This window comes from Felis catus, chromosome C1, assembly GCF_018350175.1.
Source record: "Felis catus isolate Fca126 chromosome C1, F.catus_Fca126_mat1.0, whole genome shotgun sequence".
Lineage (NCBI taxonomy): Eukaryota > Metazoa > Chordata > Mammalia > Carnivora > Felidae > Felis > Felis catus.
In genome coordinates this window covers 199234982-199379160 of record NC_058375.1, presented here as the reverse complement: position 1 = coordinate 199379160, position 144179 = coordinate 199234982, and the positions used below count along the sequence as shown (strand labels likewise).

The following is a 144179-nucleotide window of genomic DNA, read 5'->3' as shown; positions in this document are numbered from 1 at the left end:
AAAAGTGATATAAAACAGAGTTCCCAATCTCATCAAGATCCTCTAATGTGCCTTAAAGCAATAACATGTGACTTATATTCTTGCTTTGGAAGTTTAAATGTAAATTATATATCATTATCCCAAAGATTATCTTTTGAATCTGACAGATATTACCTTTATAAAATCTTACATGGCTTACATAAGTTTTAATAAAAATAGTAAACTTTCTCTGATAGAAGCTAGTATATAATTAGGTTAATCTATTTGAAATTGCCAGCATTTGACAATTTTTGACCTATAAGAATGGCAATTTCATACGATTCAGCCTAATAACTTTATATATATTATGTTACTGCATTTTCCTTTATACACATGATGAAAATGTACAAGAAATTGGTCATTTTCTCCTTCAAACTCTGCGCCTATTTCTATATTCCTCATCTTGATGAGTGCACCATTGACTACCCAGTTGTCCAAGTAAACCTGGAAGTTATGATTAAGTCATCCATCTTCCTCTCCTTTTATACCCAAATGATAATGAACTCTCTCTCTTTCCTTAAAACATCCAAAATGTCTATGCAGCCTCCATCACCACCGCTGCTGCCTTGCTTCAATTTGTAATCTGTTATAGGTAGGGCTCCCCAGGAAGCTGTCTGAGATAGACGTGACATGCAAACGATAGATTCGGGAGTAGTCTTGACATTGCAACTCCTCTAAGGGAAGAGAAGAAAGAAGAACTAAGCAGAAAGAAAAGTTGGGCTGTGAGGCCCCCTCAAGAAAACCTCCAGCAGACCCATAAGGAGTTTAAAACTGACATGGCCATTTGGAGTTACATTAAATTGGGAGAAAAGCATGAGGCCTTCATACGTCTGCACAAGTCTTTGAACATGGCCTGGGCAAAGAGTGTAGCCTTGGGAGAGGCCACTCTTCAGCTTGTATAATTTCTAAGATGTCTGGAATCTAAGGGCTGTCTGCTGGCAGCATTCCCAGACAGGAGAATACATTTTTTCAGTTCTAAAGGGAGATTTGGGTATATCACAGCATCCACTAAAGTCCATCCTTTTCAGTGCTCAGATCTGTTTCTTCACATAAGGTCTAGGATTCCATGGAGGCTATTCTCCTGAAGGAACATATAAGAGGAGGATTAGTAGAACAAAACATAACCTTCACCTCTGCAGTTGTTCTCCAGTCCACAACTGACACTCAATGCCTCTCTTCTCTATTATGTGTACCTTCAGCTGCACTTCTGTTGGCCTCCATGTCTTTCCTGCTGGTATAACACAAACTCTCCTTGCCAGGGGTGTGAGACTGTGGTAACCATGCTTTTCTTTGGACCCAAATGCTGCACTTGCCCTTTCAACATCAAAACAGGGGAAGGAGGTACCAAGAGATGCTCAAGTGGATAACTGGGTGCCAAATATATTATTCCCTGCCTGTAAGGTAAAAACAGCCCTACATTCTCATTATTATGGCCGGTTACTCCTGCCAAGAGAGTGACTCCTTTTTGTGCCTAATGGTTCCTTGGTACAAGGAGCCTAAAGGCAACAGCTGTAGCTTCTAGACCAATAGGAGTCTTGCATATTTTCACTGTAGAGTTCTCCTTTTAGGAGCCAGGATCTCTGAACTCATAAAACTGAGAATTGTGGAAATAGAAGTTCCTCCCCAAGCAGATAGCTGGTAGCAATGGTAAGTAGGGCACTTCTGCTTCTACCTAATGGGTCCCAAACCTACAGGTAAATAGCACCCTATAAAGGTCATCAATCAAAGCAAAATTTCTCAACCTTAGTACTATTGACATTTGGGGCTGGATAATTCTTTGTTGTAGGGGCTGTCCTGTGTAATGTCCACATGTAACATGTATAGCAGTATCCCTGGCCTCTATCCACAAACGCTAACAGCAACCCCCTAGTGGTGACAACCAAAAGTATTTCTAGACTTTGCCAAATGTCTAGAGGAGCAAAATTGCCCCAGGTTGTGAAGCACTAAATAAAGTATATACTGGGGGTATATATTGGAGGATGATGTTCCATCATTTCAAGATATTGCCTCTGAGCTGGCATTCTAGCTGTGTTGTTAGCTTTCTGGGTGGTACAGGATACGATGTGCCCAGTGGGTCCATTGGTCATGTACTTAATTCCATACTCTCTTTGTCATCAAATGGATCCCTTAGTCTTATAAAATGTATGTAGGATGCCACATGAATGGAACAAACATTATGCAAACCCTTAGATAATGGCCCTGGCTATTTATTAGATGCTCATTTTACATAAAGATAAATCCATTTTCAATGATCCCATTTTTGTTTCAACAAATATCAAAAGAAAACCCAAAAAAGATAAATATCAAGATACTAATCCTGATCATCTCTGGATAGTGTGGTTATGTGATTTTTATATTTGGCTTAAATTTCATTTTCAAATTTGTAAGTAACAACCAGAAAACATTACTATGAAAATCAAGACCAATCACAGCATCAACCCACCTTCCTGTCCAGAATTATTTTAGATAACTGAAAATATGTCTTTAAGAGTATTTCCATCATATGCTAGAAAACAAGGATGCCATCTGTGGAGCAGAGAGTCCCCAGTAATAGAAAACAGATGGAATCATACGGACGAGAATAAGATTGGAAGAAAATGTGCACATGAGGAAGTGACTGGAGGAATAAGAGGAAGTCCAGAGATGTTTCAAGCTCAAAGTGAACAAATGCAAAAAGCTTACAAGGCATTGAAATATCATCAGGATATTCATTAATTATTTAGAATAGCAGTGGAAAGTATGGATATGGTAACACTTTGATAACTGCTTTCTAAACCCAGTGAACATCTGCCTTTAAGGTCTCTTGGCATGAGAGCTAGGTTTGGAGAGAGAATCAGAGTAGACTCCGGGTTCTCTACAGACCTCCATAAGAACAACAGGACTAGAGAGAAGGCAAGACAATCTGACTCCTCCCTCAACGAAACTGCACCATGAATATGATTTTCTAAAGCATTTCTATAGAAATGCTCCTATACAAGGCACACAGATAGGGTGCTAGAATTGGAGAAGGAGGCCAATGCCCTGGTAACTTAGGATCTCTGAAAGGAAGGAGGACACAAATGCCCTGAGTCCAGACCATCCCCACGTACCCTGTCTGACTTCATGCCCTATCCCCTCCTATAATCACCAGGGGCAAGATGCTGTAAACAGAACCTAGAGTCACCAAGACAGAAATAAGAATTTTTAATACATTCATATAAAGAAAAAACAAAATCCCCGAACACTTACGGAAAAACTACAAAATAGAGGTATCAAACTCAACAGGAAACCCACATCAAAGGAAACAGTTAATGGAGAAAACAAGACTAAGCAACTACGTGAGGAATGACTAGACATTACAGAAACGAAGACTGTAAGGGGCTCCTGGGTGGCTCAGTCGGTTGAGCGTCTGACTTTGGCCCAGGTCATGATCTCACGGCTAGTGAGTTGGAGCCCTCTGTTGGGCTCTGTGCTGACAGCTCAGAGCCTGGAGCCTGCTTCAGATTCTGTGTCTCTCTCTCTCTGCCCCTCCCCTGCTCGTGCTGTCTCTCTCTCTCTCAAAATAAATAAACATTAAATGTTTAAAAAAATTTTAAAAAAGAAAAAAAGAAATGAAGACGTGAGCCCTGCAATACAGTATCCAGGCAAGCTGGAAGTAATGGAAGGCTGACTTAGGGACAGGGCCAACTGAGCTCAGAAGGTTCTCCGAGAATGCAGCTCAGGAGAAGAAAGAGGCAGAAAGTCCAACAGAAAAGTTGATACTACAGAATACATTCAACTGTTCCCATAGCATTCCTAAAAGAGAGAGCAGAGGAAATGAAGGGAGGAAATTGAAGGAGAGGGGAGAGGGAGGGAGAAGAGAGAAGGAAGAAAGAAAAGTAAGTAGGGGGAGGGAGGGAGTCCAGGAGAAGATAATTTACCAGAGCCGAAAGGCCCACCCCTGCCTGAGCTCTGATGTAAAGAGACCCACACACAGACACATTGCAGACACACCGTACAAATAGTTCAGAGCCCAAAGGATAAAGAGCAAGTGTCTAAAGACTGTCAGAAAGGAAAACAAAACAAAACAAAAACAAACAAAAAATAAAAACCATGTAACTATGAAGGGATGAAAATCAAATTAGTGTCAGACTCAGGGCTCCCATATTTTTTCTGTCCCAGAGGGAACAATTTCCGCTCTGCTCCTGAAGGGCCAGTCATAGAAGACAGAAGAATAGATGGTCCTTCTGGCAGCAGTGCCCTGGCCACACTTGTCACTGCTAATGATATAAGCTAGAAAATGGTGGGGCAAGCATTTCAAAGTCCTGAGAGAAAATTAGCTCAATTCGAAAATTCTACATCCAGTTCATTTAGTGGGAGAGCAAAATAAAGATTTTTTTTTTCCCAAACATACGAGGCTCACAATGGCCACTGTCTATAACTCCTTTTAGAAAGAATTTCTAGAGATAAACTCCAATAAGAAAAAATCCAATCAACAGAAGTAAACAGACATCTGATTTGTTGATGTACAATATTTAACTAAGGCTAATCCGACCAGGGGAAATGGTGAAAAAGGACTGAAGTGTATAACTGCAAGCAAACTATTGTTGTCTTGTTCAGGGGGAGGTTTCATGGTTATGAAATGCATTTAGTTTCAAGTAATAGAGAAATCCAACTCACAGAGAGAGATATTTTTCTCATAACAATTCTGGAGAAAAGCTTCTAGATATTGGTCTAGAAGTTTGATGATAGGTCAGGATGGTTGCCTCTACAATTGTCTCAGCCTTTCTCTCAAGCTTAGCATCTCATGGTTGCAAAGATGCCTGCTGTGGCTCCTGATGGTATAGCCACATTGATGGTAGCCACAAAAGGGTGGATGACAAGTCATTTCTGTCCCTCTTATTAAGAAAGTCAGAGATGGTTTCTAGTATATTTTATTGGCCTCGAATCATATCATGTGGCCACTTCCAGCTGGAAGGGAACCTGGAAAAAGAATATTTAGCTTTTACCACCCTATATGGAAGAAGGCAAGGGAGAAGGGGTTTGGTAATGACAGTGGATCATCCAAGTAGCATGTCTACTACAAACGCTAAAGATGATGACTCACTATAGATGTTGGTAGTGAAGGGATCCAAATATGCCACCCCAAAATAAGCAATCTTAGTTAGCATAAGGATTATTTCGAGTAGAAGGCAATTAAGGATCAACAAATACAGGAAGAGCTTCTGCCTGCTCCTTATCTGCCTGAATGACCGACATAAATTTACCCCCTGACCTGGACCGGGAGAAAAGAGGAACACTCATCAAAAGAGATGGAGAACCAGCACCAAGAAAATCTACATAGAAGAAGCTTCCCAAAATAGCCCTTATCTTCCACTAGTTCTCCCATATATTGCCTGGTCACTTCCCCACAAGCCCCAGAAGCCAAAACCCTCCTTCCTTTGTTAAGAAAAGTATATAACTCCCAAGTCTAACTACTTTGCATTTCATTTCTTTTCTGTGGACACTCACACATGTAAAAATATTAATACATTTATTTCTTTTCTCCAACTAATCTTTGGTCAGTAAAATTCAAGTCCCCCGGTATTGAGTCTAAATGTGTAGAGAAAAGATTTTCCTGACGATAGAAAACACATGTTTACAAATCAAGGAGAACTGCAAATATAAACACTTGGGGAAAAAACCTTATTAGCAATAGCATGCCAAATACATACCTACTAATACCCAGAGAGGGGACTAAGTATATATATATTTTTTACTCACCTCACTCTAAAGATCAGTGCTTTTTTTTTTTTTTTTTTCAAAAAAGATTAGTGCTCTTGACATCAGATTTGGAAACTACTTTAAATTCCATTTGGAAAAATGGACCTGCCTGATAGAAAAGCCCAAGTATAGCACAATATGTCCAGTCTGCTCCAAGGAGGTGTTCTGATTCAGGGATATAAGGCATTAAGATGGGAAGGCTGTCTGAAAATAAAAGATTGTTTGGGGGTTTCTTTGTCCTGTGATTGTTCACCCTCGTGATTGTGAATGGAATTCAAATCTTCTTAAGCAAGCAGAGGGGTTGCTGAATCACCTTGAATATTACCTTGCAAATGGACAGCAACGACTAGGAGGGCCAAGAGGTTAAAAATTCTGCCAAAATTTCTAATGATACAAATTTTACTCTGAACCTAAAATCTTGGATCATAATGAATTGTAAGTGAAAAAAATTACTTGCTGCAACATGATAATCCAGAAGCAAAAAATAAGATCTATTTACGATATTAATATTTTTCATGAAACATCCCCCTCTTTTTTTTTTTTTCTTTTTACACATAATATAAGGACCCTTTTAGGGGCACCTGGGTGTCTCAGTTGGTTAAGTGTTTCAAGTCATGATCTTATGGTTCAGTTCATGAGTTTGAGGTCATCAGATTCCCTGCTGACAGTGTAGAGCTTTTTGAGATTCCCTCTCTCCCTCTCTCTCTACCCCTCCCCCTCACCTGCGCGCGATCTCTCTCTCTCTCTCTCTCTCTCAAAATAAATAAGTAAACTTAAAGAAAAAAAAGATAAAGGCCCTTTTAATTTTGCTTATACGGTGTTATCATTTGAGTTTACCATTTCTGTAGCATGAAACAAACATAACCTTTACTAGAAGCATATTTAAATGATGTCAAATCTAATAAAATTAATGGCCCAATTCTTTGCGAGTGTTCCAATATATTTTCTTTCTTAAACCGAAATTATGAGTAAAAATACCATTTCTTTTAAAATGATTTCATATAATAAAAACATGAAGTCTAGATTAAATTGATCTTTTTACTACTGTTCATTCTGCTATATTCCCTTTATGAAATTGATATTTCATGTTCAATTGTTTAATTTCAACTGAAATTGGAAGACCAAAGCATCTTAGGCTATATAATAATAAAATTACCTTACCCTGGTACAGTTTCATATTTTTCAAAGCTCTTTCCCATTATTGAATCTTGTCCCACAACAAATCTAGTTATTATTATTTCCCTTTTGATATATAAGGAAAATGAAGCACCAAAAGTTTAAGTGACTTGTTTTTAGTTACCTCATTTAATTAGTGGCAAAGCTAAGGCTGGCACTGAGTGTTTTTGTGTCTGTCATAGAATTCTTGGCTTCTCTATTTCATGAGTCCTGATATTTTCAAAGAACTGAGCTGGGAACATTCCCCCTTCAGCTGAACTCTAAGCTCTTCAATGCAGAGTTCAAGGAGATTGTCAGTTCTTGGCACACCCTTCCAAATTCCACAAGAGAATGTGGAAACTATAATGAGATTGGCAATCTAGTCTTGGGGGAATGATGAAGCTTCACGTTTATACCTGTTCAACTGGGAAGCAGATGAATACAGCATCAGGTGAATGGGTCAAGCTTAAGTCCAAGAAACAACCCCATGAAGTAGCAGGCTAGAAATTGATGGTTAACCCAGTGTCCATGGATGTTTTGTAGAAAAGGGGGGTGCATCTCAAGGAAGATCAGAGGCCTAAGGTAGAGAATAACAGGCTAAATCAGGGGATTTTCTGTCCTTCAGCAGCTGAACTAGGACTATGCAGCAGGGGTCTATCAAGTGAAAGCTACATATTACTAGAAAATATAAGCATGTTCTTTAAAGGTTTTAAAAATTTTTAAGTAATCTCCTCACCCAACCTGGGGCTTGAACTCACAACCCTGAGATCAAGAGTCCCATGTTCCACTGACTGAGCGGGCCAGGCACCCCTAGGAAATAGAGTATTTTTAAGGCACCCAGTGCTAAGGACTGGTGGCGGGGAAGAGATTTGGGGATGAAACATAAATTTCAAGGCCTGGCATTCAGAACTACTCAAGGTTTCAAGGCCACGAATGTCTCCAGCGACCTCAAACAAGTACCTGAGAATATGGATAGTCAGGAAGACAGGGATTTGCCAGGGCTGGCATATCCGTTCTGACCACATAGTTACAGGGGAGACAAGGTCTCAGCCCAGGTACCAGGACTGGAGAAACTGTGCCAGAATGGATTCAAACAAGATGCTCTGGGACAAAGTCAGAGAGACAATCCAGATTGCTGTGAGGAGTTTCAGGAACAATTTACAGTAAGAGTTTTCCGAGGAAGCTCAGATGGCTAAGAGATGAAAGCAAGCTAGATAAGAAATTTGCCAAAACGTTACTATCGGTAAAGATAATTTAGAATGAGGAAGAAAGGGAGAGATTTGGCTGCTTTCAGTTTACAAGTAAATCAAAAAGGGAGTTTGCGCAAGGACGGTCCACTTCAAACTCCGGAAACTAAAGTGACTTCTTATCATTCAGTGGCCCCAGCTCCAGGCAAGTTCCCCACAAGAAGAATTCCCAAAGACGGGAAAACCCAGTGCCCCCCAGAGGATGCAGAGAAAAAGCTTAAGGCCTTGGTTAAATTCTACCCACTAATGTCCAGGTGGTGCAGGCTACCTATTCATGAACCGAACAGAAAACAAAAGAGTGCCAGGACTCTGCAGAGAGAGAAACAACCAGCTTTATTTCTATTGTGGAAAGGACAGGTATCTCAAAATAGAGTATATCAATGAGGCAAACTCTATCCTGGTCTTCCAGAAACTGAGACCAAGAAATAAGGCAGGAAGTCCCTCTAGTTTCCTAGGAATTCGTAAGTATTCCTGCTGGCTGGGCTTACCTACTTTCCCAGTTCCTTCTCCCCTTCCTGGGGGCAGGGAGCCTGAGAGGAGGGGTGATCCAGCCCAGTGTAGCCCTCACGGACAATATCGTGGGGTAAAGGAAACAAGCACAGAGTCAGGCATCCAGATTTGGGGTAACTGAGAACCAGAATGGGCTTTACGCCTGTTCTCCCAGGCACCTGTGTTATGCCCAGAATTCGTGATCCCCAAAGACCACTAGGGAGTCGAGTCCGATGCAAAAGCAAAGAGCCTTTATTCGAGCTAGCTCGAGCTCAATCCCCTACCTGCACCGACTCAGCGGTGAGATACCAGGGAAAGAGAGCGAGTTTCAAAAGGACAAAGGTTTTATTGGGGCCTGGGGGCAGTTGGTGAGGTAATGGCTATGACCTCAGCCGATTGGCTGGGGAGGGGTCCTGGGGAAGGGTCCGGCAGATGAGGGAGGGTTTACTGGAGGGGAGGAGGTGTGGTCGAGGTGAAGGACACAGAACAAGATGGAGTCGGCTGGCGTAGGCCCGCCCTTTCACCTGTATGTCCCTGGGCTCCTGTGAGGAACCAGTAAAACCATACTGATTCTCCACTTCTTCTCCACTTCTGCAAGAACTACAGAATCTCCAGATTGCAAGGGGGGCTGGGGTAGAGGAGATGCCCTCCGGGAAGAGGTGAAAATGTTTTCTGTATCTACAACCTCAGCCATCCTAGCACGGAGTGGCTGAACCCCGAGGCTTGAGAAGCCCATAGACATCTTGTATTTTTCTTCCATTCATTCCACTTACAGGGACAGATTTAATATAAATGTCAGGATAGAAATATTTTCTTAGGGGAATATATAGTACCTGGAATATATGCTCTTTTCTTTGCAGCTTGCAAGAGAATTCCTTTGTAGGAAAAGACAGATTTGTTAAACAGATGCCAGAAGCAAGGCCCCCAAAAGCTTCCTGTTTGTCCCAAGATTCTCAAAGAGGGAAGTAATTTACATAATATGAAGGGAGGTGAGGGGCAGACATAGGTCCTGGGAGCAGCAAGTTTCCAGAAGGAAGACAAACACATTCAGTGGCCCAACCTAACAAGTTTGGGGAAAATATTGCTAAATCCTTGGCTAAGTAACATACGGGGTAAAATTCCTCCACCTCTGCTGTGAAATTACACATAAATCTTACATTTCTTGCTAATGCCTTCATGGGGGTTTGGTTTTGTTTTTTTTGTGGGAGAAGCTCAGAGGAACTCGTCTGTTGGGCACTTGAGTTAGCACAGGAAAAATAAAATGTTTCAGAAATACAGCCGTTGATCCCTGTCATGAAATGCTTGTAAAATTCCTTGTAGTTTAAAAACGTTCTCATAAAATCATTATTGTCTGTAAACAGGGCAGTATCATACTTTCCATTTTGCAGGAGGAACTGGGAATCACAGAGAAAGCAACTTGGCCAAGTGAAAACTGCAACTTTTATTCTTTTTTTTTTTTTTTTCTTATTTAGGGTATTTGCTGAATTTTTTAATGACTTTATTTTTTAGAGTTGTTACAGGTTCATAGCAAAACTCAGTGGAAGGTACAGAGATTTCCCATATACGCCTTAATCGGGTTTTTGGGGTGATGGTGAGGTTTGGAGCCAATGGCCAAGAAAGAATTCTTGAAGATGTCTTTGATGCAAAAATATGATTTCATTAAAGCATGGGGACGAACCCAATGGCAGAAAGACCTGCACTGGGGTAGTGTTAGAGTGACTGCTTATATACTGTGGGCAGGGGAGGAGGAGCAAAATTAACAAAGTTTCTAAAGGGATTTCTGTATGCTAAAGAGGATTTGTAGATTACTGGAAGCCTAGCTTTATCAAGCTAAGATTGTTTTTCCCTCTAGGAAGCACTATCATTAAAATAGTAGGGAGTTCCTGGAGATTAGGCTATCAATGTGGTATTTGTAAACTGATGGAGACTCTCAGTTTAACTGTTTTCTGTCCTTTTCTTTGTTCTTGGGCAGCCGGGAGTGCCTGAGGAATATCACACATATCTCACCTTGGTTGTGGGTGGGGTGGGGTTGTGCTAGCTTGTGCTTGGCTCTCAGCTTGCCTTATGGTCCCTCATATGCACATCCTCTCCCATTATAAACAGCTCTTGCCAGAATGGTACATTTATCACAATATAGTCTAGGTGCAGGAGTGCAAGAGCACCTCACTCCCAGGGTCCCAAAGAGACCAGATTTGGCCACTAGCAGCTGACAGAATCCAAAGGCAGAGAAACCAGTGGTGGTGAAACAAGAAAGGAATGTATTTCAACAAAAGCAACACTGGGAAGACAGTGGATGTCGCAAAGACAGTCTCTAAAATGCCCCAAATTCCTTCAGATTTATATAAGGAAAATGGGGGGCAAAGGTGGGTGGGTATGTGCAGATGGGCGGTGAAGGTCAAATCATTGTCTTGGAGGCAATCATGGGTGGGGTCTTGCTGGCTCAGGGCAGTCCTTTTTACTCCAGTTCCCACCAGAGGATGCTTTGCCCCTAGGGTGTTTTGCCTGAGTTAAGAGATAAGCTGGAAGGAAGAATTTAATCAATTGGAGTCTATTAGACTAAGGTCAAAATGGTGGTAGTTGAAGTTCTCTTTCAATAATTGATGAACCTACATTGAAAATCATAATCACCTAAAATCCACAGTTCACATTAGAGTACTCTCTTGGCATTGCACATTCTGTGAGTTTGGACAAATGTATAATGACATGCATCCATCACTATAATATCATACTGAGTATTTTCGCTGCCCTACAAATCTTCGGTGTCCTCCTGTTCATATCCACCAACCCTACTCTCCAGCAACTACTGATCTTTTGACTGTCTCCATAGTTTTGATGTGAAATGTTGGGGTCTGGGAGCAAACAGCCAAGAAAGAATTCTTCAGTGTAATAAGGGTGGTTTTATTAAAGCACGGGAACAGGACTGTCGGCAGAAATAGCTGCACTGGGTTTGTGAGGAGTGGCTGATTGTATAGTTCAAGTTAGGAGGGGGTTAGGGATAGAGTAAGTCTCTAAGGAATTTAGAAGCAAGGACCTTGAGGACCTAGCTGCTGTAAGGATCAGGTCATTTACTACTACCTAGTAAACCCTCAGTCATGAGACCCTTCAGATGTGTATCAGTGGGCCATATGCTTGGAGGATGATTGCTGACAGTGTATCTTGTGGAGGGCAGGGTAGAGATAAACGAAGTTTCCAAAGAGATTTTTTATATGTTAAAGACTTAGAGGATCCTGGAGGTCCTTTTGCCTCCAGCAAAGCATTCACATTCACAGTTGAGGTCCTGGAGGAAGGTCACTCTGCCTGGTCTCAAGTACTCGTCAATAGGCTATAAATTGTAAGGAAGTTTTATTTTTTCTGTATTTCTTTTGCCTTTGTTCTCCACGTCAGTTTTGTCTTTTCCACAATGTCATATAATTTGACTCATATTGTATGTAGCCTTTTCAGATTGGCTTCTTTTCCGTAGTAATAAATATTTAAGATTCCTCCACGTCTTTCTGTGGTCTTGGACTATGATTCTCGTCAATGAATTTTTGGTTACAAGGAGTCAAAACGTATTCATACTTGACAAACAAAAGGTGTCAGTAGTGTACTGGGAAATGGTAACAATTAGCTCTCTAACGGAGAAAAAAAACTGGGATTTGTTTCCATGGTGTAAATACTTCTTACCTTTGGCTGATTTCAAATTACCAGTGGTGATGTCACTGGCTGCAGAGTTGGGAAAAGATGTACACAGCCTGCAAGTGCAGGGAAGCACGGCTCTGGCATCCCACTGGGTGTTTTGAAGTAAGGACACAATAGGCAGCCTCAGGGATATCCAAGGACAAGAAACAAATAATAGCTGGGACTTCTTTCAAGATATTTGATGAGGACTCTTGTACCCTTTTTGTGCTTTGCTTTGGACAGATTCGCTGATCTTAATCATGCCGCTGGGAAGTTTATCTTGCTAACGTATGACTTTCAGAGTCCAAAAAGGTGTGTGTGTGGGGGGGTGGGGAACCAAGAAGTGGAGAGCTGAGTCATTTACTATGGTATCTTTCTCTTTATAGAGACTGAGTAGGGGCAAGTTGCTGCTGTTAATGGAGTACAGAGGTGGAAAATATCAATGCTCTCCTGCATAACCCAGTGGTGTGCCATGAAGGACAGCCATCTAGTGAAACACAGGTCAGGATCATGCAGCAAGAGGAACTAAAGTTCAGAGCAGACTATTTCTCTTTTCTAAGTTCTGCAACTTTTATCACAGCCATGGTGACAATTCTGTAGTAAAATCCTTTTGGAATCTCCTAAGCCATGGTGGTTGGAAAAGCCAAATAAATTTCTGAAACTACCCCTGCATTCAGCTGACGCAGTCAGGGACCTTGGGAACTCAGCCCCTGTGCACGAGACACTCTCTGCTGGCTCTTAACACTTTTCTTGCAGAGTGGAGGACAGACCAAGGAGCAAGCCAAGGCTGGCTCAAATTAGTCTGAGACATAATGGCCACAAAAGTTAACCTTTAACCACCTTTCCTCCTAATTATAATGCTAAAAATCACACCCAGAGGTGGAGACTTAATATACAAATGAAGCATAGGATGTACAAAGAAGCCTGCTCTGTCAACTGCACCTACATGCCCAATTTCCTGTATTTCCCAACATCTCCCTGCTTAGAGTCCTGCCCACCTTGGGTCCTTTAAAACTTCCCCTGGATGCTGTTCTGGGAGCCAGTCTCACACCTTTGTCGTGGCTGTATTTTCCTTCAGCTGCAGGTGTTGCCCGAATGAAGCCTTGCCTGCACCTTTACATCTTGAGTCTAGCCTTGTTTCAACCATTGTGGGTCCAAGGACCTGAGTTCAGTAACAAAAGACCAATTTAAAGCCATCTATAGCCCAGTTAGAATAGTTGAAATTTGTGCCATCCTCAAAAGTCTTAAAAGATGGACCCCATTATATTCTCATTTAATTCACTGGTATGGCTCCTACAAAAATCAGGTTGATCGCAGCAAATGATAGTGAACTACCACAAAATTGACCAAGTGGTAACTTTATTCACAGCTGCTGTGTTGCATGTGGTGTTGCTATGAGAACAAATCTGACCTGGAAAATGATTTTTTTTTTTAAATCATTATCAGAAAAGAGGATCAAAAACACTCTGCAAGCACTTGGATGGAGAGCAGTGCACATTCTGAGTCTTGCCCTAGGTCTTTGTTAATCCTCCTGCTCGCTATGACAATAGATTCTAAAGGGACACTGCACAGAACATCATGTTGGTCCACTGGCAAATGACATCATATTAATCAAACTAGTGAGCATGAAGTGGCAAATGCTCTGGATGTTCTGGTAAGTCATATGTGAATTGGAAATTAGATAAACCTTAGAAAAATTCATGGTACATCGGTGATATTTTTACGGTCCAATGTTTTGAGGAATGCCAGGACATTCCTTCAGTGGTAAAGGACAAGAAAGCATTGTCCAATAACAAAGAAAAAGGCACAACACTTAGGCTTCTTTGAATTTAGGAGATATCCTATCAGTTTGGTTAACTAGCACAGATTCCTTGCTCCCTGGTGGAAAAATTCAGAAACACTTTCCACTTGGTGTCTCCAAGGATCCCAAGCAGGATTGATCCCCATCGTCCACAAGAGTAAATCTTTTATTGGCTTTTCTCCTTTCCCTTCTCTCTGCAACATGCCCTACAATTCTTCCTAGCATCACCTTCTAAAAAAATTACACCCAATAGTAGGATCTGCTATTGAAGGGACCCGAACCAAGACAAGAGTAGAAAAAAGGAAAGTAGTTACAAAGCCATTGCAATAATCCAGACAGAAGATGATGATGGTTCAGAATGGTAGCAGTATAAGTAATTGGATATGATCAGGAGTGGTTGAATTCTGGATGTATTTTGAAGTTTGATGAATACAGTTGGATGTATCATATGAGGTAAAGAAGGAATCCAGGATGTCTCCAAAAATGTTGCCTGTATTAACTAGAGTAATTGAGTTTCTTTCCAGTGAGACAGAAGAAACTTCAGGAGGAGTAGACTTTCTGGGGAAGATACAGACCTCAATTTTCATCGGCTTAACATTGAGATACCTAGTAAATATTCAAGAGACGCTGTGAAATAAGCAGTTGGATACATGAGTCTAGAGTTCATGAGAAGTTCTGTGAGAAGAGATATAACGAGAGAGTCATTGGTATATAGATGCTATTTCAAGCAGTGAGATCACCAGAAGAGTGAATATAAAGAGAAGGAGTACAGGAACAAGGCATAAGTACTGCATCCCCTCAGTGTTAACAGGCTATAGAGAAAAGAGAAGGAACAAAGGAGATTGAAAAGAAGCTATTAGTGGCCTAGAAAGGAAACTCAGAGAATGAGATGTCCAGGAGGACAGTGAAATTAAAAAAAAAAAAAATTAGTACATCGAGGAGGAGAGAATGATCACCTGTATTAAATCCTGCTGATAAGTCAGGGAAAATAAGGACTGAGTATTTATGAATGTGTTTAGCAATGGGAAGATCATTTTGAACCTGATGACAAATTTTTGATGCCTAAAACACTTCATAAATTCAATGAGTTTCAGTGGGTATCTGAGCATTCCTGGGGCTGAATACAATCCAGCCTGCCTCAGGAAAATGGGGAGGATATGTATGAAAAGAAGGAAGTATTTTTAAAATGAATTTTGGCTACTTTGCAATTTTGCCTGGGGTCAGCCACGCCATTGACAATAAAACGTTGGGAGGAATATGAATGGCAAATGAACAAAATCCCCTCGGTGCCCTGGGGGACTGGGGCAGGGGAAATACAATAATACCAGAATCTCCTGGCAGTCAAGCTAGATTAATTTGCTGAATGCTTTTGTGATAGATTTTGCTGTAAAATAAATTGGATAGTAGATTCTATTGAACAGTGGTACCTACAATTTCTAATCTCAGAGTGGTTTTGGCTTATTATAATCAATGGGAGGCCCCTAGATACTCTGGAAATGATGGCTTGGTTCAGGATGGTACAGCTCCCTGATGATAATGCTGGAAGTCATCCAACAGTAAGCCTCAGTTGTTCAATGAGAATCCAGGAGGAAAAATGCTAAAAGGCCTCACTCATAAAAAGCAACTGACTCTCAGAAGGTAGGGGGCAAAACAAGACCACGTGATCATTTTACCCATTTTCTACATGGCAAAAAGTTGTCCTGTGTCTAGTTCTAACTTTGGTTCAAAGGATGGATTTTTCTTTCTCTTGTGATAGCATTTGAATTTGGTCCAGGAACTCCCTTTAGCTTACTTTACCAGTGCCCAACATCATCTCTCCTGATGGAAAATGCTGCCTACTTGATGTTTGCATTTCTTCCTCCACTATCCTTCTCTTGGCAATAGTTGCACTTGAGACAAAAATAGTATCTACCTCTAGGGTTGTGAAGGATCAAGGTGATCCGATGTACCATGAATTTTTCTAAGGTTTATCTAATTTCCAATTCACATATGACTTACCAGAACATCCAGAGCATTTGCCACTTCATGCTCACTAGTTTGATTAATATGATGTCATTTGCCAGTGGACCAACATGATGTTCTGTGCAGTGTCCCTTTAGAATCTATTGTCATAGCGAGCAGGAGGATCTAGGAAATCACTTAGAAAAGTACCAGGGAATGAATGTGTGCTAAATGTGTGCTAAATATTACCTCTTATTTTTAGCTTTCTATAGCAAAGGTGCCATCTTTTCATTGCCTACCTTTACATGGATTCCTAGGACATGTGACTATGACCAATTGTAAAATATAGAACTTATCAAATCATTGTGATGATGAATACTTCTAATTCTAAAATGTATGAATGTGCCGGAAATGATGATCCTGCAACTGTCAGAAACCCTACAAATTCTGAAGACAAAGAGGAGTATGAGCCATTCTTCTTCCAAAGGCCTGAATCAGACCTTGGAATCTTAAGATCTCTGAGACTAAGATAAGCAATGACATATGCTAAATGAGTCATTATGGCAATTGCATACTTCTAAGAAAAGTAAGATGAATATCTTTCTGCCAACTCCACGCCATCTCAGACTCAACAGGTCATGCTTGGTTCATGTGGGTCAATGCTTACTGTCCACAGCTGAATTTTCTTCGTAAGGAGGCTTTGTTGGTGTGAGAAGGGAGATGGTATTTTCAGAAATACCAAATAAAAGCTGTGCTGTCTAGTTAACAACCTATTGGAAATGTGTACAACCCCCCACCCCCAATAATGGATTCCCAAACCCTTAGACACTTCACTTCCATGTTCTTCTTCCCCTCTCCATTTCACTGGCTTATTTTTGCGGGCTTTGCAATGAGCATGTGCCAAAGAACAAAGGGAGGAGGGACTGAAAGTCTCTGCATCACCTCAGGGGATGTACATTTGTTCCAATCAGACTATTTTTTACCTTACGTGGGCATAGGTGGTATCGGGGTAAGGCTATAATCTCTGTGGCCAGTGAGAACCAGGGGAGGGACTTGCATGCTAGGAAATAAATTGTCTGCTGTAAGTGCCCCGAGTGTGCCTGTCAGACACCTGCTCTTGCAAGAACATTGATTAAAGCCTCACTTCACTGTGCTCTGAGTCTCTGTGTCCCTCCTTTGATGGGGTCAGCGGGCTTATTTCTCACAGTCGTTAACATGAGCACTGAGATCCTAAGGGAGCTTCAGTGATTCAGTCACCAACCCTTCTAAGAGCACCTTTCAGTTTTTGTCACATCTGGTTCCTGATTGCAGAGTCTCAGAGCCCATTCTCCTTGGACTCTTCCACAAAAGAAAATGTCCTTAACTCTGCATGACAAGCCCCTTGTCCCCATTCCACCGAAAACCTACCTGTGACTAAGTAAGATTTAAGAAGAAATAAAAATAGCTCTTATGCTTCTGGTCCATCTACAGCTGTACAAATGAAACTCAAGTTTTTATCTCAGTGAATTATTCCAGCACATCATCAAATGGGCCATACTGTCTCTTGCCTCTGGCCTTCACACATGTTGCTTTCTCTGCCTGGAATATGCATGTTTTCCCTTCCTCCTTACCTGGCAAACTCTTCCTACTCACTCTTCCTCTCTTAGTTTAAACAACACTTAGCAAACTTAAACTATGCCTTGATTCTTTATTTTTAAAAATCAACACACTGAAAATTTCAAGAACATAAATATACTTTCCTACGTGATGCGCACTAGCATAACTTAAAGTGAGGACAGTGTGGCCTCAGATGATCTGTGAATAAGGTTCTCTTCATGGGCTCCAGCTTCCTTCCTGCAACTTCCTCCACTGAAGGACAACCACCTTGTCAAGGAGCCTTCCTTCATCCTTTCCCAAGGATCTGGAATCACTGGTTTACATCTAAGAGAAAACGTAAATTGACGTGTTAAGTCTCCCAGGTCATTTGCAGATTGAACCTAGGTACCCTTGTGGAATGACAGGAAAGTGATGTTATGCAGCAGAGAGGATTTTACTTATTTCAGTACAAAACTAGGGACTTTGGGGCTGCCCTCACTTCTCCCTATCAGTAAAATAACACTAAATGTGTTACAATTCTCCCGACGGTTATTTTGCAAACCAAATGAGATAATGTATTTCAAAGTGTCCATAAACTATAAAGTATTACACAAATGTTAGTGCTATTATTAGTAAGTTTTACAAATTAACTATTCATTGGCATTCAAGACAAATCTGGAGATTTGTTATTCATAAGTCCCAGATCTCTCAAAGTTGCTGAGTTCTGTTCTGCATTCAGTAGAGCTTGGAGTTCCAGGTAGATTTAGGGACAGGTTCTGAATATTTTCATAAGGCAAGGAAGCATTTTTCCTTAAGGAAAAAAAATGATATAGGGGTGCCTGGGTGGCTCAGTTGGTTGAATGTCCGACTTTGGCTCAGGTCATGATCTTGCAGTTCATGAGTTTGAGCCCTGCATTGGGCTCTGGGCTGGCAGCTTGGAGCCTGGAGCCTGCTTTGAGTTCTGTATCTCCCTCTCACTCTCTGCCCCTCCCCGTTTGTGCGCATGCACGCGCGCTCTCTCTCTCCCTCTTTCTCTCTCTCTAAAAAATAAATAAATAAACATTTAAAAAATATTTGTAAATGTTCTCTTTTGCCTCTTTGAGAATCTTCTGAGCTTTCTTCACTTTTACCCCGGAAGAACATTTTATTTTCCTATGTGACTTGAAAAAAAATTTTTTTCTGCCTGATCTAAGAGCTGAACTTTGGTATTTATTAAAATAATTCATTTCTTCATTTTCAGTAAAAATGGATTAGATCCTCCATTACCTCCTAATTAATTTTTAAAAATTTACCGTGTCTTATAAGTGAATTACACAGGTCTATAGATGCTTGTCTTTAAATTTTTTTTAAGTTTATTTATTTATTTTGAGAAAGAGAGAGCATGAGAGGAGGAGGGACAAAGAGAGAGGGAGAGAGAATCCCAAGCAAGCTCTGAGTGGCCAGCACAGAGCCCCATACGGAACTCAAACTCATGAAAGAGTGAGATCATGACCTGAGCTGAAATCAAGAGTTGGAAGCTTAACCAACTGAACCACCCAGGTGCCCCAAAGCTTATCTTTTAAAAAACCTACTTTTTTTTCTGCCAAGCCAAATGTGTGCAGTTCAAACATTAGCATAAATTTAATGTTTATCATATCACTAAGGCACTATATTTTTCCATTTGTCAAGTATTATGAATTTGAATGATTAAAAATGATTATTGTCTACCCATATCAAAAATTCAAAAAAAATTTTTCCTGTTTTTTTTATTTTAGAGAGAGAGAGACAGAGAGACAGAGAGACAGAGCATGAGTGGGAGGTGGGGGACAGAGAAAGAAGGGACACAGAATCCCAAGCAGGCTGCAGGCTCCGAGCTGTCTCCACAGAGCCTGATGCAGGGCTGTAACCACGAACCGTGAGATCATGACCTGAGCTGAAGTCAGACGCTTAATGGAGTGAGCCACCCAGGCGCCCCTTAAAATTTTTTTTCAAAGATTGGTCATTGTTTAAAGTGGTCTTTGTCTTTGTGAATCTGTTTTTCTCTGAAGTCAGAAAACAGTTTCAAAAAGAAGGCAGTGAATTATGCTAGTTTGAAAAAAGAAACAAAAGCATCTGGTTTTTTTCTGTTAAAAGTGATATATACTAGGTAAGAGTTTGGCTGCTCATGTGCCTAGGCCAGAGGCAAGGCCCTCTCAAGCAAAATCAAATGAGCCACTGAGGCTTGCTCACATCCATGCACTAAAGCACAGTAACCAAACAAACACATAAATAAACAAACCCATCCATCCATCCAAACATCCATCCAAACATCCACCCATCCTCAAACTCAACTACCTACCTCATTTGATCACTTATGTAGTACATTGTTCTCAGGATCAGAAAAGTAGACTGCAATTCCCTGCATCAGCACTTTTAGACTCTGAGAGTGTTGGCCATTTTTTCCTTTATTTTCATTCACGTATTCATTGACTCATTTATCCAATAAATATTTTAGAGGCCTTCTGTGCTGGGTACCCATTTAGGTGAACAAGTGTTTAATCCAGGCATTCAGATGACTAGGAAAGACAGGATCCCCCGCTTTCACGGAGATTATGATCAAGTGGGTAGAAGCAGATAATAAACAAGTGTATAAAATGAGATCATGAAGGTTAATGAGTGAGACTGATTAGCATGGGAAGGGAGGGCCACTCATTTAGATTGGCTGGCCACAAAGCCCTCTGTGAGGACATGAACTTTGTTTAAAGATCTGAGGAATAGAGGGAAGCAATCATACAAAGAACTAGGAGAAGAGTGTTCCTGGCCCAGAGAACAGAAACGCAAAGTCCCTAAAAATGGACTAGACTTGGCCTTCTCAGTATTTCTGCAAGAAGCCAGGGTGGCTGCAGTTTAGTGAGCAGAGGGGAAAATGGTAGGACATGCACTCATTTCTTCATTTTCAGTGAAAATTGATTTGATTTAGGGGCTACCTCATGAATCTCAAGAAGACCAAATTAAGGGGTTTGTGTTTTATTCCAAGTGGAAGAAGAAGGCATAGGGGAGTTCTAAACAGTGAAGTAAAAGGGTCTATTTTACATTAAAAGTACTGCTCTGGCTTGTCTGCAGTGGCCGAATTAGAAAATCGCAAGAATAGAAGTAGAAAAGCAAATAGTGAGATTACTGCACTTCTCTGGGTGAGAGACACCGAAGGATCAGAGTAAGGGCAGAGGAGATAGAAGTTAATGGATCTGTGGTACATTTGAAGGTGTACATTTGTGGTATAGTTAGCAAACAGTTGATTAGAGTAAATACCGAAGAAAGGATGAGGGAAAAGGGACATCAAGGATATCTCCTAAATTTTTGAAATGGTGCACTGTGTTGATGGCAGTGCCATTTACTGATATTGAAAGGCTAAGGGAGGAATACACTTTTTTTTAAGGTTTATTTATTTTTTGAGAGGGAGTGTAAGCAGGGGAGGGGCAGAGAGAGAGAGAGAAGGAGAGAGGGACAGAGGATCCAGCAGGCTCTGTGCTGACAGCTGCGAGCCCAATGCTGACAGCTGCCAGCCCAATGCGGGGCTTGAACTCACAAACCATGAGATCATGATCTGAGCCAAAGTTGGACGCTCAATAGACTGAGCCACCCAGGAGCCCCAGGAGGAATACATTGTTGATGCACAGTTCTATGAAGAGCATGAAGCCCAGGTAGGAGAAAGTAACATATCGGAATAATGTATTTATCAGGTTACATCAATCAATGTTACTGAACTGCAATTAACGAGGAAAGAAAAATGTTCTTCTAGAGTTACCTTTTTTGTGCTTGGAAGAAGACTAAGCAATAGACAATTTAATGGGCTGTAGCTTGGGGAGGGCAGTGATTGTATTTAGATGCAGAACACATGGATTTACAGCACTTTTTATAGAACATTATAAAATATTGATATATTTAATTTCATCATATAAGTTAGAAAACACCTAACTAGCAGATTTACATATATATATATATATATATATATATATATATATATATATAATAGAACTTGAAAAGTAGTTGGTATATTACTATACTATTACTATAGTATAATAATATACTATACTATAATACCATACAATCTTATGCTTAAGAAATATCTGCTGGAATGAATGCACTTATAACAACATACAGTAATTATGTTACATGTGCTTTTGAAAAAAGTCATCACAAACTGCTTAAAGATGTGTTTGTAGACACGTGCTTGTTAGACAAATGGTAGCAAAAAGCAAAGCTGGACACATAACAGCCAGGTTCCAGTAGGCATGTAGTTTGAGAACCCCTGGCATAGTAGACTTCATTCTGAATCATGACCAAAACTGAACCCTGCTATCAGCTTCTGCACACATTATTCAATGTGGGACCCTCAAACACATACTTCTACAGTAGCCAAGCATCAAATCAGTGAACAAAAGGGTCTAGAGCTATCGGGAGTGGTGGTCAGGGGATAAACTTGAGGATACTTACCTGTTTCCAAGGGGCGGCCCTTTCTCAGCTCTGACACTATTGCTCTGGAGTGAGAGTCTCATCTTGACAGATTTTTCAATTTTTCAACACTTATAAATGTTGGCAATTACATTTTTTAGAAGATGCTGTGGGGGGCAAACAAAACATGTCAATAGGCCAAATTTGGCTCTGGGGAATCTTAATTTTGACCTTGGACTTAATTTCTGTGGGCCTCAGATGATATAATTCTGCGATAGTGGCATGTAAACTGAATAACATTTTCTCAGTGGTTCTTAACATTTTCATTCACAAGTTCCTTTAAGAAGGTAAGAATCTGATGAAATTATGGAAACCTTCCATAATCTGCATATGAATGATATTTTACAAAACATGTCAGTATGTTCATGGACTCCCTGAAAGTTGTTCCTAAAGGATTGCATGGACACCGTTTAAGAATCCCTGGCTTACACTCTGAAAAACAGTATGGAGTTTCCTCCAAAGATTAAAAATAGAACTACCCTATGACTCAGCAATTGCACTACTAGGTATTTATCCAAAGGATACAAAAATGTTGATTTGAAGGGGGACATGCACCCCAATGTTTATAGCAGCGCTATTAACAATAGCCAAAGTATGGAAAGAGCCCAAATGTTCATTGATGGATGAATGGATAAAGAAGATGTTATTTGTGTGTGTGTGTGTGTGTGTGTGTGTGTGTGTGTGTGTGTGTGTGTATGTAATGGAATACTAATTGGCAATCAAAAAGAATGAAATCTTGCTGTTTGCAATAACATGGTTGGAGCTAGAGTGTATTACGCTAAGTAAAATAAGTCAGTCAGAGAAATACAAGAATCGTATGATTTCACTCATATGTGGAATTTAAAAAACACAACAGATGATAATAGGGGAAAGAAAGGAAAAATAAGAGAAAAATGGAGAGGGAGACAACCCATAAGAGACTCTTAAATACAGAGAACAAACTGAGAGCTGCTAGAGGGGAGGTGTGTGGGGGGGGGGATGGGCTAAATGGGTGATGGACATTAAGGAGGTCACTTGTTGGGATGAACACTGGGTGTCATATGTAAGTGATGAATCACTGGGTTCTACAAATGAAACCAATACTACACCGTATGTTAACTAACTTGAATTTAAATAAATTAATTAAAATTTTGAAAAGAGAATCCCTGGCTTAAACAAATGTAAAAATTAAAATGTTATAATGCTATCTCTTCTTCAACTGTCAGAAAGCTCAAACCCAGATCTAACTGTAAAATTTTATGTCTACTTTTCAGTTTGGTTTTTCTCCTTGGTCTTGACCTTCTAAAATGTCTTTTATTTCTTTTTCTTCTCTCATTTTCCCCTTGTTGGTCACTCCTCTCCCCTCGCCTCCTGATTGTGCTCATGCTACCCTGGCTGCTCAGAAACCTCTACAGCTGCCCTTTCCCAAATCTGTTGTCCACCCTAGAGGTCTGTCTTGAATCTGCCTTGGGCCAACTCCCTTAGACCCCTGAGGATGTCTTTCAGCAGAACTTCAAAAGCACTTACAGACTGCATATCTCATTTTGACACTTAATCATACTCTTGCTTTTTAATGTTATTAAATGTTTCACATGACTGTGCCACAGGGCTGCATAAAGTCTCATGTTTTGCCCCTCTCTTATACACCCCACAGCATTTAACAGAGTAGTGAGAATAGATACAGCCTCAGTAGAGATAAAGTTCAATTGTACTGCTCTTGATTTCAAAGCCCTCTATTTTTCCATTTCTTTTTGTAAATAGGGCAAATCACTTGAAGCACATGTCATTTTTAAAATGAGCTTTCACCTGGTGATGCAATGAAACCCAGATTCACAGGGGAGCATGAGGATTTGGGCGGATGAAGGATATTCCTGTCTGGAAGCTGTAAGAACTAATATGGTAATTGATTTGACTGGATTCTAAGGCCGATTAAGCGGTCATAGATCTTTAGGACATAGAAGAAGATTAACCGGAGAATATGTTCTTTGCTATAGAGTAATAAGCTGTGAGTTTATGGTTTTTGATAATTTCTCAATCCATTTTACATTTTTATTAAATCTGTTATTGGAGAACATTAGCAGACTTTAGATGTAGCCTGTTACTCATTGCAAAATATAGCCTTTAAATAAATGCTAAGATGGCTTCTAAAGGTTAATGTTGCCAGTGTCAGATATTTCTAGGCAACAGTTTAAAAGGCTTGACATTTGCTGGGTAGCCCCTGAGAAAGTGCTCCTCCTCCCGAACATAGCACATGTAGACACTAGACTCATTGAGCAGACATTAATTGGGTGTCTACTATACTAGGTATGCTGGTGTGGGGGCAAAGGAGTCCCTACCTTTGAGACAACAGAGATACGGACATTAATAAAACAAACACCTGCCCTTGCCTTCTCCCCACTGTTGAATGGGGAGACAGCACAGCAAGAATAGGCAGCCTGAAAGTATGCAGGAATAGTACTGTGCTTACCAGTGGGCACCAGGGGCCCATGAAGCCTTCCTGGAAGAAATAACAAAGCAGCTGAGTGTTCAGAGATACTGAGTAAGACTTCAGGGGTTTACACTGCCGACATCAATCACCATCTATTCACTGTCCACGGTTTCCTACTTGTTTAATTTGTATCGTATAAGTTGTCATCTAAGGATTAATATCGTCTTAACTGAGACCGTGTATTCCAACTTACAAGAGTTCTAACCAGAGTGAGTGTGTGGTTATGTTGAAAACTGTGCTTCAGCTCCTCGGGCCGGCTTGGAACCTGTGGAGGCCTGCTGGGAACAGGACTCCTGAAATGACAAATATGTCTGGAAGGCTGTGGTCCAAAGCCATTTTTGGTGGCTATAAGCGAGGTCTCTGGAACCAGAGGGAGCACACAGCTCTTCTGAACATTGAAGGTGTTTATGCTTGAGATGAAACTGAATTCTATCTAGGCAAGAGATGTTCTTATGTGTACAAAGCAAAGAGTAACACAGTGACTCCTGGTGGCAAACCGAATAAAATTGGAGAGATCTGGGGAAAAGTAACTCATGCTCACGGAAACAGTGGCATGGCTCGTGCCATATTCCAAAGCAACCTTCCTGCTGAAGCCACTGGCCACAGAATCCGTGTGATGTTGTGCCCCTCAATGATTTAAACTAACAGAAAAGTAAATAAATAAAGGTGTAGATTTGTTCTCTTGTAAAAAAAAAAACAAAAAACCAAAAAACAACAACTATGTTTCACTCACCCAACTGGTGAATTTGGTATAAAGACTGCATTTGTCTCATTACATCCCGAAATATCAGGAAATACCTTTAATGATAAGGTGTACATACGTAGGGGCATTATGACATATCTTAGGCTTCAAGAGACATATTCTATTTCTGGAAGTTTATTGGGAAAGTATTGTTAAATTAATTAAGCAGGGAGGCCATTAGACTGAGTGGCTCTGATGCCAGGATTATCTATGTAAGCAAACCGAAATATAAGCCTATAAATGCCTTGAGGTTATGAAATGAAAACACTAAGAATAACCAGTCACAAGCAGCCAACTAGTCTTTGAGTTTTAGCCCATCAAATAGTTGCCTTTCTTTGCTTCCATGCCTTCTTATATGAGTCTTCTTGGTTCCTGGTGGTGGAGGGCTCCTAAGCACTTCCAGCTTGGCACTGCTTGGTTGGAAGGAATCGCTCTTTGCTCACACTCTTGAAATTTTAATATGCCTCAGTTTCCCTTTTTTAAAAGTTGGTTTATTTATTTATTTATAGTGTTTATTTTTGAGAGTGTTTATTTATTTATTTATTTATTTGAGAGAGAGAGAGAGGCAGAGTGTGAGTGGGGGAGGGGCAGAGAGAGGGAGACACAGAATCCAAAACAGGGTCCAGGCTCTGAGCTGTCAGCACAGAGCCCAACGTGGGGCTCGTACTTAGGAAGGGTGAAATCATGACCTAGGCTGAAGTTGGATGCTTACCTGACTGAGCCACCCAGGTGCCCCAAAGTTTCTTTATTTTGAGAAACACACACACACACAGAGAGAGAGAGAGAGAGAGAGAGAGAGAGAGAGAGAGAGAGAGAGATTATGTGTGTGAGCCGAGGAGGAACAGAGAGAGAGGGAAAGAGAATCCCAAACAGTTTTCACACAAGGCTCCATCTCACGAACCATGAGATCATGACCTGAGCCGAAATCAAGAGTTGGCTGTTTAACCAACTGAGCCAACTGGACACCCCTGCCTCAGTTTACCTTTAAAATTTTTTTTTTTAATTTTTTACATTTATTTAGTTTTGAGACATAGAGCACTAGTGAGGGAAGGGCAGAGAGAGAGAGAGAGAGAGAGAGAGAGAGAGAGGGAATCCAAAGCAGGCTCCAGGCTCTGAGCTGTCAGCACAGAGCCCAATGCGGGGCTCCAACCCACAAATCATGAGATCATGACCTGAGCCAAAGTTGGACACTCAACCAACTGAGTCACCCAGGCACCCCTCAGTTTATCTTTTAATGGTATGATGGAATAGAAAGCCATTGCCTACTAGTAAGCTTCACAAAGTTTTGAATAATGTGTCTCACTCTAGTAGCTTTTAAAATAGAAGCTTGGGGCACCTAGGTAGCTCAGTTGGTTACACACCCAACTTCAGCTCAGGTCATGATCTCACATTTCATGAGTTCAAGCCCCACATCTGGCTCTGTGCTGACAGCTCAGAGCCTGGAGCCTGCTTCTGATTCTGTCTCTCCCTCTCTCTCTGCCCCTCCCCCCTTGTGCTCTGTCTCTCTCTCTCTCAAAAATAAATAAAAACACTTTAAAAATAAAAAAAAATAATAAAATAGTAGCTTAACTGGGGCACCTGTGTGGCTCAGTCAGTGAAGCATCTGACTTTGGCTCAGGTCATGATCTCAGGATCTCATAGTTCGTGAGTTCAAGCCCCACATAGGGCTTTCTGCTGTTAACACAGAGCCTGCTTCAGATCCTGTCTCCCTCTCTCTTTGCCCCTCCCCTGCTCACACTCTCTCTCAAAAATAAATAAACATTAAAATAGTAGCTTGAAAAAATATGTTTCAGAGTCTGATGTTGACTTAAACACATACAAAGATAAGGAGGAGAGGAGAATAAACCTACCCTCCTCAGGTTAACAGCTCCTATAAATTTAAATAAATATATAGATAGAAATTAACAAAATTTGGGGGCTCCTGGGTGGCTCAGTTGGTGAAACATCTGACTCTTGATTTTGGTTCAGGTCATGATTTCATGGTTTGTGAGATCAAGCCCCACGTAGGGCTCTGCACTGACAGCATGGAGCCTGCTTGGGATTCTCTCTTTCCCTCTCTTTCTGCCCCTCCCCCACTTGCACACACGTGTACTCTCTCGCTCTCTCTCCCTCTCTCTCTCTCAAAATAAATGAGCTTTAATGAAAAAGAAAATGAACAAAATTTCAAGTTAAATATAAATCAGTATAAAACTAATTTAAATTAAAACATTAACTTAATGTGATTTGTGCTACTATTTTGGTAAAACTAAATAATGAAAAGATTTCAAAGATATGGTCTCAGTCAGATTTTATATTTATGTAAACATTTTTTTAAATTTTTTTAATGTTTATTTATTTTTGAGAGAGAGAGAGAGAGAGAGAGAGAGAGAGAGGGGTTGCGTGAAAGTGGGGGAGGAGCAGAGGAGGAGACACAGAATCTGAAGCAGGCTCCAGGCTCTGAGCTGCCAGCCCAGAGCCAGATGCGGGGCTCGAACCCACAATCCGTGAGATCATGATGTCTGGTGCTTAACTGACTGAGTCACCCAGGCGCTCCTATGTATACATTTTTTTGACCTCAATAATACTAATACAGAGCATGCCAATTCACATTAGTATTAATAATTTCAAGAAATTACTTGTTAGTTGAAGATAATCAGATGTCATACTTAACCACAATTTGGCCAGGAACAATGCCTAATTGTCAATTTGTTGAATTTTACATTAAATTGGTATGTGAATCTAGTTATTGATGAGGAAAAGAAAAAAAGATCTTTAGCGTGTATCTCCTGTTTACTACATTCAGAAATGGAATATGCACACACACCTTGATGCTAGTTTCTTACTGCCCAATTTGTGGCACACTTGGTGACATATAACAACTCCTACTTACTCTCTTACAGTCAGTTCTTGGAGTCAAGAGTCCAAAATCAGTTTTGCTGGGCTGAAAGAAAGGTGTTGGCAGGGCCACGCTCCCTCAGGAGGCTCTAGGGGAGAATCTATGTCCTTGCCTTTTCCAGTTTCTAGAGATGCATTTCTTGGCTCGTAGCCCCTTCCCCCATCTTCATGGTTGGCAATGTTACATTTTCAAATCTCTCTTTGCTTCATCATGTACCATCTTTTCATCTGCCTCCCTCTCAGGACACTTGTGACTGCATTTAGGTAATCCAGATAATCTCCCGGTCTCAAAATCCTTACTTTAATCACATCTGCAGAGTCTCTTTTGCTCTGTAGAGCAACTTTCACGGGTGCCAGGGATGTGGACCTGCCTGTCTTTGGGGGCCAGTATTTAGCCTACCACAATCTCCTCACAACCCAAGTATGGTGGGACTGACTGCTGGGCAAAGGCTTTTCTTGAGTTCAGTATGTTGTGGGATCACTTGATATTCCCAACACTGTTCTCAAGTTCCATTACTGAGAAGCTGGTATTTACTTTAGTTGGCCTTTGCTCAGTACATAAAATGCGAATGCAGTATAGACACAAGCATGGAATAGCATGATGGCACTCAGATATTAGATGGCCATTCCAGTGATCCATGCAGGTGTCATGTATCAGTTTATTGTTTCAGACAATCACATTTTTCAGCACACAGTATCTTTCTGGTCTACTTGTCCATCTTCATGGTGATTCAGCTCTTTCCAGCTTGAGTGTTGACTTCCCCCAAGGAAAGGATCCAATTGGTCAACGCCGAAGCTTCTTAGGGGTCATCTCCTTTGGACAGAGCTTTCATGGCAGGTTCCCCAGCCCTTGTCACTCAGTTATGGGAGAAGCACCTACAGGTCCAGGGATGCATAAGACACTCCCTACAGAAGCTCCTCTCAAAAAGAGGCTCTGGGCATGGTAGGCAGTTCCTCAAAGGGCACCCTAATTGCAAGTTTAACTGCATAATTTCTTTAGTAAAAGGAGAACAGATTCCAGGATTCTATGAACTATGGAATAATGACAGTAACTACATAGCTATAATTGAGGAGATATGATACATTCAAGGGAGACTATTCAAACTCATTAAGTCATTTTCATTATCAGTCACAGCTGTACACAAAGCTAAAAGGATTGCTAAATGCTTAGGATAAAGGGGAATTTGAGAAACCTGCCCATGAGTTCTTCTATCTTTACTGATTTCTTGCATGAGAAAAGGTTCTTCTGTTTGGAAGAAAGGGGGTGGAAATAAACGTAGAAGGAGTCAAAGTGAGAGAATCACACATGCAAGACCAAGCAGCAATTTGTCTGCCTTAAGCAGACAAGTTAAGTTGCAGCAAGCAGATGAGGGGATTCAATTGAAATTTAAATTTACGAGTATTGTGACTTCGCTTGTGAGTGGGAGCCCTATTTAAAACTCTGGCAACCAGACTCACAATTCAGGGTTTTTCTACCATAATTTGATGTCTGTCATTTATATTGTCATGAGTTTGAAAGCTTCAGAGAGGTAAAATGACAGATGATGTTTGCAGTTTCCGCAGAGATTGTTTGGAGGAAAAATACAGCAGTTACCATAGCCCAACCTTTGTATAATCTTTTTTTTTCATGCACTTTTTGCAGAAATGTATAACTTTTAAAACCTCCTTGGGAAATTTTAAATCATTTGGTAATTTTTACATACTACTAAGTTCCTAGGAACTTACTAAATTTTGATTGTATGAACTAAAATTGCTATGTAACTGGATTTATTGAAAGTTTTAATTCGGGGAGTCTGGGTGGCTCAGTCAGTTAAGTGTCCAGCTTTGGCTCAGGTCATGATCATATGGTTCCTGAGTTTGAGCCCTGTATCAGTCTCCATGCTGACAGTGCAGAGCCTGCTTGGGATTTTCTCTCTCCCTCTCTCTCTTCCCCTCCCCTTATCATTCTCACCCTCTCTCTGAAAAATAAATCAATAAACTTTAAAGAAAAGAAAAATTTACTTCAAAATAAGACTAACAATAATTGAGAATCATCTTAAGACAGCATTGTTGTTTATAGGATTTCCCTGACCCAACCTTACATGATGACACTTCTTTGTTACTCATTAATTGAAAAATGAGAGGAGTAATGTGTATGAGACATAGAGTTTTTTGTCTCTGCTGTAGACCAAGATCTAAAAAAATCTTATGGCCACTATCCTAGGGAAATTGGTTGGCCACTTCTCACAATTGCTACAGCTTGTTTGTGGCCAACAGTAAGGGAAAAGTGAAGTCAACAAGTCTGTTTTCAGACTGACCCTTACTGTTTACAGCGATGGGAAGGTTCACAGAATTCTAAATAAAGAAATGATTAAAATGGATGTTTCAAAAGGAGCACAATATGGACCAAATTACTGGAATAGAAAAGCATTAAAGATGGCATAAAGGTGGTACATCTCTATTTATAACTTTTCATTTACTGATTGCCTCTTGGACACTGACTTGGCTTCTAACACAACCAAAGGCAAAACAATACGGAGAGCAAAGATGCTTCTTCAAAAAGCAAATCTTTTTTGCAAAGCCAAACAAATGAATTTTATGATACATTATGATGTTTCTCCCCCCCATATCAGTAGTAAAAATAGAATGTGGAGATTTAAAAATAAGAATGGAATTTTGTCAAATTATTTATTAATGATTTTTTGAAAACCATTGAATAGACTTAAGTTTGATTTATATTATCATCTTAATTCATTGTGTTAACCTGATTTGAAAATTCAAATGAATCCAGAGAAACTTTATTTTTTTCCAGAGAAGCTTTCTACATGAATCAATACCTGCCTTTATATAGGAAATTTCTAGAAATACAAATTGGTAGAGATAGCTTCATTTCCTAGTAACAAGTCTCATACCAACGTTATATTTTTCTGACTGTGAATATGCATTGTATCATAAGATTATAATTACATTTCAAACTGTCATAATGTATAGCTATTTTCCTACATATACAAACAACAAAATTAGAGTCAAACCTAACAAACTGACTAAAAATTTTTACCAATTTGAAATGCCATAGTGAAAAGCAATTAAAGTAGAGAATCTTTCATTTTTTTTAAGTTTATTTATTTATTTTCGAGAGAGAGAGGTATCAAGAGAGAGTCAGAGAATCCCAAGCAGGCTCCATGGATAGCCCAGAGCTTGAAGCAGGGCTCGATCTCGCCAACTGTGAGATCATGTCCTGAGCCAAAATCAAGAGTCAGCCATTTAACCAACAGAGTCACCCAGGAGCCCCTTTCATTTATTAATAATAGCTCACCAGTCATACTTAGACAATGGGTAAGCAATTATTATTTTTGCTTTTTCTTTTAAGTTAATTTTTTTAAAGTAATCTCTGCACCTGTGGGCTCGAACTCTTGACCCCAAGATCAAGAGTCACATGCTCTACTGACACAGCCAGTCAGGCACCCAGATTTTTTCTAAGTTAAATTTTAAGATGAACAGTTGTCTTGCTAAAGACTAGGCATATATTTCCCAAATATATTATTATGGCTGAAGGATAACACAAGATTTCAGAAGGTGAAATAAAACACATTTCTCAATGGTTATATTTCCTTTGTATCAGTTTAGTCATCTATGGGATATTTGGAAAGACAGGCCATTCTTGATTATTCAGAGGTCAGAGAGGTCTTTCGTCTGAGCTTTCATAATCAAATTCCTGAATTTATATTAGATCCTATAGGAAAGCAAAATACAAAATATTTGCAAACACGTAATACAAAACTGGCCATTTCTAAAATTAGTCCCCACTCAAATAATACAGAATCCTTGATGCCTAATATTAGCCTTTATTTATTTTTACTTTTTTAAATTAAAAACATTTTTAATTTATTTATATATGAGAGGGAGAGAGGAGAAAGAGAGAGAGAAGGAAAGGGAGAGGGGGAGGGGCAAAGAGAGAAGGAGACACAGAATCTGAAGCAGGCTCCAGGCTCTGAGCTGTCAGCACAGAGCCCAACGTGGGCCTCGACGAGCCAAAAATCATAATCTGAGCTGAAGCTGGACTATTAACCGACCGAGCCAACCAGGTACCTCTAACATTAGCCTTTATATTCCCCATGACTTAAAGCATCAGTATCTGGACAGTATGATGTAAAATGTAATGCAAAGCAAAGTGAAAATGCAAATATCCCCCAAGATTCGAACTTTCATGAAGTTGCAGAAAGTGAAGATGGAGAATTTCTAAAACAACAGGGAAATGCCAGTTAAACCATTCAACTACCAGAGGAGGCAACAACAGGGGGAGTGATGACAAAGTCAAAGCTTCAAAAGAGAATTCTTTGAACATAATACAATTTAGAGGGACCTGAGGGAAAATGTGGGTTGAAGATATCAGGTCTTACTCTCGAAAACATTTGTTTGTAATGTTACACCCCAGAGCAATGAATTTTTGGCTCATTTTCTGTTCATTCTAAAGATCAATACACAATTACAAGTTGTAACCTAAATGTTAACTGTGATCATTTATTTTCACAATTTCTATTTCATTTTTCATGCTAAAGATCCATCGAATCTCTTTGACTTTCTACTTTTCCTTCTCTTCTTCCTTTTCCTTCTCTCTCTCTCTCTCTCTCTCTCTCTCTTTTTTTCATTCTCCTTCTGGAGTGTGTGTTATGAAATTTTGGCCTCCTGGGTTAAGAGGATCCACCTTCAGTGGATTTTTCCTCCTACCAAATAATGTCAGATCATGAGAACCTTTTGAGCAGAAACAAAAAGGAATAAGCTGGGTCATTTCCAATCTCAGTAATCTGAAAAAGAATGTAATAGAGGTAATGATACTTGTTCTGGAATGTCATCATCTTTTGGGGGCAGATATACTAATTCTGTGAACTTTCTAGGTCCTCAGGCCTTAACCTCTCAGTGCTGGAGGAGAGTCTTCAAAAAACTTTTTTTTAATTTATTTATTTTGAGAGCGACAGAGACAGCATGAGCAGGGGAGGGGGAGAGAGGGGGGGGGGGGAGAGAGAGAGAGAGAGAGAGGAAGAGAGAGGAAGAGAGAGAGAGAGAATCCCAAGCAGGCTCCACACTGTCAGTACAGAGCCTGATGGGGGGCTCGAGCTCACAAAACTGTGAGATCATGACCTGAGCCAAAACCGACAACTGGATGCTTAACTGACTGAGCTACCCAGGCACCCCTGGAGGAGAAAGTCTTTTAAAAAGCAGAATGTGATCAATTAGAATTTGCAGTCTTTTCCTCCCTGTTTCCACCTTATTCACTTAGATTCCTAAATATAGGTGTTCCCTAAGGTTCCTATCCCTCTTTTCCTCAGTGCTTTCCCTTGAATGTTCTGGAAATTAGGGATCATGTTTTTAAATTGCTTTCTTTATTACCTAGTAAACAGGTATGTTTTCGAGATCTTTCCAAATACTTTTATGGCCCAAAAATAAATAATTTTTTTTCCACATGGAAATCAGGCTCTACCACATGGGACAGGTAAGATATGTAATATCTCAGGAGGTTCTTCTGGTATTACTGTTCTGCAGTGTTTTATTCTGGATTTGAAACTGGATCTCTTCCTATGTAATGTATTCTTTTTGTTAATTCCAACTATCAGATAATGCCATCACCAGAATAAAATTTCAGTTTCTTCCCTGCTTCAGTAATTGAAGAGGAAATATGACTGAACTGTCTTGCTCATTATGATTCAGCCAAGAACATCCATACCAGTGAGAAATAAGAAATATTGGTACTTTCCCTGCTGGTGCATTCTAATGAATCTCAGGTAATTATTTCTGGATCTTTGGGTCACCCCTAATTCTAGAATAAGTGCACAATAGAAGTATTAGGTGTGTGTTATAGGTTGAGTTAGAATCTTAAGAGGTTATCCATATTTGCAATGATCTCGGCTCAGATCAAGATCTCACAGTTTGTGAGTTAGGACCCAGCTTCGGGCTCTGCATGGAAAGCTTGGGATTCAGTCTCTCCCTCTCTCTGCCCCTCCCCGACTAGTTTTCTCTTTCTCTCTCTCAAAATAAATGAACTTAAAAAATTAAATGTGAAATGGTTTTTCTTTGCAAGAACATGCTTTATACAAGATTTTATTATATTTCACTTAAATAGGTATTAGATAAATTGTGGTTCATTGATTATTATAAATTTTATAAATTATTTCATGATATTCTTCATTTCATTTACACAGAGTATGAGTAATATAGTAAGGAGCTGTTACCCCTCTAAAGTCATGTTGGGAAGCAATACAAAAAGGCTTACTATTCTATTTTTTAATTTTTATTATTGTTTTTTTAATCTTTATTTATGTTTGAGAGAGAGAGAGAGAGAGACACAGAGTGTGAGCAGGACAGGGGCAGAGAGAGAGGGAGACACAGAATCTGAAGCAGGCTCCAGGCTCTGAGCTGGCAGCACAGAGCCTGACATGGGGCTCAAACTCAGGACTTGTGAGATCATGACCTGAGTTGAAGTTGGATGCTCAGCCGATTGAGCCACCCAGGTGCCCCAAGGCTTAGTATTTAAAAAACAAATTCACAGGGTGCCTAGGTGGCTCAGTCAGGTAAGTGTCCAAGTCCTGGTTTCGGCTCAGTCAGTGGGTTCTAGCCCTGCATCGGGCTCCACACTGATGGCGCAGAACCTATTTGGAATTCTCTCTCCCTCTCCCGGTCTCTCTGTCCCTTCCCAGCTTGCACTCATGCTCTCTTTCCCTCAAAATAAGTAAGTAAATAAAACTAAAAAAAAAATTAAAATAAAAACAAATTCACAATTTTAAAGTTGTTCTTCCTGCACTTCTATTCCAGGGAATTAAAATACTGATTTTCACAAACATGAACATTTTTAACTTTCACTGTATTACAAAAAAAGAAAGAAAGAAAGAAAGAAAACATACCAAACCTTGCAAAATAATTTATTATATTTTGATTCAAGATTTCTTCTTGGCAGTGTGATATACAAACCGTTTGTACTAAGTAGTACATGGAGAAGGAGAGAACATGTTAAGGTACTTTAAAATACAGAGGCTGTAGTCACATCTACTTGGAATATGACTGTGCTTCTCTTCCAAGAAGCATGGTGCCATTTTTCACCTTAAGTTTTTCCTTTAAGGAGTGCATTGTTTGGAATTCATATTATTCCCTTAGCAAGGTCAGGTTCTTTGTTGTTTTGACAGGATATGGAGGTCTTGATTCATGTTTGCATAGAACTAAACTATCACAGTATATCACACCACTACTGAAACTATTTTACTGGCTTTCTGTCACATTACAAATTGATTTTAAAATACATTTGCCTTATAAAGGCAAAAACTGCATTGCCTGTGTTTAAACACCGCATAAACCAAATTTAGTGATCTGTTTATTCTTCATGCTTGCATGGCCCAACTTGTTTGCACTTCCCAATGTCCAATTGTCTGCAATAATTTACTGCTGAAAAAACTCTTTCCTCTCTTTCTAGAATCTGTAACTCTTTTACCTTATGAATTTAAGAGTGAGTCAGTTTAAGCTTATATCTTACGACAATAATTTATTTAATGTATGTGCTGTTATATTCATAGACATTGGATCTTAGTTGTAATGTATAGAGGTTTGTTCTACGCTTACTTGGTTGTAAATTTAAGTACAGCACAACAGAGAAACGCATACACATCCTGATTTATTGACAAAGACTGTAAACATATTTCAGTTTAAGGAAGAGAAGATGATGTATTTTTCTATTTTATTGTCTTATGAGGTCTATATGGGTATCCTTTGTTTTCAAAACTTAATGGCAACTTTATTTAGGAAACCAATGGATCAAATACTGTTTTAAGTTGCTATTTCCACGACTTCAAAATGGGTATGCTTATGAACAAACAATACTTGAAATACAAGAAATACTCATTTCAAGTAATACTTATGATTTTTGAATAATTATAAAACACTTAGCAAAGCTCAGTCAAGATTGCATGTCAAGATTGCTTGATCTGTGTGTTAGTGCTAGAATTTTATTGAAAGAGATAGAGGATTTAAATGAGAATAAGAGGAGATTTAGAGCTGTGGTTGTGTTTGGTTTGATGTTAAATTTATTCTCTGAGTGAACAGATTAGTTAATTCAGTATGTAAAAATTAAAAAAAATTTTTTTTATTTACTTTTGAGAGAAGTGAGAGAATGAACAGGGGAGGGGCAGACAGAAGGAGAGACACAGAATCCAAAGCAGGGTCCAGGCTCTGAGCTGTCAGCACAGAGCCCCATGCAGGGCTTGAATCCACACACCGCGAGATCATGACCTGAGCCGAAGTTGGACACTTAACTGCCTGAGCCACCCAGGCACCATGTTAATTCAGTATTTTAAAAATTATCTTTAGGGGTGCCTGGGTGGCGCAGCTGGCTGAGCGTCTGACTCTTGATTTCCGTAGGGTCATGATCTCATGGTTCCTGGGTTCTGCGCTGATGATGCAGAGCCTGACTGGGATTCTCCTTCTCCTTTCTGCCCCTCCCCTGCTGTGTGCATGTGTGTGCTCCCCCGACCCCCCCCAAACGGATAAATAAAGTTAAAGTTTTTTAAAAATTATCTTTAGGAATGCATTTATTCCTGTGTTGTACTGTTGCATAATAAAAAATAACCTGAAGTCTGAGAATATCTCTATTCAAATGAGTTTTTTGTTTGTTTGTGTTTTGTTTTTGTTGTTGTTTTAGTCTGTGGTTCAGATTCAGGAACAAGAGTAAGTGAGATTTTGTGATTCTCACCCAATGTTTCAACTGTTTATTCTGGCACCCTATGATTCAAGAAAGGAAATTTACTACTTGGAAATGAAATATAGAGGAAAACTTTCAAAGCAAGCTGCATTGTCTACGATCGTAATTAGGAGTTGGACAAAACCTTGATAGGTTTTTTTTTAAAGAAGGTATTTTCTTCTACAGAGGCAATTGTGCACTGACAATTGAAGTTTATGATTTTGTTTCAATGTTAACAAATGTGGGGTTGGCTAAGTACCTGTTAATTTGAGTTTGGACCAAGAAGTATAATAATAAGCTCTCACATGGAGGGGTTACAAACTGCTTTTACATAAGCTCTTCTCATTTGATCCTCATGGCAACATGAAGAGAAGGCAATTATTATTTCCTCATTTTAGAGTCTATAAAAGAGAAGCACAGATTGTAAACTCTATGAGGACAGGGTCAGGTTGGTCTTATTCACCCCTTTATTTCCAGCACCTAAGATAGGGACTGGCATACGATAAGCTCTCAAGAACCAATTGATGCATGACAATAATTGGAAGGGTACATTAAATGGCTTCAGTAAGGTTTAAAAAAATGTAGTAAATGGAAGGCCAGGGCATGAACATATGCCTTCTAGTTCCAAGGACACTGCCCTTTTTGGTTTTGATTTTGTTTGTCTATTCATTAGTAGTTATCCCTTCCCTCTTGTTTTCTCCTTCCTGCTCCCCGGCTCCCAATAGATGCTTATGAATTCTTTCAAAACTCTGTGTACATTAAAAATATATTTCTTCCTTTAGGTTTAAATACTCTTAGCCAATAAAAATAACTGGGAAACAAAGGGTATTTTTTCTTTTTTCTGTTCTTTCTCAGTTTTGATAATTACTGCTATCACAGCATCCACATTCACCCAAAGCAATAAGGCTGAAAGATGTGAAAATCTTTGACATCAAGTCACTGAGTGTGAAAATAGAACTCTATTGAGAAGATAATATGATCAGAAAAAATTTCAGGCAATATATTTTACCCACAAGGACTGTCATTTCTTGCTCTGGAAGGAAAAGCCTGCATTTCCTGGGTTATTTGGACACTTTTGAGATGATAGAAACCTGAAATACCTTCTAGCCCTTCTAGCCCCAAGGCCTTTGCCCATCCTGTTCTGGTAGCAAAATACTTCCCCTTGGGGGGCAGGAAGTAGCTCATGTAACAAAACACAACAAAACAAAACAAATAAAAAACCCAGAAGACTTTCTTACTTAGCCCTACAGAGGAACAACAAAAGATGAGATTTCAAACTAGACTTTCACAAATCTGAGCTCTTACCATCTTTGCTAATAATTCATACATTTCTAATCATTTAAAGATCTGAGTTTGCTAACCCCCCACTGCCATACACTTTTTTTTGTCCACATAATGATGTGCTCTGGCTCTGATATATAAAAAACAGCGTGTACATGTACTTCACTACATGTTCAGACAAGAGACACCTACCTGTTCAGACAAGAAATATCTTCTTTACATTCAGTTACAGAGCTTATGTGACATGTTCGAGGGAGCCAGTCCCCATAAATCCACAGACCAGGTTTGTTTCCATAAAAGTCCTACATCCAGCTAAAAGCAGTCCAGAGTTAAAGAGTTGTTCTTAAAGGTTCTCAACTACCCAACTCCTGAGACTTTTCACTGGCTGCATTTTCTTGTAAGTCCAATCTCACGACAATGTTGTTGGCTCCTCTCCCTGTCTCTTCTCCTTTTGTTCTCCCTTCCTCCTTTCCAGGCCCCAAATCTAACGTCTCTCTCCTTGTCCCATGGAAAGTAGTTTAAACATTGTCCATTGCTGCTCTGGCTTTTGCTAATACCCCTCTCAGCCAAACATCTCATCAAGAATTTTCTCAAACTCTTTCAGATGAAATCTGGTCTGAAAATGCATTTTTACATTTTGATTTTACATACTCAAAGGTTTTATTTTCCTTCAAACAGTTCTGTTATATTATAATGTTCTAGTCACCACTTTGGGTATGGTTGGGGGTTGGTGGGGGGAGGGGAATCTAAATAGCACCCACAACAAAGAAGAATTTAGGAATAGAGAGCTTGTGAGGCACAATTGATTTAGAGATCTCTAGGGGGGGAAAAAAACAAACTACCTTATTTTAAGTTCAGAGAAAGTAGAGCAAGTTTGGTCCAGAAATAATGCCCCCCCATCAAAGGGTCAATCTGGTACCAACTACAACACAAGTCTGACATTTTGTCCTCATTCATTTGTTCATTCATTCATTCATTCATTCATGTGAATACTTAGTATGGCCCTGGTGCTGTTCTGAATGCTGGGGACAGAGCAAAAAATAGATAAAAATCCCTTGGAGCATGCATTCCATAAGGAAATACAGATAATAAATTAGATAAGTAAGTTAAATATATAATGTGTTAGCTAATGATACCCGCTAGAAAAACATAAAGGAAGTGAAGTAGGGTCACAAGTGTTCCTAAGACAAGCTTCTCATGGACTTGTGATGTGAATTGTAAAAAGCACAGCAGAACAAAAAGAGCCAATTTCATACAATAATTCTGAGATACTTAGGGCACAAGTCAACACCAATTAGTTCAGAGTAAGTACAGAAAAATAGGGGAATAGGAATTCTGTTTGAGTAGAGCAGTGTTGACATGGAGTGCATTCCAAAGGCAGCAGCTAGAGTGAGTTTGGGATTTGGAAGTGTTGTCGAGCTCAAAGGCGTGAAGATCTTAAGACTTCAGAGTATGCCAGGCTTCTGAGTGAGGCAGCAGAGGTCACTGTGGGGCCCAGAATCAGAGCCTGGATGCCATATTGTAGCCAATGGCACTGGGTTTGTGAGTAAATGTCAACCACAGCCTGTAGACTTCCACAGGGGAGCAGGCAGAAGAGACACCAGGTCTGATGTCTGGTAGATGCGTAGATGCACTGATGTGCTGGTATATGTTGAACAGCTGGCTTTTGAGTATAGGTCTGACACATATGTTAGTTGATACAGGTGTTAAATTCATGAGTTAGACAAAAGTAACTTGTTTGCCAATGATGTGGGTGAATTGTTTGCTGAATAAGTTTTGAATATTGGAAGAATCAAATTTTTTGTGCTTCTTCACAATATAAAAGCTGTGGACTTGACATAGTAATCTGCATTATTAGCATCTTCTTCATCTAAGTATAAAAAACAAGCAAACCCTAATTTGTAGCACTGGCCAATATCCATGGTGTAAATACTTGTAAAAATTCTCACCATGGTTGATTTCAAACTACCAAGGAACATGGAGTCAGCAAGAAATATGCAAAAACGCACTGCTATATACTATAGCATTTCCACCGTAGAGATGAAAAAAGGTCAATCACATCAAGAGGATAGATAATAAAAGAAAGGTGGTAAAGTACTTAGGAGGTGATGAGTTTTTAATATTTACTACCTTTGCTTTAAGAAATAATATATTTAATTCTAAGCTTACACAATATGGTTGATTATTTATTTGTTTGTTTTTGAGAGAGAGAGAGAGAGAGAGAGAGAGAAAGAGAGACAGAGTAGGTGCATGAGAGCAAGGCATGAGAGCACAAGCAGGGGAGGTTCAGAGGAAAAGGGAGAGAGAGAGTACCAAGCAGGCTTCATGCTTAGCACGGAACCTAACTTGGGGCTCAATCTTGTGACCATGAAATCATAACGTGAGCTGAAATCAAGAGTCTAACGCTCAACTGACTGAACCACTCAGACACCCCCACAATATGGTTTTTAATAGTGGCTATGTTTAACAAGCAGCTAATAAAATTTCTGCAGGGCTAATATTGGCTCTTGCAGGCCAATACAAGCCAGCTATCACACGCCACTCATAGATGGCAAACTATATAAATATAGGCTATTATTCATAATGTGACTTAATTTTTATTCTCAGGCTCAAAGTGCTCTGAAAAGGCAAGTTTAAAAAAAATGCTTTAGTCCTTTAATTTTACTCTGCTTGCTTTGATTGCACTGGGGCTTTTCTTTGAATATCTAAGCAACAGATTTCCAAATCTCTCTTAAGGTACATAAATGAGCAGATAATAATCTCAACCATTATTTGTTGTTTCCTGCTAGCTTTCCTCTTAAGAAGGTGACTTTTCACTGATGACTCCCCAAATTCTAGGAGTTCTTTATTGCATTCAGCTAGGTAGTATCTATAATCACTACTGTCTAATATGTATTAGGTTGAGCCAGATGGAATCACTGTTATCCAACCATTTTTGACCTAGAAAAAACAGTAATTTCATACGCCTCACTCTAATATCTTTGCTCCAGTCAAACCGGTGCCGATGTTCCCTGTCATTTGTGTCTGTGTTCACGCGATTTTTCCCATCAGAAATAATCTTTCTCCTCCCTCCTACTACTTCAAACCTCTCATCTTCCGAGACTTATCTCCTACTTTCATCTCTCCCACAAATGTAGCTATGATCACTCAAATCTTCATTAAGCAATTTTAAGCATTCTCTCCCCTGACCTTTTGTGATACTTCTATGTACACCACATAATTGAACACAATTATGATCTGTCTCATATTATTTGTATTGTTTCTCACATTAGTCTTGTCTGTAACTAGACAGTCAATTCTCTGAGGGGAGAAACTATAAGTTTAAGCTTCTTCTGTAGCCTTTCAATGAATAATTGTGCTGAAAATCAATATGTCCTCCGGTATTTCAACTGATTTGGACTTAACATCCTTCAAAGTTGACCTTAATTAAACCTAGGTTTATGTAGGTGCTTAAAAGTTGAACTTTAGAGTTAGGTAGACTTGGGTCTATTTCCTTGCCCTTTCAATTATAAGATGTATGCCCTTGGGATAGTTACTAACAATATGAAGCCCCATTTGTTCCTCTGTCAAATGGAGAGATAATGATGTCAACACTGTTGGGTGATGTTAGGGCTATAGACTCTTTTTTGGAAATTTAATATAAATGCAATGTATTTTTAATATTTTGAGTGATTTCAGGAAAGGTAAGATTATCATTGTGTAATTCTGGGTTAAGAATGAAAAGTATTGTTATAGTTATTTTAAAGGTAATGCTTTTTGGTTTGACTCAACTTCCCAAGCTTCCAAATTGATACCTAAAAATGGCATAGATAGATGTATAGATAGGTAGGTACATAGATAGATAGATAGATAGATAGATAGATTTCGGGGGAGTGAGGGGCACAGACATTTTTAAAAGTTGAAACACACTGGATTCCTGTCTAGTTGAGTACACAGGATGATATTATGTCTCTTATTACCTAAGAATAAAACTCTCATCATTATATCATTCTTGAACCTGGAGTTTTTTCTTTTGCTTTGATTTTGGAGAGAGAGTAGGCAAGCAGGGGAGAGGGGCAGAGTGAGAGAGAGAGAGAGAGAGAGAGAGAGAGAGAGAGAAGAGAGAGAATCCCAAGCAGACTCCCTGCCCAGTAAGGCTCCGGATGCTGGGCTTGATCCCACGACTCTGGGGTCATGACCTGAGCCTGAAATCAAGAAACCGACACTCAACTGACTGAGCCACCCAGGCACCCCAAACATTGAGGCTTTTGTACAGTAATAAGTGCCAGCATTTACTAAGAATTTACTATGTTCTAAGGACTTTACTAAGTGTATTAGCTTATTGTATTCATACAACAGCAATAAAATATTTTCTATTATCCTTACTTCACAGATGAAAAAATATCTAATCTATCTTTTGCTATAGTGAGAAAAATAACTAAATGAAGGGATTTGCAAAAATATGAGGAGAGATTTAATGAACTATCTCTCACAGAGAGTGACTTTACAACAGTAACTAAATTTTAATTCAGCTTTCTAAAACTCTAGAATGTATTGCTGAAGGGCTATTAAGGGTTATTACCAATACTAGTAAAGTGAATCCAATATGAACAAGGCATAATTTCTAAAGCAGTATATATAGATGGAAAAAAATAAAACTTTGTAATGACCATTGCTTTCAGGGATAATAGTATATAGTCATTCACTCATTTATTCTTCTTTTTATTGAACACATACTGTATACGAGGCATACTTAAACCTACTAGTTACCTCTTACTTGTCCATTGAAAGAAATTTAAATTATTGTATGGATGTTGATTAAGCTGATTACAAAATTTTGAAACACAATGGAACCCAAACTAAGGCCAATGCTCATTTCCTAAATGAACATTTTATGTGCAAACAAACAGCTGCTGGAATTCAACAGAATTTAAAACAAGCTGTTTGTAAATTTTACTGACAGCTGTTTTTGGTGATTTTTGTCAACAGAATTTTCCTGCTTTGCATCGCAGCATTTTTTTATTATCATGTCCCCTCGAAGAATAACTTGCTTGCTTTAATCACGTTTACAGAGATTTATGACTTGATGCTTATTCAGTGGTAGAGCTTCTCAACACAAAATGTCAGTGAGCCTGTTATAAATTGCTTCTGGCATTCCTACTCTATCTTTTATTTGGCTGGGAGTATTTCCACCTGAAAGTGATAAATTCCTGCTATAACCACTTTATGTGCTTCAGTAATTACACTGTACAGAAAAAGGGGGTTTCTACTGAGGTGTCTCCTTAAAAATAGCAAGCAATAAAAGGCAGTGGAATGGGCTGAACTCTGAAGTCTATTGAACAAAAAACAATGACCAGTGAAATATCTGTGTCAGGCTAAATTTGATAAATGGTCAGGAAATACAGAAGATACCAAAACCTTTAAAACCACTGCTATAGGGACACGTTAATGTAACTATGTCCTTAGACTAGTTACTTTTGAGCCTGTGACAGAAATTTGGCAGATGCCCACAAGAATGGAGTTAACACTCTTTCAAACACCATCTCAGAATATCTAGATGCTTCTAGAGACTTGGGTAATTTTTCAGTAAATGTCAAGGTCTGTGTGACGTTCAGACTCTGTCTTAAGTGCAAGTCTGAGACGGCAGCATGTCAAAAAAGTTCGGTATAATCCATTGCAGCCAATAACTCGGTCACATGCACAATTGTGCCAATCAAGAAGAGTGGTGGGTCCTGATTAGTTTTGGCCACACTTTTTTGTTTGGCCACACACTTTTGTTTTTTGTTTGGCCACATACAGAACAAAAAGTGTGTTCTGTATCTATAGCACACAGAACAAAGTTACTGTTTTTAATTGCTGAGGATGTTTTGCTCTTAGAGGATGAACAAAATGTTGTAAACAATTTCCAACTTAATAGAACAAACACTATAAAGATTTTTTTTATTATCTAGTACTAACATCATTCCATGGATGGTGTTAGAAATCCAGTGGACACTTCATTTGAGATGATACTGAAAGAGATTAGGATCGTTAAACAAAATTCAAGCTTCCTTTCAGAGTTATTGAGTCATATTTGCAAAGCAATTACTCCAGCAAGCATCTCTGATCCAACAGTCATGAAATAAGGGGCTCCTTCTTACTCAGAATATGCACTCTTTCTTAAGAGAATTTAAATTTTTTAATTGTTTATTTATTTTTGAGAGAGAGAAAGAGAGAGAGAGAGAGCAGGGGAGGGGCAGAGAGAGAGGGAGACCCAGAATCCGAAAGCAGGCTCCAGTCTCTGAGCTGACAGCACAGAACCAGATGCGGGGCTTGAACCCACGAACCGCAAGATCAAGACCTGAGCCGAAGCTGGACGCTTCACCGACTGAGCACCCAGGCACCCCTCTTAAGAGGAGTTTAAAGCAAGTATAACTGGCTTAGTGCAGCTCAACAATGCCAGAACTAGTCCTATAATTGGGAAAATGTATTCAATGCCTATTGTGAATTAAGCTTTGATGTATTATTAAAGCTCAGTCCAGTCCATCATGAAGGGATTTCCATTGGTTGAGCTACACTACTGGTTTAGAACATTTTCACAATTTGTAATTCCTTTCTCACCACAACCCTACCAGTGTGAGGTTGGGAGATGTCAATCCTAAATTTAGAAGAGATGAAACTAAGTTCCAAAATAGGTTAACACAATGGGCCCCTGGGTACAATCATAGGAAATGGCAGGACTTGGTTTATAACCCAGTTTTGCTTCACTCCAGAGCTCTATGCACTTAATCATTATGCCACATTGGATTCCAGAAAAAATAGCACAGAGCTTATGACTTTAACTTAGGTTAAGAGCATTTTCACGCAGGAAGGCCAGGTAAGTCAAATGTAGAGAGCACAGACCACACTCCTGGATGCTGTGGAGATTTGTTCCATTCAAGTGTTCCTTATCGATTGTTCTCAAACTGCATTTTTTGCAGGGACAGGGGGGAGGCTCTAGGTTTCATAGAGGTCCTTGCAAACCAAATTTATATCTGAAAAAGACAATGCACTCAAAAGAGTCAAAGCAGTTGATTCCACTGTGTGACACCATAATTAAAAGTCAGAGAAGAATTTGGGTACATGCTGAATTTGTGAGGTAGCTTCGCATTCCACGGGAGGAGAGCCTTGGCATTATGTCTGTCCCATTTTGCTTGTTAAATATGTTTATCCAAGTGCATAGGAGGGAGATTTACTATGTGAAATCCTTCACAACACAACAGAAGAAAGAAATTAGCATTTAGACAGTTTGTTTTCAACAAACTGTTATATTGAGCCTGAAGATCAGGAAAGAGACCAGACTGAGATGCCTTTGGAGTATAAACAGCACTACAGATGGTAATCAATGCAGTTAGGAAGGGCATGAAGAGAGAAGGATATATAAACAGGCTAAAGCAAACCAATTTGTCTGCCTCACAATGCCCGTAGGACCCAAATGTTACACTGGGTGGGCTGAATAATTTTGGAAGAGTCTAAGGTACTGCTTAGCTGGAAGAGAACAGACTAGGAGCAAAATGGAGCAATGAACCTAAACTCTGATGTACTCGGGAGGTCCTTGCAGGGACACAAAAAGGGAATTAAGACATTTTAGTCCCTTTTAAACTGGAGACAGGATATTGCTAATACACTAAGCTAAGGCTTTACCAAGACCCCATAGATGGAATGGATTTTCCTGGGAAGTTTTTCTCTGGAAGCAGAGTTACAGGATCTTAGGCATTCTTGGTGTACCTCATCCCGGATTGGCCCATCTTTTGTACACATAAATGCACATGGGAGAAAGGACTGGCTTTTATTTTTTATGTTTAAAAAAATTTTTAACGTTTATTTATTATTAAGAGACAGAACGTGAGCAGGGGAGGGGCAAAGTGAGAGGGAGACACAGAATCAGAAGCAGACTCCAGGCTCTGAGCTATCAGCACACTGCCCGATGAGGGGCTCGAACTCACAGACCGCAAGATCATGACCTGAGCCGAAGTCAGACACTTAATCGACTGAGCCACCCAGGCACCCCTAAAGGACTAGCTTTTAAAATTCAGGATCTAAGCCTGGGAGGAAAGGTTGACTAAAAAACACATATCCCATACCATCTCACACCTGTCAGAATAGCTAAAATCAAAAATAGAAGAAAGCATAAGTGTTGGTAAGGATGTGGAGAAAAAGGAGTTCTCATGCACTGTTGGTGGGAATGCAAACTGGTGCAGTCACTGTGGAATACAGTATGAAGTTTTCCCAAAAAATTAAAAACAGAATTATCATATGATCCAGTAAGTCCACTACAGGATATTTAACCCAAAGAGTACCAAAACACTAATTAGAAAAAATATATGTACCCCTATGTTTATTGCTGCATTATTTGCAGTTGCCAAAATAGCCAAGTGTCCATCCATAGATGAATGTATAAAGAAGATTGATCTATCATCTATCTATCTACGTCTCTATCTAGACACACACACACACACACACACACACACACACACACACACACGCACACAGTATAATACTACTCAGCCATAAAAAAAGAATGAAATCTTGCCATTTGCAACAGCATGGATCAATCTAGAGGGTATGATGCTAAGTGAAATAAGTAAGTCAAAGAAAGATAAACAGCATATGATTTTAGTCATATGCAGAATTTAAGAAACAGAACAAATGAACACAGAAAAAAAGAGCGAAACTGAGAAATAGTCTTATTAATAGAGAACTGGTGGTTACCAGAGGAGAGGTGGGTGGGTGAAATAAATGAACGAGATTAAGAGTACACTAATTGTGATGAGCATTGAATAATATGTAGAATTGTTGAATCACTATATTGCACATCTGGAACTAATATAACACTGTGCTAATTATACTGGAATTAAAAAGGAAAGGTAGGGGGCGTCTGGGTGGCTCAGTCGCTTAAGCATCCGACTTCGGCTCAGGTCATGATCTCATGGTCTATGAGTTTGAGCCCCACGTGGGGCTCTGTGCTGACAGCTCGGAGCCTGGAGCCTGCTTCCGATCCTGTGTCTCCCTCTCTCTCTGACCCTCTCCCGTTCTGTCTCTCTCTGTCTCAAAAATAAATAAACATTAAAAAAAATTTTAAAGGAAAGGTAAAGTGGGGTGCCTGGGTAGCTCAGTTGGTTGAGCGTCTGAGTCTTAATTTTGGCTCAGGTCATGATCCCAGCATCCTGGGATTGAGCCCTGAGTCAGGCTCTGTGCTGAGTGTGGAGCCTGCTTGGGATTCTCTCCTCTCTCCCTCTGCCCCTCTTTTCTGCTTGTGTGCTCTCTCTTTAAAAAAAAAATTTGGGGGGAGCACCTGGGCAGCTCAGTCGGTTAAGCGGCCTACTTCAGTTCAGGTCAGGATCTTGCAGTCTGTGAGTTCAAGCCCCACATCGGGCTCTGTGATGACAGCTCAAATCCTGGAGCCTGCTTTGGATTCTGTGCCTGCCCCTCCTCTGCTTGCACTCTGTCTCTGTCTCTCAAAAATAATGACAGAGCAGCACCAGAGGAAGGCAATGGAAGGGGAAGCTGCAGATGAGAGAGTAACCTTGCTTATTCTCTTGATGAGTTTACTACGGCTGCCATCAACCAGCTGATGAGAATTTCATGAGATGTAGCAAGAGGTGATGGGGCAATGGCAGAGGGAAAGAAGAGGAAACTAACAGCAGGAAAACCTCACTGCCCCTGCACCACAACTCATTTAACAGCACTGTACAGATAGTTCAGTAACAACTGTTTGGTCCAAAGTGTGAAATTTGCATTCACTCTGCTCAGTTACATTATGTCCTAATTACAAAAGCATCTGATAAAAATATTCAGTGTTATTCTGTGGTAAGTAAACCATTAACAGTACTGGTTATGTATGTCTCCCTCTCTCGCTCAAAAATAAGTAAACATTAAAAAAAAAAAGTACTGGTTATATATGTAATCATCTTCATATTACCTACCATATATTGAGCACTTATGATGTAGGTGATTTTACATTTATCTCATATAATAATCCTCCAGATCTACAAAATAAATATTCCCACTTTACAGATAGGGAAACTAATGTTCAGAGGACTTAAGACTTGATTTAAATCACATAATTATTTAGCAGAGGAAGTGGGATTAGAAGTAGGGATGTCTGGCTCCTGAAATCCCCAATTTACTCCTTTATATACCATAGCATCTCTAAGTGTATTTAATGTTTTAACTTTTCTAGAGTTTGATTTCTCTGAGGCTCTGCAAAGAGTAAGCAATGGCTTAACAGGGTTAATAATCAAAATCAATTTCTTGCCTGCCTGTGAGTTTAAGAAAATATTTGGTTAGTTTAATGTGCTATTATAGGTCAGTTAAAACACCCTCTGAGATCTTCCTTAGTTTTACCTATTCCGTTTCCACTAACCAAGTGGTTATTTGGCAATGTTTTAGATGGCTACAGTGTAGCCTAAGGATTGGAGGGGACTTGGGTGGACACAGGGATATCAGCCACAAGGCTACAGCAACAATCTAAGTAAAAAATGAGACAAGGGGCCTGTGGTGGAGTGAAGACAGAGAAGTGGGTAGATTTGAGAATAAGTCAGAGGGGAAAATGCAATGATTTGGCAGCGGATTGGATGAGAGAGTGAAGGTGCTCAGTATGTGTTATCCATAAATATGGTGAGCAATGAAAGATCATTGTGCGGATCTGATGAAGTTTTGGGGTGATGGTGGGGTGGTTCGAAGCTGACAGCCAAGTAAGAATTCTCGAAGATGCCTTTGGTGCAAAAATGTGATTTTATTAAAGCATGGGGACAAGACCCATGGGCAGGAAGAGCTGCACTGGGGTCCTGACAGGTAGCTCATTATATATCCTCAGGTTGGGAGGGGGTCAGGGATAGAGTAAGTCTTTAAGGAATTTTGGAAACAAGGTTTCCAGGACCTTGAGGGGCTAGCTGTTGCTAGGGAAACACTATTTATTACCATTTAATAAAACTTCAGCCATGAGACCCTTTAGATATATATGGGGGCGGGGCACAAACTTGGAGTATGATTGCCAGCATATATCTTGGGGTAGCTGATATAAAGGAAGTTGACTTACAGGATCCTGTTGTTTGGGACAGTGTTAATGTTCTCTTTTGCCCCCCAAAGTGTCATCCTTGAAGCAGCTGAGCTCATAGAGGGAGGTCACTGCTGGTTTAAAGACTTGTCAATGGGCAGTAAAAGAATTTAATTTTTCATTTGCCTTAGTTTCCCACATTACCACACAAGCACATAAACCCCTTTCCTTTGTTCTGGGTAGCCAGGAAGTGTCTGAGGATTATCACGTTTTCCACCTGCGCCTGGGGGTGGGTGGTGGCCAGCCTGTATTTTGCCTTTAGCTTTCCCCAAGCTCCTTCATCATATCTTTAACAAAACAAAAAAACCTGGAAGGGGGAGGGGAAGGAGAAAGTTAACTTTGTTAGGAGTGAAGAAGGTGGCACATTCAGTGTCAGGACCAAAACTTTTCCAAGTTCTATGGTAGTCAAAACAGCACTCCTTAGAGATTAGTCTCTCCTAAAAGTTCCTCGCTTTGAGGTCCCTAAAACCCACGGCTCAGAAAAGTCAAGGACTCGCTTTTTCACGTCTTCTTCCCTCCAGGTGGCCTGGACCCGTCCCCTTTCCCGCCAACTGCAAGCCCCACCCCTCCGGCCCCGCGCGCGGGACTTTTGGCGCGCTTCCGGGGCTCCTCCTCCCAGGGCCCCGCCCTCCCAGCGTCCCGGCCGGCACAGAAACTGGGACCGTTCGGGCTGGGGTCGGGTCGGAGGTTGGTCGCGTCTCGGTCGTTGCCCGAGCCCGCCGAGCCCGTCGAGCCCGTCGCGTCTCCAGCTCTGGGAAGAGCCCTTCCGGCGAAGGCGGGGCGATGCCGGGGAACCGGCAGCTGAGGGTCCGGTCCGGGAACGAGCCTCGTCCCGCGCCCGCCATGGAGCCGGAGGGGCGCGGGGCCTGGGCCCACAGCCGCGCCGCGTTCGACCGGTTGGAGAAGCTGCTGCGCTGCTCGCGTTGGTAAAGATGGACCCTCGGGCGAGTTGCCGCGAGGGCGGGGGGAGGGGATCTTTTCAAACCCCCGGTTCTCCTTCCATTCCTGCCCCGCAGTCGGGTCGGTGAGCTGACTTTGTGCTTGCCCAGGGATCTGGTGTTAGCTGTCCCCTCCCTCGCTCCCATCCCCTTCCTTTCCGAGCTGCTTGCTTGTCTTTTCTTCGTCAAACCCGACTAAGGTGGTAGTTGTGGAACTTTAGCGGGCCGAAGACTCGTCTGGAGGTGTGGTTAAAAAAATGCAGGTTTCAGGCCCCGCCTCCATACTTTGAATCTGTAGGGCTGGGGTGGGGCTAAGGCATCGGGACTTTTTACTGGGCTTGGGATCCCTCCTGCCCAGGGCTGCGCAAGTTTGAAGGGGCCCGATAAGCTTCAAGCAGCTGTCACTCATTGCTGAGCTGACCCTTTGACCATTACTCCGTAGCAGCTCTTTCTTGGGAGAGGAGAGTTTGGGGACCCTTGCTGGAGGTAGATTGAAGATGGCAGTGTGATGGACACCGCCATTCTATTTCTCATTCAGTTTCTCATTTCCTTGGTTTAGTCAAAAGGCTGTATGGCTTGGGGTTCCGGCTCTCAGAGATGCTATTTATTATCATTTTTTGCTTTTTATTTTCCTTCATGCTGTTGCACCATGGGAGCGCTCTCACTTCAAGGTTTTCATTATATCTGAAGACATCATGTTCATGACTGGTACTCCATGCTTTTCCTGTAGCTCTTCCTAGTATACAAACCAAGAAGGGCTTGTCACCCTTATCATTTCTTCCAAGAGCATTGATTGAGCACCTGCTGTGTGCACAGCTCTATGTTTCTGCATGGATATAACTCAGGTTTTCTCTCTGCTTGTAGCCGGCCTATGTCTTTTTTGGACTTTGTTTTGACCCCCCCCCCTCCCCGATTTCCAACCTGCAGAACTTACATAAAGCACAAGTTACCGCAGCTGTTTCTTTAAAAATGAGGACTTAACGTTTGTCACCGAGTTTTGCACTTATATTTGGTTTTACAAAAACTTAAAAAATCACCGCGCTCCTTAGAAAAGCGGCACTTTTGCTAGAATACATGGAGACATTCTGAGTTGTGTGTGTTTTTTAATAACACAGGGGTCCTCCATCTGAGAATAAGAAATTTAAAACTAGCTCTGCTAGTTGCTATAATAGAAGCAATTATAATAATACCTTAGTAGTTAAACAGAAGTTAGACATTCAGATGGGACATTTCTGTATGGAAGGCCCTAAGGCAACATCATAGTGCTTCACTTACAGTGTAGAGTCAGGATGCCTGAGTTCAGGTTCCAGCTTTGACATGGCCCAAGTCATTTATTTATTTATTAAAAAATTTTTTTTCTTAAATTTATTTTGAGAGAGAGAGAATGCATGAGGTGGGGAGAAGGGCAGAGAGAGAGAGAGAGAGAGAGGGACAGAGAATCCCAAGCAGGCTTGTGCTGTCAGCACAGAGCCCTATGGCGGGGCTTGCTCCCAACAACCCTTTGATCATGACCTGAGCTGAAATCAAGAGTCTGACCCTTAACGGTCTGAGCCATCCAGGCATACCATGTCTCAAGTAATTTAATTTCTGTGCCTCAGTTTCCCCATCTGAGTGATAATAGTGCTCTGCTCATCCACCTATGGGGATTCATTACTAATAAAAGATACTATTGAACACCTGCAAAGTGCTATTTTGGCGTTGGGGATTCGTTAGTGAACAGAGCAGGCAAAAACCTCAGTCTTTAGGAAGCTAACATTCTGTGGGAGGGGGGAAACTAAATGAAATTATATGTGTAAAGTGTTGAGTATGGTGGTTGTTATAGAATAAGTGATAAGTAATAGGTGTCTTATAAAAATACAAAAAAAGCATAGCCTGCTTGCTGAATGGTTTGGTGAAGGCAAAATAGGTGCTTTATAAAAAGAAGAATAATCCGTAGGTTCTCCTGAACTATAATACAGCCAATTTCACTTAAAAAAATTTTTTTAATGTTTATTTTTATTTATTTTTAAATAGTTTTTAATTTTTTATTTGTTTTAATTTTATTTATTTTGAGAAAGAGAGAGCACAGGTGGGGGAGGGTCAAAGAGAAGTAGAGAGAGAATCCCAAGCAGGCTCTGCAACATCAGTACGGAGCCAGATGCAGGGCTTGAACTCAAACTGTGAGACCATGACCTGAGTGGAGACCAAGAGTCCGGATGCTTACCCGACTGCGCCACCCAGGTGCCCCGTAATGTTTGTTTGTTTTTAAGAGAGAGACAGAGTGTGAGCGGGCAGGGGCAGAGAGAGAGCGAGACACAGAATCCAAAGCAGGCTTCAGGCTCCAAGCTCCTATCTGTCAGCACAGAGTCCGATGCGGGGCTCGAACCCACGAACCGTGAGATCGTGACCTGAACTGAAGTCAGACGTTTAACCAACTGAGCCGTCCATGCATCCTGCCAGTTTCAGTTTTTATCCCTGCCAAATATTTTTCTAGTTTCTAACAAAAGTGAGCAGACAATAAGAGCCAGAGGACTGAAAGTAGACATCAGTAACTAGGTCCAAACTTTTATTACAACTTATCCTGTTGGCTGGAGAATAATACTGAACTCTAGTGAATTTTCTTAAAAAGTTAATATATGAACCACTGATGGAATAGCAACTAAATCTCAATGGTGTCTTTGCAGATTTTCACCAGGGCTTGGCAAACTTCTTCTGTAAAGAGTCATATAATAACTGATGCTGACCCCCATCTGTGTTCTTACTATTTTTTGTCTTTTACAACCCTTAACAACATAAAAAGCATTCTTAGCTCAAGGCTGTACAGAAACAGTCTACTGACTTGATTTGGTGCATAAGCTATAGTTTGCTGAACTGTTTTAATAGGTAGAATGTCTTAAGTTTAAAAATCCTCCGTGTAAAATTTTATATGACACGGGATTTAATATTTAGAAGTGATTTTGCATTCCTGTTGGTGTCTCTGTATGTCTTGGCACTGTCTACAGTGTATAAAGCGTGGCCCATTTCTTCTTACCCTGGGGAGATAACCCCTTTTTCCCCACCCGCGCCTTTCCCTGTAGCTGCCTGACGCCATTGCTTCAAAGAACAACTCAGGATGGTCTGCTTCTTGCTTTGCTACCTACCATTCCTGGCAGTGTCCTGTTACTTGAAATTGTGTGTCAGTATGCCCTTTTACAGAGTTTCAAAGTTCTACCCAGTGGACTAGTGATTACCCCGATTACCCTCACATTCAGCTTGCGGCTGTCATCTATATTGTGTTCCCAGGTGTCACCTGTCTTATACAGCATATTGCATCTGTTTTACGGGAGGCATTGCTTGTGGGTGAGGGTGGATTGGCTACATTACAGGGCATCCTTTCTTGACCTTTAACATAAGTAGGACTCCAAGGTGAAGCTGATGAAATTTTTTCAAGAGGCCAGATGTGACATTTGTGTTAGGTCCAAGCCCCACAACCAGATAGAAGCTATTTAAAAATTTGGAAAAATGAGACAGGAAGACCGTATCATTTGAGAGGCTGACAGAAAGCATAGTAATAATGTGTTCCTAAAGGAAGTAGGAAAAAATAATAAGGGCTGTAATGTAAACCCCAAGTGTCATATGACACTATTTTGTGAGTTAAAATTAGGTACCTCTTGACATTTTTGGGTGTGTGCAGGTTGACCTCTACTATAGTGTAATTTGGAGTTATAGCACTTTTTAAAAAAATTTTTTTTACATTTATTTATTTTTGAGAGACAGAGTGAGACAAAGTGAGAGTGGGGGAGGGGCAGAGAGAGAGGGAGACACAGAATCCGAAGCAGGCTACAGGCTCTGAGCTGTCAGCACAGAGCCCAACACGGGGCTCGAACCCACAGACCATGAGGTCATGACCTGAGCTGAAGTTGGACGCTCAACCGACCGAGCCACTCAGGCGCCCCTGGAGTTCTAGCAGTTTTTAAATCAACTTTTAGTGAAGAGTAAAAAAGCAATCTTGTGATTTTTGGCATAGATGATTTTATTTTTCTAAATTATTTTTTGTCATTTTAAAGGCGATCAAGATTATTTTCTCTTATAGCATCGCTTAGTGATTAAGAACATTAATTTTGAACCCTGGCTTGAAATCCTGCTTCAGTGATTTTTGGGTAAATTAGTTTATCTTGTATGCTTCCTTTTCTCATTTGTGAAAATGAATTAGTAGTAGTTTCTATCTTATGAGGTTACCAGAATTAAATGAGTTAATATTTATAAGATTCTTAGAGCAGTGCCTTTTATGTTCTATGTGCTATATGGATGTTTGTAAAATAAAGGATAGATTTCCTGACCCCAGCATTAAGCTTTTTTCTTCATTAGCTTTGCTCAGAAGCACTTTAATAGGCCAGTGATCCTTAAGTGGGATGATTACTCCTTTAGCTTGCTCTGATGCTGGTTCTTCTTTAGGACCATAAGTGATCACTGATGGACCACATTAGTGGTGACATGGTGAGACATTTTTTACCTTTAAGGAGCACACGCTTAACTATAAGGGGTAAAATGCACACAGAGTTCAGGGTAAATTATGATGAAGGCCAAGGAGATGTAGAGAAGTGTACTTGGATGGTGCCAGTGGAGGAAAGCTTCATGGCTTTTTTTTTTTTTTAAATTTTTTTTTTTTAACGTTTATTTATTTTTGAGACACAGAGAGACAGAGCATGAATGGGGGAGGAGCAGAGAGAGAGGGAGACACAGAATCAGAAGCAGGCTCCAGGCTCTGGGCCATCAGCCCAGAGCCCGATGAGGGGCTCCAACTCACGGACTGTGAGATCGTGACCTGAGCTGAAGTCGGACGCTTAACTGACTGAGCCACCCAGGCGCCCCTGACTTCATGGCTTTTGAATTGGGCCTCGGAAAGAGTTTCGTAGATGGAGACTGGTGGAGTATGCTAATCACAATATGCTAAAAGGTACTGTAGAATAAAGGGGAAGTGAGTCAGATGGGCAGAGAGTAATTGGTAGCCTAACAACTGACTATTCAGTTGGTTCACATAATTCCTAAGTAGAGCAATTTGTGTAACTTTCCTGTCACTCTGATGTCCTCATCTATAAAATGAGGAAAATGGACAAAGGGCTTTGTAAGACTCCCTCTAGTTCTGCAGATTCCATAATTATGAGTTTCCTTTGGATACAAATTATTGTTTAAAACTTTCTATTGACTTTTAACATACATCCAGAAAAGGGCACAAATCATTGGTGTTCAGCATGTATCCTATATCTCTTCTAAATGTAGAATGTATTTACTTATGTGGTATTTTGATTCTTTGATACACACTTCATAAAGACAGGTTCACATTTGTGGCCACAGTGCTGAATTCATGGTTTCTTAGTGTTTGTTAAATTAGTGCATGAAAGAATTTAGGTTAAGTTAGGATCACATTTAAGGAGTCTTTGCAAGTGGAAATACCATAAGGGCCTGGTTAATTTCACTTGACTCACCTAGAATCCTCTGTAGGTTCCTGGGGTTAGTTACCCATAGTAAACAATGACTAGGGTCTTGAGCAGATGTAGAAGCCAAGGTCTTTCGCCCTGGGAGGTAAAGGTAGAACCATGAGTTACACAGACCCATTATAGGCCTCCACATACCTAGTGTTCTATAGTGCTTGTGTCTGCCAGAGAAACTTACCAGAGACATGAGCACCTGTTCCCCATAGCATTGGGGATGGTCTTACAAGTGAAGTTCTTGTTAATATGAGCCTGGGACTTTGAGGAGAGATTTTAGGCTGGGAGTGCACTCTTGACAGTCATCTGCATTAGATGGTTTGAAAGCACACTTCTGGAAGTGAGCAGGGAAGAGAATATACAGAGCCTTAAAATCAACATGTGAGCATTAGGTGGAAGAGGTAAAGCTTTAAGGACAGTTACTTAGATACTGTTTTGCTTTGGAAGAAAAGAAATAGAGGACAGAATAACCAGAAGTATTTGAGGCAGGTATGTATAATATTCTCTGTGCGCATCTGTCTCATAACAATAGATCCCATTATAATCAGTCATTAATAGACAGGAGTCTGTTACCCATTTGGCTTTTGGGATATTGGCTCCTTGATTTATTCAATATTTATCAACACTAAGTAATTAGACATGATTAAAAAAATTTTTTTTTCCCATGTGATTTACTTGAATCTGGCATACAAAATACACAGAATAAGATGCCTTTGTGTCATTATTCATATCCCTTGTTAACAATTTTGTTTATTCTGAAGACAAATACAACAGATTGTTTAATTGGCTTGAAGAGCCTGTGCATTTTGGTGTTAAATGTGTTGGTCCACACTTAAAAATAACTTGGCGATTTTCTAAAATGTAAGAGCATTGTGGTAGCTATCTTGCCTAATGTTAAGTAGCAGTTTATCTCAGTAAGCTTAGGGAGCCATTCTGTTAAGAAATAGGTCTGCCTCAGTATTGTAATCTCAACTGAATTTACTTTCCTTTTCTTCTTTGCAAAGAAATTTTTATATCAATAGGCCCTTTAAAAAAAAAAAATTGTTTGTTCTCCCTACTTAGTTCTTCCCCAAGTTATAATCCTCTGACTGCGCTGATCTTTCCAAATCAACTACATGTGAAGTAACAGAAGTATGACTGCAGATTGGAAAAAGTAGAGTAGCTGAATTTTCAAGGTACAAAAATCCTGTTACCATGCAAATGTCTTTTCTTATTCTTCTGGACTTTTTTCTTTCTAATATATATGTATATCAAACAAAGAATAGGGTAAAGATAAAATAGAATTCTTAATATAAATTCATTTTTGCATGTACTCTTCCATTTGCTTCATTCACTGAGGATTTATCGAAATTCTGCTGTTCGTATAGCACCATGCTAGGGAGGTAGTGGTGGGGAGCTCAGAAAAACTGAAAGTCAAGATCTCTTGTTTGTAGGGCTAGAATCTATTTGGAGACCAGGGGGAAAAATAAGGAATCAAGTAGATAAAATATAAAATAATTTAGCTTTCAGCACTGATTTCCAGGGCTCCAACTAGATGCCATGTCTCTGGAACTTGAGAACATTTTGTAATTCTCTTAAATCATACACTAACTTTGCTTATCAGATTACCTAGTTAGATTATAAGCTCCTTAATATAGATTGTATTGCAGTCAACCTTGTGTTCTTTACATGTATGGTGCAAGGTACAGATTTTGCATGAGTGGTGGTATGGAAACTAAAATTCAAGAATTTCTGTGCTTTGTTTAGTGTCATTTTTATTATATCATCCTGTATAATATTTGGATAATGTGTTGGGCTTGAATAGTTTTGGGAGTTGTGAGGAGGAAGTGTATTCTAGGATGGGAGAACAGCCTGAGCAGTCTGGTTTTGGATCTTGGGTATTATTTGAGAAATGCTACAGACACTGGCCTGCTGAGAGCAGAGGTTTTTTTTTGTGGAGGAGCAGTGCAAGAAAATGTTGCTTGCTTTGGAGTTAACTGGATTGTGAAGAACTTTCCAATATTAAGTTTTTAAAAATTGAAATAATACATGCATTAAAATATTAAGGTATATGGTGATTAAATATTTAAGGGAATGACAGGTGGGCCTGAATCCTTTTCTTTAAGAACCCACTATGATCAATTTATTATGTGTCCTTTAAGAGGTTCTCTGTGTTTGTATAAGCATTGTAAGCCTCAGATGAGAAGATACTATACATCAGGGAGATGTATCATGATTTATTTAACCATTTTCTTGTTAAAATTTAGATTGTTTCTGGTCTTTGGCTTTAATAAGCTGTGCTGGAGTGAATATCCTTGTCCATGGCCTTTACAAAGTTTTAGTTGAAATTATTTGTGAACAGGGTGCCTGGCCTGCAACTCTTGATCTCAGGGTTGTGAGTTCAAGCCCTATGTTGGGTGTAGAGAGTACTTAAAAAAAAACTTAAAAAAATAAAATAAAATTATGCATGACTATAATCAACAAAGTCATTAAGTCAGAGACATAATAAAAATATTCATTTGCTTCATCTGTACTCCAGATACAACCTCTTTCATCTCTTAGTTCTTCATGGTTTACATCTACATTTCCCAATAATAGGTTTCTATTGCTACCTCTTGATTTTTTCCATTTTAGACATTATTTATTAACTTTCTAACTTCCTGCACTAAAAGATCAGTTTTCTTACTATTATCTATTCACTTTCTACTGTGGGAGATGACTGGGTATAAAATTTGAAGGACAAAATAATTTTCAATCATTATTTTGAAGGCTGGGTATCCCTTGTCACCCTTGGGATGTCATATGCTGTTCTGGATCCTTAAAACAAAAAATATTTATATGCATATATGTATATATATGTGTATATGTATATATATGTATGTATGTATGTATATGTGTATATGTATGTGTGTGTGTGTATACAGACATATATATATGACGTTTTATTTCTTAATCTCTGGAATCTCTTTATTATCCTGTCTAGACAGACATCTTTGGTATTTTAGAGTTTCAGTTTTGCAAGCACCTGAGTATCTCTGAAGGATAAATTCCTGACACAGGAATAGTTGAATTAAAAGAGGATGCATTTAAAATTTTGATACTTATTGTCTGGTTGTAATAAAAATTGTTTTATTGCAGAGTATCTTCTCCTCTAAGCTCTAGCCATTGTCTGAAAGCCTGGCTTTGACAGAGATCAGTGCCACTCTTTATCTGCTCTGTGAGCTCTTGATTAACAATTTTTTGAACTTGACACCACACCTCCCTCTCCCAGTCTTCGGTATAACACCCCTCTCACTGCTCCTTCCACTATGCATGCGTACATACTTTTCTGCACATGCACATACTTCTCTGTCAGTCTTCCAGTGTCCTTCCTCATCTGCTAACAGCACCAAAAAATATATTCTAGCTCACTAATTAGAATTAGTATAATTTATCAATTATTCATAGATACTGGAATCATTGCTAATCACACTATAGCATCTCATTGCTAGGGTGAAGGGTCAGAACCAGAGATAAAGGGTTCAGAGTTATCGTAAAAAGGAAATTTAAGTTTAGAAATAGAATCAAGGCATTGAGTCGAGTACTGCCATAGAAAGCCAGAAGACTGTGAACTGCATCCTGGGGATAAGCCTACAATTGAGAGACAGGAAAAGAAGCAGCTAACGAAATGCTGGAATAGGCGGATAAATGTGCTATAAGAAAATTAAAACTCAACAGAAGGAAAGGTTTCAGGAAAGAATGTGAGATCAATGTTGCCTCACAGAGAAGTCAGGGAGAATGAGGCCTAAAAATGCTTTAGGGAACAGTTTCAGCAGAGTTGGGAGTTCAAGCTAGGGAGATAAGGAGATGGAGAGAACCATGTAGAGCACTTTCTGAGGACTTTACATCCACAGAGAGGGGAAGAGCTGGGGCTGAAGGTAGAGTGAGGCAGGAGCTGAAGAAAGGGCTACTTTTTAGGGTGGAGGAGAGAGTACCTGTGCGTGTTTAGTTGCAGATAGAAGAAGAAATTTTGCTGAGTATAATGATGAGAATCGACTACTTTAGGAGACAGGGAAGATACTGGATCTAGGGACAGGGAGAGTAGCACATTTTAAGAAGGAAGAATGACTGCAGGACATCTTTCCCCCTGAGCCCAGAGGGAGGGACAGGGTTATGGGTGAAGAGGAAGGAATAGGCCCAGGTGGTGAAAAGCTCACAGTCAGGTTAATGGGATTTAGGAGCATGGAGATTGTTTTGAATAGCCATCTGTTGAAGCATTTGTTACACAAAGGTGAAGAAAGTACCAACTGAATTTATAGAGACCCGTGTATATATCTGTCTGTATATATCTGTCTTTTTATCATTGTTATTCATCCCCTGAGAGTAGGCAAGGAAGGAGTGGACTGTGGGGCCTATCTGGTACTACTGGCATCTGTGAGTGTCTAAAAGGTCAGTGCAAATAGGGTGGTGGTGGAGATGTCCGTGAAGTAGTAATTGTGGCCTGGGAATCCAAGGAGCTAATGAACTGAATGGCCTTGTCTGAAGGCAGAGAGCAACTGAAGGTGGAGGTTTGGTCAGAGTGGTGGAATAAAAAAAATATAGGGAGTATATATATAATGATAGGAGGAAGTGAGCTACATCACTTCTGAGATCTTAGAGCCAAACTTGTGATGAAGTAGAATTCAACACACTTGATGAGGAGAGATCAGATTAGATTTGGTGGGTGAAATAGCAGAAATTATAGGAGGAGCGTGAGCATTGTAGCAGAGATCATCGTCACTGCCAGAGTCACAGAAGTGCCTGGCACTTCACAAGACATATTTTTACACTGTGATCTGTGTGGTGGGATAGAAAACTCAGACATTGTGAGTTTTTAAAAAGCAATGGGTTTTATAATGTCAGTGAGCACCATTTTTGGTATCTTGAGGATAACATTATAGGTGTGTACTCTGTTTTTAGCATTCTTTCTGAAAGCTCAATTTCACTTTAATGTTCACATCTATTAAATGTGCTATTTGATACTTTTGATCTTTCAAGAAATGTGGAAAACTGTTTTTATTGATATGTGGTACATATACAGAGGTAATTGGATAATAATGCTGTGAATACCTAAAGGTCCTAAGGTTAGTGTAACAAACCAAGCACAAAAAATATTCATCCTTCAAAAGCTTTATTTTCTCCTGTTTGCTCTTGCTGCATTACGCTCTCTGAATACAATGACTTGATGTGTTTATTAATAAGTACGTACTGTTACTTTCTGAGGATTATCAAATGTAGCAGGTATTTTGATGCACAGTAATTGTGTTTCTCTCTCTCTTTCCCCAATGCCATGACTCTCATTCAGTCCGTAGAATGTCAACCTGATGATTCCTGTTTGCAGTTGCTTAACGAACAAAACAGTCAGTTAATTGTGAACTGAAAGAATGGCTGTATTTTTGACAAGGCATCTATGTAAAATAAATTGCCTCTTAACAATAGCCAGAAACCAGTGCATTCCTATGGGAAACCATGAATGCTTATGGTCAAGGTGGTCAGATGTTCTGATTTTCCTGGGTCAGTTCTGGTTTACACCTGCTATCCCAGTGTCCTGTTTAGTTGTCATGCCCTGTCACTCCCAGACATGTTCTCATTTGGACAATATGTTATATGGCCATTCTGCCTTTTAGGCCTTATTTTGAAATTTATGGTCTATACTTTGAATCATTAAGCGAAGATGTATCTTAGTAATTGAAAGAAGCAGTCAGTGGTCGGTTTTGCCATCCTCTATAAAGGTATAGGGATACTTACACAAAGTTCCTTCTTTCTGAATTCCCACTACATGCATTATAAAAAATATTACAGTTTGTACTGAGTTTGCTAGTAGCTATTTGAATTCAGCAGATGTGTGATGATACAATATTTAATCAGGGAGTAACAGCCTTTCAAATAAATATATCCTAATCTTCTGCTTTGGAAAGAGAAATACAGTAGTGTTGGCCCTTGGATTTATGAAATGTTGGGTAATAAGTGTTTATCTCACAATGACCTAAGTCTTGATTGTCTTCCTTTCTTCAAACAGCACTAATATTCTGAGGGAGCCTGTGTGTTTAGGGGGATGTGAGCACATCTTCTGTAGGTAAGTAATTATGACTTGATCCATAGTGTAACTATATTTTTTACTAGGTCATCCTCCTGTAACCATATTAGTAATATGTTGTGTGTTATGTTTGTGTAACTCTCATAGGCTACAAATAACTTACTGTACATTGTCTCATTTTGATGCATAAAACTGTCTTACTTTACAAATAAGAGCATCAAAGCTCAAAGGGGGTGACTTGTTCAGAGTTGCATAGCTTAGCAAGTAGCTTGGGGAGAAAAATCTGTTATGTAATTGAAATACAGCTCTTTTTTTTTTTTTTTCCCTTCTGGTTACTTTGGAGTCTAGACCTTCCAGATTGTGAAAATCTTGCTCTGGATTAATTTTCTGGGGCTTCTGTAACAAAGTACCAAAGACTGAGTGGTTTGGAATGACAGAAATGTATTGTCTCACAGCTGTGGAGGCTGCAAGTCCAGCAGCAAGGTGTCAGCAGGGTGGTTGTTTCTGAGGGCTGTGAGGAAAATCCTGTCCCATGATTCTGTCCTACCTTCTGGTGGTGGAGAACCTTTGTCTTCTGGCAATCTTTGTCCTTCCTTGGATTGTAGGTCTATCACTGATTTTGACCTTCATGTTCACACAGCCTTCTCTTTAGTGTGCATGTTTGTCTCTGTGTCCAAACCTGCCCTTTTTGTAAGAATGGCAGCTTTCCTGGAGTAAGGCTCACCTCGATAATGTCATGTTAATTTGATCTCGAGAAAGACCCTATTTCCTAATAAGATTAGGTACCGGGGGTTAGGACTTCAACATCTTTTTGGGGGACACAGTTCAAGCCATAATGGTTACTATGGAATTATGTCCATGTTATAGTATGAAAGCCCTGGCATATAGATTAGAATATTAGATTTTCATCTCATTCTATTTCTTATTCTGGAGAAATCAATTAAAGGACTGAATGTCTTGGTTTAATTGTCTCTGAGACAGGGTCCATGTAGCCTCCTTTGCATCAGTTTTTTAATGACTTCAGTAATGACGCATGACTATCTGGCATGAACGACTTCGGCATGAAGTTTAAGCACACAAGAAAATAATTTACTGTGTGACTGCTGTGAGCTGATGTGTGGGAAGTGACCATGCTTGGGGTCCCAGTTTTTCTTCTGGAAACATGGATTTGATATATGGGGCATATCCAGCTGGAGGCTGGGATAGGGAATAGTACATGTTGCCCATCCACTCTCCGTTTGGATGATGTCAAGGACTTCACATGGGCAGGGCACGTGCGTCAGTCATCCTCCTTTCCCCTGTGCCCACGTCAGAGATCCTCATGGCAATAAAGCGGACTGCCGACTACAGAGCTGCTCAAGGCAGAAACCACAAGTAATACCCAACTGCTCTTTTCTTCCTTGTCACATCATTAAGTTCTGTCACCTCCACCTCACAATGTGCCTTGAATCTTGAATTTTCCCACTCTTCTCTGTATTTACTACTGTTTATTTGATCCAAGCCACCATTGTATTATCTCTCCTCAGACTAGTATAATAAGTTCTTAACCGCTCCCCTTCCTCATTTTCTACATTCTTAATAGTGATCTTTTAAAAATGTAAATCACATCCATATCCTTACCCTCCTTAAAGTCCTCTAGTGGCTTCTTTTACAGTTAGAATAAAATCCTTACTCTTCACTATAAGGTCTGGAAGACCTGTCCAGGACCCAATTCCTGCCTGTCTCTCCAGCCACACTTCCTTCTAGCTCACCCTGTCTAGCTACCTTCTCCTTTTAGTTCATTAAACACACCAAAGTCATTCCCGCCTCAGAACTTTTGCACTTGCTATTTCCTCCTTCTAGAATGTACTGCCAAATTTTTGTGAGGCTAACTTTTCATCAGTTACATTTCAACTCAGATGTCACCACCTCCAAAAGACCTCCCATGATGCCCTTATGAAATATGCCCACTTCCTGTCCTTACTTGGTAGTAAGCAGATTTATTTTGTTTCAGCTGATGTACTCGCTGTATGTAATAGATCGGTGACAAATTTTGATTATGTGATGCCAAGAATTGGGTAACTGTATTCTTTGCAGGTTTGCAGCTGTGTAAAACTGCTAAGCAATGTTGTAAATACCATGCAGTTTTTTAATGTTTATTTACTTTTGAGAGAGAGAGAGAGACGGAGGGAGGGAGGGAGGACCAGAGAGAGAGGGAAACAAAGAATCTGAAGCAGGCTCTAGGCTCTGAGATGTTAGCACAGAGCCCAACATGGGACTCAAACTCACACACCGTGAGATTGTGACCTGAGTCGAAGTTAGACACTTAACCGACTGAGCCACCCAGGCACCCCGTAAATACCATGCAGTTTTAAAAGATGGTTTGATATATACCAGTCTAGTTGAAGCATTGAAGTGGAGGGGTGCTGGTTGGAGGGGCACAGATTTTTATGTCATTGACAGTGTTATGGTAGTTCCAAGGTACTTTCGTGTCAATCCCTGATAAAAGTAGTCCATGTATTCTCTAAGGTAGAAATCATTTAAAACATATGGCAGACATATGCAGACTTTTTGGCTTTGGATCATTTTACACCTTTAAAAATTGAGGATCCCAAAGCAGTTTTGTTTGTATGTGTGTATTTACCATGTAAAACTGAGACATTTAAAAAATACCATTCACTTAAAAATAACAGTAATAAACACATTACGTAGTAACATAAGTCACACTGTTTTAAGGAAAAATAATCATTTTATAAACCAAAGAAAAACTAGTGAGTGTGACACTGTGTTATATTTGTGCAAATCTCTTCATTGCTTTGATGAATAGAAGACTGTAGATTCTCGTATCTACTTACGTAATCATTCTGTTGTGATCTAATGTTTTGATTGCAGTATGTGAGTGAGGAAGATCTTGTATTATACACATGCATAGTTGGAAAAAAGAAGGATTTTTAAATAGACTTTTTAGATAATTATGGATATTCTTCTTTGATATGACACCATTACTTAGCAAGTGCTAGTTTCTTTAGATATGTTACAGTGTGGACTGTAAAAGGATACCAGTGAACTTTTTGTATTCTGTTCCAATAAATTTCATTGACTTATCCTATGCTGTGAATGGATCTTTCACCCAGCATGATTTCCTGACCACATCTGTTGGTCATTTGGAAAATACTGGCTTACTAAGTTATACAGATCTATTGAGAAATAATATCTTTCCCCAGAATTCTAGATTAATGTTTACAAAATAATTTGAGAACATTTATAAGATGAACATTATAGAATGTGTAAAATAGACTGAGTACTGGTGTGGTGCTGGGTAAGTGTCTCACTTAATTGGATCTCATTTTCTTTATCTGAAAATAAGGTAATGATTTCCTGATGAGTGGATTGTGACTCTTGTCAATCGTGTTCCTCAAATACTTAAGTACTACATAACAATTGATGATTTCAGTCCCCTGTACAATCAGTTTCCCTATTTTCTCTGTTGGAGTTTTAAGTTAAGGGTTCTTAAGTACAAGCAAAGAAACTCAAAGAAGTCCCTTTCTTTGCTAAAGAAATTTGACATTCATCTGGAAACTCTCTCTTAGCCCAGGTATGGATTACAGATTTGTTTTATAACATTTATTGAGTTACTTTGCATCAGAAATCATGCCAGAGTCGAAGATACAAATAATAGAACTAACCACAGGCTTTTTCTGGAAGGATCTCATAAGAATCCTCTGTGCCTACAAATGAGTGGGTCACATGAAAAGGAATGTGGTATTTGGAAGAGATGTGGTTTTTATCAGTTAGGTTACCCAGTCTTGTTGGAGCTCCTTTGGTGAGGCTAAGGGAAGAGTGGATTGTTAGGTTTCTTATTTCTGAATCCACAGATAAGCTTTGGAGGGGGATTGTGACCCCCCTTTTTTTCTACAAGAGCTTATGTATATCTTCAGATTTGCAAAGGGTTTGTAACCCCTAAAGTTAAGAAAATCCCCCTAACTGTGAGACTTTAACTCCTAGACAGATAACCTGAGATGATTTGAGTCTACAGGTTATAAAAATGTCTGAAAGAATCAAGTATCTTTTCTCAGAAACTACTTTAAAACCTTTAGACACTTGTCTGCACACAAAACAAAAATTACCTTTTCCAGTCTCTTTGCAGTAATTTTCCATGAAACATAGTGTTAAGATTTAGGATAGAAAAGGTTGAAATGCATGGCTGTTTTGCATTTGGTACTAAATATGTTTCTTTATGTCCCTTTCTGTACTCTTACCCCTTAGAAGCTATAGATTTATTTGCATGAAAAAGATTTGCAGAGTAATGTCTAAGTAAAATCTCTTCATATCAAATGGCCTAAGCGACTTTAGGTACAGATTTGTATGTGTGTATCATACTCTTTCAAAAACATCATTGTAACAAATATTATATGATTGCCCATTGCTTGTTAAGACAACCTTTATTTACTTCTGTTCAAACTGTTTATGTTTATCTTTTGGAATTAAAATTCTGCTGAATGCATTGATATGTATATATATATATATTTTAACATTTTTAAAGTAATTGTGTAAGTGACTGCATTGGAACCGGATGTCCAGTGTGTTACACCCCAGCCTGGATACAAGATGTGAAGATAAATAGACAGTTGGACAGCATGATCCAGCTTTGTAGTAAGCTCCGGAATTTGCTGCATGACAATAAGCTATCAGGTGAGAAAGATCACTCTCTCTCTCTCTTCATGAAATATCTGATGATGAATTCATATTGATCACAGAAAGTATGTAAAGATCTGTCAGGAATTCTGATGGCGTATTTCAGATTTGAAGATTGACAGCGTCTGCAATTATTTTGAGAAGTGACAGATAACTTAGAGATCACTTAGAGAAAGCAGGGTCCAAAGAGGTTAAATGATCTCACCTAACATCACATGTGTAGTTAGTACTGGAAATGAGAAATAGAGCCCATTTCTTCTGATTGTCAGTCCAGACACTTTGCACCACCTACATTGCCTGCTTTTTACAGTTATAATAATTTCTGAATAATATACATGGAAAAGTGATTTTGTCCTTAAATTCACTTAAATACACTTTTACAAGATAGAATACAACCTTCTGTGCATCGCTTTTCTAGACTGAATTAATTAGATGAGCACATTTTGAAAGAGCAAAAATCTAATATTCATTTTCTTTTCTATTTAAATGGGGGTTAATGTTTTTCAAATTGTTCTTAGACTCTGTGTATTAACTATATATCTTCCCATTGTGCTTTCTGCTGAGAACTAATTAGCTGTGGAAAGAAAGTAAAAGGTTTTGAATCTTCATAATTAGATACTGGAATTGTCTTTTTATTGATCAGATCATGTCATTTTAGCTTATGTTTATAGGATAACCTTTTCTTGATTGGCAGGATGCTGTGAATGATTGATAATGCTCACATAAAATGGTTGAATTTCCATTTCTAAATCTTCTGATCTTAGATTTCTGACAAGCTGTGTTATTGTCAGCTACTAAAGGTGAAGTTGATTAGACAAATTAAAGAAACAAGGCAAATACTTTGTTTTATTGATAAGGTCCATATTTTTAAGAAGAATTTAAATCATAGTCTACCTATGAAAAGTTTTCTTCATCTTATCATTGTATTAAACTCTATTCTTTTAGGATATAATATGCTATGTGATAAAGTTTTACATGTTTTCAGATGTAATTATATACTCATATACATTTCAAAAAGTATTTACCTTTTTGAAAAAATAATACTGCATTATAAATCTCTTTAAGAGCATAATGAAGAAACTTCATTATTATCATCTGTGTTTTTTTCCTTCTTACTCAGAGGTAGGGCTGATAGTGTTTAATTTTCTAATTAAAATGATTAGTGTATGATATGCCCCCCCCTCCCCCATACAGATACCATTGATTAAAGAGAGTTCATGCATCTTTGGAGGGAGTTGAGGGGGAGGATTAAAATCTTTGTTTTTTTTTGTTTTGTTTTGTTTTGTTTTTTTAAGATTTTCTAATTTTTAAGTAATCTCTACACCCACTGTGGGGCTCAAACTTACAACCCTGAGATCAAGAGTTGCATTCTCTACAGACTGAGTCTTCCAGGTGCCCTTAAACTCTTGATTTAAGTGTACAATATGAAAAATGTTCATGTCTGCCTGAAAGTGGCTTTTGTCAGATCTTCAAGATGTGTGGTCTCTTAGAAACATTGGCCATGCATTGACATCTGAGGTGCTATTCTGAGAATTCTGTCTGTCGTGGTGGTTTGATGTGATTCTTCTCCAGTTTCTGTGTAGTAATATATTAGCTTGCTCAGGCTGCTGTAACAAAACACCACAAACTGTGTGGCTTAAATAATACAAATTTATGATCTCACAGTTCTGGAGGCTAGGAGTTCTAGATTGAGGTGTTGGTATAGTTAGTGCCGTCATAGTCTGTGAGGGAAGGATGTCTGTCAGGGAAGGATGTCTGTGAGGGAGGTCTGTGAGAGGAGGGCCTCTCTGCTTGGTTTGTAGATAGCAGTCTTCGTGTTACATGGTGTTCTTCCTGCATGCGTGTTTATGTTAAATTTCCCCATATTTATAAAGACACCAGTCTTTTTGCACTATAGAGTCCCACTCTACTAGTTTTTACTAATTATATCTGTAATGACCCTGTTTCCTGAGGTCACATCCTGAGGTACTGGGAGTAGGACTTGGATAGATGAATTTTATGAGGAACACAGTTTAACCCATAACAATGTAATGTGTAATGTGACCTTTTTAATGCTAATAAAAAGGGAGCGGAATAACTCTTGATGGGTAATGAATTATAGCATAGTTGGGGTACGGGTATAGTGCCTTGGGGTGCAAAGAAGAATAAGGTAGGGGACTTCTCCAGAAATTCTACTGTCATTAATGATGGTTGAGTCTTTAGTATGGTTTTCATATTTTGTGGACCATGTATGAAATGTCTCCATATTTACTCACTGCTAAGGATATTTATAAAAATTATCAGGTTTAGGGGCGCCTGGGTGGCGCAGTCGGTTAAGCGTCCGACTTCAGCCAGGTCACGATCTCGCGGTCCGTGAGTTCGAGCCCCGCGTCGGGCTCTGGGCTGATGGCTCAGAGCCTGGAGACTGTTTCGGATTCTGTGTCTCCCTCTCTCTCTGCCCCTCCCCCATTCATGCTCCGTCTCTCTCTGTCCCAAAAATAAATAAACGTTGAAAAAAAAAATTAAAAATTATCAGGTTTAGAATAAGTTTTTGCATGGGGCCAGAGGCCTTTTAGAATGTTGTCTTTGTCATGTAAAAATAGATTGGGAGTTTGAGGAGAGGATTATGGTGATTCATTTTTCGAAAGCCGTTTTGTGTTCATTTTCCTTATTATAGTGAGTAGTAACTACTTTTGTCTGACCAGACTTCAGCAGTGCTGGCTTTATCATTACTTATTTTAGCATGAATTGAAATTTCACAGTTTGGATAACATACAATCAAAATTTTAGGAGCAGGAAGGTCTTCCTAAATCACTTATTCTGTAGGTGAGGAAATTGAGGACTTAGGTTATGCAGGAAGGTCACAGTGTGAGTTTGTTTACTTACACTGCACATTTAGCACAATGCTTTGGTTAGGTGTATAGGTGTTTATTATACTTGTTGAATTGGAGACACATTGGCAGTGGTAAGGGTTAATTCATACCCCAGAGACTAAACTTAATTAAAGCTATTTAAAAAACTTTTTTTAATGTGTATTTATTTTTGAGAGAGAGAGTGTGTGCATGAGTGCACATGAGCGGGGGAGGGGCAGAGAGAGAGAGAGAGAGGGAGAGGGAGAGAGAGAGGGGGAGACAGACAGAGAGGGAGGAGAACAGGATCTGATGTGGGCTCTGGGCTGACAGCAGAGAGCCCTGTGTAGGGCTTGAACTCATGGACCATGAGATCATGACCCGAGCCGAATTTGGACGCTTAACTGACTCAGCCACCCAGGCATCCCCAAAACAATTTTAAAACAAATTCTCAGGTTTTGATTTCAACAATTCATTTTATAATGGTAACATCTTCCTTTTCTCCTTTTACAGAAGATGGTAAATCTAGAGTGTAAACATATTGAAATATAAATCTCTGTCCAGAGCTATAATTTACATGGTGCCAAGCTTATTCTGCTGATTAGTGGCATCGCATTAACTTTTCCTCCTGAGGTTCTGCCAAAACAAACTAGCCTCAAAGGGCATTGGAGTTTTTTTGAGGGTATTTCTCTGTTTCTTTATAGTGTATTCGATATTTTATGTAGTACCTTATGTTAGTTTACGTAGCAAGTACCTCTAAAATTAAAGTGCTTTACTAGGTAGAGGGAACTAACAGTTGGGGACAAATTATGTTTTATCCTCTTTTTTTTTTTAATGTGTGTTTATTTATTTGGGGAGAGAGAACACAGGTGTGTGGGGCGGGGAGGGGCAGAGAGAGAGAGAGAGAGAGAGAGGGAGAGAGAGAGAATCCCAAGTAGGCCCATGCTGTCAGTGCAGAGCCCAACACAGGGCTTGATGCCCCAAACCATGAGATCATGACTCGAGCCAAAACCAAGAATTGGATGCTTAACCCGCCGAGCCATCCAGGCATCCTGGTTTATCCTCTTTATAACGAGGAAATTGGAAACAGATCTCATAAAATAAGGGTGTTAGATTAAGTGATCCCAAGGTGTAGCTTGAAAATCATCTAGTTCTGTTAAATGGGTGTTGACGATGATGAATTAAGTGGGATGGTCAGATATCTACATCTCTATTTTTTTAAGCCCTGTAGTTCACAATTTATCTTTCAAAAGAACCTTGTTAGTTGCATTTACTATGAAATATATAATTACTGTAATTAAGGTGGGTAATTAGGAAGAACTTGTCAAATCATAGACATGGTATATGATATACTAGAGATAAAGAAGCCTGATTTATAGTAATGCTTTTTAAAATGAGCTTCTAAGCACTTGAACAGGTTTTCCTCAGTTCAGTGTATTTTCAAGAGAAAAGATTGTCACAAATTTTTCTGAAAACCATTTATGGATAATTTTACCTTATTCTTTATAACATAATCTGTTTTCTACTAATGGAGTTAAATTTAAAAGTTTGTATTTTATATTGCTTCCCATCATATTAAATCAGACCTTGCAGGTGTGGTCAGGCTCTGTGAAGCATTTGTTGGTATTGGTGGTGACGTCTAAAAAAAAAAACATTTTGATTATGCTTTCATGGGATCACAATTTCCTTTTCTGTTTTCTGGCTTCCAAAGAGATGCTTGTCTTTCTATAGTGAATTACATAGTATTTCATATATGTTATGACTTTCTTATAATAGATGAAGATGAACATTTGAATAGTTCTGTTGCTGTTGTTTTTTTTAAAATAGAACTGAATACTTCTTAACTTACAAAATAATCATTCTTGCGGTTGAAGGCGTTAATGTTGCACAGATGGTAGCAAAGTACTTTCCTTTGATTTTTAATAAGGGACTAGTTTGTCAAAGAGATTTCTCAACTTCTGTTGTGAAACCTATAATAGAGAATAATTTGAAAGGCACACAATGTACATCATTATAATCCTTTGATGTAGATTAATGATAGCTAAATCACATTTTCTAATTGCCTCTTTTTTCTATAGTTTATTATTAAATTTTAAGAAAAAACTTGGCAAAGCTGCTTCTTAGCAACATGTGCATCTCTGTTCCTCGATATCTTGTGGTGTCCTCAGAAATATTTATATTCGGGGATAGAATTTTTAAAAATGTCATCATTAAGAAATTTACTATGTGGAGGAAGGACCAATATTTTTCTTCATGAAATGAATATGACAATTTATAATGCTTAGAAGCATTCACTCATAAAAATTGTTGTAGCTGTTAATATTGTGATTTATGTTCCAGCAAGGTGGGGGTTTTGCTTTTTACAGGTTAAACTTAGAAATGCTGTGTAAAATGCAGAATTTACAATCATGTTTGCTGCTGTGGTCCTTGCTTAGTTAGGACAAGATGCGTAATTTCAAAAACAAGTCATTTCTGATACAATTGCAAGTCTAGAAAAAAGGTCAAAATGAAATCTTCCTGAGAGTATTTATTGCTACTGGATGATTAGTGAGATTATTGTGTATGTATAAATTACATGAATATATACTCTTTTCATTCACTTCTTTGTAATTTAAGGGATACATAGACCTGAGTATGAAATTGTGTTTTGTTTGTTTTGTAAAGATTTTATTTTTAAGTAATCTCTATACCCAACATGGGGCTCTGACTGACAATCTCAAGATCAATAGTCGCACACTCCACTGACCAAGCCAACCAGGCACCCTGAAATTCTACATTTTGTAAATTTTATAAGCATTAAGGACTTTAAAAAAATTTTAATGTATTTACTTTGACACCCAGAGAGACAGTGTGCCTGTGGGGGAGGGGCAGAGAGAGGGAAGGAGACAGAAACCCAAGCAAACTCCGTACTGTCAGCACAGAGCCCGTGCAGGGCTTGAACTCATGAACCTTGAGATCATGACCTGAGCTGAAACCAAGAGTTGGACACTTAACCGACTGAGCCACCCGAGGGTCCTAGCATTTGACTTGTTTTTAATTGAAAATGTCATCATCTATCTTTAAAAGAAATTTTGGAAAATCAAATACAAGTTTTTACAGACTACCAGAGGATTAACCGTTAAGTCTTTGTAATCTAGATTCTTAAAAAGTAACACTGGTAACATTTCGTGTTGACCTTTCCTCTAGACGTGAAATTATATCAGAGATGACTTGTTTTTGAAATCTACCAATCACTGCAGAGGAAAGACCTTGTTAGAAATTAGACGTTAAGTCTTCTGTGTGAATGGATACCTCACTCTGATTGTTTTTATTTCCAAGATACCTCATCTTGATTGTTTTTATTTCCAAGATCCTAATATAATAACACTTTGTGGACCAAGTGATGTTCAGCTAGGATGTAAGAAGGATGCCAGAGAGTCTGATGTATGTTACTCAGCTACACACTCCTGGCTTCAGCTGGGTTTGTTGGCTTGCTCTCTGGCCAGTATAATGCTACCATTTGCACCAGGAGGAAGGGATGGCTTCTTTGGAATAGAATGGAGTTTGACTGAATTCCTTCGCTAGAGATCATGTCTATGAAATTTCTACAGAGCTAAATACGAATTACTTGTTTTTTAAAATCTATTTTTCATTTTTCTTACCTGTTTAAAGTGCTGTCTTTACGGATCTATTTATAAACATAGGAACTTTATGCTCACGAAATAGGAGGTGAAAGAGGAATAGAAAAATCAGTTTTGAACTAAAGAGATTGGAGATTTTAGTTTACTCATCCTCTGGTGTATTAATAATTTTAAATGATAAAATAAAAAAATGTTCTGTGTGAATAAAAAATACCTAAAAGGAATTTAAAAATAACTTCTTTCATAATTTCCTTTTCTCTTGTTAATATTTTAAGGCATGAGAATGTTGAGAAGAAATCTATTCCTAGAAACAAATAAGAAAAATGAAGCTAAAATTATGTTGTATCTCTTAAGTATTCAAACTTTTCAGGAATAAGCACACTTGGCAATTTTATATAACACCTTAGTAGCATCAGACACATTTATTTCCTACATAGCAGATGTTACCAGTTCTTAGGAAAAAGATACCACTGGTTTTCTTTTTAAAGTAGCATAGTGTTAGAACGAAGTTTGTTAAAATTTTTCTTTAGAGTCTGTAATGGAAGAAAAGTCTTATAAACAGTTCTCTTCATCTTGAATGAGGAGTGACTTCTCAGGAAAAAAAACATTAATATGATAGCTTGCTCTTTCTTTCTTTTCTTGCTTTTCTTTCTTTTCTTTCTTTCTTAGGACAAATAAAACATACTCCAAGTACCTTTGTTGGTCAAAGGAGATTACTAATTCTGTCAATTTGGAGAATGAGTTCAGGCAGTAGGAAATTATTTGTTAGGCATTGTTAACCTTGTCAGGTGGTGGTGGTAGTTTTTCCAGTTTCCCTGCCTTTCCTGGGTTCTTTCCTATACCTGAAACAGCATCTTGGTAATCCAGTTCCTGTGGAGAGGAATGCTGGATTGGGTGACCTCCCTGCCTCTCCTCTCTTTTTAGCTTTAATTCTTTAAGTGAGAGAATTGAGTGACTCTCAAGTTTTCTTCTAGCCTTTAAAACGTAACCTCTCTTATATAAATGCTTCTCAAGATTTAAGAGCAGATATCAAATAATTTATTCGCCAGTATTTTTCGAGCACCACTGATTGTGCTCACCACTGTGCTGGGCTGACCTGGGTTGGTTTTACCACCCCTGTGTGGGGTGGGAGGAAAGAATTTTGAGGGAATATATATATATTTTTTAAACATTTTTTATTTTTGAGAGAAAAGGGGAACACAAATTGGGGAGGGGCAGAGAGAGAGGGAGAGAGAATCCCAAGCAGGCTCTTGCTGTCAGCTTAGAGCCCAATGTGGGGCTTGATCTTGCAAACCTGTGAGATCATGACCTGAGCTGAAACCAAGAGTTGGAGGCTTAACCAACTGAGCCACCCAGGTGCCCTGGGAATATTTTTTTAAAGAAAAACAAATGGGCTGAAAGGCAAAAACTAAATAAGACAACTTGAAGGAGGATCACTGACAGAATCCGAAAGTAGATCACTATACAACTCATTCACTGACTATTTCTTACTCATCTGTTAATGGGCAAGATTGGTAGGTCTAAAAAAATACAATACATATAGAGATGATAATATATAGAGAGGAAAGAAAAGCTCACTTTTCCTGTGTGCCTCCTCTACTTCACTAGATGTGTGGGTTTCCCATACATTAAGTTGTTCTGTGACACTGGCTGGGTGTCCTACAGTTTCACCTTGTTCTGACACTGCCTGTCCGGAGATAGCATTAAGAACCAACACAGGTTAAGAGCTCAGTCCCACAAGTCTGCCCCCCACCGCCCTTCAGATGCTACCTGGCTGTATCTTGGAGGTTCCCAGGACCTCCTTGAGTTTGATTAATTTGCTAGAGTGACTCACAGAACTCAGGAAAATGTTTTACTTAACTAGATTACTATTCCCTATAAGTGGATGTAACTCAGGAACAGCCAAATAGAGGAGATTCATAGGGCAAGGAGTGTGGGAAGGGGTGTGAAGCTTTATTGCCCTCTCTGGGTGTGCTGCTCTCCCAAGACCTCCATATGTTCATCAACTTGGAAGCTTCCTAAACCCTTCCTTTTGGGCACAATTGATTAAATCATTGGCTTCTAGTGATTAGTTCAACTTGCAGCTCCTCTCTCCTCTTGAAGGTTGGGGGTGGGACTGAAAGCTTTAACTTTCTCATCTTGATTGGTTCCCCTGGCAACCAGCCTTTATCCTTAGAGGGACTCCAAGAAGTCACCTCAGTAATGTAAGCTTAGGTGTGGTTGAAAGAAGTAGTTACGAAGAAAAGACACCCATTTTCTCTTTATCACTCATACTATTTTAGAAACTGGAAACATAACTAAATATTTATAACAAAAGATGCCCCTATAGGTTCTCTTGGGAAATTACAAAGGTTTTTGGACCTTTGTACCAAGAACTGTAGATGAAGACCTAATATATTTTATTACTTTAAATTACAATATCGCATGTAGTGATACCTGGTGAAAAGTTTTAATGTTTTGTGAAAATAGGTATGAGTTCAAATGCCAGCCCTTTCAGCAACTAGGTGTATGACCTTAAACAAGTTTTGTTTTCTGTTCAATTTATATAAGAAATATAAGAGAGCATTCTTTTTACAACAGATTAAGCTATGTAAAAGTGTAAAGTGTGAAAGTCCTCCTCCACCATTTTACCTCAACTGAAAAGTAGAAATTGCTTTCTTTTACAGAGGTGCTGTTTTCATTGTTTAGTTTTCTAGTTCCACGAATTTATGAAGATATTTGGACATAAATGCAATAGAATTTTTAGAACGTAAATGAGATTGTGCTACACTTAACAAGTGTCTTGAAGTGGCCACATAAGATCTTGTAGTGTAAATGATCCATAGTTAATTCATTGCCGATTGATGAACACTGATTTCCCCCCCTGATTTATGCTCTTAGGAATACTGCTGCAGTTAACATTCTTACACATTTATGTTTGCAGGTACATGCATGGATATTTTCTATATTTGGTAAGATAGATGACTAGAGGCCAAATTGCTTTGTGAAAGGGTGTATACATTTAAAATTTGCAAGTATTTTACCGTATTGCCTTTGAAATTCCTGGATTTGATTTGCTGATGTTTTATTTGGCAGTTTTGCAACTTTGATTGTAATTGGCAAAAGGTCCATTGTGGATTCCTGCATATACAGAGTGGGTTGCGATACAGGACATGAACTCTAAGCTTAGGGAATTGACTTTTTGTGGTAAGCCCAAATGGGCTTGCTTTTTTTTTCCTGCTGGGAGACACTGCCCAGTCCCTCAGATACGCGCGCTGCAAACACAGTCCTGAGAAGTGTCTGGGTACAGAGCAGCCAGGGCCTTGCCTTCTTGGCACACCCTGCAGACGCATGCAGGACACTCAGAACCCCTGGCAGCTCGTGTTCCCCCCTTCCCCCCATCAGCGTTTCTTCTCTAGTTGTGCCTTCAGTGGTGTAAGCCAGAAGCACGTGACTCATCCTTGTCACCGCCACCTTCTTGTATTCACTTCATCACCAAATTTTATAAATTTTATCTCCTAAATACTTTTCAAAGATTTCTTTTTTTTCCCTCCTACCACCTCTCCAGTCTTGTTACCTTCTACTTACACTCCTATTCTGGCCTCTTAACGATTGCCTTCTTCCAATCTCTTTTCTCTCGCTCCACTCAAGACTGATTTTGTAAAACACAGATGCACTCATGCCATCTGACTTACATAAAACATTTTATTGGTTTGAAGAGCAGCGAGGAGGTCCAGTGGCTGGAATGGCAAGTAAGGAGAGAACAGGAGATCAGGAAGGTAGTGGAAGATCAGGTTGTTTCTGGCCTGTTAGGTGGCTACTAAGATTTTGGCTTTTTTTCAGAGCCAGAGTGGAAGTCTGGAGGGTTTTAGTGACATAATTTGACGAGTTATAAAGGGATCGCTGACTGCTCTGTTGAGAATAGACTTATGGGGGAGGAAGCAAGTACAGAATCAGGGAGATGATTTAGGAGGTTATTATTACTAATCTAGTGCATGATGATGGTGTCCTATACCATGCTGGCAGGAATGGAGGCAGTAAGAAGTAGTCAGATTTTCGATGTATTTCACAGTTGGAGCTATAGAACTTGCATTTTGCATATAAGGCATGAAAGAGATAGGAGAGGCAAGTTTGATTCTAAGGTTTTTGCCCTAGGCTACTGGATTGATGATATGCCATTTACTGAAATGGGGACAGCTATAAGAGGAGCAGGTTTGGGAAGATGTGGATCAGGAACTCAGTTTTGGTCATGTTCTGTGTGAGATACTTATTAGGAGTAGACGTGCATGTTAAGAGTTGTTGAGTAGGCAGTTGAATATTAGTCTGAAGTTGAGGGGAGAGGTCTGGGTGGCACATACACATTTGAAGTTGTCCCTGTATATAAGCAGATATATATATATATACATATAATGTTCACATATATATATGTTCACAGATATATATATATGTATATAAACATATATATGTATATCTGTTCACATACATATATATATAAACAGATATATCTGTTCACATATATATATCTTTCACATATATATATATATATATGTGTGTGTGTGTGTATGTATATATATAAGATTACGAAGGAGGTGATTGCAGGTGAAGAAGTCTCAAGCCCTCCCACTTCAGAGATTGATGGAATGAGGAATACCAGAAGTAATACTTGTGGCTGAGCTCTTTATATGCTTTATATGCTGAGCTCTTTATATGCTAAGCTCTAGTCACGTTGCTTTTTATCCATTGAATATGCTAAACTCACTTCTACCTTAAGACCTTGGCACTTGTTCTACCTTCTACTTGGGAACCACTTTCCTAGATATTTATGTGACTGCTTCCCTTTTGTAATTTGTCATGAGGTCTCAACTCAAAAGTGAGTTTTACAGAGAGGCCTTCCTTGGTGACCTTAGCTAACGCAGCAAAGTGTTTGTACGAGTTCTTACCCACAAATTGTGGCACCTTATCTACTTGGGGACAGTGATTCTTTTCTTTTTTAAAGTCTACTGATTCTTTGTGTTTTAATTTCTGATTATTTATTTTTACTTTTTAAAATTATTTTTATTTATTTTTAAGTTTATTTATTTTGAAAGAGAGAAAGAGAGTGCAAGCTGAGGAAGGGCAGAGAGAGGAGAGAGAGAATCCCAAGCAGGGCTTGCAGGGCTCAACTCATGGAGGGCTCAAACTCATTTACCGTGAAGTCATGACCTGAACTGAAATAAAGGGTTTGGGTGGTCAACCGACTGAGCCACCCAGATGCCCCTAATTTCTGATTATTAGTAAAAAGTTGAAGAAATTCTTATAGTACATATATTGTAACTGTATAGCTTAATGAATTTTCACAAACTGAACTCACCCAATAAACAATACAAGTATCCTAGAAGAATAAACACTATTCTAGAAGCCTCTTGTTGCCCCTTTTTAGTCACTAACTCCTTTCCCCATAGTTATCGGATAGTCAGTATTTTGACTTAACACATCATATTAGTTTCAGCTGGTTTTATGTATTGTTTTGTATCTGGCTTCTTTTGCTCAAGCGTATATTTCAGTATGTAGTTAAAGTTCATTCATTCGCATTAGTTTCTTGTTTACATAGCTCGAGATTATATGAGATGACACCTAAAGAGTTGTGACTATCTTCAATCCCCTAGATTCATTTTGTTTGAAATAAGTTGAAGTAATGTTGTGTGAGTCCTCCAATTTTGTTTTTCTTCATTATTGATTTGGCTATTCTAGGTCTTGTGCCTTTCCATATTATAGCTCCTTTGCTTTCTTATGTAAATTTTAGAATCAGCTTGTCTATTTTTACAAAAAAAAAACAACTAAGATTTTTATTGGATTATATTACAGTCTGTAGTTCTATTGGGGAGAATCAATGTCTCAAGATTGAGTCTTATTATTCATGAGCATGGAATGTCTTTCCATTTGTATGGATTTCTTTCATAAATATTTTATAATTTTCAGAACTTGTATGTATTTTGTGAGATTTATGTTAAGTATTTTATGGGCTTTTTTGGTACTTTTATAAATGGTACTAATGTTTTTTAATTTATTCTGCATTTTTTTGTTATATATCATATAGAAACATAGTTGAAGTTGAACTTGGTATATTGACCTTGTATTCTGAGGCTTTGTTAAGTTAAAGTTACCTGTTTCATTAATTTTTAAAAAAAAATTTTCCTTGAGATATTCTATGTAGTGATTCAGGTTAATTATAAATAGATGGTTTTATATTGGTGTGCCTTTTATATCTGTTCCTTGGGGTGCTATCTAGGAATTTCAGTATATTTGACTAGGAGTGGTGAGAACAGACATCTTTGCCTTGTTCTTGACAATAGGAACAAAATGGTAGTTGCAGTATTTTACCATTTAGTATGATATTAGCTGTGTGTATTTTTGCCCTTCATCAGGTTGAAGAAGTTCCTTTTTATCCCTTGTTAGTTGGTCTTTTTATAAAGTCATAAATGAATGTTAGATTTTGTCATTTTTTTCTGTATCTGTTCACAAAATCACATGGTTTTCCTTTAGTTTGTTGATGTAGTGAATTATTGTTGTAATGAATTGTTGGTTATTGATTGGTTTTCAGAAGTCTCAATGAACAAGTGTTAATTTTTTTTACTACTGCTTATTAAATCCCATATCTGCCTGCCTGCCTGTCTATCTGTCTATCTATCTGGCATATCTTTTCTCCATGGCTCTTATTGTCACCAGCATGCTGTATGTTCTACTAATTTACTTGTATGTTCTGCCCATCCTCAGTGGAATAGAAGTTCCATATTTTGTTCTCTGCTGTATCTCCAGTCCCTAGAATGTTGTCTGGAATTAAAGTAGGATTCTGTAAATATTTGTTGAATGAGTGAATATCTCCTCTCAAGGAGTTCATAGCCTAGGACAAGGGAAAGGTACACAAATGAAGTGTGATACACCTTAGGAGAACTATGAACAAAATCCTTTGGGAGCTCAAGATGGGGGAGATTAAGTTTGTGTAACAGATTTCTTTTCCTTTTTTCTATCAGATTTGAAAGAAGACACATCTAGGCAAAATGTATTCAATGATGCAGAAAATAAGAAGAATTCAATAAAAATGTGGTTTAGTCCTCGAAGTAAGAAGGTCAGATATGTTGTGACTAAAGTTTCAGTGCAAACCCAGCCTCAAGTGATAGATGATGGGAACGCTCAGCAGGCCTCAGTATACAAATTTGTCTCTACAAGTCCTCCAACAAGTGTTCCTGAGAGGGCTAAAAAGGCTTCCACGAGGTCCAGAAAAAAACAAAAAAAGAAAACTTTAGCTGAAATCAACCAAGAATGGAATTTCGAGGCAGAAAAAGAAGATGGTGAACCTGACTCCAAAGAGGAATTTAAGGAAAAGCTGGTGTCTTTCTGTAGCCAGCCATCTGTTATTGCTAGTCCTCAGACAAATGGTGGCATAGATTTACTAGCAAGTGACTCTGTAACCGAATCGGAGTGTTCTAGAAGCTTAACTGAAGTCTCTTTACCATTGGCTGAGCAAATAGAGTCTCCAGAAACAGGGAGCAGGAATGAAGACGCGACTCCCGAGAAGAATGCTTGTGTGGATCATCTTACATCTAAGCAGCCCTTGCCATCAGGTCATAATGGGCGACCTGGACGTCGCAGCAGACGGTCCAGTCCCGTTTCTAAGAGATGCAGAAGCAGCATTCCTGGCACGAGTGGGCAGCAAATGCTGCTTTCAGAAAACAAACCACTGCCTGGCTGCTCTTCACCACCTCCAAGCAAACGTAAAGTTGGTGACACATTAAGGAGGAAAAACAGTAATATATCAGACGAATCCATGAGCCTTTCACCAGGTACACCACCTTCTACACTGAATAGTCCAAGTTACAGACGGATGATGTTCAGCCCTTCAGCAGTGAAGCTGTCTCCCGGTAGCCTTACAGCTGTGAAAAGAAATCATAGAGGAGAGACTTTGCTTCATATTGCTTCAATTAAGGTAGGATGCTTGCTGTGAAATACAATTTTAGAATGAGACCGACTATAAGAAACAATTTCTGTGGAGCCTGTGAACAGTGACATGAGATTACTAGGATAATTAACCTGCTCATGTGATACCTCCTTTGAACCAGAGAAGCAGAATTCGTAGGGACTGTGTCCCTACCTCAGAGCAGTGGCCCCTGGGCCTGAAGAACATAATCTTATAAGAGAAAACCAGTATTTCAGTATTTCAGCTTCTCCTTTGCCAAGGGCTTTCATTTCTCTATTCCATAATGATTTTGTTCAGTTTTCACCAGTTTCTCATGCTTTAGGAATATAGACAGGGGCCAAGTTACTGCTGGCAACACATTGTTACCCAGCCAAAGAGCTAGGGACAGTGTGGGAGATGACAGACTTCTGTATGTTTGGCACTTGTAGTGGGCACTGCCAGAATTTGCAAGGTTGAAAGATGTGGTCTGTACATTTTTCCAATGACCTGGAAATTTGATTATCAAAAATGGCTCCCGTGGTTGACCCTGAAGGAACGTGTCTGTATCCCACAGCCAGACATTTCTTTTAATAGTGTGTTCATTAAAGTTACCTCTCTTTATTTACTGCCTCAACCCTAGGGCTATGGCAGTGTTAGTTTTTTTGGAAACTAGCCCATTTGTCAAGCATGAGGTATACGTGCAAGGGTTAACCTTTGGAACTGACTCAAGAACTGCACATAGAGGGGAGCAGTTAGCACCACAGCTTTACAGACTTTGTGATTTCATGCAAGTGTTATACGAATCAAATACAGGTGAGCTTAGTACTAAATTAGGATAGCTTTTATGATCTTTTAATAAGTTCACCAGGAGATCCTTGGGTGTTTTGCACAGATAGAGATCTTTGGAAGATCTGGAAGGAACCCATTGGAGGCCCCCGCATATAAGGCTGATGAGCATCAGGCAGCATCTGGGAAGAATATGGACTAGACATTGAGTCCAGACATTCCTGTATTTTTGTATGGAGAAAGGGAAAAGCACAAAAACGAGCTTCCCCAACTGTTAGGGCTTTAATTTTATTTTTTTCCTTTATCTTTCAATAAATGATGAATACAGAGTACTCTATATCTGATACCAGTGAGGAGGGAAACTGCAACATGACTACATGCCGGTTTCTGCACACATATCCTTTGAACAACTTGAATTTTCAGTTGGTCCCTGTTATATTTATTTATTTATTTTTTTGCAAAGCATTGATTTAAAAAACCAGACTATATTTTTGTCCTATTTGTTATGTAAATAATAGATATGCGAATAAGCTATTATAATCTTAACTTTATATTGCTATAAATGCTTCATAGACACAAGTAGCTAGCATAATAATGATGTTTTCATTTCTGACTAATATATAAGAATGTAGACTGCTTTAGTTTCTACATTTTCCTTTCTGGGAATTATTTTCAGACTAACAGGCAGGATTCCATTTACATGGGTAGAGAATTTTTCTTTTAACCATATCTTTACTAATGAAGATCTCTAAGACCTAGGCCATGGTTTGACAAACTGTTTCTTAAAGGGGCAAATATTTTTAGCTTCCCAGGCCATGTAGTCTCTACAACTATTCATGTCTGCCCATAGTTCAAAAGCAGCCATAGACAATATATAAACCAATAAAAGTTGACATACAAAATCATGCATCTGGTCTACAGGCCATAGTTTGCCTACCCTTGGCCTCAGCAGTGGAAAAAAGACAAAGAATCTTAAGACAGGAAAAATAAGATGCGTCTTGTGAATTTTTTCCAGTGAAGATTGCTTCATACAAGTTTTGTCGTATAACTATTTTACCTAGGAAGAGTCTTCTTGCCAGCATTAAAGTTACCCATTTGATTCTTTTGCACTTATCAAATACTGTTATTGTCATTAGTTGGCAGATTCTGATACAGTACATTTAGACAAGGTAATTGATTTCTATTGTTTTTTTTTTAAATCACTGTTTAATAAGAGTGCTCTCTTTTAAAAATATGTTATGAGTTGAATGTAAACCCCCACCCAGGTTGATTTTCGTAGAACAAATACGTGCGAAAAAACAGTTGATTTGTCAGTATATTTGTCTTTTTATAAGTAGTATTCATTTCATTTTCTGCTCTAATTTTCTCATTTGCGGCTGCAAATGTGTACTAGAAAACCAAATATTGTGATTCTGCTATTTTATTTTTTGTGTCCACCTACTTTAGAAAAAGATTTGAGGTGGCTCTGAAGTTATAATACTAAAAATGGAACAAGAAACAGGGAAATAAAAGTTACTGCTGCTGAACAGAATGTAGATTTGATGACCTTTCAGGCAGCCAAGCCTAGCCCACTGAAAATAAAATCCACGGTCCTTCCTATGGTCTACACAGCCCTGTATGATCCTCCTCCTTCAGGCTTCTGCTCAAATGCCACGTCTTCAGAGAGACTTTCTCGCTTACCTAACCAAGCAGTCCTGCTTGTTTTGTTTTCTTTCAGTTATTTCCTGACATGTATTTATTTATTTATTTATTTATTTATTTATTTATTTATTTATTTATATATTTATTTATTTATTTATTTATTTTAACGTTTTTATTTATTTTTGAGACAGAGAGAGACAGAGCATGAACGGGGGAGGGTCACAGAGAGAGGGAGACACAGAATCTGAAACAGGCTCCAGGCTCTTGAGCTGTCAGCACAGAGCCCGACGCGGGGCTCGAACTCACGGACCGCGAGATCATGACCTGAGCCGAAGTCAGACACTCAACTGACCAAGCCACCCAGGCGCCCCATATGTTTTATTTTTTTAAGATTTATTTTATTTTTTGAGTGCAAGTAAGGGAGAGGGGTGGGGGGAGAGAGACAGAATCCCAGATAGCCTCCACTCTGTGTGGGGCTCAGTCCCTTGACCTGGGATCATGACTTGAGCCAAAATCAAGAATTGGACACTTAACTGACTGAACCACCTGGGTCCCTCTATTTCCTGACATTATTATTATAGATCTCTTAGTTTCTTGCTTCTCTCTTTAGAATGAGAGCAAGAATTCTGTTTCTTCACTGTTAGATCTCCAGGATCTAGAACATTGCCTAGAACATAGCAGATGAATTTGATGAATAAATGAGCAAATTTTCCACTCAGTCATGATCTGAACCCCATTCTCCTGTCACACTGAACTTTATTTAGCCTTATGAACTATTCAGTATGTTCATTAATGCTACCAATACTTTGCACGTGTTCTTTTCTCTGATTTATATTCTTTCCTCTACATGCTTCCCTTTTCCTTCCTGGCTGTTTGTATGTAACCTTAAAAATCCAGTTTACATCCTACCTTCTTAATAAGTCTTCCTCAGGATTCCTAGAGTTAGTTTCTCCTCTATGGTGACATTATTTTGTTTGCATTTATATTCATTTAGCTTTCTGTGGTTATCCAGAATATATTCTTCATTTAAACTTTAATTTCAAAATGAGTAATAACTGCAGGTTTCAAAAATACGAATAAAAGTATTTATAGTAGAAAACCTCACTCCTGTTTCTGCCCCTAGCTGCACTATTACTGACAAGCCCTTTTTGCTTAACCACCTTACTAGTGTGTCCTTTGTGAATTTCTTTATGTAAATATAAGCAAGTCTATTCCATATTGGTACACAGCTTTCTGTATGTTTTTATAGTAGCATTGCCTTCTGTACATTTTTATTATTTGACTAGTCCTTACTAATGGATGTCTGTTTGTTTCCATTCTTTTGCTTTTATAAACAGTGCTGTGGCAAGGAATCTTTGTTTCATACGTGACCAGGTGTATTTTTAGGATAAATTCCTAGAAGTCGACTTCTGGGTTAATGTAGAGCATCCCTTACTTTATTTACCCTGATAACCTCCATACCTGGCAATGGAAGGGTCTTGGTAAATATCCAGACTGCCTAAATTCAGGCTGCTGGATGTTAGACCACTACTATGTCACCGGCAGATACTGTTTGTACTGTCAGTTCTCAAATCCTTTTTTCCTTCAGGATCCTGGATTTACAGGTGAGCCATTCTACTTTTTGGACATTCAGCCCTGTATGAATACAAACCCTACAGACCCTACAGGATTCTTCTTGAATTCCTTATTTATACTTTCATTTTATTATACTGCAGAATTTCAAGCAGAATATTCATTAATATGATGTCTGGCATATTGTGCGTATTCTCATGTAACCAGAACAAATTTGAGATTCAGTTGGCTCTTTTTATTGCCCATGTTTCTATTTGAATGTGGATGTCACCTATGGTTAAAATGCTACTGAGAACATTTTGTTATAAATGAGAGATTTTATGAGAAAGTGTTACTGTGCCTAGGTAGAAACTAAGATAAACACTCATTTATTCTTCTGACTTAATTTTTGAAAACTTAGTATTTGATATTTCTCTAGACATAAAGAAAATTTTGATTTGTTATTTTATCATGTAGGATTTGTGGTTGCTGGAATTAGCCTCAGATTTCTAGCACATTCTTCAAATGGTAATGATTGCTCATAATTCATGCCACAGCATTGAATGTATCATGATATAGAAGGCTTGACGTTGGCATGTCATGATATATTTTTGATGCAGACAGAACGAATCATATTTTTCAGGCAACTTATAAGGCAGGATACACTTAACATAGCAAAGGTGATGAGGATCTCCTGGGTGGAAAGAACATCCCTTGTGAAGAGTCTCCTTCAGGGTCTGACTTTGTCATTCATCGTATTTTAAGGCAGTCACATTGTGTGAACCCCGTTTACTGCTCATCCTTCATACCAGCTTCCTGAGAAAGTTGCAGAGGACTCCCGAGCAAACTGGCATCTATGATATTTTCAAGATTGTAATTTCTAGAACATCTCTTGGAGGCAGTATCCATTTTTCCCTCTGTCAACCACCACCTTTATAATACTGAACCTTCTTAATACCAGTAGCTTAACATTACACAGACTAGGTTGTCAGAAGCTTCTGTGAAGTTATTTTATTCAGTAAACTCTTGAAAAGCTAGGGAAATGTTTAATATATTTTAGAGCTTCATTCTGGATGACAAAAAAAAAAAAATTAAACAATATCTACTTGCCAAAGGAAAAGTTCTAGGTAACTGATTAGTTCATATATGTGGAAAAGCTTAACCTTTTGGGATAAGTCATTGTCATTGTAATGCCCTGTACTTTTTTTATCAAGATATTTATTCTTAATTGTATTTTAGAAGAGCTAACCTTTATAATAAGGAAAAAAAATGTGTGTGTGTTGGAAAGTTAATTTATATTGCTGTAATATGAACGGATGTGTGAAGAATCTGTTTTTGAATGAAAGGTTAGCAATTAGAAAATTCATTGTGGCACACACGTTCCGTTTGTTTTCAGCCTTTAAGGTATTACTTGAAAATACCAAATCCATTTAAAATTTCTTGTAAGCCTTGGTAAATACTTTCCTTGGATGATTTTTTTTTTTTTCCTTGCTGTGGTTTAAGAAACTCTCAGTTACTCTTTTAAGTTTTGGAGAGTCTGAAAGTGAGTGCTTATTACTCAGAGAATATTTTTTTAGTGAAGAAAGTAATTTAAAGAAATTAGAAGCAAAAGTTCTTTTATTTCCCAGAAACTCCATATTGGTTCAAGCTTACTCCGTTACTGTGAACTCTGTCTAATTTTCATAATTTTATTTATGTGCATGACATTAAATTTACATAAAGTAGAACAATGAAAATGTGACAAACTTTTAAGTACTAGGGAAGAGAAAGCATATTGAGTATGAAAAACAAGCAGTTTGCAAATGGGCTATATGTTCCGGGGAAGTCTAGGGGTGCTTTGTAATAGAAGACCCTTTGATAGATTGGCAAGGTTACAAGAAAGAAAAATACCACTGTGTAGCATCTTTCCAAGAGAATCTGCTTTTAGTTTCTAAATGTCTCTGTTTCTATGTGAGTGTTCTCATGTGACTTTTCATTCCACAGTTGTATTTATATTTATGGGCTTTGTTAGGTTAATGTGTTTTTGTGATTACTATGTAGAATTAGAATGGGGAAATCTTTCAGAAGGCTTTTTGTGTAGTTTTGTGTGTGGATACTTTCATGTTGAAGGTTGGAAGTGTGTGTGGTTCTGGCAGTTCATCTGCCCTAATAATCATGGGATTGTTTAAAAAAATTCAAGTATCTTGACAGACATTCCTAGTTTCATTGGGAATGGACTTAAATATAGAGCAAAGGTTGCTAAATAAATGGTAATTTGTACTACTAATATAGAATTTGCACCCCTAAGAAACTGGGAAAATATGTTTTTATTGGAACTGGGACAATTGATTTGAAACATATATAATGTTTATTTTTTAGATCCATTAAATATTTAGGGTCATTTTGGTAATTTAGGAACTTAAAAAAGTATGTTGCAAATGGATTTTTTCTTAGTTTATTTTGAGAGAGAGAGAGAGAGAGAGAGAGAGAGAGCGAGCATGTGTGGTGGGAGGAGCAGAGAGAGAGAAGGTGAGAAAAAATCCCAGGCAGGCTCTGTGCTGTCGGTGCAGAACTCAACATGGGACTCTATCCCACAACCCTGGGATCATGACCTGAGCCTGGCTGGATCAAGTCATAATTCTTAACTGAGCCACCAAGGTGCCCAAGCAAATGGATTATTTATTTTTATTTTTATTTTTATTTTTATTTTTATTTTTTAGAAAACTAAGCTACCATCTTAAGATTTGTTGTGGTTGAGAGGCAGCAGCCCAAAACAATCAAATGAAAGCAAATGTTACTGTTTTTAGGAGACTTAGTGACTTCTACATATAATCAAACCAATAGGGGAAAAACTCATTTTAGAATACTGAGGATGGGGGTGAGAGAGGAGAGATTTCCTTCTCCCTAAAGAAGCTCTTCACAAAACCAGTTGAACACCTATGTGTCATAGGTAACTTTTGCTATATGTAATTAAAAAAAAAAAAAAATTTAAAGTTTATTTCGAGAGAGAGCACAAAAAGGAGAGGGGCAGAGAGGGGGGGGAGAGAGAGAATCCTGAGCAGGCTCCTCCCTGTCAGCGCAGAGCCTGATGCGGGGCTTGCGAGATCATGACCTGAGCGGAAACCAAGACTTGGACACTTAACCGACTGAGCCACCCAGGTGCCCCATTTGCCATATGTAATTTATTTATTCAGCCTTTTTCAGAGTAAACTCTGTCAGTAATATTTGGAGAAAATAGCCTTGCTTTTACCTAGAAAAATATCTTATAGCAAATAAGGCGAATATAAACTAAATTAATGTATTAAGGATAAATGGAGTAACTGTCGGTAAAAAGACAATTTGGAAGTTTCAACTGAGTGGCCTTCTTGACCTTGATTTTGTTTTAAACAGTACTTGGAAATCATTTTAATGCATGCTCAAAAAGGATGTTTTTCACAAATGAAGTGATGAGTTTAAATACTTCATTATCATCCGTTGATTTTTGGTTAGTGCCCTTTATTTGGTATTTTGAAATGACTTTTGATAAGGGTTGCTAATCTTAGAGATTTTGAACTTGATATTCAAGGATGGACCATATGACTTCATGACTTCTTGGTACCTTAGAACAGTTCATCTATACATGACTTATTATTTATTACTCATGAGCAGTAGGCATTAGAGAAGAGATTTAAATTTGATTCTATCTTTAAGAAGACAAAATTTTAAAAATAAAACAGAACTCAAATCTCAATATCTTCTTTTTTTATTGATGATTTTTAATTTCTTTTTATTTTTTCATTCTATTAGGGCGACCTACCTTCTGTGGAATACCTCTTACAAAATGGAAGTGACCCAAATGTTAAAGACCATGCTGGATGGACACCATTGGTAGTTTTCTATTTGTTTTTTCATTCTCGTTTTATGTCTTATAGTTATTATACTGTATGCAGTTGTCTATACACTCTCTTTTTAATCTGAAGAACATACATTTCACTAAGCAAGAGAAAATGATTACTTTTCATCTAGCTTTTCAATTGTGACAGGGAAGAAATTGGCTGCCTTTTCACTGACTACCTTTAGATTTAGGAATCCAGTTACACCACATTGCTGAATGTAGCTAATAACATGGAGGTAATTATTGGAGCCGACATCAGGCCTCATTTTGCCACATTCCAAATTATTGGAACCAGATTTCTTGGAACAGAGAGGTCAGAGGGACTGGGTATAGGATTATATCATAAGGCAGTGACTCTTTTTTTTTAAATTTTTTTTTTCAACGTTTATTTATTTTTGGGACAGAGAGAGACAGAGCATGAACGGGGGAGGGGCAGAGAGAGAGGGAGACACAGAATCGGAAACAGGCTCCAGGCTCTGAGCCATCAGCCCAGAGCCCGACGCGGGGCTCAAACTCACGGACCGCGAGATATAAGGCAGTGATTCTTACTGAAGATCTATTGTAGCCTCATTTATACCCTACCCAATCGCAAATATATAGAGGCAGTAGAAATCTTTGCTTACAGTGAACATTTTTAAAAATCTGCTTATTATTACTAAAACTGCAATGTGGAGTATAATCTGGAAAACGAATAGCACAAATACATGGGAACAAGTGCTGTGTGAGCTAATTGCATGCAATTTGAAGACAGCTATAGAAGTGTCAACAGAGGAGGTAGAAGCCCTTACCCTGTAAGCTGGAAATTTATCATAAAATTGAGAGAGTCTTATTAAGCCAGGTGTAAAAAAGGTTTAAAGTTGTAGAGAATGACTTCTCCTTGCCAAATTTTTAAGCTGGGAGGGTTTAGTCTGGATCAGAGTCACTTTGTTGTTTTTGACTCTGCAGGCTAGTTAACCTTTTCAAAGAAAGGTCAATTTTTTTTTTTTTTTTTTTTTTAAAGCCAGTAAGGCAAGTTGTAAAAAAGATTGGTGAGTGATTTATTCGAGCACCTGATGTCTAATTTCTGTTATTTTCTCCTGGAAATAGACCTACAGATATTTGGTGGGGTATTGCCCATTATGAATTGATGTTCTTAAAAAGCACAGTATGTCAGTGGTTTATTAGAATATAGTATAGTGGCATTTTTAACAGTTCATTAGACATAAGGAAAGATTTGCACACGAGGCATCTTTGAATGCCTTGAATGAATGCCCTGTTAACGTCAGTAAGCTCTTTTTACTCTATGTTATTTGTGTTACCATCGACACCAGCCATACAGTAATCTGTAGCTTCAGGAAATAGTCTTGTCTTGTAAATACCCTCTCCAGGACACTCACTTTGTGGGGTGGTTATGTGTACATGCGGGTGCACCACTTAGGGTATGGCTAGGTACCTGATTTAGTAGATTCTATCAGCCTTGGAGAATTTCACCTTTTATGCATGATCTAGGTGTTAAATACTTTCTAAGTTTCTTGTTTTTAATTTTTTACTGTGGAACAGTTGAGGAGCTAGAGTTGGTTTATAGCTACATTTTCTTCTTAAAAAATGAGCAGTTGACTGAAGGCTCAAATAAATACCATCTTTTTCCATGAATTGCATACATCTTGATCATCATGTATGTCATCACTAAGATTGGTAATAGGGCTTTTACTCCGGGCCGACACTTACGGTCTGTATGAATATTTAGGTTAGACCAATTTACTGACTGAAGTTCACATTTATTTTTCTAAAGTGCAATTTTATTATGATATGATGCATTATTCTTCCTCATCACTTTTTTTACTTCTTATTTAATCAGCACGAAGCCTGCAACCATGGGCACCTGAAGGTGGTGGAATTGTTGCTACAGCACAAGGCGTTGGTGAACTCCACTGGGTATCAGAATGATTCACCACTTCATGACGCTGCCAAGAATGGGCACATGGATATAGTCAAGCTCTTACTTTCTTATGGAGCCTCCAGGAACGCCGTGTAAGTTGTTCAACTTAAAACCTGGTTTTTAGTTGACTTGTGTTCTTGAGTGAAGGCTGTGAAGAAGCAAGGACTTGAATACCGAAGTTGGTGGCTGTCTTTCTTGTCTTTCACAACTGAGGTTAGACATGACCATTATATTCTGTATTTAAAATCAGCACTCATGCTCTTTTCCTTTGTGATACTTACATATTTGAGGGAGATTTGCTCCTTTAATTCAGAAACAATTGCCAAGTTAATTTTGGACAAATTCACTTACTTAGAGTCTGTAGATTGAGTCATACTTATTAATAAGAAAAGAATTAGAAGCACAGAAATAACTGTTTTGTATGCTTCCCAGTATTTGAGAATTTGTTTTAAATATTCTATTTTTTTATGATTTTCCTGCATATTTAGTTAAAATATGTAAGAATTTTGATGTTGGGCAAGTGCTATTGAGTTATTTCTTAGATTTTTCACATCATTCAAATGAAGCTGTGGGTAAATTGTTTTGCAATGTCAGGGCACAGAGATGCATTAGTGAATGCTGGCGGCTGCATTTTAAAATCGCTATTGTCAACAGTGTCACAAGCAATTGCCATATGTGGATTTTATATCTTTAATCTATAACTTGGTTCATGTCTCCCTATATATTATTTTATTCTTTTCAGTTAATGAGGTAGTTGAAATGGCAATAGAAGAATTGCCTCTTCATGTCCCCATTGCTTCAATAGGTTTAGAAAGAGCACCTGAAAATCAGGCTTACTGTGGTTACAGAGGCAAATAAGAATTACAAAATGCAGAACTTCTAGGTTGTAATTTTTTTATAGCATAATTGAAAAACAAATTAATAAATAATGCAGGAATGTACCATATCTTGGTGCTGTTAGTTTTGGTAAGTGTGTCTAATATCCTTTGTGTGTATCACATGTGATGAGATAGTTGGGGCAAACTCAAGGGATACATATTTTTATGTATTTTTATTTTTCCGGTTTGTGAGTGTGTGTGCTCATGCGCGTGCGTGCGCACACACACACACACACACACACACACACACACACATTATATATATATACACATGGACCTAACAGATATGACCCTCCTGGGGGGATAGCCAGCCATTTGATAAAGCAAATGGTTACTTGGGTCAGGTGAAACTGAATAGTTTCCATCCGTGGGTTCTTAAATCAGCCATGACTACTTTAATGAATGGAGCACTGGTCAGGGCGTTAGGGAATTCAGCTTTTATTTGTGACTCCATTATTGACTTTATAGCCTCAGGCAGGTTAATTTCTGTGCCTTGGTGTCCTCACCTATAAAACATGGGTGATGCCTGCTGCTTTTCTGTTTTTTTCAGAGTATAGTGAGGATTAATGAGCCAAAACACAGGGCCTGTCTTGTGGTTTGTACACCATGATTCTTCACTATACTGTGAAGCTTATTAATATACAAGGTGTGGGCATGAGACAGTGAGCCTAGTCTGCCTTCACAGGTGCCCCTCAGATAAATATGTTGTTTTTAAATAGGCTTACCTAGCGAAGTGGCAGATTTAGGTATATCTGTAGCCCAGCACCATCCAGTAGATCTTTCTGTATTGATGGAAATGCTGTATATCTGTGCTGAGCACTCAGTAGCCACTAGCCATCTGCTGCTGTTGAAGACTTAAAATGTGGCTGTTGCTACTGAGGAACTAAATTTGGAAATGTATTTTATTTTAATTGAATAGCCACATGTGCCAAGTGGCCACTGAATTGGACAGCTGGTTGATATAGTTAGGATAGTGGGGAAGAAGGATTTATTTGGGGAAAGGCTGGGAATAACATTAGGTAGAGGACGGTTAGGGAACCATGGAAAGAATGCAGCAGTAGATTGAATCTAGGGTTTAAGAGTGTGATAGCTGTTTCTAAATATTGTTATTCCTTTTTTTCCCAGACTGGTTGGTGGTCATCATCCTTAAGTATTTGCTGTGTTTTTCGCTGTTTTATTTCCTAGTAGTGGTTGTTCACCTAATTGACTTCACCCGTTTCCTAACTGGTCTCCTTCTTTTCAAATGGCTTTTCTTTTGTTCATTCCCCATTACTGCAACCCAAGAACTTCAAAAAATAAATAAATAAGTAAATAACACAAGTCTGGCCAAATCACTTACTGGCTTAAAACTCTTCATTGGCACCTCTTAATGTTTTTCAAAACTTTCAGACATTCATTTGTGGTGCAAGTTAGTAAGTATTTGAATGCATGAAAAGATGGTATATTTTTTCCTCTCTTTTGAAAAAGGGTCCTATGAGATGACAACAGGAATTGCTTCCCTCTGCTCCCTAATTCACTATAAGTGTGGAGTGAAAGTCTAAAGCCATGTTTCCATAAGCTGCACCTTTGCTAGGGTGGTAGAACTGGTTTCCTACGTGCTCCGCGGGCAGAATTGTTAGTCTCTTGTCCACTGGGCATCCATAATCCATAGCATGTTACCTTTTGTGGGTTCATGGCTTTCCAAAGTAATTCCTATAGCCTTGGTGTTTTTAAGATCTGTTTTTCTGCCAGAGTTCTATATATTGTCTTTTTGAATTAAGTACTGACAAGTGACTATAGATGAAATTCATTCCTTGACTTCCTTCAAGAGGAGCATGGGGAGGGGCATGGGAACTGTATGGGCTTCTTAGTACTCTTTTTTTTTTTTTTTTTTTTCCCCCTTTCTCCTGAAGCTCTTGTCTGGTAAGATGGCTCCTTAATGCCACCTTATAAGCCATTAATATCTCAGACTCTGGAATCTGAGTTGGCAAGCATAATACTTTCTGTTGTTTTTTTTAATTTAAATTTTAGTTAATTAACATACTGTGCAATATTGGTTTCAGGAGTGCAATTCAGTGATTCATCACTCACAAGTATATTACTTTTATTTTCTCTGCTTATTATATCTCTTTTACTCTTTTTTTTTTTTTTTTTTTTTAGGAATAGTTGACATAGCACGTTACTTTAGTTTCGGGTGTACAACATACGGATTCAACTAGTTTGCATATTACACTACGCTCGCCACAAGTCTAGCTGCCATCTGTCACCATATAGTGCTACTGCAGTGCCACTGACTGTATTCCCTGTGCTGTTTCCCATGTTCCCGTGACTTACTCGTTCCATAACTGGCAGCCTGTGTGTCCCACTCCCCAACCATCAGTTTGCTTGTATCTCTTTTACACCTAATGGAACTTTTCTCTCAATAACCAGAACTAGGAAGAAGGTTTGGAACTGGAAAGGGCAAAGGCTGTTGTTTGTCCTTTGCTTTTTATGGCTTAGTTCTTTGCTCGAAGTTGTAGGTGGGTAGGGTCTTTCTGCTTCATCTGTGTTTCTAAATGGCAGTCTTCAGCTCCGTAACATTTTGGCAGTCTTCTTCATTCCCTCAAGGTTCAAGTAGTCTGTTTTACTTAGATGCCTTCATTTCCTGGTTCTTCAGTGACATCCTGTTAGGTTTTCTCCTACTCTTGCCCTGCTCCTTTACTTCCTCATCCCCCACTTGGTTATCTGCTCCTTCTGTTCTAGTGGAGTAAACTGATTACAGAGCCATGTGACACATACCTTCATAGGCCAGTGCGTAAGATTGTGTGAAAATCTAGAGTAGGGACTGTAAGTGAGACTAGAGGAAGTCATGAAAGACTTTTTAGGGGAAGGAGCACTTCTACTGAATTTTGAAGAATAGGGGGATGGGCTTTTCAGAAAGAGATGGTGGGTGGTACGGCCAAGACTGCTTGTCTATTCAGTTCTAGGAGCTTCGATTAGTGACGGTAAGACTGGTATTAAAGGGACAATGATAAGAGGCTGGAGAAGGTGGCAGAGGCAGACAGAGGCATAGAGTTCAAATGTTACATTGGAAAGTTCTTCCTGCACATGGGCCAGGACCTCAGTGAAGAGGTGTGTCCAATAACCTGGAGAGGTGAGTCTGAGCTGAGGTAGTGACAGTGAGCAGTGTTGGGGGTGGGGGTGGGGGCGGGAGGGAGAGAACTCACTCTTTTCATCAGCTTCTTCCTTCACGTGAAGTCTGATAAGAAATATCTTAGTAGGGTTGTGATTAAAATTGGGTAAGGGTGTGGATTATAGTGGAATTTGATTTTTCATTGAGAAACAGTATGTTTTTCCATTTATTTGAGCCTTCTGTTACACATCTTAGTAAAGTTTTTCATCTATTTTATATGTATCTGCATTTATGCATGCACTTAACTATTAGATTTTTCTAGGCATCTGATTCTTTTGTTGCTCTGGTTAACTGGATGTTCTGTTAATAAATACAACTTGTCATTCCTGATGTATAGGGAAGCTGTTGATTTTAGTACATTTCTCTTATATCTAGCCAACACCTAATTCTAAGGATCTGATTATCATTTATCAATTCTAACTTCTTATTGCATTTGCCAGTGTTTGTGGAACAATATTATAAAATAATGGTGATAGTTGGCATACTTGTTTTATTCTCATTTTTCAAAAATATTGACTCTAGGTTTACAGTCAGTATTAAAATCAATATTAAAAAATAAAGATCTTCTATTTATTTTGCTATTTTTTAAGAAGACTATACCTTATTAAATGATTTTTAGCTTATAACGAGGTGATCTTAGACCTTTTGCCTATTGGTATCATTAATACATTTTAAAATATCTTTTTAAGTTTTATTTTATTTCAAGAGAGAGAGAGAGAGGGAGAATTGCCAGCATGAGTTGGGGAGATGCAGAGAGAGGAGAGAGAATCCCAAGCGGGCTCCTCACTGTCAGCGCAGAGCCTGATGCGGGGCTTGAACTCAGGAACCATGAGATCATGACCTGAGCCGAAATCAGATTCTTAACTGACTGAGCCACCTAGGCACCCCTACATTTTAAAATATTAAACCATGTTGTATTTCTGTGATAAACTTAAATATACTGTGCTATTCTTTAAGCAAATACTTTACCTCAGTTTGCTAGGATTTTATTTAGTATTTTTGCATTTCTAGTTATAAGTTGAAATTATCTGGTTTTTTTATTTTTAATTTTTTTGCCCGCAGATTTTTATATTAAAATTATATTCACAGTTCCTTTTTAAAAATTTATTTAAAAAATTTTTTTTTTAATTTTTTTTTTTTAACGTTTATTTATTTTTGAGACAGAGAGAGACAGAGAATGAACAGGGGAGGGTCAGAGAGAGAGGAAGACACAGAATCCGAAGCAGGCTTCAGGCTCTGAGCTGTCAGCACAGAGCCCGACGCGGGGCTCGAACTCACAGACCGTGAGATCATGACCTGAGCCGAAGTCGGACGCTTAACCGACCGAGCCACCCAGGCGCCCCTATTTAAAAATTTTTAATTCAGTATGGTTAACATACTGTTATATTAGTATCAGGTGTACAATATAATGATTTAGCAATTCCATACATTACTCAGTGCTCATCAAGGTAAGTGTACTCTTAATCCTTTTCACTTATTTCACCCATCTCCACATATCCCCTCTGGTAATCGTCTGTTTGTTCTCTACAGTTGAGAGTCGATTTTTGGTTTGCTTCTCTTCCCCTTTTTTTTCTTCCTTTGTTCATTTGTTTTGTTTTTTAAATTTTATATATGAGTGAAATCATTTGTTATTTGTCTTTCTTTGACTGGCTTGTTTCACATAGCATTTACTCTCTAGATCCATCCATGTTGTTGCAAATGGCAAAATTATATTCTTTTTTATGGCTGAATAATACTCCACTGTGTGTGTGTGTGTGTGTGTGTGTGTGTGTGTGTGTGTGTGTGTACACACATATATATACTGCATCATTATTCATTCATCAAATGATGGACCTTTGGACTGCTTCCCATAGTTTGGCTATTGTAAATAATGCTGCAATAAACATCAGGGTGTATGTATCCCTTCAACTTGGTGTTTTTGTATTCTTTGGGTAAATACCCAGTAGTGCAATTAGTGGATCCATAGTGGATCATTCTACTTTTAATTAAAAAAAAATTTTTTTTAATGTTTGTTTTTGAGAGAGAGAGAGGGAGACACCAGAGCTTGAGCAGGGGAGGGGCAGAGAGCTAGGGAAACACAGAATCTGAAGCAGGCGCCAGGCTCTGAGCTGTCAGCACAGAGCCCGACATGGGGCTTGAACTCATGAACCATGAGATCATGACCTGAGCTGAAGTCAGATACTTAACTGACTGAGCCACTCAGGAGCCCTTCTATTTTTAATTTTTTGAGGAACCTCCATACTGTTTTCCACAGGGGCTGCACCAGTTTGCATTTCTACCATCAATGCAAGAGGGTTCCTTTTTCTCCACATCCTCCTCAACATGTGTGTGTCTTGTGTTGTTGATTTTAGCCATTCTGACAGGAGTGATAGCTCATTGTGGTTTTGATTTCCATTTCCCTGATGATTAGTGATGTCGAACATCTTTTCAGATGTATGTTTGCCATCTGGATGTCTTCTTTGCAGAAATGTCTGTTCATGTCTTCTGCCCATTTTTAATTGGATTATTTGTGGGTGTTTTTTGGTGTGGAGTTGTAGAAGTTCTTTATATATTTTGGATACTAACCTTTTATTGCTATGTCCTTTGCAAATATCTTCTCCCATTCTGTAGGTTGTCTTTTAGTTTTGTTGGTTGTTTCTTTCAATATGCAGAAGCTTTTTATTTTGGTGTAGTCACAATAGTTTATTTTTCTTTTGTTTCCCTTGCCTCAGGAGATACCTCTAGAAAGATGTTGCTATGGCTGATGTCTGACACAGTACTGCCTATGCTCTCTTAGAGGATTTTTATGGTTTCAGGTCTCATATTTAGACCTTTATCTATTTTGAGATTATTTTTGTGTGTGATGTAAGAAAGTGGTCCAGTTTCATTCTTTTGCATGTTGCTGTCTAGTTTTCTCAACACCATTTGTTGAAAAGATTGTCTCTTTTCACTGGATATTCTTCCCTGCTTTGTCAAAGATTAATTGACCATATAATTGTGGGTTTATTTCTGAGGTTTATATTCTGTTCCAGTGATTTATGTGGCTGTTTTTGTGCCAGTACCATATTCTTTTGATGACTATAGCTTTGCAATATACTTGAAGTCCGAAATTGTGATGCCTCCAGCTTTGTTTTCCTTTTCAAAGTTGCTTTGGCTCTTTGAGTCTTCTATGATTTCATACAAATTTTAGGATTGTTTATTCTAGTTTTGTGAAAAATGCTGTTGGTATTTTGATAGGGGTTGCATTAAATCTGTAGATTGCTGGGGCTCCTGGGTGGCTCAGTCAGTTGAGTGTCAGTTTCGGCTCAGGTCATGATCTCACCACTTGTGGGTTTGAGCCCAGCGTCAGGCTCTGTACTGACAGCTCAGAACCTGGAGCCTGCTTCAAATTCTGTGTCTCCCTCTCTCTCTGCCCCTCCCCTATTCATGCTCTTTCTCTCTCAAAAATAAATAAATTTAAAAAATTTTTAAAAAAAATCTGTAGATTGCTTTGGGTAGCTAGTACAGACATTTTAACAATATTTGTTCTTCCAATCAGTGAGCATGGAATGCCTTCTTATTTTCCATTCGTGTTGTCTTCAATTTCTTTCATCAGTATTTTATAATTTTCAAAGTACATGTCTTTCACCTCTTTGGTGAGGTTTATTCCTAGGTATCTTACTATTTTTGGTGCAGTTGTGAATGGGATTGTTGTCTTAATTTCTCTTTATGCTGTTTAATTATTAGTGTTATAGACGTGCAATAGATTTGTGCACATTGATTTTATATCCTCTGACCTTACTGAATTCATTTTTCAGTTCTAGTAGTTTTTTGGTTGAGTCTTTTGGGTTTTCTTTATATGGTATCATGTCATCTGCAAATAGTGAAAGTTACCAATTTGCATGCCTTTTATTTCTTTTTGTTGTCTGATTGCTGTGGCTAGGGCTTCTAGTGCTATGTTGAATAAACATGGTGAGATTGGACATCCTTGACTCGTTCCTGACTTTAGGGGAAAGCTCTGTTTTTCCCCTTTAAGTATAATGTTAGCTGTGTTTTTCATGTAAAGCTTTTATTATGTTGAGGTATATTTCCTTGAAACCTACTTTGTTGAGGATTTTTATCATGAATGGATGTTGTACTTTTTCACATGCTTTTTCTGCATCTATTGAAATGATCATATGTTTTTTATCTTTTTTGTTTTGATATGATGTATCAAATTGATTTACTTGTGAACATTGAACTACCCTTGCATCCCAGGAATAAATCCTCCTTGATTGTAGGAATTGATTTTTTCTTAATGTATTGTTGGATTCAGTTGGATACTTTGTCAGTGTTTTTTTTTTTTTTTTTTTTTTCAACGTTTATTTATTTTTGGGACAGAGAGAGACAGAGCATGAACGGGGGAGGGGCAGAGAGAGAGGGAGACACAGAATCGGAAACAGGCTCCAGGCTCTGAGCCATCAGCCCAGAGCCTGACGCGGGGCTCGAACTCACGGACCGCGAGATCGTGACCTGGCTGAAGTCGGACGCTTAACCGACTGTGCCACCCAGGCGCCCCTGTCAGTGTTCTTAAGAGATACTGGCCTGTATTTCTCTTGATGTCTTTATGTGGTTTTGCTATCATGGTAATGCTGGCCTCATAGAATGAAAATGGAAGTTTTTCTTTCTATGTTTTGGAGAACTTTGAAAATAATAGGTATTAACTCTTAAATGTTTGGTAGAGTTCATCTGTGAATCTGTCTAGTCATGGACTTTTGTTTGGTGGGAGTTTTTTGATTACTCATTCAACCTCATTGTTGGTAATTGGTCTATTCAGGTTTTGTATTTCCTCCTGCTTCAGTTTTGGTATGTTACATGTTTCTAGGAACTTATCCATGACTTCCAGTTTGTCCAGTTTGTTTCATAATATTCTCTTAAAGTCCTTTGTATTTCTGTGGTGTTGATTGCTATTTATCCTCTTTCATTTGTGATTTTGTTTTTCTTTGAGTACTGTCTTTTGTTTTTTGATGAGTCTGGCTAGAGGCTTATCAACTTTGTTGACCTTTTCAAAGAGCCATCTTTTGGTTTCATTGATTTGCTTGTTCATTTACGTATTCATTTTTAGTTTCTGTATCATTTCTTTCTGCTCTCGTCTTTATGATTTCTCGTTTTGGGCTTTATTTGTTTTTCTTTTTCTAGCTCCTTAGGTATAAGATTAAGTTGTTTATTTGAGATTTTTCTTTTTTCTTGAGGTAGGCATGTATTGCTATAATCTTCCCTCCTAGAACCCCTTTTGATGCATTCCAAAGATTTTGGACTTTTGTGTTTTTGTTTTGTTTTGTTTTTAAATGTTTACTTATTTTTGGAAGAGCCCAAGTGAGGGAGGGACAGAAAGGGAGAGAGGGGGACAGAGGATCTGAAGGGGGCTCTGTGCTGACAGCAGTGAGCCCATTGTGGGACTCAGATTTAACTGTGAGATTATGACCTGAGTTGAAGTCAGATGCTCAACCGACTGAGCCACCCAGGTCCTCAGACCATTGTGTTTTCATTGTCGTTTGTCTCCATGCATTTTTTGCTTTCTTCTTTGATTTCTTCTTTGATTCCCAGTCATTGTTTAGTAGCATGTTATTTAATCTCCTTATATTTGTACTCTTTCCAGATTTTTTCTTGTGGTTGATTTTTAGTTTCATTGTGTTACTGTCTGAAAAGATGCATGGTATGACTTTGATCTTTTTTAATTTGTTGAGACTTGTATTGTGACCTATGTGATCTATTTGGGACAATGTTCTGTGTGCACTTGAAAGAAATGTGTATTCTGCTGTTTTTGGATGGAATATTTTGAATATATGTGTTAAATCCATTTGACCAGTATGTCATTCAAGGTCCCTGTTTTCTTGTTGATTTTCTCTTTTGATATGGGTCAATTTATGTAAGTGGGGTATTAAAGTCCCCTACTATTGTATCACTATTGATTGTTTCCTTTATGTTTGTTATTGACTGATTTATGTACTACCATGTTGAATGCATAAATATTTATATTCTATCTTTAAAAAAAATTTTTTTTAATTTACATTTATTTATTTTTGAGATACAGAGTGAGACAAAGCATGAGCAGAGGAGGGGCAGAGAGAGAGGGAGACACAAAATCTGAAGCAGGCTCCAGGCTCTGAGCAAGTGGTTAGCACAGAGCCTGATGTGGGCTTGAACCCACGAACTGTGAGATCATAACCTGAGCCAAAGTCGGACGCTCAACCGACTGAGCCACCCAGGTGCCCCTATATTTGTTCTGTCTTCTTGTTGGATTGCCCTCTTACTAATTATATAGTGTTCTTTGTCTTGTGGTACAGTCTTTGTTTTAAAGTCTGTTTTGTCCTATGTAAGTATTGCTACCTAGGCTTTCTGTTGACATCCATTTGCATGATAAATGTTTCTTCATTCTCTCACTTTCTATCTGCATGTGTCTTTAGGTCTGAAGTGAATCTCTTGTAGTCAGCATATGGATGGCTCTTGTCTCTTTAGCCTTGCCATCATGTCATCCTGTGTCTTTTGATTAGAATGTTTAGTCCATTTGCTTTCAAAGTAATTATAGCTAGGTATGTATTATTGCCATTTTGTTACTTATTTTGCTGTTGTTTTTATAATTCTCTGATCTTTTCTTGCTCTCTTCTCACAGTTTTCTGTCTTTCTTTAGTGATACATTTGGACACCTTTGTTTTTATTTTTTGCATGTCACTGGTTTTTGATTTGTGGTTACCATTAGTTTTGTATATAATGTCTTCTGCATATAGCAGTCTATATTAAATTGATAGTTGTTTAAGTCTGAATCTATTCTCTACTTATCTTGCCCCATGTTTTAGGTATATGGTGTCATACTTTACATCCTTTTGTTTTGTGAATCACTTGACTTTTATAGACATGCTCATTTTTACTGCTTTTGTGCTTCCTACTTTTCTTACCCTTACTTACGGTCTTTTCTTCCCACTTAGTTCCATTTAATGTTTCTTGCAGGGCTGGTTTAATGGTTATGTATTCCTTTAGCTTTTATTTGTCTAGGAAACTTTTTTTCCCCCCTCCTATTCTGAATAATAGCCTTGCTGTGTAGAGTATTCTTGGCTGCAGATTTTTCCTTTCAGCACTGTGCATATATCATGCCATTCCCTTCTGACCTGCAAAGCTTCTGCTGAAAAATCCGCTGATAGTTGTATGGAGTTTCTTATGTGTAACTATCTTCTTTTCTCTTGCTGCTTTTCAAATTCTGTCTTTATCATTACTTTTTGCTGTTTTAGTTACTATGTACCTTGGTGTGGACCTTCCTGGCTTGATTTTGTTGTAGGAAGCTCTGTGCCTCCTGGATCTAGATATCTTTTTACTTCCCCAGCTTAGGAAAGTTTTTAGCAGTTATTTCTTCAATTAAATTTTCTGCCTCATTTTTTCTCTTTTTTCTTCTTCTGGGGTCTCTCTAATATTTGCATTATATTACACTTGATGGAGTCCCTGAGTTCTTTTAGTCTGTTTTCAATTTGTATAATTTTTTTTCTCACCCCTGGTCACTTGATTACTTTCCATTACTCTGTACTCTCAGTCACTAATTCATTTTTCTGCTTCCTGTAGCTTACTATTTATTCTGTGTACTTTATTTTTAATTTTAATTTCATTTATTTTATTCTTCATCTCTGGCTCTTTTTAAGGGTCTCACTGATGTCCTCCACCTTTTCCTCAAGTCCAGTGAATGTCTTTATTATCATTACTTTAAATTCTTTATTAGGCATTTTTTTTATCTCCATTTTATTGAGCTCTCTTGTTGTGATTTTGTCCTGTTCTTTCATTTGAGACATATTCTTCTGTTTCATCATTTTGTCTCTGTTTCTTTCTTTCTTTTTTTTTTTTTTAATGTTTGTTTATTTTTGAGAGAGGGAGACAGAGACAGAGTGTGAGTGGGGAAAGGACAGAGAGAGAGAGAGAGACAGAATCCAAAGCATTGGGCTCGAACCCATGAACTGTGAGATCATGACCTGAGCCAAAGTTGGATGCTTAACCATCTGAACCACCCAGGTGTCCTTCTCTGTGTCTGTTTCTGTGTGTTAGGAAAGTCAGCCAAGTCTCCTGCCTTGTGAAGTGATGGCCTTATGAAGAAGAGGTCCTGTAGTGTCTTGCAGTGCAGTGTCCCCTGTTCACCAGAACATGGCACTTCATGGGTGTCTCCTGTGTGTGTTGTGTGAGCCCGGCTATTGTGTCCTGACTGCTTTTTCCTTCAATCTAGTCATCTGCAGTGGTTCTCTTTGCCAGTTGTGGACAGTGTTGGGTCCCTGGCAAGGGTGGGGTGCACAGTTTTAACAGGATGCGTGATATTCCATGAGGGCCCTCTACCACTACCAGGACCAAGGCCCTGTGAAGTCTGCAGGTAGGGAGATGTGGTATTAGCAAGGCTTGCACGGGTCTTCTGGGGGAGGGGACCCACAGCGTTGGAACTGAGGCCGGCTCGACTGGCGGGAGCGGGGCTTGCTATAGATAAGTTAATAAATGTTGGCGCTGCACTGTTGCCCACAGGTGGCTGTGTGTTCATGCCTGGCAACAGGGGAGGGAAATGTTCTTGGTGTAGTCTCCCTGCAAAACCTACCCCTTGCTCTGAGATGAGTAAATAACTCTTCCCGTATCCCCCAGGTGTTTCCAAACTGCTGCTGCAAGATGCTGCTGCATCTCCCCAGGCTGTATGTTGAGCTTTCTTTAAGGCCTGAATTCTACTTCCTAATGCCCTCTGGGCTCTCCCAGAGGGAGAGTATTCAAATTTCAGGCTTTAAGTCCTGCTGGTCGTAAGAACTGTGAAGCTTCTTTCACTTTCAAAGCCAAATGTTTTGGGGATTTGTCTTACCTGTGTAGGCTCCCATGATAGTCCTTCTCTGTGCCTGTGGCTCCTTCCCTCCCAGGGAGGCTGTGGTCCAATTAGCTTCCTACCACTTACATGCCCTTCCTACCTTCTTCAGTGTGACCTCTACTCTTCTCTCTCATTGTGGGGTTTGTTCTGCCAAGCTTTGGGTTGTTTTCTGGGTTATTTACACTGATATGAGTGTTATCTAGTTGTATCCGTGGGGCAGGGTGATCTTAGGGTCCTCTTACTCCTCCATTTTGCCAGCCTCTTCTCTTCCACTTCCTAGAAAGATACTCAAGGATGCTTTCTGCCTTCTCTGGTCTCTGGAACACGCGTGGAGTATCTTACAGAAATAAGCTCTCCCTCCATTCGGCACATCATTATCTATTTTGATAATTTGTATAATATATAATATTTGAAAATCTCTCCAGTTTTGTTACTAGTAGTTGCTACTCTGAAATAGTAACATATTGATAGTAGAATACAGGAACTAGAGTGAAGATGGACTTTTTGTTGTCTCATTACTTTATCTTTACATATATTTTATATTTTATTTTTTTAATGTTTATTTATTTTGAGAGAGAGAGAGAGAGTGCCAGTAGGAGAGGGGCAGAGGTAGAAGGAGAGAGAGAGAATCCTAAGCAGGCTCTGCACTGTAAGCAAGGAGCCTGACATGTGGCTTGAACCCACAAATGGCAAGATCATGACCTGAGCCAAAATCAAGAGTCAGATGCTTAACAACTGAGCCACCCAGATGCCCTTTAAATTTATCTTTACATATTCCCTGTATGCTATAAAAATAAAGTGTACTTATTTTTCAGTTTTATCTGAGACTGTGATTTTTAGTAGTCTGCCCATGAAGATCATCTTACTGTTGCTTTGCATAGGGCATACCAGCGAGACAGGGTCTGTGAGGAAATACTGTATTTATTATATTTCTTATATGTATAGCAGAGTATCGCAAACCCATAAAGGTTTGGATCTGCCTTTATATGATTTAGTCAAATGCTGTGATTGTTCTTGAGTACTGAATGTTAAAAAATACTATCTTTATTTCCACATACTTCAGGGCCCTTTAAGCTAAGGAGGCATGTAAGCCAGCCTTGGGTCCACTGATTTGCACTGTAGTATAGACACAAGGAATTGGTGGTTAATATAGTTCCTATTGAAAGCATGTTTAATAGACGACTTATGTCCTTGACACCAAACGTAGATTCTTTTTACTCGACATTTGATATATTTTGATTGATTTTATACCTTTTCTGCTACTGTAGGAATTTCACTTGAATTATTTCAATTGGGTGTAAAGCAAACTTGTAGAGAAGAGTAAAGATTTTTATAATTTAGTCTTGGGAGGGAGAAGAAAACGTGAGACAAAATCCAGCCTTAGACTAAGGCTATTTTTGGATGTCTTTGGAATGTAGCAAAGCTTGTATATGAGGACTAAGGGATCCATGTTAGAAAGTTCTGTATTCGGATATGTTCTGCTATTAAGTTGTCATAAATGGTGCTAAGACCATGAGACTTGGCGTGCCTGGGTGGCTCAGTCAGTTAAGCATCTGACTTCGGCTCAGGTCATGATCTCAGTTTGCGAGTTCGAGCCCTGTGTTGGGCTCTGTGCTGACAGCTCAGAGCCTGGAGCCTGCTTCAGCTTCTGTGTCTCCCTCTCTTTCTGCCCCCCCCCCCCCACTCACACTGTCTCTCTCAAAAATAAACAAACATTAAAAAAAAATTAACCAAAAAGACCATGTAACTTAAAATTTTGGAGAGAAGGCTCAAGAACCATTTTTTTTTTAGTATTGCTTATAACGTGTGAAAATAACAGTCTTTTTATAGCCCAGGCGGTGGAAAGAGTCAACAACTCAGTAATATAATTAGGAATTGAATATTTATGGAAGGCCAGGTATGAGAAAAGAAAGAATGGAATATGGTTTATCACAAAGCTAAATGAATTTAAAAGCAATTTGTTGAATACTGGTGGGAGAAATCTTGAAACCTTATAAGGTAAGACTTGGTAACTAGGAATTAACTACGTATAGTACTATCATTGATATTCTTTATCTACTGTCTTCATTGTTTAATTTAAAAAATCCAGGGACTTTTAAAAGTTCACCAGTGAAGTCTTCTAGTCCTGTATTTTCTCATGGAAGCTGTGATTCTCAGCTGTGAACTTCCTACTGTAAGGTTTTGGGGCCCTAAGTCTTTATGATAATGGAGGGAATATGTGTATAGTAGAAGGTCATATATATCTACTTCAAACTTTATCTTTTGTTTAGACTTAATGTTATTCTAATACCTTACTGTTTTTTAAATCACAGTTTACTTACTTACAGTACTTTCTTATTTGCTTTGGCCTTTTGCTATGTGAACTTTGCCACTTTTAAAAATACATTTTACATTTAAATATAATATTAATTCATTTAACTCTGATTTTACTTATGTTTTGCATGAGAAATTACCTCTTATGTACTAAAATAAGAGTCCATTACCCAAGAGGGAAAATTACTTCTGTTTTAACCTCAGATAAAAAGTTTCATATCTTCTATGCTTCTTCTGTATCTGTGAATATTTATATTGGTGACTGGTCAAAACTTCAGTGGCTATCTATCTTCCCTACTGCCTTCAGTGCATCCAATGTGAACCTAAAACAAAGCTCTTACATCCCATCAGAACTATTTTGACTGTATGGAGAATAGCATTTTTTTTTTTTTTAAAGAGATATATAAAGTTTAGGATTTGGCACATGGTCTGCCATTAGCATAGTTTCCCTTGCAAGCGTGTAGCATTCGTAATTAGAAAATATTATATGGACCATTGGACCTATTAATTGTCCCATTGCCCTAGTTAATTTTTTAAAAAATTAATCTCCTATAACAGATAATTTATGTTTTACAGCTTAAAAAATAAACGTTGCTGTTTTGAATTTCTGTGCTGTTTCCTGCTTCACAGCAAGCCAAGTGACTTGAAAAATTAAAATCTATGTGTTTGCAATTTTATAGGATTCATAAAGGATTTCATTCATGGACTGTCTTGGTAGCCTGTCATGCGTGATAGGTTTAGTATTAGTAAAAATGCCTTTTTGCATGAGTATCTGGGACTGAATGATCTGTGTATGCAAATGGAAGTCTAGAATTTGCCCATCTCTCCTTCTCCCCTTTTAAAAGTGGTGAGACTTCTCTTGGGAATAGTCGTGGGCAGTTTCCACCATATTCTTGGACAGAAAGGACATGAAAGGGTTAATGCTGTGACCTGAACTGTTGCCTTTGGGGTGAAGCTGAATAGTTAAACACAGCAGTTCAACTCTTTAGTAAGAACTTACTTCTCATCAGTCTTAGTGATCAAAAAGAATCCTAGTGAGGAGAGTTATTCTGTCTTTAATTAATAATCAGTCACCGTGATAGTCTCCTGTACGTGTGACATGTCACTTTTCTTCAAGTATTACCTTTTTTTCAAATTTTTTTAATTTATTTATTTATTTATTTATTTATTTATTTATTTATTTATTTATTTATTTTCTTTAATGTTTATTCTTTTTTGAGATAGTGCGAGCAAAGTAGGGGAAGAGAGAGACAGGGAGAGAGAGAATCCCAAGCAGGCTCTGCGCTGTCAGCACATAGCCCAACTTAGGACTTGATCTTCCAAACCATGAGATCACTGCCTGAGCTGAAACCAAGAGTTGGATGGATGCTTAACCGACTGAGCCACCTAGGTGCCCCGCAATTATGTACATTTTAAACTGATTTTTTTACACTAAGTCTGTAAAGAAAATGTTAGTCCATTCAAATATATCATTATGGGGAAAAAGGTGTGACTTTCTTGTACCCATGTGATAAAGGAGAAATCTTACCTATGCTGTCTCCTCTTGCTCTGGTTTTTTGAAGGTGCCGTATAAAAACTTGTCTCTAATTTCAGATTTCAGTAGTCCACGACAAAGGAGAAACATGACAGGATTTAATAGGCTCTGTCTCCTGTGATGCAGGACTGAGGCTTAACTGATTATCTTTCAATCTGTAGCATTTGTATGTGCCATTCTCCAGTTCATTAGCAATACAGGAGGGCTCAGGGTTTAGTGAACTGTGTATAAGCAGAAGCTGTCCATAATCCAAGTGCATGTTTAAAGACCATATGAGATAGTAAGCTTTGTGTAGTAAGGACTCTAAATGTAAATTAGAATCCTGCCTGTCATTTATGAAGGAAAACTTCAGTACAAGCATCTTACTTGTGCAGACAATTGTTTTACTGGTTACTTTTTGTTTGAAGCCCACAAGCTGATGGTGGTGCTTTGAGAAGTACTTTCATTAATATTATTCTATGTTGTTGTAATGGACTTTTATTCATACCTGTGTAAAAACAACTATGCTATAGTTACTACTTATTAAAGTACACTTCATTGGGCTCTTACCTTTTATGTCTGTGAAGTGTGAAATTTCCAGTTGTTTTGTTAAAAAAGTCTTTTTGTGTACAGTGATTTTTTTGATGGCCTATAGTGTGACGTGGTTTTTTATTGTTTATTCATTTTTGCACTTGGTGGTTTAAGACCCAGAATAATGGATTCATTATCTCAGATTTCTGTTTTTTGATTGTCATACTTACAGAATATATGTGTGAGGAGATTGTTTATTTGGTATGTGAGCACAGTATTTTAAGAGAATGAAACTGAGAAGTATCAAGTATAGTGGATGAAATTAGTTGCCTTTTGAAATAAACTGAGATTGCTTGCTCTAAGTGTGTGGGAATTTGAAAAGACCCCAAATGTAGCACAATGACTTGTCACTTTGTTGTAAATCAGAGAGCCAAAACACAATACAGTTCTTGTAGAGAAAGACTGTTGTCAGAGGAAGGTTACAAGTTATTGAACCTAGGCCTAAAGGGAAATCTGAGAGTACAAATTTATCGATATTTACCAGTGCTAATCCAAAAAGAAAGAGTGACTGAACCTGTTAGTGATAAGTAACAGTGATTAGAGAAATGTTTGCTGTGGTTCATTTCTTTTCTTGATCACTAGCTTTCTTTTCCTGCTATGCCATCAAAACATCTTTCCCCATGGTCATTAATGACCTTGTCTCCAAACTGGTGCTTTTGTCCCTCATTTATGTGCCCTTCATGCAGCATCTGAGCTTCCTCCTCCCTCTTTCTTCCACTCTGTTTCCTTCCAGATCTTTCTCTATACATTCAGTGCAATTTTAAAAGCTGGTATTGTACCATGTTCGCCATTTTATATCTAGTTGAACACATTGCATTTTCACGGTTCACTTTAATGGCCATTACATGGACATACCATAATCTTAAAAACTATGAAGTCTTATAAAAGAAATGCTCATTTTAGGACACTTTTCTGGGGGGCTCCTGGGTGGCCCAGTCAGTTGGGTGTCCAGCTTCGGCTCAGGTCATGATCTCACAGTTTGTGGGTTCAAGCCCTGTGTCGGGCTCTGTGCTGACAGCTCAGAGCCTGGAGCCTGCTTCGGATTCTGTGTGTGTCTCTCTCTTTGCCCCTCTCCCACTTGTGCTCTGTCTCTCAAAAATAAATAAATATTAATTTTTTTTTAAAGAAAACTTTTTTTTATGTTGGCATATTACTTTTTTTTTAATTTATTTTTAAAAATTTATTTATTTTAAATTCAAGTTAGTTAACATGCAGTGTTTATGGGTTTCAGGAATAGAGCCCAATGATTCATCACTTCCATATACCACCCAGTGCTCATCCCAACAAGTGCCCTCCTTAATGCCAATCACCCATTTAGCCCATCCCCCCCACCCACCTCCCCTCAATTTGTTCTCTGTATTTAAGTTTCGTATGGTTTGCCTCCCTTTCCGTTTTTATCTTGATTTTCCTTCCCTTCCCCTATGTTCATCTGTTATGTTTCTTAAATTCCACATATGAATGAAATCATATAATATTTACCTTTCTCTGACTGACTGACTTTGCATAGCATAATACACTCCAGTTCGATCCATGTTGTTGCAAATGGCAAAATTTCATTCTTTTTTTTAATGTTTTTTTTTTAATTTATTTTTGAGAGAGAGAGAGGCAGCGCATTAGTGAGGGAGGAGCAGAGAGAGAGGGAGAGACAGAATCTGAAGCATATTTCAGGTTCTGAGCCATCAGCCCAGACAGAGCCTGATGTGGGGCTTGAACTCATGAACCATGAGATCATGACCTGAGCCGAAGTCAGACACTTAACTGACTGAGCCACTCTGGCACCCCAAGATTTCATTCTTTTTGATCACCGAGTAGTATTCCATTGTATATATATTCCACATCTTCTTTATCCATTTATCAGTCAATGAACATTTGGGCTCTTTCCATAATTTGGCTATTGATAGCGCTGCTGTAAACATTGGGGTGCATGTGCCCGTTCAAATCAGCATTTTGTATCCTTTGGATAAATACCTACTAGTGCAATTGCTGGGCCCTAGGATAGTTCTATTTTTAATTTTTTGAGGAACCCCCATACTGTTTTCTAGAGCTGCTGCACCAGTTTGCTTTCCCACCAGCAGTGCAAGAGGGTTCCCCTTTCTCCACACCCTTGCCAACATCTGTTTCCTGAGTTATTTTAGCCATTCTGATAGGTGTGAGGTGGTATCTCATTGTGGTTTTAATTTGTATTTCTCTGATGATGAGTGATGTTGAGCATCTTTACATGTGTTTGTTAGTCATCTGAATGTCTTCTTTGGAAAAATGTCTGTTCGTGTCATCTGCCCATTTCTTCACTGGATTATTTGTTTTTTGAGTGTTGAATTTGATAAGTTCTTTATAGATTTTGGATACTAACCCTTTATCTGATATGTCATTAGCAAATATCTTCTTCCATTCCGTCGGTTGCCTTTTAGTTTTGTTGATTGTTTCCTCCCAGAATAGCTAGGGCAGTCAAATTGCCCTGCATCATAACTCTCCTGTGTTTTTTCTTTGGCGCACAGCTGGGATTCAAAACCCAAAGTCTTAAAGGACCTGGCATCACTCAGACTCACTCCCTTCCTCCTCCAGAGCAGAGCCTCTCTGCTGAAGAAAGGCCCTTGGCTGGCACCTGCAAGGTCTTTTGTCCTTAGGGAGGCAGTAAACCCCCTTCCAAAAGTACTCCAGGAAGGGGACTGTTCCCTCCTAGTGTATCCCAAAGATCACTACACGACACTATGCACTCAAGTACCTCGTCCCTTCTCTCCAGGAGCATGCTCCACAGTTCTGCTCCAAAGAGAGTTGTGCACTTCCACAACCTTAGAGTTTGAGCTCCATAAGCTGTTTGCAAAAAAGAACTGAGACCTCAGTACTTCTCGTTCCCCTGTCCATGGTCCAGGGAGGTTTTCTTCTTGTGCTGTCTCAATGCTGCACTATCTCAGCACCTCTCTGTTCTGTCTCTTCATGGAAAGGTTCCCTTTTCTTCCACAGCTAAGCTGTTTTTCTCTCTGCTGATTCACATCCATGTACCTCGTACTTGCCAAGCTGTCTCCCTACAGCTGTGAAGGTCCTTCTGCCACTCTGCAGATCAATTTCCGGGGTGTTCCAAGTACTCTGACTTCAAAGCAGCTGTGTTTGAAAGACAAGGAAAGCCCAGGGTCCCCTCTACTTCTCTGCCATCTTAACTCTATCATTTTAGAAAACTTTTTACCATAATACAATATATTAAAATTATTTTGAAACCATGTGTAAGGAAATGGAATAGTAGACAAAAGTTGTACAGTTTTACCAATTTACTTATAATTAAAAAATGAATGATGGGCAGTATTGAATATTGGGATAAACAAGGAAAAACACAACCTTAGTTAAGTCATTGGAACCTTTTTGTTTTCTTATCTATGAAATAACAGATTTCTACAGGTCTCTGAATTCCCTTCCAGTGTAATATTCAGTGACTTATGAATTAGCACATGCTGAGAAGTCTGCATCAACTTATTCCCTAAACCACAGTCGGTTCTCTTGATGGCTGTGATTACTATATAATGTACATACATATTAAAATTAATTTTAAAAGTGCCCTGTCCACTACTTTATTCATTTGTTTGTCATGTGGCACGGTTTTCTTTCTAGTGGATCTGAATGCTTGTCCTGTGTATTTATCTAATTTCTGTATTTGTTGACATAGAATACAGAGACTATAATAAGTATGGTAAATTATTTTTATTTGCATTTGAAAACATCCTACCCTTGGTGATTAATGATTATAAAGCTATATTAAAAATGTGAATATGAATACAGAAGAATACAGAGTTGTGAAAAAATTAATGTGTAAGTAACAATATATCCAATTAAAAATACTCCCTAGAATGGTATGATGTCAAATTGAAATTTCACATGTTTTTTTCCATTGAATTCAACAGCTTGTGATACTTGATTCTTATGCTTTGTATGAATTCTGAGTCATTTATTTTAGTATAAAAGTTGTGTATTATTAAGGAAGTTGAAAAAATTCATCCCCTGGTGCATCCATTTAGTTAAATATCAAGTCACACATTCTATTTACTTAAACCCATCTGCACTTATTTTACCAGGAACATATTTGGTTTGCGGCCTGTGGATTATGCAGACGGTGAAAATATGAAGTCACTATTGCTGCTACCAGAGCAGAATGAATCATCATCAACTCGCCATTGCTCAGTAGTAAGTATGGATTAGGCTTTGGGAAATTTAGGTCTTTTATTGAAATTGATTATGAAAGGAACATAATACATCAATTTCCAGTTAGCAAGTTGCTTTCAATCACCAAAAAATTATTGAACATTTTCTTTGTATTAGCTACTGTGAGTTCAAAGACTATTATAATCAGAATAAATCCATCAACAAATATTTATTGACTCCCATATATATTTTAGGGAGCATTCATACTGCAATCAGTGTGACAGATAGAACTCTTATTCTCAAGGAACTCACATTCTAATAGAGATGTCTGTAAGACAGATGTCTCTTACAGAGACACTCTGTAAATATGTAAGCTAATGTAAATGAAATAATTTCGGAACTTAAACTGTGTGGTTTGAAGATTTTGTAGAGTATAATTGAGTGGAGCTTGAGGGCTCCAGAAAAGGCACTGCATTAGCTGTCATTGGAGGGCCTTTAGAGAACTGATGTTTGATTTGAAACCTGAATGAGGAGGAGGAGGTATCCAGGTGAACATCTGGAGGACAGGTGTTCCAAGCAAGTGTATAGGGTCCCTTAGTGGATGAGTGTGGCATATTTGAAGGTTAGAGAGAAGGTCCTACTTGACGGTGACTAGTCAGTGTCTAAGAGTACTGGAAACCGCTGAAAGGATTTAAAGCAAGGGAATGAAATGATTTGGTTTATGTTTTAGGAAGTTCACTCTGGCTGCTTTGTAATAAAGAGACTGAGGTGGGGCAAGAGTGGAGGCAGGGAGATCACTGAGGACTGTTTCATTGTGACAGGATGAGCTATCATGACCTCCTGGATTAAGGTAATAGTGGAAATTACGAGAAGTATGAAGTTGAGTGTTTATTTTTGAGTTAATGGTACCATACTTTCTGATGGATTATGTGTGAAGTGTGGATAAAGAGTAGAATTAATATGACTAGCAAAGGAGTAGTTGATGGTGGGGCCGTTTCCTTCTGTGGGGGAAGGAAATCAATAATTCTCTTGACCAATTTTATGTCTCTAAGGCAGCAAATGGAGATCTTGAACAGGCACGTGAGTCTGTAGTTCAGGAAAGCTACAAGCTAGAGAAAGTGAAAAGAATGCTTATTCCATAGGAATTTACAGTTTAATGGTGAATATAGATATAAAAAAGTTCATTACATACTGTAATAAATTTATAATAGAAGCCATAAAAATGTACAGGAGATCCACAGAGAAGGAAGAAGCTGATTCCAGAAGGGATCAGAAGAGCTTCACAGAGAAGGTAACAAGAAAGCTTGTAAACTTTTAAAGGTAAAAGTTTTAGCAAGGTATCTAATAGAATGCTGTGGGCTGCAGATAACAAAACATTTACTCAAATGCCTAACGGCAGTATATTCTTTTTTTTTTTTTTTTTTTCAACGTTTATTTTATTTTTGGGACAGAGAGAGACAGAGCATGAACGGGGGAGGGGCAGAGAGAGAGGGAGACACAGAATCGGAAACAGGCTCCAGGCTCTGAGCCATCAGCCCAGAGCCAGACGCGGGGCTCGAACTCACTGACCGTGAGATCGTGACCTGGCTGAAGTCGGACGCTTAACCGACTGCTCCACCCAGGCGCCCCGGCAGTATATTCTTTTATATAAAGGTAATCCCAATTTAGAATAGCTTTCTTTGGTGAGTTCAGCAATTAAATGGCTGCGCTAGAGACCCAAATTCTTTGTCTTTCTGCTTTGCCATCCTCAGCTTGGTGGCTTTGTCCTCACCAATCTCCCTCCAGTGGTTATAGGGTGATAGCCACAACTGCACATGTGACTGTGTCCACCATTAAAAGAAGGACTAAAACCCTTCCTAGAATCTTCCACTGGACTTCCCCTTATGTCTTACTGGTCAGAACTGGTCACGCAGTTCGTGTTGACATACTTCATGGTTGAAGGCAGGGAAGGTTCTTGAAGAGTGGATATCTGGAAAAATGGGATTCTGTTAGCGTGGAGGAAGTGAGCATTGCCGCACTGCAGTCAGGTATACAAAGTGGGGATGGCAGTCCAAATCTGAGGAAACAGACTCATAGACAAGGAAGCATAAAGAATCTTTGAAATCTGAGAAACTAGTTAGTGTGAGAGGAGCACAAGGTATATTATCAGAGAAGAACCAGAGGTCAAGAGTGGAGTTGAGATCAGAATGTAAAAGGCTTTGGCTCCCCCCAGGAGGAGTTTAGACATTACTACGCAACAGGGCAGTCTTGTGCATTTTCAGTGTATTGGGACCGCAGAGGACAGCCGAGAGTGGGCCAAGACCAAAACCTGGTTAGGAGGCTGTATGATAAACAGAACTCTGATGGGAAATGGTGGTGTGATGTGGGCAGGGAGAGAAGAAGAGGGTTTTTCAAGAGAGGGGTGTGGTGGGTGCACTCAGCTGCTCAGATAGGGGAAGAAGAGAGAAAGGGATGAGTTCAGGTCAAAGATGTGGTCATAGCTGCTGTCGCAGGCTGGTTACCTTTGTGCTCTGACAACTGTTTATCTCTTGCCTTCTCCTGGACATCAGCCCTGCAAGTGTGCACCAAGGTGGTTTTCATAATGAACTGCAAAAGAAAGTAGAAATCTTTCTACTTTACTAGTAGAAATTTACTAGTTTACAAAGAAGAAAGCTGAAACCTAGTATGATTTGCTCATGGTTACCGAGCCATTAAAAAAAAACAGAAGAAAGAAAGTAGGGTTTTTTTGAATGGATCAGTGAGAACTTGAATTTCTTAAATCTTAGGTCAGTACTCATTCAGTTCCACCATACTTAACAGTGTAAATTGGCATGTATTTATTCATTTGGACTTGAACTCTACTGGCAGAACATAGCATAACTGAGTTGTCATTTGCCAATGTTCCTTTATGAAAAGCTGGAGAAGAATTACATCAAATGTGTCAAAAACAAAGATACCTTTATGGTGGTCTTGGAGTGTGAACATGGCGATGTCCTCAGAGAAGAGGAAGTTGTTTGCCCCCCTCTCAGTTCTACCCAGTTACTGCTGTGTTTTTATAAAGTGTAAGAAGCCTGTACCTTCTGCACGTCTCATGGACATGGCCTCACAGTATCATTATTACTTCATGGTAGATTTCTGGTGAAGGAAAAGATAATGGTTATATGGTAAGTCCTAAGGTGAAAGGGTTGTGTCCTTCTGGAATCTGTCTTCCCTCAGCTGCTGCCAGACCCCCTTTCACTCATCATTTTTCCGCCACGTTGCACCGCCTCACTGTTTCTAGAATCCACCAACATGCTCCCATTTCAAGTCCTCAGCACCAGCTGTTTTCTCTCACAGGGACAATTGTAGGGAACTGGACATAGATGTGGCACTCTGCATCACTCCCTTTAAATCCCACTCGGGTGTCGTCCTATCCGAGAGGGTTCTGTACTACTGTTTCTCAAGTAGCAGCCTCCCAGGGCTTCGTATCCTCCCAACCCTGCTTTATTTTCCCTCACCACTGATCATTTGACAAAATACATTTTTATTTTATTGGGTTTCCACCCTCCCTTCCAGTTAGACTATAACCTGCATGAGGTCAAGGACTTGCCTCTTTTGTTAATGTAGCAACCCCAGTACTGAGAACAGTGTCTGGCAAATAGTAGGTGCTCAATAAATGTATGTTAAATGCATCAGAGAGTACTGGAGGGCCCTCCCTGATACATGCTTGCTCCTAAAACCAGGACAAGTGCTTAGTAGCTGAGTCTGAATTCCTTCAGATTCATGATTTCCAAGTCCTGGGAGCTGCTTCAGGAAGAGCATCATGTGGAAGGAATTGGGTGATAAGTGTGTGGGGTTTGAGTGTCTTTACTTCCAATCTAGAATTTCTGTTTCATGGTTGTTGGAAGGCATTGTTTGAAATCTGAGAAGCTATCTCTAGTGACTTAAAAGGCTGTTGCTGTGTTCATTTTGTTACTTCTCTGCCCATGATCCTTTTGAGTAGCATTTTTATCCTTTTTCTTTTATAATTTCAAACCCTATTTTTTTATAAACATTAATTAAGAATTTAAGAAAAATTTTCATAAGAGTTTAATGCCATGTACATAGCAACTAATATCTATAAAATCAGGGTATTGAACCCTTGGATGTGTTCTGAACATCTTTTGAACCTCATGGTGAATAACCTCTGCTTATTCAAACCACGTGCCTCCTCACCCGCACCTCCTGCCCCCAACAGATGTGTGGCTTTGGTGGCTGTTTGCTTTATGTTGTTGTTGTTGCTGTTAATAGTATTCCTTAACTATGAGAAATTAGTGTCGGTTTCTATTTTTTGTTCAGACTTACAAACGATGATAGGAAAATGCTTGACCCACTTTGGTGTTCTTCTTGGGCTGATGGAGATAGTATCATATGCTATATATATATATAGAATTGATATCTTTTCACTCTTGTATTTTGTACAGAGAACTCACTTTGCTGAAGTGGAGTTACATAAACTGGAAAGTAATGTGTTCCATTTGGAGCTATTTTTATGGCACATATTTGTATAACTGACAATTATTGAATCACTGTTTTTTACTATTATTTAGTAATTGAATGATCCATCAAGTGCACTGCACTATTTTCATCTTAGGGAATGTTTACAGTGTTTAGGTTAGACATGGTTAAAGCACCTTATAACTTAGTGAATAGGAAAGATAACATATACAGAAATGTGATGTCAATATGTGTGTGATGTGTATAGCATGTCCAGTCAGACCTTTGCAACTTGAACCTCAGATGAATAATTCAGGAAACAACATTTTTTTGAGAAAGAGAGAGAGCGAGCATGTGTATGCGAGTCAGGGAGAAGCAGAGCAAGAGGGAGAGAGACTCTTAAGCAGCCTACATGCTCAGCAATGTGGGACTCAGTCTCATGAATATGAGATCATGACCTGAGCAGAAATCAAGAGTGAGACGTTTAACCAACTGAGCCACCCAGGTGCACTTAGGAAACGGAACTTTTTTTTTTTCCTTTAATTTAAAAAAAAAAAAATTTTTTTTTCAACGTTTATTTATTTTTTTTGGGACAGAGAGAGACAGAGCATGAATGGGGGAGGGGCAGAGAGAGAGGGAGACACAGAATCAGAAACAGGCTCCAGGCTCTGAGCCATCAGCCCAGAGCCCGAAGCGGGGCTCGAACTCACGGACCGCGAGATCGTGACCTGGCTGAAGTCGGACGCTTAACCAACTGCGCCACCCAGGCGCCCCTTTTTTCCTTTAATTTTTAAAAAAATGCTTATTTATTTTGAGAGAGAGGACAGAGTGCGAGTCGGGGTGGGGGGGGGGGGCAGAGTGAGAGGGAGACACAGAGTCCGAAGCAGGCTCTAGGTTCCAAGCTGTCAGCACAGATCCCAACGTGGGGCTCGAACCCACAGACCATGAGATCATGAACTGAGCTGAAGTTGGATGCCCAACTGACTGAGCCACCCAGGCGCCCCAGGAAACTGGACATCAACTTTCAGTTTTCAAATAGTTTTCAAGTTTCAATACTCAAGTGCTGAATATCGCCATTAGAAAAACCTTTCACGGAATTTTTTTTAAAATGTTGTGTATGTACTTACCTAATACATGGCAGAATTTCATTGAATATATTTTGAGCGAATGAATGATTGGAATCGATCTGTTTATAGATGTAGCTAACAACTTAGTGTTATATGGTAGGGCATCAGACTATGAATTATCACTACATTGATATGTGAATATTTAAACACTTTCTCTAATCTAGTTGCTGAACTGCACTGGTGATCAGACCTTACTGTTTCACTTTGTTCTTCAGAGCTTTTGAGAACCCCAAAATCCCATGCATACAAAGTCACACACGTCGGAGGGCCTTCTGTCTTGTATTTGAAAATTACAGTACTGTGTTTGGCTTTTTATTCTTTAACACAATAGTGCTGATTTACTTTTTGTTTTCTTCTTTGCCGGGACATTGCTTGTCTTTTATCAGGTAGCTTTTGGCTGACTCTCATTCCAATTCCATTTGTTAAATTCTCTTGGCTGCTCTTGAAGGCATTAGCTCATTGTTTCTTTGAATCTTTCACTTAATGCTAACCATTGGTGTTTTCTCTTTATACTTGTTGTTTTTGTCTCCTGGAAGTTCTACTTCTTTCTGTACAACTGAAAATATTGGTCTTTGTTAGAGCAATTCTTTTTCATAGCTGCATTGAGTTATTACTGTTGGTGGATCTGGTCTAACTTCTGTATTTTCTTGTCTGTTTTAATTGTCTTGGTTTTGATAGGTAACTGTTTTGATGTTAAGAATTTGTTTTCTTGGGACACCTGGGTGGCTCAGTCGGTTGAGCATCCAACTTTGGCTCAGGTCATGATCTTGTGGTCTGTGAGTTTGAGCCCCGTGGCGGGCTCTGTGCTGACAGCTCGGAGCCTGGAGCCTGCTTCGGATTGTGTCCCCCGCTCTGTCTGCCCCTCCCCCACTCATCCTCTGTCTCTCTCTCTCTCTCGCTCTCTCAGAAATAAACATTAAAAAAAATTAAAAAAAAAAGAATTTGTTTTCTGTTTTTGAGCTCAGTGTTGTTAGACGCTTTAGTGTTCTTTGATTTATTTTTAATTTTTTTTTTAACAATTATTATTGAGAGACAGGGAGACACAGAGCATGAGGAGGCGAGGGGCCGAGAGATGGAGAGACACAGACTCTGAAGCAGACTCCAGGCTCTGAGCTGTCAATACAGAGCCTGACGTGGGGCTCGAACTCACAAACAGCGAGATCATGACCTGAGCCCAAGTCGGACGCTTAACTGACTGAACCACCCAGGCGCCTCTAGTGTTCTTTGATTTTTTTACATAATCTCAGTTTAAAATGAAAAGACCAGAGGTGCCTTGGGTGGCTTAGTCGGTTAAGCCCCTGACTTTTGGTTTCAGCCCAGGTCATGATCTCATGGTTTGTGAGTTTGTGCCTCGCATCAGGCTTCATGCTTGCAGTGCAGAGCCTGCTTTGGATTCTCTGTCCCCCTCTCTCTGCCCCTCCCCTGCTTGCACACACTCTCAAAATTAAAAAAAAGAAAAAGACCAAACCAAGTTTAACTTTAGTAGAATAAGTTAGTGGAGCGGAGATAGGGAATTAATAATTTTAAGTGGGTGTTTTGGGTTACTTAAGAAAAGAAGGTGGAACTCCTCACTGGCTTAGTCGGTAGAATATGCAACTCTTGATCTCAGGGTCATGAGTTCGAGCCTCACGTTGGGTGTAGAGATTATAAATAATTTTTTTTAAGAAAGGCTTACTGGTGACAGAATGAAGTTATAAAATTCTAGAGAGATCCAGTTTAGAATCAAGGAAACAAGATGCCCTGCGTTTACATTACTATTTAGCATTTTATTCTGGGGTGAGGTGGGGAGGAAGGACTATAAATTAACTATTCAAATGCATTGAGCATTAGGTTCTGAGCCACAATTCGATGGAAATTATGGGGAATTACTAGATAGAGGAAGATAAATATCGGGATTCAAGCTTCTATCAAGTGAAAGTTAATAGGTTTCTTTAGTTTTTAAATGATTTTAACACTGTGGTATCTCCCCTTTCATTAATAGACAAACACTGGTCAGCGTAGGGATGGACCTCTCGTGCTTATAGGCAGTGGGCTTTCTTCAGAACAGCAAAAAATGCTCAGTGAGCTTGCAGTGATTCTTAAGGCTAAAAAATGTGCTGAATTCGACAGTACAGGTGAGGATTTTTATATACTTATTTATTTTTGTCTGAAAAAAATTTTAAATAGGCAATCCTATTTTATTTGTAGAATTGCCCTCATCAATTATATGTTTTAATCATTGGGGAATGGCAGTATACTTTGAATCTTATAATCTAAAATGTTTTTACAGACCTAATTTAGTCAGGAAATGTAAAGTTTAAAGCTTTGCACATATTTTAGGACAGAACAGTGTGTCAGAAGGGCAAACTTATGTGTTTGCTAATGACAAATAAATTGTGTGCAATGTAATACTTTAATTCTTTAGTTACAATTTGAAAATAAAAGAAAAATATATGTTAATGTGGCTTTAAGATACATGGTTTATGATCTGGTTTTTCATGCTGTTGGCCAGGATGGAGAGTGATACTTAGTTTAAAAAGTCTTATATCTAAGTATACAAATGGTTGCTTTTGAAGAAAATTCAGATTATGAAGCACAGACTAGTTATAATCATTGAAGAATTTTTTTGGTATATATTTGTTTCTGTTACTTCTTGTTTTGTATTCTAGTAACTCATGTCATTGTTCCTGGAGATACAGTTCAAAGTACCCTAAAATGTATGCTTGGGATTCTCAATGGATGTTGGATCTTAAAATTTGAATGTAAGTATTAGATTTGGGAGAACTACAAAATGAATTGAGTAGATTAATTTCATTTAAAAAAAAATTCTTTTTTTAATGTTTGTTTATTTTTGAGAGAGACAGAGACAGAATGTGAGTGGGTTAGGGGCAGAGAGAGAGGGAGACACAGAAGCAGAAGCAGGCTCCAGGCTCTGAGCTGTCAGCACAGAGCCCGATGTGGGGCTTGAACTCACGAGCTGTGAGATCATGACCTGAGCTGAAGTCGGATGCTCAACTGACTGAGCCATCCGGGCACCCCAATTAATTTCATTTTTTATGGTGTACTACTGCCAATAATTATTTAAGGAACTTAACGCTAATTTTTCTTACCTCTGGTTAGTCGCTGCAGTTTGAAAAAGCTTCCTATGTTGGTGGTATGGTTTAGATGTTCTTGATGAATGTCCACAGAATTTTTTAGTCTTTTTTAAAGTCTTCTTTTTCACAATAGGAACTATTTTAATAAAGAGTAAATGGGTTTTAAGCTTCCAGCAATCCAACAATATATGTAACTTAAACACATTTTATTTATTTTATTTTATTTTTTTTAATTTTTTTAATTTTTTTATTTTTTTTTTAACGTTTATTTATTTTTGAGACAGAGAGAGACAGAGCATGAACGGGGGAGGGGCAGAGAGAGAGGGAGACACAGAATCGGAAACAGGCTCCAGGCTCTGAGCCATCAGCCCAGAGCCCGATGCGGGGCTCGAACTCAAGGACCGCGAGATCGTGACCTGGCTGAAGTCAGACGCTTAACTGACTGCGCCACCCAGGCGCCCCAAACACATTTTAAATATACTACCATGACATGAAATAATTTGTTGCTTTTGCCTTATGATTTCTAAAAACTGTGTATGCGTTCTTAGTGATCCAGTATATTCTAGGAAGCTGTTAGGAGTTAGACTGCCTTGTACTCCCTGATTTGGGGCGATTGCACCAGCCATTATCCAAACTCTTACCTGCTTCTGGTTGGTCCAGCACCACCACCTGCAGAGCTGCCTTCTACCTCCCCTGCTCTCACTTGTTTGCTTTTCCTGACCTTGGATTCACTTAGGACTTCAGACAAAAAGAAAGCTCATATGGAGTTACTTCCTATTCTTCAGTAGCTAAAGTATCTACTTTTGATACGATGGCTGAAGTAGGACAATGTGTATACCTTTTCTGTTAACTAATTTTTTAGAAAAGAGTAATGGCTGTAAAGAGGTTGCCCAGGGAGTCTTGTGATGATGCAGCTGAGCGTCTGGACCCCAGTGTGGGTACATCACACAGGGCTACACATGTGATTAAATTGTATAGATCTGCACACACTCATGTGCACGCATGTAGCTGAGTGCGTGTATAACTATGAAATCAGAATAAGCCCTATAGGTTGTATCAGTGTCAGATTCTTCTGTAGTGTGTGGGGTGTTAACATTGGACACTGGAGGAAGGGCGCATGGACATCTCTGCATCCTCCTATGAATCTGTAATTATTTCAGGTTAAAAAGTTAAAAAAATATTTTAAATGAAACTTTCTTTGTAAGAAGCGAATGATGGATTAGAATTAGCTTTAAGAAACTTTATGTTATGGCTTTGTGCTTTGAAGGTTTTATGATAGAAATGCTTGATTTACCAAGATCTTAATTGTGTTACTAATTTAATCTCAGTTTGAAATTAATTTGGTTTGTAGAACAGTTTCCCTTTAGCAGTTGGTATTCATGTCCTTTTTAAAGGCAGCCGCCACTTTCCTTGCGATGCCCGTGTCCACCCAGGGGTCAGACCCAGCTGAGGCTACGACTAGCACTGCCACTCATCTGTTCTTGTCCCTAACTGTTACTAGTCTCTCCTTTAGTCTCTCCTGGTCATGGCCAATTTAAGAAGTATAATAAGCAATTGGACTGGGTTATTGCGTACATAGAAAAAAAATTTCTGCTTTACTCTTATTTTTGAACCTCTTTTTACCTTTCAAATCTGTGGCAAGTTTTATTGGGCTTCAGTCATTTTAAAACATTGATTTAAAATGGTTCCATGATGGTAGATGCTGTTTTACTGAACCTGCTGCAGAAACTATGCCAGTGGTTATCAGAAGGAGTGGGTTTTCATAATAATAAGGTCTTAACAATGAAGAAGTCGTGTGAAATTTTGAATGTTAAGGCATTGCCGGTTAAGTCTAGTTCTTGTGAATATATTCAACTTGCATCTGGTTAAATATATAGGCTTCGTGATTGGTTTCCATAAAATCTGCCTTTAAGAAATGGAAGTTTTGTCAGTTTAATGGCTTAGCCATGTCATTTTTATAGAACCACCATGGACTCAAACTGACTCAATAGTGTGCTATTTGGTGATTCTCAGTCGTGAATAACACTCCAGTGTCAGTGCTTCTGTAGGATAAGGGATGCATGGGATCTCTTATTGAAGTTCATATGCTTGTACTTTCTAACACAGAATCCAAAGAGAAATAGGGTCAGATTTTAAGACAGTTACTGTGAATAGTCACTGGGTGTATCAACAGAAGGCAAGAAACTGCAAATACCTTCTCTTCTAGTCTTTATTTCTCACTACATTGATCTTAGTGTCAGATGCGTCAGTTTGATTTTTAAAAATGTTCAAATCTATTCAAAACTGTCTGAAAACATCCACATTGAGGAAAGATGAGGTGGACCAAAGCTTTCAAAATTAATTGTAAAGATTTATGACTTATTAAAACTAGGTCTTGTGTTTGAAGATATCCATTAGCTTGCTGGTAGACAAAATCTTTATTGGCTTAACTATACAGAAATGTCACTATTATCTTTTTATGGGATTTTCCATAAACCAAGAAGATTCAAGTGGGATTTTTTTGTTTTTTTTTTTTTTTTGAGGGGAAGTGGCACAAGGGCGGGAGGGAGGAAAGAGAAAGAGAAAGAAAAAAGGAAGCAGGGCTCACCTGAAGTAGGGCTCATGTACACCTGAAGCAGGCCTCAAGCTTATCCAAAACAGGGCTTGAGCTCTCCCAATGTGAGACTCGAACTCATGAACCATGAGATCATGACCTGAGCCGAAGTCAGATGCTTAACAACTGAACTACCCAAGAGTCGTCAAGAGGAAATTTTATCTAAACTTTTCTCTGTGGATAATTGACTCATTTAACAAATTAAACAAATTTAAACAAACGAACACTAAAGAATTACTGCTAAATTTAATTATTGGATATTTTCTGTTTAACCATGTTTTGTCTTACTTGGTCCATCTCTTATTTTTTCCATGTGATATGTGAGAGTATATTACAGTGTTGTAGTTAATGCATATACCAACAAAGATTCTGAGATTAAGCCATAGTGATACTATTGTACCAGCCATCTGTTTTGTAGTTTTTATTTCGTAGAAATGGGAAATAGAGATAGGAAAAGTTCCTTAAGAGTAAATTTTAGGGCTTAAGCCCTGGTCTGGTGCCAGTTCCTCACAGGCAACGTAGAACCATCATTGTACAAAGGTTGTTAAAACATGTCTAGAATGAAAAAAACAGAAGATGCATGAATACGTAATTTTTATCGTCCTTCTAGACTGTGAGTAAGGTGGAACTGCATGCTAAAGATGTAACCTAGCCTTCAAAAGGGGGAAACATCTTTTACTGACCTGTCCTTGTAGTACCCTGCTTTCAAAATTTCCTCCAGCCTAACCTTTAAAAAAAAATTTCTTTTGCCTCTTCATTTCTCATCTCAGTGTGAAGAGGAGAGCAGATGGCTGTCATCTTTTCTTTAGTAATCTCTCTCTCTTGCCCACTCTCATCTCAGTTTAAATACAGTTGCTGCTGGAGAAGGTTTGAAATTCCTTAGCACCAGAGGGCATTGCTGGGGGAACGTGCCTAACATCTTACATTGGGCTGGTGTCTGTGAGGTGAGGAGGCACCACATAGGGTACTTTGTTTTTGCTTTTGTTTTTGTTTTAGTTGAGGACGATGGAGCCTAAAAGACAGTCTTTATACCATCATATAACCTCGTAGTCAGGTTAACAGACTCACACTTTTCCATTACAATGTTTCTTCAAATTTTATTCACTTCAATAAAATGGAATCTGTTCAGTTCTATTTAAACTTTGCTAATTACCAAAAAGTAAATATACCAAAGCATTCTATCAACTAAGATTGATAGGCAACTTCATGCTTACAGAAATCCTTCACCAAAAATGCTCTGAGGATTATTTTTTTTAAGAAGTAACATCTTTCGGGGCACCTGTGTGGTCCAGTTAGGTAAGCCTTTGACTTCGGCTCAGGTCATGACCTCACAGCTCATGAGTTCGAGCCCCGCACCGGGCTCTCTGTGCTGACAGCTCGGAGCTCGGAGCCTGGAGCCTGCTTCGGTTTTTGTGCCCTCCTCTCCGTGTCTGCCCCTCCCTCATTCATGCTCTGTCTCTCTGTCTCTCAAAAATAAATAAACATTAAAAAAAAAAAAAGAAAGAAATAACATCTTTTGATCTAATAGCCCCACTTCTGAAAATTTGTCCTAAGCCAGAAATACGGAAGAAATATGGAAAATAACATTTTCATTGTTATTTCTAATAGCAGGACATAGGGGGGAATAAATATGAAAGAATTAAGAAAAGTTTAAAGATAGTTTCTGAAAAAAAATCATGTTATTATATGATAATGGTTACATTTGAAGTATTATAAAAAAGGATTGTTTACATTTTAAAAAAGCAAAAAACAATTATATCTTCACTTTTAACCCTAGATAAATGTGTGAAAACATACAGGCAAAGGAACAATCAAAAGAAAACTGGTGGATTAATAGGCAGAGTCCTATTTGTAACACTTTTGAAAACAATGTGTGTCGGTTGGGTGAAATCCATGCTCTCTGGAAGAAATTTAGCTTCTCAAATTTGAATAACAATTAGAAAGTATATCTTCTTTTTCAACTTTCCAAAGATTAATTGTATAGGTAAGAGCTTCGGTGTTTATCAGGAAAATTAGAACCTGTGTGTATATTTCTGTAGTCTAACATGCCAGATCTTTTACACCTGTTCTCTAGACTACCAAGGACATTGTGTTATGGTGATTGTCCTGCCAATCAAAGAGGAAATTCCTACATACATAAACTTTAAATATATGACTAAAAAAGAATACCAAGTATGAATTTTTAAATTATTTTATTAAGAAGAGATTTTGGATATTAGACTGAGTTTGATCTTTAACCACAACTCTAAAAAGGGAATTATTTTGATATTATGAATAATACAGGGTTTTAGAATTGATACCCATATTTTGCCTAAGAAAATTTTATGATACAGCCTATAATACATTTTTAAGATAGAATTTGACCTGCTTCTCAATATACATTAAGTAAAATAAATTCAGCATACTATCCCATGAAGAAATCTGTTTTTTATATATAAATAGGTTTGTAGTTAGAATACTGGCCTAAAAAGTAGCCAGAAATAGCCAGTTGTTAACTGGTATTTATATAGAATTACAAAACCTAATGATCTGCAGTAGTGTTTCCTGTGATATCCCAAGTCTAGATGTTGATGATGGCCTGAGTGGAACACTGAGCTTTTATTGTATATTTTCAGCCTTCATTTCATTGTCCTTCCACTCTTTTCTGTGGCATTTTGTAACATGGGACTTATTTCTTCTTGTATTGGCCACCCAGGTTTTCAGAAATTGCAGGGAGAGCATAAGTTTTTCCATTTTTTTGTCACAGTTGTGTAAGGTTTCCTGTGATGATTTCCTTTTTTCTAAAGTTTAGTGATATCATAGGCTCTTTGCTTAAAAAGCCCAATTGAAAAGCATTTGAAAAATAAATTATTTTGTTTGTACAATTTGGATATTCATCTTTAATAGAGTCAGAGGGTAAATTCTTCAATATTTATTTCACTAATATTTTGAGTTCCATAAGTGTCCACTTTGGATATAATGACATATTTATTAGGACTTAATTTTACATAGAATGATGTTTGATTCTGTATTTTATTTGTTTATTTTTTTAGGACATTACATGTTGGCTGAGAGTGATCTTTAATTCTGAAATTTTTAGTGCTATTTCAGCTATGGATAGCTCCAGAAAAATAGCAGTTCTTTAAAATAAGGGTTTATTTACTGCTCTAGGTTTTGAAGAAAAAGAGCAGATTCTATAGCCCTTCATGGAGGGGTAGTTTCCCCCTGTGGACATTTAACAGATCTCCATGTCAAAGCTTTATTCCATCTTCATTGTATTCTGTAATCATTTGTGTATAGTTGTGGTTTCAAGGACCCCTTTTTTCCTACTCCTTCCCATTTCCATGATGTAAAACTAGATTTTTTCCCCCTTCTAAAACTAGATTAAGATAAAGCTGATTAAGCTTAGTATAGATTCACAAACATCATCAGCGGTTTGTGAAAATACACATTCATTGATATATGTGATGTTATGAGATGTAGGAGGTTAAGAGTGGTTACTAGAGATTTAGAATGAAGGAATATTTTTCTGTATAGTACAAGCTTCTCTTAAAGCCATTGTAGCCCAGAATCCATAGGCTGCATTACTATGCAAAGATTCCAGGCTTTACTAAGGTAGCCAGCGCTACCTTAATGACTGAGTTAATGACTTTGAGTTAAGCAGCACTTGGGGAATTGGGCTGCTTTCCCATATGTAAAAAAGTAATAAGATCGGGGCCAAAGGAAAGCTTACCTGAAATGGTAGACATGATCAGGAATATATCTGGGCTAAAAGAATTTCTGAGTTTTAATAAAACCGGTACTTCATTCCTGTATTTCTGAAAATGGTAGTTTCAGTCAAAATCCCAAAACAGTGAACATGTGAAAAGGAAGAAAGGATCTAAACTTTTTATAAGGATAGTGGCTGGACACATTATAAAGTATCTATCATTCCAGCATATGTAGAAATCTGTGTTTACATAAATAACATAGCTTATTCACCTAGTTATTTCAGTTTGGAAATTATTAGCTGAGAAAGCTAATAAGTGGTCTTGTATATGCTGCTTATTTCTTCAAAAGAGAGGATAAAGGATAAGTTCTTTCTGCTGAACTATTTTAGTGACGGATGATGGAATAATGACGACTTTGCCAAGTACATGGTATAAACATAAAACATTTTTTGGTTAAATTTTAAGAAGTATCTTTTAATTGGAGGAAAGTGGCCTATTTTTAAAATTTTTTTAATGTTTATTATTTTTGAGATAGATAGCAAGCAGGGAAGGGGCAGAGAGAATGAGAGAGAGAATCCCAAGCAGGCTTCTCGATATCGGCACAGAGACCAACACAGGGCTAGAACCCACAAACTGCGAGATCGTGACCAGAGTGGAAATCAAGAGTCAGACGCTCAACCGACTGAGCCACCCATGTGCCCCAGAAAGTGGTCTATTTTTAAATTTTGACATACATATAGAGAGAGTAAGCATTACAGTATATATTGTGTTTTGGATGATTTTATGTCAGTGGATGTTATGAAAGTTCTGATACTTTGTTTAACACAGAAGATGGGTTTAAGAATTTTTGCTGCAGTTTGCTTAACTTTTTATTGAATAAATAAAAATTTGTAAATACCATCTATTGTTTTGACTTGTTAATTAGGTCATATTTTGCCTGGTAGATTCTTCTATTTCATTGATGATGTTAATGTATCACTTTAAATTGCTGAAAGTTTTTTGTTTTTTTTTTGTTTTTTTTTACTTTTAGTAAATCTTGGTTTACCTCAAAAGAGGTTCCTTAGAAAATTGATACGAATTTGTAATTTTTGTAAATGTCGAGAAGAGTAGCAACTTAGGCATCAGATTAAGTAAAATCATTGATTCACTGAAAACAAAGCCAAATGCATTGTTCGCCCCATACCCCCTCCCCCAGGATAGTCGGCACTTTTTGCCATTTGTTATACTTTTTGCTAATCTCTTAAAAAATAAGGATCCTCCTACTTAGTCATCTATTAAGTGGTTATATGACTTATTGTAAGAGAGGTACAATACCTTAAATCTGTGTAGAAAATGCCTGGCATTTCCTTAGATGCTTCATTTTTTTTTTTTTTTTAAACAAAGAGTAAAGCTTAAAGAAGAAAAAAGATTAAAAAAACTGCTCTAGGAATTGGAAGATATCAGAGTTCTCATCTCCATTGTGTCACTGAGAAAACTGCTTAAATCTCTTAAGACTTCAGTCTCTATCTGAAATGAAGAGGTCGATTAGACAAAAGCATCAAGAGTTTCAAATTGGCAGCCTGAGGACCAGAGCAGATATGACTTATGTGGACCAGCTCTGTCCCATGTAGCCATTCAAGTTTCAAGTTTCCTGTACATTTCCTAGTGGTTGCAGTCTCCCCAGCTTCCTACCACTTAACATGATGTTCCTCACACATTTACCTAATCTGAGGGCCCTTGGAGACACTCGAGTTGCAACCCTTGGACTAGATGTCACTCCCGACTTTCAAAAATTGATGTTTTCTGTGACAGCAATTAACAATACTTAGTCATCATTCAAACATGTTATTAAAGACCTGGACACTATTCTTTAATTTTCAGGGGGAAAATGCTTTATTTTCTTCTTTAACTTGATATAAGTGGCACAGAGAGTTGGCAGATTGTTGCTTAGAATAAGAGAACATCAGAGGAATGTATTCTTAATTCAACTCACTAGTTAGAGCAATGGATTTTCCTGTCTTACCCTATAGAACTGTACTGAGCATCTGCTATAAAGCTGTAAGTTTTATGATTTGGGGCACCTTCCCACTACAGAAGCACTGAAACGGCCATGCTGCCCTGTTTGTGACTGCCCTGGGCAGTTTGTGACATTCTTGTGTCTGCTGATTGATACTAATGCCAGCACGGTGCCAGGATCAAAAGATACCAGTGTAATAAATAGGCTTTTTTGACAGTTTAAATAATCAACCAAATAAATTTGCAAAATGGGTAAGCAGCCGGCATAGGCACAGCCCATTTATTTATCCCTGTAGTTAGACATTTGCCATTCACTTGTTATAGTAGTTACCATGGGAGTATTCAGTCCTTGACTTTATATGCTGGCATGTTCATCCAAAGATACTGATAGGAATGTTCTGCAGAGCTATAGGAAAGGAGGTTTAGGAAGGGGGCGGGGTGGCTCATGCTGAAGAGATAAGAAGTAAAAAAAAATATTCACATGTAAAATAATGAGTTTAAGGTAAGTCCACGATTTAGATTGCTAATGTTTTTTAGGTTGGTTTTTAATATAGAAACAGTATATGATGTAAGCACACTGGCAGTGTCTCTGGTATGATACTTTGACCTAGTCAAAATTTTTGAGACTCCTTTTCAATAGACAGTACATATTTTAATATGAGTTCCATTAGAAAGATAGTTTTTTACTCAGTGGGCAATTATTAAAAATTACAGTATTTTTAAAATGCAATTTTTATGCAATGCAGAAACCCAACAGTTTTTATAGAACCATTATATTTATGATAAGTTAGTGAGAATAATAAGATTCAGAAATTCATCATAACAAACTTGGCTAAATATGAATTTTGTATTAAAAACACTGGGAGAAGGCACACCAAAGCATAAGCAAAACTAACAAATTAATAATCACATGATAGGGAATTATAGATATCCCAGAGTTGAATGTTGAATTTGAATATACGTTAATAGTCCCAGGTTAAGAAAAAAGTTCAGTCTCTTGACAGAGCTCTGCTTTTGGAGAGATGGAGAATTCGGTTGTTAAGATCTTCCGACTTTTATATATTAAAGCAGCATCTTGGATCATCTCTGTTGAAACATCTCTAAAGCATTTGGCATATTCTCCAAGTCGTCCATGGACTGGAGACTTCAGTTGTGTACCTGTCAAATCCCAGACCTGTCCCAGGCTCTGGGATAAGCACTGTAGTGTCCCTACTGGGTGCCCAGCTGAGCTAGGTGTGTGGACCCACTGAAGAATCTAACAGGAGGGTAGACCTAGGACTGGAAATGAGAGGTGCTGCTGGCAGGCCCTCAGGTTCAAACCATTGTGGGTTGCACTACATGAGGGACTTTTTATTCACCTTCATTTTGGTAATTGGTATAAATAAAAATTTAGATTTGTATAATTGCTGTGAACAGCGTATTGATTTAGGTTTCTCAGAAAAGAAACTAAAATTAGTGTTCAGTACTACTTCATTGTTCAGTCCTCTGAAGGAAAGATTTTTTTATATTTTCTTTATGTGGAAAACATTTTTAATCATATTTTGTTTTAACATAAATAAGGTGTCTGTTTCTGTTTCAGAACAATACTTAAAACAGTGATGGAGAAGAAAAGTCATCTAGGTAAATTGTTTCAGTAAGAAACAAATACTCACTTGAAATTTATTTTCCTTTTATCCTTTTTTTTTTCTTTGTTAGGGGTGAAAGCATGTCTACAAAGAAAAGCATGTGAACAGGAGGAAAAGTATGAGATTCCTGAAGGACCACAGCGAAGCAGGCTCAACAAAGAACAGCTGGTATTTTTCTTTTGTTACTACTTTCATTGTTCTTATTATAACTTTATATCATCACCATCAGGAAAAACTTCTCTTGCCCTTTCAACAAGTACAGGTGACTGATTAAAATTTTAATTGTGCTTATTTCAAGCACTTGATTCTGAGAGATGATCACAATGAGCAGTAAAATCCAGAAGGTGATAATTTCATACTGTTAATGGATTGTTGGCATCTTGAACATTCCCATAAACCTTTCAGAATCTGGGGACAAGTCTCAGATGCAGAAAGTCACTTGAAAGAAGACTTATGGCTGGCTGCTGCTTGGATTGAGTTCCCATATGTCTTTATTGCCACATACTGCAGGTTTAATGGATGCTATTCCATTATCCTGTGTACATATATATATTAGAAATGACGAAGAAGAATTTTCGCAGAAGGCAACTGTGAAACTTTTTTATTCAATAGAACACAAAGAAATGTGTTTCATAGCTAATTGGATCCCTAGCCATGGCATCATAACATACTCTACCCCAAGGAATATGTATCTGGAACCCTAGAGGCCACCCTCCCGCCAGGACTGTCCTGGAGACCTGAGGTTGGTAACATATGGAGACCTGAGTAAGGATGGGCAGAACTGGATAAAGATCCAGAGAAATGATGTTACTCCTATACTTTTATTAAATGTAGCCCAGGTCCCTGAAGCACATTTCAGATACCCTAGGAATTCTTGAGGCTTTAAGTCCCACCAAATATGAATAACATTCTGTTAAAAGAAGTGTGATGAGCAGTGTTTGTTTGCTTTTTAAAATACATACCCGCACACACTCATTCCCACACGCATACGCGAAGCACACCTAAAATCTGAAGGGGGGAACCTACCTGAGATGGTGACTCAGAGAAGAAATCATAAATAGGAAATCTGTAAAGCGAAGTCTTTTTCCTGACCCAAATAGTGTACTTGAAATGCAGTTTATCCCAGCACTTCTTTGAAGCAGCTTCTTAACTGCTCATGACTATTTATCTTTATTTTCCTCATTCCTATGCAGTGTTTTTAAATGTTTTCATCTGCTTTTAACAAGTTTTTTCTTGTTATTTCAGTTGCCAAAGCTGTTTGATGGCTGCTACTTCTATTTTGGGGGAGCCTTCAAACACCATCCAAAGGACAACCTTGTTAAGCTTGTCACTGCAGCTGGGGGCCGGGTTCTCAGTAGAAAGCCCAAGCCGGACAGCGACGTGACTCAGACCATCAATACTGTCGCGTACCATGCGAAAGCTGACTCCGATCAGCGCTTCTGCACGCAGTATATCATCTATGAGGATCTGTCTAACCATCGCCCAGAGAGGGTGCGGCAGGGCAAAGTCTGGATGGCTCCTTCCAGCTGGTTTATAGATTGTGTGATGTCCTTTGAGTTGCTCCCTCTTGACAGCTAAATACTGCACCGGATTAATGTTTCAAATTGAACTTACACAGTGTGAGAACCAGCCATTGCACTGTTTTCATCATATACATGTTTACAAATAGGTAGACCCATTCATGCACGTTTTTTCCTCGAATTAAAGAAGAAAAAAAAAAAAAACTTAGGCCAGATTAGGAATTCATTCTGCGTTTGCCATTTAGATGCTGAGATTGCTTTGAAGGATGTTTCTTTTTAAAACTGGTGTATGTTTTGATTCATCATGTCTTTTTATTCAGATTATCAGCTATTAAAGATTAAGGAGAGAGTTTCAGAACTATGGGTTAAATATACAAGTAGTATCATTATCATCTCAGCCTTTTAATGTTCTTTGATGAAAAAAAATCCACACTTGCTGCCACCAGCAAAAATACTTCCCATCCTTTGGTGAACAAGGAATATTGTCAAATAATTGATTCTGGCTTTATTGTAATGAAAGTAGAGTACCTGGTCCGAATGTACCACCACAGGTGTTAAATTCTTCTGTCTACAATTGTCGTCATCTTACGTTGTGTTTAGTTTCTTATAATGTACGTGGATGTCAGTTCCTACATTTTTATCCCCTTTTATCTATTCATCAAGAAATCATGACTTAAACCATAACATTATTCTTTGGTGGTGAAAACATTGGGCTTATGGTACATATTTTTATTGTATATGCTTGCTTATTGTTAGCTATCACTTTGTAACTGTGTTTCTCTACAGTATATGTATGTATAGATACACTTAGAGTATATGAATGTATATATACATATATATAAATACATATACACACTTAGAGCATTTTCTTTAACACATTTTAGTATCAATATTGCTTAGAAGGTCTTACTAGACTAGCAAATTGTCAATCAAATATTAACAAATTAGGAACCAGTCTTTCTCTGGTAGACCTTGCTATATATGCTAAAATAATTGTTTTTGAAGGTCTTAATTTCTTTTTTTGTAAAGTTTTTTTTTTTTTTTTTCCACTTTAGATTGCTGTGGAGGCAGAAGTTGGGGATTACTTGATTTAGAACAGATTTTTGTCCATGTGATACATAAGGCTCTAACAGTAAGTCTAAGGGTAGGAGTGGGAAGGACTTACTTCTAATACCAAGACAGTTAAGGTTTGATGAGAAGAGTGGACAGGACACCACCTGAGAACGGGAGGCCTGGGGGAGATTCCTCTGATTGAAGTGTTCTCATTTGTGAATGAATCGACAAGGTAAATGAGATCATTTAAAAAGATTCTTTAAGAAGCAGAATTCTTGAGTAAGTCTCCCTAGAAATTGAATCTAGTGCTAATATTAAAGACCTAGGAAGGGAGACACTGTGGGCCCGGCCAGGTTTGGTCCCTGGTGGGCTAGAGAACAGTTTTAAGTCCTGGATGAGAATACTGAGAGTGTGAAGTTAATAAACCTATTAAAGTTCATTTATTTGTAAGTTTGAGATTCTGCGGATTATTTAAAAATAAATTTTACTGTAATTCCTCTTTTGACATGTTACTTTTCCATATCAAGAAATACATTATGTAAATGCAGTGATAAACTGTGGACCCTGACCTTCAAGGATGAATCGGCTCTGAAAAAGCTCTTCAACCAGTAATGTGTTTGTCCCACATTTCATCCTAATGGAGAATGATGAACACCATAGCACCAAACAAATCTGAGGGGTTAGATAATGTCTGGATTACATAATTTAAGACTCTCTGGGATTTGGGTTGTCATTTTTGACTTATAACTGACTTGTAGTCACTTTCTATTGCCTCATTGGTCACATTTCCTAGACAGGTTTGTGTGTGTTCCTCTGATTTGAATCCCTGTTTGTGAAACAACCTTGACGGTTGCCGCTCACTCTCCTTCAGTCATTTTCTGGGTTTATCCTCCCTCTCCCTTCGTTCTACTGTGTCTACCACTAGTAAGCAGTTGTTTTGTAGTTTTTCTTTGGTTTCTTTAAATATATTTTGACAGCAGTTGGTTGATGTTAAGCTGTTAAATCTTGTGATTTCCGTATAGATACACTTGTAACTGTTTCCATTTTTTGATCATAGATTCCAGCTTTTTTATTTACTACAAATCATTAAAGTTACTTGTGTTTCTGTGTCTCTGTATCTTCTATAGAAGTAGCTCATTCTGCACCGTTGAAGAACAACACAGGTTAGCAAGACCTGTGCTAACAAAAGCTTATCTTTTGGGACATTAATGCATTGCAATTAATTTTGGATAGAAATATTTCTAAAGTATATTAGGCACTTTATTACATTACATAAATTTGTCTGAATACAATGTAACCTTGATAGTTGGAATCCTCATTAAGGGCATCAGTTATTACAGGATGATTCCTTCATGGTTCCGTTAAAGCCAGAGGGTAGGTGGCTTGGCCACAGTATTACACATGGCTGCCTTCTAGTTCTGCCTGTGTTTTGTAGTTTTTTTCCCCCTTGGCAGCCGCTACTTTGTCACTACTTATCTGTTCCCGTTAATACTTTACCCTATCTAACTTTTTTTTTTTCTTTTGACTTGCTAAGGAATGAAAACCAGGTGGGAAGTATATTAGAATTATGAGCAAAATGGGGATAAAGAATGTGTGAGGGTTTTGGTGATTCACCCATGAGTTAGATACTTCAATTTTGTAGATAAGATTTACCATTTATTCTACCTGTCTTGACTTCTGTAGAGACTGCTTTGTGAATTTGGTGATTAGGTGACCTCTGTATGTTTTGGGAGGTTTGATGTTCCTGTGGGACTAAGAAGATTCAGGGAGGGGCAGTCACGTTGCACATTACCTGTAATTATCTCCTTGGGTTGGGGCAAAAACAGTGTCCGTTGTGATTTGAAAGTTCGTGGACCTCATCACAGTCACAGATGTATATTCTCTTCTATAACCAGAACACATTAAAATGACAGGAAATAATATTTAAGACTGTAAGCCACTTTTTTGTTTGAAGATGGACTGCCCTACAAATTGTGAACTTGACGTATGATTTTGTCATCAAATCACCCAATAAGTAAAAACTAAGCAATTATAATTTTTTTTCAGTCAGCTAACACATATTATGTTTGGCTACTTAGTTGTATACTGTCTTATGAATTAAGGATTGCTGATTATTTCTGTGCCTTTCTAAAGCACATACTGCACCTTTTGATAACTGGAAGTTGTTAATTAGGATGGCATTGTGGGAGAAGTGGGGAAGGCACCAGACTGTTCTGTGACCTGGCTTAGAAGGTTGATGACTAACTCTCCAGACCCAAGGAGGATTCCTTTGGCCCTCAGTGCTCCCATATGCCTGTGCAGGCCACTTCCAGAAGGTCAGTAAGCCTACTGTCAGGCTTGGAGATTGGATTAAAGATACTGGGGTGGGGGTGGGGGGTGTGGATGGGGGGAAGGGTGGTGAGAGGGCATGACTCCTGTGCAGGCTTTGAAGTCTGTTAGACCTGGATTTGTGTATCATCCCTTTACTAGTTTAGCTAACCTGTGTCTGCGTTTATGAAGTGGCAAAAATGCTCCCCATCTCACGTAGACGTAAAGATGGAAAAAGCATTGAGCACCTTGTTTGTGGCACTCACAGGATCAACCTCCTGAAACCTTGGTGAGCAATATACATCAGAGACTGCTCTAAAAGCAGCTCATTAAAAGGTGGCTTTGGGTAGCAAGGCTCATCTCAGTCCTGAGTAGTCCTGCCTGTTGTCCCCAGCCTCTGCCCTACTGTTTGTTGTCCTGTCTTCACGTTGCTGGGGTTAGTCTTAACAATGAGGACCTGGCCTAATTTCTCACCTCTGACCTCACTCCCCATCTCTGAAGTGTCCCCATCTGTGTGGCCTATCCTGCCCATTCAGCGAACACTTGGTTTAGCTTTCATCCCATGGATGCATCTATTTTGGATACCAGGATTGCTTGGGTCTCCACACTTGAGATACACACCCCTTTATTCATTTACTTGGGTTTTGGACATACTAAGTTAATCTACAACCCAGAAAAATCGCTATTACCATTCTTACCTTTTTTTTTTTCCCCCTTTTCAAGTGCACACAGCTTTTATAACTAAGGAATAAAACCCTGAATATACTTTGGCTTCCCGTATTTTTCCACGTGATTAAATATTCTTGTATGTAATTTCCAATAGTTGTAGCCTATCAACAGGATGATGATAATTTAAATCCCTGCTATTGTATATTTGGGTTATTTCAGTTATAGGTAAGTCTGTATAAACATTGTTGTGATAAACATAGGTCCTGGGGGAAGGAGGAGGTTTTCTTTACAATGTCAAGCTAAGTTACCACCTGTCGTTACTATCTCTAAAAAATGCAGTGTGCACCCTACACAATTAAATTAAGACCTGTAGTTACACTTAAAATACAAAAATTAGAAAATGAGCCTTAATTGATTGCTATGATTTTCATGAATTGCTGAGACTTTACACATAAGGTTCAAAACACTCCCACTCTTACGGTTTAGAAACTAACCAGAAGGGGTGCCTGGGTGGCTCAGTCAGTTGAGCGTCTGACTCCGGCTCAGGTCATGATCTCGTGGTTCGTGTTTTGGAGCCCCACATCAGGCTCTGTGCTGACAGCTCAGAGCCTGAAGCCTTCTTTAGATTCTGTGTCTACCTCTCTCTCTGCCCCTCCCTCTCTCCCTCTCTCCCTCTCTCTCTCCCTCTCTCTCTCAAAAATGAATAAATGTTAAAAAACCTAAAAAAAAACAAAAACAAAAAACAGAAAAAGGAAGGGAAAAAGAAAGAGGAATCTTAGGCCTTTCGGTAGAGACCTCAGAGATCACCTTGCCTGTGTTAAGATGAGGAAAGAGGCCTGGGGAACTCAAGAACCTTTCATTGGCAGGGCCCAGATTAAGTGTGCGTGTTCCCTTTATTGTGCCAAACCACCTCCCAAGCTACATTGCTTTAAGTAAATTGAAGTGTTTGCTATTATAGGAGCCTGTCATCTTGTACTTAAGTGAGCTTATTGGGCTGGTCTGGACATCCAGAAGGCGAGATGGCATCTACCCCAAATGGGCTGCAGCCCCCACTTTCACCTCAGCAAACATTATTAATTACTACATCTGTTTTGAGAACAAAAAGAGTCTTAAAATCGTTTTCAGCTTGTGTTTCAGGCAGCCACAACCAATTGGTGAAGTTGTTTTATCAGAGGACGTTTTTGCCATCACTAAACTGAACATGCCTTAAAAATTGAAGTGATCTTCATGTGTTTATTACTTTCCCCACAGCACGCCAAAAGTATAGGGACATATTGCAGTCAATAATTGTGGCTCGGTACAGAAATGGTTCTCAACTGGCAGGGCATGTCCTCTTAGTTGGGAGTAAAAGGGGTTAAAACAGAAACAAAAACAAAAACAAAATACTCCAAGATAAGGAAAGAGTAGGAAGGAGAAATATATTTGAAAAAGCTTTCTAGGTGATTTTTAATGCCATCATTTACCACAGCTGCAAGTCATTGCCTGGCACCATTTATTGTTGGAAAATTCCTTTCAAAATTGTATTTCTGATTCAGGCACCTAGTGCAATGCAAAGCGTGTGTGTGTGTATGTCCAAACGTGACCATATATTTTGTATGTAATGTGTCTGATTCCCTAAGACAAGCATTTCTGAAATTGAGGTATGTGGACTTTGATGGAGGATACAGTGATGCATATGCCTCACCATCGCTACTGTTCCCATCGTAATAATGACTTCTTTTCCTGTGAGTGCTGATGTTCTGACAGCTGGTGGTAAGTTGGGATTATTTTTCTGGGTGGTGGAGGTAATGGTTAGCAAGGGTGATATTTAATTTATTTTAAAAGGGAATTAATACATTCTTAAAAGTAAACCAAGTCTGAAGGTTTTCTTCTACTAACCTTTCTTTTGCAGCTATGTGACAGAAGCATGAAGAGTAGGCAGTTTACTTTCAGTAAGTATCGTCTTATTTAAAGGGCTATGCAAAGATTCACTGGCATTATGCATAGGAGTTTTCTCTTTTTTTGAAAAAATGTACATCTGGCTTTAAATTTTCAAAAGAGGTTGAAAAAGAGTCTGATACTGGTCTACTCACTAATGTGTACATTGATTCATTGGATATTTATTGGGAAGCTACTGGATATCAGGCTCTGTTCACTTCGAACAACTAAGATGAATAAGACATGGCTACAACCCTTAAGGGGCTTATGCTCTAGCAGGAGAGCCAAACAAGTAAAGGAGTAAAGTAGAAAGTAAAGATTGCACAGGCATTGCTCTTGGGGAAGCAGGACCCTGAGACCTATGCAGGAGAAACACCTTGGTGGAGTCCTGCACACCAATGGGCATGTCTATGTCAGGACATACTTCTACTTTTTTTTTCTTTAATGTTTGTTTGTTTATAGTTTTTACTTTTGAGAGAGAGAGAGAGAGCACGCGCGAGTGAGCACGAGCAGGGGAGGGGCAGAGAGAGAGGGAGACACAGAATCCCAAACGGGCTCCAGGTTCTGAGCTGTCAGCACAGAGCCCTATGCAGGCTTGAACTCACGAACTGCAAGATCATGACCTGAGCTGAAGTCTGATGCTCAACTGACTGAGCCACCCAGGTGTCCCAATGTTTATTTATTTTTGAGAAAGAGAGAGACAGAGCGTGAGCAGGGGAGAGGCAGAGAGAGAGAGGGAGACACAGAATCTGAAGCAGGCTCCAGGCTCAGAGCTGTCAGCATAGAGCCCGATGCGGGGCTCAAACTCACTAACCGCGAGATCACAACCTGGGCAGAAGTCGGAAGCTTAACTGACTGAGTCACCCAGGCGCCCTAGGACATACTTCTAAAAGTCTACCTCACCTACTTGGCAGAAGAAACAACCAGTGCTTGTTCTGGACATAATCAAGTATTTTTTGAAAGGGTACTGAAGACTCGTTCTTAGGATCAGATGACTTAATATTTGCCATGATATTCACTAAGCATTTTTTGATTCCCCTTGAGTGATATGTCTTGTCTTTTGCAGAGGAGAATGACATTTTATCCATATTTTATTAGAGGGATTTTTTAAATTATTTTTTCCTTTAATTAGGAAGACAAGTCAGAAATAGGAAATGCAGCTTGCTGAAGCCATGAATAGGAAATGAGTTTTTTGCTATCAGTGTTTAATTTGCTAAGTTAGCAAGTTTAATCTCAAGATAATTTAAAGAGTAGTTGAAGCTCTCTAGATTTATTTCATCTACCTTTTTGAAAAAAAATGCATCATTTTAATATTCATACTGGTTTTCTATGAATTCAGATGTAGTCATTAGAAGGAAGATTTTCTCTTTTTTAATGTAAAAAACATTTTTAAATGAATTGTTGCTATTTTGAAATTTTCCATTTTATAGGGAATTAATTTGTGTACATAGTTTAAAAAGTGAAGTAGTACTAAAAGGTTTAGACTAAAATGCGTCAGTCTCCTATATTTCTGAGTTTCTACTCAGAAACAATCACTTTGTACTCTTTTAGAAGTTTGTATTGGCATTTACCTTCTACATGAGTAAGTACGTATGTACTGCATTCTTGTGATTAATCTATTTTAGACATCTGTGATCTATTATGTAGCTGATTCATTCATTCATTCATTCATTCATTCATTTATTTTTGTGCTCCAAGATTCTTCTTTCCTTTCCAAATCTTTCCAAACAGGTAACTTAAATTTCTTCTTGGACTTTCACAATGATGGCTATGGGACATATTCCCTGATCTTCCAAGTTTTTTTTTTTTTTTTTTTTTTTTTTATAGTGATTGCATTTCCTTTTTATAAATATTTTTTGTTTCTCTTAAATTTTTGTAAGTTTTTTTTTTTTATTTTTAAGGTTTATTTATTTTTGAGAAAGAGAGAGAATGCAAGTGGGGGAGGGCAGAGAGAGAGGGAGAGACAGAATCTGAAGCAGGCTCCAGGCTCTGAGCTGTCAGCACAGAGCTGGACATGGGGCTCAAACTCACAAGCCGTGACATCATGACCTGAGCTGAAGTTGGATGTTTAACCGACTGAGCCACCCAGGTGCCCCAAATTTTATAAGTTTTTAAATGTCTGTCTAAAGGTTTGAACCTATGTCCACATCTTCAATTACTTTCTGACATCTTTGAAAAAAGTCTCACAATATAACTTTTCTCTGAGACAAAAACTTGTTTGGGTAACAGACTAGCTTCAGTTCTTCCCAGAAGCATTCCTTGTGAAGGCTTCTGTCTTCTCTCTTCAGTGTGGACTGGACTGCTTGCCAATGAAATCTACTGCAAAGCTTTTATCTTGCGACTTACCTGCTTTCCCAGGTCCTGGAAAACCCCTTTGCTTCTCTTCTCTATTGGGCGGGGGGTGGGGTGGGGTGGTCCCTGTTCACTGCTTTACACATTTATCATGATGAAGCATATCCTCCAGCAGCTTCATGAGAAAGAATACAATGTGCACATATTTTCACTGAAAATGTTTTCATTCTGCTATCCCTCGTGATTTTGACTTTGGTTTGGCAAGTAATTCTTATGTGGCAATTGTTTTCCCTCAGAGTGAGGTTTTGAGAAGTGAATTAGCATCTCTTGTCTATGCCTGTCTGCAGGCACTTGGTTTTGACCTTTGTTATCTATGAAGCCATTTTCACCTACCATATGTTGTGTCCAGGGGTCAGTCAGATTACTCAGTGGATTTTAGCCAGAGGTAGCTGCAAGCACATTTGTACTCATTCTTCTGAAAACGTTTTATATATAAATATATATAACTCTATCTTTTACATAAAGTTAACAAAATGATGCTTCGGTTTACTTATGCCATTTGGAAATAATTGGACATACTCCTGTCTTAAATGGTATAATGTGACCCTTTGAGATAATGTTTGACGAAAAAAAAAGGCAGGTTAGTCATGTGGGGCTTAGGACAACTTACTAAGATAACTTATAAACAGTTTCTTTTCTGAATGCGATTTGGGCCCTTGAATGATGATTTTAAATGGTTGAATCGTTTCCTGCCCTGATAAGCCCACTGATTCTATTCATAGTACTCTATATACAAAATATCAGTACTTCATGGATAATCTTTTTAGCCTTTCAATCTAATGTCTCTTGGCCAGGGACTTTTTTCTTTAGGTAGAACTGTTGGGATTTATAACTCTTATAACCTAAAAAGTAAAAGCAGTATTGATAGGAGATCTAAAAGATCTATCTAAAAGTTAGGAGATCTTCTAAAAGAAAGTCATCTAGATGTAGGGGAGGTAATGGGAGTTTTTAAAAAGTATAAGAGAAAGAGCTATCAATGATAACACAAAAAGATAAGGTCAATTGGTGATGACCAATTGGGCATTTTGGCTGGTGGAATATCAAGTGGAAACCGTATTAATCTCCTATAACCATGGTTGAGGAAGAAGAAAGGACAAATTAAAATATTTAGAATAATTGTTTTTTGTCTTTTTATATTACACTATAATAATTTCTTAAGAATTGGCAAGTATCCAGGGGTGGCTGGGTGGCTCAGACAGCTAAGTGTCCAACTTCGGCCCAGGTCATGATCCTGTGCTTCGTGCACTCAAGCCCATGTCAGGCTCTGAGCTGTCAGCACAGAGCCTGGAGCCTGCTTCAGATTCTGTGTCTCCCTCTCTCTCTGCCCCTCCCCTGCTTGCACTCTGTCTCCCAAAGATAAATAAACATTAAAAAAAAAAAAAAAAACCTGGTAAGTATCCAGAATGTGGAGGGGGTGGTCCAAGATGGCAGCCTAGCAAGATTCTGAACTCACCGCCTCCCAAGAACACACTAAATCTACAGCTATGTGTGGGACAGTTCCCTCTGAAAAAGACCTGAAAACTAGCTGAGCAGCTCCCTCATAAAAACTAAGTTACAATTGACTTAAAAAGAGACTGTTGTATAGATAGGTTCATGATTACCACAAAGCAAAAACCTATCGCAGATACACAAAATATAATGAGAAGGGAACCTAAGCATAGAACTAAAGAAAGTCATCAAACCACAAGAGAAGAGAGCAAGAGAAGAAGAAAGGAAAAGGGAGGAACTATAAAACAGCCAGAAAATGAACAAAATGGCAATAAGTATGTACCTGTCAATAATTACTTTAAAAAATTTTTGTTTAATAATTATTTATTTTTGAGAGAGACATGGGGCTCTCACTCACTAACCACGAGATCATGACCTGAGCTGAAGTCAGAAGCTCAAGCAAATGAGCCACCCAGGTGCCCCTATCAATAATTACTTTTAATGTAAATGGTCTAAATTCTCCAATCCAAAGACACAATATCTGAATGGATTAAAAAACAAAAACAAACAAAAACAAGACTCGTGTATATGTGCCTATAGAAGACTCACATCAGATGTAAGGAAACACAGACAAAGTGAAGGGATAGAAAAAAGTATTGCATACAAATGGAAACAAAAAGAGAGCTGGGGTAGCTATACGTATATCAGACAAGTGGACTTTAAAACAAAGACTGTAATAAAAGACAAAGAAGGGCATTACTTAATGATAAAGGGGTCAATCCAACAAGAGGAAATTACATTTGTAACTATAAGTATTCAAACATAATACCTAAATAAATCAAATATTAACAGACTTACAGGGAGAAATTGACAGCAGTACAATAATAATAAGGGACTTGAATACCCAACTTACATCAATGGATAGGTCATACAGGCAGAAAATCAATAAATAAACATTTGCCTTAAGTGACACATTAGATGGATCTAATAGATACAAAGAGAACATTCCATCTAGAAGCAGCAGGACACACCCTCCTCTCAAGTGCACGTGGAACATTCTCTAGGATAGATCCTACGTTAGGCCACAAAACAATCCTCAATAAATTTAAGACTGAAATCATATCAAGCATTTATCTGACCACAGTAGTATGAAACTAGAAATCAATTAGAAGAAGAAAACTGGAAACATCACACATATGTGGAAATTAAACAACATGCTACTGAATAACCAATGGGTCAATGAAGAAATCAAAGGAGAAATCAGAAAAATACCTTAAGACAAATGAAAATGGAAATACAACATACCAAAATGTATGAGATGCAGATACTCAAAAGATTTTTTTTTTTGAGAATCTATACAAAATCAGTTCTAAGAGGAAAGTTGACAGGATGCAAGTCTACCTCAAAAATAAATAAATATATAAATAAATAACTTTATACCTAATGGAACTTAAAAAAAGAACAAAGGAAGCCTGAAATTAGTTGAAGGAAGGAAATAACAAAGATCAACGTGGAAATAAATGAAATAGAGACTAAAAAGACAATAGATCAATGAAGCTAAGAGTTGATTCTTTGAAAAGATAAAATTAATAAACCTTTAGCCAGACTCATCAAGAAAAAAAGAGGATTCAAATAAATAAATGAGGAAAAGATACAACTGATACCACAGAAATACAAAAGATCACAAAAGACTACTTTCAACAATTATATACCACAAATTGGACAACCTAGAAGAAATGAATTCCTAGAAACATAATCTTCCAAGACTGAATCATGAAGAAATATAAACTCTGAATAGACCAATTACCCATAAGGAGATTGAACCAGTAATCAAAAACCTCCCAACAAACAGATGTCCAGGAACAGACAGCTTCACTGTTAAATTCTACCAAACATTCAAAGATTTAAATCCCTATCCTCAAATTCTTCCAAAAAATTGAAGAGAAGAGAATACTCCCCAACTCATTTTACAAGACCAGCATTATCCTTATACCAAAACCATACAAGGACACAACAAAAGGAAAATTACAGGCCAATATCTCTGATGAACAAAGGCACAAAGAGTCTTAACAAAATGTTAGCAAACTGAGTTCAACAATACATTACAAGGATCATACATCATGATCAAGTGAGATTTATTCTAAGGATGCAAGGATGATTCAACATCCACAAATCAATCAAGATCATGCACCACATTAACACACTGAAGGATAAATATTATATAGATGTAAAAAAAGTTGACAAAATTCAACACTTATTTATGATAAAAATTCAACAAAGGGGTATACAGAGAATGTACCTCAACATAATAAAGGCCATGTGTGAGAACTGACACCTGACATCACACTCAGTGGTGAAAAACTGAAAACATTTGCTCTCAGATCAGCAACTAGGCAAGAATGCCCACTGTCACCACTTTTATTCAGCACAGTATTGAAAGTCCTAACCAGAGCGCTTAGTCAACAAAAAGAAAGAAAAGACATCCAAATTGGAAAGTAAAACTGTCACTGTTTGCAGGTGACATGATTTTATATAGAGAAAACCCTAAAGACTCCCCCCCAAAAGTGTGAGAACTGATAAATTCAGTAAAGTTTCCAGGTACAAAATCATTATGCAAGA

At 38.6% G+C, this 144179-nt stretch overlaps 1 protein-coding gene, 1 long non-coding RNA gene and 1 pseudogene across 6 annotated transcripts; all 3 read left to right on the top strand.

Moving 5' to 3' along the window:
* The first annotated feature begins 7168 nt into the window (after nucleotides 1-7168).
* LOC123379415 lies at nucleotides 7169-12951 on the top strand. Its single transcript, XR_006583796.1, has 2 exons — nucleotides 7169-7345; nucleotides 12674-12951. It is a non-coding gene; the product is annotated as an uncharacterized LOC123379415 (long non-coding RNA).
* Nucleotides 12952-24801: 11850 nt separating this feature from the next.
* Nucleotides 24802-25181, top strand: LOC109503058 (annotated as a pseudogene).
* Nucleotides 25182-49818: 24637 nt separating this feature from the next.
* Nucleotides 49819-133996, top strand: BARD1 (BRCA1 associated RING domain 1). 5 transcript variants are annotated; one of them, XM_019838636.3, is made up of 12 exons: nucleotides 49981-50118; nucleotides 56640-56752; nucleotides 61594-61650; nucleotides 66134-66282; nucleotides 79723-80675; nucleotides 88389-88469; nucleotides 90314-90486; nucleotides 111711-111819; nucleotides 119320-119452; nucleotides 119987-120079; nucleotides 130385-130482; nucleotides 131560-133996. In XM_019838636.3, exons 4-12 carry the CDS (start codon nucleotides 66228-66230, stop codon nucleotides 131890-131892), a joined length of 2028 nt encoding a protein of 675 aa, XP_019694195.2. In that variant the 5' UTR covers nucleotides 49981-50118; nucleotides 56640-56752; nucleotides 61594-61650; nucleotides 66134-66227; the 3' UTR covers nucleotides 131893-133996. The 5 variants fall into 5 exon arrangements, with proteins under 5 accessions (XP_006935594.3, XP_019694195.2, XP_023115434.2 ...); XM_006935532.5 differs by lacking the exon at nucleotides 56640-56752 and having other exon boundaries at nucleotides 49819-50118; XM_023259666.2 differs by lacking the exon at nucleotides 66134-66282.
* The last annotated feature ends 10183 nt before the right edge of the window (nucleotides 133997-144179 follow it).

What these genes read in the sequence shown, in the direction of transcription:
- BARD1 (XM_006935532.5), top strand. Translation starts at nt 49,976, where the DNA reads ATGCCGGGGAACCGGCAGCTGAGGGTCCGGTCCGGGAACGAGCCTCGT. An exon ending in GCATGACAATAAGCTATCAG is followed by an intron (nt 66,283 to 79,722) that starts GTGAGAAAGATC and finishes TTTTTCTATCAG; the next exon opens with ATTTGAAAGAAGACACATCT. An exon ending in TTCATATTGCTTCAATTAAG is followed by an intron (nt 80,676 to 88,388) that starts GTAGGATGCTTG and finishes TCATTCTATTAG; the next exon opens with GGCGACCTACCTTCTGTGGA.